The 144,179-nt window shown below is 46.9% G+C and overlaps 1 protein-coding gene and 1 long non-coding RNA gene across 2 annotated transcripts; both read left to right on the top strand.

The window, feature by feature from the left end:
- The first annotated feature begins 12,369 nt into the window (after positions 1 to 12,369).
- On the top strand, positions 12,370 to 31,361 carry LOC119377093 (uncharacterized). Its single transcript, XR_005180746.2, has 3 exons — positions 12,370 to 12,736; positions 15,362 to 15,603; positions 31,088 to 31,361. It is a non-coding gene; the product is annotated as an uncharacterized LOC119377093 (long non-coding RNA).
- Positions 31,362 to 67,092: 35,731 nt separating this feature from the next.
- On the top strand, positions 67,093 to 144,072 carry LOC119377088 (uncharacterized; the record flags this gene model as incomplete). The annotated part of the gene is given in 6 exon segments (XM_049411532.1): positions 67,093 to 67,128; positions 67,850 to 67,979; positions 68,483 to 68,616; positions 71,648 to 71,768; positions 130,826 to 130,959; positions 143,952 to 144,072. Coding segments are annotated over 5 exon segments (590 nt in total), but the record flags the coding sequence as incomplete, so codon positions are not given.
- Positions 144,073 to 144,179: the final 107 nt, after the last annotated feature.

The raw sequence follows: 144,179 nt of genomic DNA, 5'->3' as shown, positions 1-144,179 counted from the left end.
GCTCTCGATATTGCTTTTGTCATCCCCAAAAGGTATCTGGAAGAACGTTTTCAGGACAACTTGTTGTCCTCAGAAAGCACTCGCAAAGACGTTTCCGGGCCAAACCAGCTCGTGTCGTACTCAATACGTACCAAGGACATCGAGAAATGTGCGAGGACGATTGTACCATTTGAGGACGACCTCGGGACGTCGAGTGTTGTCTGGGTTTTACCCTTTAAATGGCGTTAGCTGTTCAGCGCCAAAGTTTGAATTTGTAGTCATCGATAGCATACTTTCGATGGCAGTAGGTGCGGTCACGAAAGTGTTAATAGAAACTATCATCATCATGAACGGCGTCTACCTTTCTAGCGCGTTCATCACAATCGGCTGGTGTGTGCTCTCTTTGTCCCTTCTTTGTCTTCTACTTTGCTGGCCGCTGCGTCGATTTGTCCGCTGTTTTATACAAGAAGTCGGATAGGCGAGACGACGAGTGCAGAGAGAGAGAAGGAAAGACGTAGAAAGAAAGGGTAGGAGAAAACAGATAGAAAGACAGAGAAAGAGATAGAAACAGAGAGAGCAGAGATAGAGATAGAAAGAGGAAGCGAGAAATAGATAAATAAAGGGAAGTGAAAAAAAACAAAGAGCGAGCGAGAAAGAGAGACAAAGAAATAGACAGAGGGAGAAAGAAAGTGAAGAATAGAGGGAAACAAAAAAGGCCGCCCAGCTATGCTGTTCCTTCAGGCTTGGGACCAGAAGTGCGAGTCTGCCGTGATATTTTTTACGTGATCCGCCTGGAGATGCAGCAAAGCTTAAGTATTGAAGCAAGGGCAGCAGGCACCTTTTTCGCTCCAGGCACTGTCAGAATCATGCTTGCAATCATCGATAACAATAATAATTGCTGGGTTTCTGCCTGCTAAATGCACGGTATGTTTATGAGGCATGCCGTAGTGGAGGGCTCCGGAAATTTCGACCACCTGGTCCCTTTAACGTCGTGGTCATTGAGTGAACTGTTGTTTTAGGCACTTCATATATAACACGCTTTAGTACGAGCAAACGGACATGGACGCATTGCCTGGATGGAAGCAAATTCAAGATGGTGTCAGCAAAGTTTTCCCGCTATAAAAAACAAAAAATGGAATGCGTGTGAACTTCCTCAGAAGTCTTCTCGCTCTTGTCAATGGCACAGTGCATTACAACGATAGCTAACAAACAAGGAACACATGGCAACACGATCAGACTGCGATCAGACCAGGAGAAGCGTGGCATGGAAGCACCTCTGATGATAAGCCAACGAAACAGATCTAAGCTACAAACTTAGATCTCGGAGAGTTTACTTTTGCTGGCTATGTTGTCATAGATACCATCTTGGAAAACAGATCTCGAAAGTCATGCTTTTGCTAATAGGACCCTGAAAATCACCATAGGTGCTTGGCGCTAAGTTCAGATGCGACCATTATATGGGGGGAAAATATCAAATGTTGATAAACTTCAAGCACAGGCGCTTCGAGATAGGGCTGCAAGCAGGATTGGATGAGATTCAAGCAGGCCAGTGGACGCGGTGCATGATTTGGGTCTAGAGTGGGAGGTGTGGAAGGGAGGGGGCGAGGCACTTCCCCGGAACGGCAGGGAAATTTGAAATTCGCAGTGAAATTGGAGGGGGCGCTTGCTCGGAATTTGTGGTACTAGCTAAAAACTTTGTGTAATAGTAAAATTTTTTGATACATCAGTGTGTTGTATGAACTCTGTTTCTAAACAACAATTGTGTCTACAGTGTCAAACTGAATATCGTTCACAACATACTCTCCGGATCAGAAAGCACAACTTGCAGTATTTCTGTAAATAAATGTGCATCAAAGAACTGCTTTCTGTGCTCAGTACTTGCAGTAAGCTCCCAAGATTTTCGACGGTCTCTTCTAGGTTGTGCTGTGCTGTGTGTTCCGCACAGGCTGAGAATTCTTTGTGTGTGTGTGTGTGTGTGTGTGTGTGTGTGTGTGTGTGTGTGTGTGTGTGTGTGTGTGTGTGTGTGTGTGTGAGTGTGTGTGTGTGTGTGTGCGTGCGTGCGTGCGTGCGTGCGTGCTAATTTAACAACTCCAACAATAAGACAAATATTCAATCATATTTAAGCATTTTTAAGTGCTATCAATGTCGGTGCGTACAGGTCCTTGAAAATTGAAAGGTACCATTTGAAGGCCCATGAACGTCCTGCAACTTTCTTTCCTTGAATATCCTGGAATTTCTTGACAAACGCTGTCTAATATTGACTGTTTGAATTGCTTTTCTATGGTAGGTAGGGGTTCATCTGTCAAACTCCCCCTTTTATAGTATTCGATACGCTGGCATGAACGCACATATGTCCCGCTTTGTACAACTTGTACTTGACTGGCAGCAAAGCCAGAGACACGTGTTGGCTCTCAGTGATGGCCCTGCCTGTTTGTCCGCCGTGGTGGATCAGTGGTTACGGTACTCGGCTGCTGACCCGAAGGTCGCGGGTTAGATCCCGGCCGGGGTAGTCACATTTCGGTGGAGGCGAAATGGTAGAGGCCCGTGTAACTGTGGCAATGTCAGTGCACGTCAAATAACACCAGATGGCCGACATTTCCGGAATCCTCATAATCATATCCTGGTTTTGCCACGTACTGTATTTACTCGAATCTAAGCCGATGTTTTTTTCGAAAAAATGATGTGCGAAAGTGTGTGTGTGTGGGGGGGGGGGTTGGCTTAGATTCGAGTACATGATTAAGTTTTTTTTTTTCTGGCCTTGCGAATTTCGGGGGTCGGCTTAGAATCGGGGCCTGCCTAAATTCGAGTAATACGGTAATACCCCAGATAGAGAGAGAATTAAACTTTATTGTCCGACCACCTGGGCGCGCGTTCTCTTCACCAAGAGGTGGGTGACTTCCTTATTCCAGGTAACCATGGCCAGCTGATGCCCTAGTCCTGTCCACCAGCTGGAGTTGGTCCCCAGGGTTTAGTGACATCAGCAACGCCTCCCACTGGTCTTCCGGATTTTCTCTGATGCCTGCTTGTTTGTCTATGGGCGGGATACTTGGGTTGTTTCGGCATCCCCATACCATGTAGTAAAAGGTGTTAGCACTCTCCGGGCAGTATCTGCAGTTCCTACTGAAGTTGCTGGGGTACATTGCATGGAGTAGTGTACCGTGCAGATAGGTTCCTGCCTGGAGCTTTCTCCAAGTAACTGCTTGCTCTCTAGTCAGCCTTTTGTGAGCAGGTGGATAGTGGCGTTGTTGCTTCCCGTAGTGCGCGAGTATTTCTGAATATTCTCGCTATTCGCTCCTCTGCGTTTCTGATGTCCGAATATTGCTGCGGGATAGTCCGGTGTGTATGCTTTCGGGCTGTGGCATGCGCCGCTCGGTTCCCCCGCTGGAGATTCATGCTACCGTGTCCAGTGGATACCCGAGTCTTCGAAGTTGCACTTGAGGAAAACTTGAAGGGCTGATCTGCTAATTGTTCCTTTTACAGCGAAAGCTGTTATGAGATCATTTCAACGGCCGTTTTTGGTAGCGTAGTTGTCCGCCGCCGCCGCTGCCGGTGTCCGTAACCACTATCGCTTGAAATAAGAAAAAAATAAACGAAGTAAGAAAAAATTTCCAGGATGGAACGGGGTTCGAACCTGGGCCCTCTGCGCGGGAGCCCAATGTTATACCTCAGAGCCATGCCGGTGCTTGGAACTGCCTTGCAAAAACGATGCTATACAGGCTTCATGCCCAGAAGGAACCACATTAACATATGTAATTTAGTGTGGTAGAAGATTGAAATAACAACCACGCACCACACAAACGCGAATTCTGTAACAGGCGTCACACAATGCGAATTGTGTGCGAATTGAGCAGCGTCACACAATGCGAATTGAGCAACGAGTGGGCTGTTGGATGCTTCCAACCCACTACAAGGGGCTCTGCAATAATTCTTCATCGTCATCAGGCACAACACCAACAAAGTGCGCATAATGCCTTACATGTTTTTTAGCGGGTACCACGGCTCTCCGTTGAATGACGAAAAAATGGCATAGTGGCTGCTTCCGTACTTCACAGAAATTATGATTTATAGCGTAGTGGGTTCCTCGCAAGTGCACTTGCATTGGTTGCCAAGGAAGCCCGTGTTATTGTTTTTTTCATACCTATTTTCTTCCTTTTCTTTCCCCCCTATCTTCCTTTCCCCAATGTTTCCCCTTTCCCAAATGAGCAGGCAGGCGTTGTGCCCCTTTAGGTAGCAGTTGTCAGCCTGTCTCATCCCTGTTTCCTCTTTGTCTTCGGGTTTTCTATGTATTCAAACCAAATAAATAAATAAATAAATAATAAATAATGAGCCCATCATCCATTTCCTCAGGGTCTCAATAAGTTCTCCCCCCTCTCTCTGTCTCTCTTTCTCACGTCAATGTATGTTTATTGCATGGTGCGAGAGTTAAATAGCGACCGGGCGTCACACAATGCGAATTACGTAACTGGCGAGCCGTTTAAAAGCTTCCAGCCCATTACAAAGGGCTGAGCCACAATTCTTCATCGTCATCAGACGTCACGTAAACATTTCCATTTCACAGACATTACGATGATTGATAGCGTAGTTGGTTCCTCGCAAGTGCACTTGCATTGGTTGCCAAGGAAGCCCATAAGCCCATCATCCATTTCCTCAGGGTCTCAATAAAGTTCTTCCCCCTTCTCTCTGTCTCTCTTTCTCACGTCAATGTATGTTGTGGGAGAGTTAAATAGCGACAGGGCGTCACACAATGCGAATTACGTAACTGGTGAGCCGTTTAAAGCTTCCAACCCATTACAAAGGGCTGAGCCGCAATTCTTCATCGTCATCAATCGTCACGTAAACAAAGGGCACATAATGCCTCACATATGTGTAGCTGGAACCTCGCTTCTGCGCACAATGACGAATAATGGCGTAGTAGGTGCTTCCCAATTTCACAAATATTGTGATTTATGGCGTAGTGGGTACCTTGCTAGTGTATTTGTATTAGTAGCCCCAAGAGAGTTTACAACGGGCTCTAGAAATGCCGCTCTTCCAGCTTTCGCTGTGACTGTGCTGCGCTTTCCCGCGCAGGCCTGGCATTTTTTAGGAATCTTCGACACGCTTCTTGTAAGTCGTCACGATGGTTACTGACAAAGAACTTGTACTGATAGCTGATGCAATGCCCAGTTCCTCTGCGGTGGTTACATCATTTTCATGTGTCGAGCAGCAGCAAGCTCTCTACCTGTTTCATCCACCACGCTGGCTACATATTTTACTCCTCGGTATTTAGCAGCATCCGTGTATCGTACGCTCTCGTTGTTATAGCTCGCTAGCCTCTGCTGTAGCAATTGTGCTCATGCTTGTCTTCTTCCCTTATCATGTTCCGGGTCCATGTTCCTAGGTATTGTAGACACATGTATTTATCCTTGATTTCGTGGGGAATAGACTGGGGCAGGTGTTGTTCTTTTTGACTGTATAGCCAAGGTTCCTTAGAAGTGCTTGTCCCGTTTTTGTAAGCTTTAGTCTTTCCATTTGTATCACCTTTTGCACTTCACTTAACTCTTGCCAGGTATTGTGAACTCCATCTTGAAGTGTTTTGTCGTGGATGTGGTCGGCGAAAGTCCCATGGCAATTTATAGGCTTTGCGGATGAGCATGTTCACCTTGTTACGTTCTTCATGTCCCGTAGGTTATGGTGCTTGTGAGTAACGCTTGAATCATAATTATGCAGTGCTCCTCTTTCAGTCCATGGTGTTTGCTTGCAACTCTCTTGATGGTGCCTTACTTGCTGAACTGTTCATTGTAGCTTTTCTACATCCGCTCCACCGTTTCCACCGAGGATGTGTAGTGTGGAGACTCTGGCGTCACTTCAGATCCAGGACATCCTGCGGCGGGCGGCCTCGCGTGCGTCTCCGTAATATCAAGAGTTCGATTTTCTGGTGCGCACGAGAGACCCCCAAATTTCAAGGTATTGCTCAGTGATTTGCAACCGCTTCTTACAGCTGATCCTGTTGGGTTCCGGTGCCCCCGCCACGGTGGTCTAGGTGGTTATGGTGCTCGGCTGCTGACCCGAAGGTCGCGGGATCGAATCCCGGCCGCGGCGGCTGCATTTTCGATGGAGGCGAAAATGTTTGAGGCCCGCGTACTTAGATTTAGATGCACGTTAAAGAACCTCAGGTGGTCGAAATTTCCGGAGCCCTCCACTACGGCGTCTCATAATCATATCGTGGTTTTGGGACGTTAAAATCCCAGATAATATTATTATTATTGTTGTTGGGGTTCTGGTAGATGCACCTGTGGTCCAAATTGTGAGGTCATTCGCATAAAGTGCGTGCTTGATACCTTTTATTTGTTTTAGTTCGTTAGGCAGCGAGCTCATGGCTAAGTTGAAGAGAACTTCAATAATACTTCATTTGGGCCTAGCTGGTACATATTACTGAGGTAAAAGAAACAGCGCAAACACTCAGACACCCCACATAGAGAAGACACGGAGGCACAAGCGCTTGTGTGTCCGTGTCGTCTCTATGTGGGGCGTCTGAGTGTTTGCGCTGTTTCTTTTACCTCAGTAAGTTGAAGAGCATTGGTCATATAACAGAGCCTTGTGGTGTCCCTTTAGATGGTAGTGTGAATTTTTCTGAGCGAAGATTTCCTAGTCCTACAGTCGCTGTCCTGGCGGTGAGTAAATTCCGGACATACTGGTACATTTTCTCCCCACAGTTGTAAAGATTTAGATGGTGAAAGATGTCATGGGAGACACTGTCAAAAGCACCTTTTACATCAAGGGCGAGGATGGCTCGCTTGCTGTGTCTAATTGGTCACTTCTTTAAGTTGTAGGAGGACGTCCTTGGACAGAATGATTGAACCTGAAACCAAACATGGTGTTCGCAATGTATCCATTTCTTCAAGGTACGGGGTGAGGTGATTGAGAACCATATGCTCATAAAGCTTTCCCGTACACGAAGAGAGAGATATAGGGTGAAGATTCTGAGTGGTCAAGGGCTCGTTGGGTTTGGGTATCATAGTTACTTCGGCGTGTTTCCACTCCAGTGGAACTCGCCCTTCTTCCCAACATGTGTTGATATAATCAAGAAGCGAATTAAGTGTTAGGCCATCAAGGTTACGAATAATTTTGTTGTTGATTTGGTCCTTGCCCGGAGCAGTGTTGCAAGTAAGGTTACTCAAGGCCACATATATTCTGCTGCAGTGAAAGGGTGGTCTAGTTCATGATTGGGGCGACCTTTGTATACATTGAATTTTTGGTCCACTGTTCTGTTGCGATCTGTTCCGAGAGACTGCACCTTAGCTTCATATATGACTTCTTCTTCTGTCCCCTGGTAATTACATATAAGGCGCTGGACATTGTCTAGTGGTTCCCGTTTAAACTTGTTCACGAGGAGCGTTTTTAGCACCGCCCAGGTACGTTTGGTGCTCAACGTCCCTTGCAGGCGATTGCAAGCTTGGTGCCAATTTTGTCTCCCTAGGTGCTCGGCATAGTCCTCTGCTTCTTTAGTGATATTTGCAGTCTTGATCTTGAGTTTCTGTTGCATTTGTTACGTTTCCAGCGTTCGACAAGGCCTCGGCGGGCTTACCACAGGTGGAGTAAGTGAGGGTCAGTATTTTTGTTATATCCCCTGCCTGTCGGTCACAGATCTCGGGGGGCGTGCGTTTTGGAGATGGATTGAGAGCAAGGAGGTTTAAAAAAAAATTCTGGAGTGGAAGCCAGCACAAGTGAAGCCAGCTTTTGGCCCACCAAAGAGCTCGAAAACATGCTCTTTTCTGGTGGTGCCTACTTAGAGATGAAATGGCTTTGATCTGTCAGAGTAAATACTACGTAATTATAAAATAAAAGAACGTTGTTGCCGACAAAAGTAACCCGTCGAGGGGAGTATTGGCGATTGATCTCCAATAAAATTTGCCCTGATTTTGAGGATTATTCACCAAAACTAGTAATACAAAGACACACTTGGAGCAGTATCTGACCCGTAAAGTTGCCATATTAAACTCGTGTGGCGTTCGAGGAAAACGCTCGCTTTCCTTCGCCAAACGCCGATGATTTATCATGCCCCTACTAAGATGGCGGGCGCAGCCGCCATCTTTTGGTGGGCACGGCTTCACATTTGCGAAATAATCGCCACTCCAGCAATTCTTTTAAAACCTCCTTGATTGAGAGGACGCTGGGAGGCATAGCACACGTGATTTAATTACACGCAAGAAAAATCTGCGAAAAGCCCACAACAAAACAGTGAGAACCCCTGAAGCACACTGAATGAGTCTCCAACAATAACTAGCAATAAAATCTTCCGTTCTCTCTACATGTATTGGCCTCGAGGCCCGCCACTGGAAACGCCGGCGCCACCATCGGCGTGACGTGCTTGGCAGGATCACGTGGTCTCAGCGGCCGCGTCGGCTGCTTGTGGAGCACTGCCGCGTGCTTTGAAAACGAGTTTCAAGTCCCTTATGCGCTGCGGTCTGTTCAAATTCGGAAGTTTTCTCTCATTTTCTACTCAATTGAAACCATTGTAATAAAGTGGCTGCCTCCGAAGGCGACGAACATGGGGCTCTACCGCTCGGTGCCGCAGTGCCGCGCTTACGCAACGGAGCCCAGTGTCAGCCTGTACCGGTAACCGCGGGACAAGAAGCTGCGTGAAGCATGGGTTGTAAAGCTAAGAACCGGCAAGTAGCCATCGGCTTCGAGTCTTCTGTGCAACAAGCACTTCCGCGACGAAGACTTTCGTTACTGCGTCGGGCCTGCGATGTTCGGTGAGTAGCAGACAGCGCGCACTGAGACGATGGCTCGCGCGCGGTTCCCGCCGGCAAATGATCTATCTGCCACAGGATGGTAACAGCGCTACCTTCTACCACGTGCGATGCCATCTCAGAACCCTCCCGTCCGACCTCTTGATCGTCGGCCCCGTGCTCAGCGTCCACGAAATCGGCTGCAGATGCGCAAGTCATTGTTTAGATACGTTGAATTAAAAACGCACAGGGTCCCTTATGCATTCGCTAAAGATGACTAGAAGGCGAAAGCCATCTTCTTGTCAGTCGATGTACTGATTCTCCCGCGCCCTCCTCCAAAAGCGTTCTGCATTTAATGCGGTTTTGCACGGCATCCGTGACCGATCACGGAGGCAATGCAAGCGACCATGACGTACGAATACGTCATCATGTGACGTAACGTTATGTGACGTCATAATGACGCTACATATTTTGGCGATCTGTGACGTCATGACGTCACATGGTGACACCATCACGTGACGATTATTTTTTGCATCACTCGTATTGACGTGGGACGCCGACGGGCAATCTTCCCATTTGATGAGGCATTTAGGGCTTTCGCTTTCGTAAGCTACATATGTTTTGCATTGCTTCATAAGCTATATGAATTTTGCATTGCCTCCGTGATCGGCCCACCAATCACGGAGGCAATGCAAAAGGACCATGTCGTGTGAATACGTCATAATGTGACATCACGTTATGTCACGTCATGGTGATGTCATAATGAAGTTACAAATTTAGGAGATCTGTGACGTCTTGATGACGTCATATGGTGACGTCATCACGTGACTATTATTTTTTGCGTCACTAGTCTTGACGCCGCCGACGGTCAACCTTCCCGTTTGAAGAGGCATCTAAGGCTTTCGCCTTCATAAGCTACGCGACGTTTGCTGGTGGACTAGCGAGAGAGTCAAGTGCTCCGGCTATGTGCTGCATTTATGTTTGCAATAACATTTTTTCAGTCGAGCTTGCGTTCCCCTGACGCAAACACGATGTGCTGAAAAGCCCAAATTTATTTGTGCCACTCTCAAACTCACGTTGGGCCTCTCCAACCCCATGTATTTTCTTGGAGCCTCATTTATTTACGTGAGAAAGATGCCACCCTGTTGGCGTTAGACATGACACTGCTGCCAAAATTGCTGGGGTACTTGCCAAATAATTACTATCCTGTTTTGCGGCTGCTGGTTGCTGCAATAACTTCTATTTTATTCACCGCTATTTCAAGTTCACGTGGGTCCTAGTTCACAGCCGACGCTTGCAGAACAAGTCCGGCAAACGTTTACTGTATTTTCTTTCTTTTTCTTGGCGCTGCATGCTGCTACATGCTCGGTCTCGTAAACTGGTTCTCCTTCCACCAGCAATCTCAAAGTGGTGAAGCTTTGGTCTATGAATTTGTTGATGACAGAGAGCGGCAAGTTCACTAGAATGCAAAGGGAAGGTAAGGAGCATTTAAAAAAAAGGCGTCGCATTTGCTCACGTGTTGTGTGAGCACCAAACGAAACGAATGCACTGAATAAAGAAACAGAAGCAGCGGTACTTACTCGCTGAGAAGACCGATCAATACGCAGTGCGAGACAACTTGTCAAGTGACATTGAAACGTACCCGAATTTAGACCGAAAAAAAAAACACTGAATCGTCGGGACGGCACATCACAAAGTAGCCATGCGCGCCGAAGCCGCAGTTGTCACGAAATTGTGTTCGAACTGCTCTGATAGCGTCCGCGCAACAGTAGTTGTTTGTGTACTCACAAATTCTCATATTTTGCGGCCTAAATTTCACAGCGCGGTGCCAAAACGCGCTCGTAGCAAAGGCGAAACCATCAGTACGAACATACATGCAGACGCTCATACATGCAGAGGCACCGTCCGTCGTCGCGAACCCGTGCGATCGCTGGCTTGAGGCTTCTTTCTGTTATGCTCCGTTTGGTTATACAGGCAGGCTACTCTAACGAGATATTTCACGTGTTTTGCACTCAGCGACTGACTACCTTTCACGCAAGAAGCCGGTTCAGGGGTCTCCAACGCGATGACCGCGTGAAGCGGGTGCTCGGTTTTCTGCAAAGAGAGAGCGACTGTAGACTGTCTTGTGCTTTCACTTCGTCGAAAATGATTATTTGACAGTAAAGAACACAGTTACTTTCGAAAGTATACTCACAGAAATGCCCTGGAGGGCTTCCGCGAGGTGTTTTTGCGGTATCCTACCTAGCACGCAACCGAGGCGCATCTGATGCATACGTGACGTAAACCGGCTCCGGAAACTATTTCTGCTTTCGCTCCGTGCATTTCCATGGGTCGCCGATGCAAAGCATGCAAAGCGCGCATTTCGACCACGCGGTGGCGTCAAGCAGGCGTGCCGTTTTCTTGTGTTGCGCTGACAAATGTGGACGAGCACATGGAAATTTCTTCGACGTATAGCGGATAACATCTGGGCGCGCGCACAGCGCGTCAGGGAACATTTCTTTAAACATCATTTCGTAGAGGACGTACGGTTCGTCATCGCTGCTGCTGTCGGAACTCTCGTTATTGCTTTGAGCAAGAAGCAGACCAGCAGCTCGTCCAGCAGAGTCAAACGACGCCATTTTTGAAATGTAAACAAGTGCACAGGTGACCTAAAAAAACGCTGAGGACAACCGAGTTGCCCGACTGTACCGGAAATGACGGCACTGCATTGCGGGGGCGTTGCCAAAGACGGTACCGTTGCGGCGGGTACGTTTTGAAGTATTATATTTTGCTAGCGGAGGGCCCAAAAAGCGGGTTGTCATCTTTGACAGCTGGCCAGGGACGTTTCGTTCTCTTGTTCTTGTACGCACAGCGGGGAGTCGTTTTCTATGTTCTTGGGCAAAAGTATGTACTTAGCAGTAAGCCCATTTCGTTGCTCTGAAGGAGCCTTTTCCGAAAGAAGTTGCGCAGATAGCACACGGCACCGCACTAAGGTCCTTAGCTAGTTTGTGGTCTCCGCGATTTGCTGCGGTTTCTCAGGTGAGCGCCACAAAAAAAAAAGAGTAAGAGAACAGAAAAAAATTAGCCGCGTATCTGCGTGCTTCGCCTGCAAATGTCGTCGAAAGACGATAGAGGCTGTAATAGAGGAGCGCTGCGTGAGGTATGGGCGCCATCTGGCAATACATCGGGAAACGAGCTTGTGTAGAGGGCACGGAGGAGGAAAGTTCTGTGGGATGCTAGCGCAGGCGAGGATTGATTCACCCGAAAGCCGTGAATCCCAAACGATAACTGACTTTTATTTTCTCTTCTCTCGGAGAGAGAGTACAGTACACTCCTGAGAGAGGGATGCCGGAGCGCCGATGGGGCCAGAGGAGAAGGATGCCTGCGAGCGGGCAGGCTCCGGTTACCGCGGCGCCCGTCGGGGCGCGGCCACGTAATCTAAACACACATCCAGAGCGGCAGCGCGTGGCGCGCTGCTAGCGTGCACCACATCACTCCCTCCCCAGTGAGTTGCCGAACGTGAGTTTTAAAGGTCAAGGCGAACGGGCAGCGCATATTGAGGATCTAGTGGATACAGAGCTAGCAACCGGGCCTGCACGCGGATTGGCTGCTTTCACCATAGGACGCTCTGATGTCATACCATAGCAACGGCGGAACGGCGGTGGGCGCCAGCTGCGCCCGACCGCGCCGCTGTTTCGTACGCCGATTTTTTCTGCGCGCTGTGATGGCGGCGGGGGTACTGGTACATTTGAAGCTTTGAAGGTCTCGTCTGGCTGTGCTGCTGTGTTGTCTTCTCTGGTGTTGTGTGATGATATACGCCGCGCTGTGTAAACATATACGCGGTGTAGGCATTACGCCAAAGTGGCTGCATATGTAAGTAATCGCGCGCGAGCCTGCACGGCCCACTGCTTTGCTCGCGCATATCGCGTACGTGGGATGCCGAATCAAGTGAAAGAAGAGTTCTTCGTGGCCGTGAAAAAAAATGAAGCCTGTGGCAGACAGGGCGGCGAAGAATGTGAACCATCGATCGTGGACTCAGCCCAACAGTACGATGCGTGGTGCAAAAGGTATGTGAAAGTGTTTAGTAATTAAGCGACAATAAGCCTACATTTCCTGCTCGCGCTGTTACGGAGGCCCAAATATTTTTGTTTTGTTCTTGTGTTCGGTTGCTACGCAAGGTAGCGGTGTTATTTCCCATCAGTCTTATATCCCCTCTGCGCTCGTCCCCATATATAACGTTAATTTCGTGACTGCATTTTCTTAACGTGTTCTTATACTTTGCTTTTGTCACCTCGTAATTCTGCACGAGCATGGTGATGCTGCGATCTGTTGCGCTTTACGTCGTAAGAAAGGTCTGTCTAGTAGGGGACTCCTCAATTTTGTTGCTTGGTGCATTCGCCGTAACACCAGTGTCCTACCGAAAAAGCATGTTTGATTGTGACGGGTACAGCTGTGCGAAGAACAGCCAGTGCCAGCAGTGTTTGTAAACTCGGGCGTTTCTTGCTTCCAGAGACAGCAAAGGATATATTTAGCATAAGGGGTGAGAGGTGTCGTATGCAACCACAAAATGCTGCTTACGTAGTTCAGGCGGGCTGAAAATAAAATAATAAAAGAAAGCAAACCTAATTTCATACAGCTTCCTAACATCTATTTGCCGGCACAAAGGAGTGTTCGTCGTCACAGAAAACTTGCCTGCTTGCCTGCCAAAGTTGCCTGCTTGCAATACTGTAATAAAATGTAGTGAGCCATTATGGCTGTGTGGTAACTTAGAACTACTATAGTCTACTGCTTACATACTAGGCAGCACTGGAAGCTATGCAGGTAGTACATCATTGAAATCTTATTACATATGGTTTGCAGTGTATTTCTTTTTAGCACAATAGTTTATATGCAATAACTGCTTCATATTTTTAAAGTACTTCTGGACAAGAAGTTCAACTACCTATTGCTGCCCAACAATGCACGAACGATAGCTGAGGTACTAAGCTTCAGTCACAGGCAAAAGCGGTGCACTGCCACTGCCGGCTGCATTACCGTGTTACTCCACTCACGTGAAGTTAGTGTATGGCCGAGCCTTATTCATTAGTGAGCTACATGCTGCCCTCCTCTCAAGCCCTGCTTTCCCCGTGATCTTTCTTCGTGCAGCACACCCTGCCTTCTTGAGATTGAAATCATTAGCTGGTCTACGTCTGGTTTATTTGAACAGAGTTTCCACGCCATTGCCAACTCGGCTTTTTTTCGTTACTGTAGGGATAGATAGGGCTGCAGCAGATTACCTGCACTCTCCTACCAAAGTGCCCCACGTTTACATTCATTGCATTTGTTTTTATGTTAAAATGCATGCACATCACCTCAGAAAATTGAGCTATTTGACTGAGATTCAACACGAAAGAAGGTGAGGCATGCAGGCACAGGCAAGAAAAAAGAACCAGGCAATGAAAATGGAACCGGAAAGGCACACTGTGCCCTTTTAGTGAGCAACCATTCCGAGAAAATAGAGGAGGGTTGAAATTTTCCGAATAAAGGCCTCAGAGTTGTGTAGTACATTTTCTAGACATTGCCTTAGCATTACAGGATAACCATGTGCGCTGGCAGTACTCCCCAGGATCTTCAAAACTGTTGCAAAACTTTTCGTAGAAGCATTGTAATGTTGTAGAAAGTAGAATTGCCATGTCATACCTTAGGTCCTCAATTACCAAATTGTGTGTGCACAAAGTGAACACCAGCCTTAATGTCCAGATTGCACTCTTGTGTTATTAGTAGGAAGTTATGCTTACAATGACGGGCAGGCAGAAAGTAAGGTTAACAGTTGATATTAAGAAGTTTGCATGGATAATGGGGCTGCGCCTGACACAGGACCAAGTTGATTAGCGAAATATAGAAGAAGCCTTCGGGTGTAGTCAGGCTGTTGATGATGCTTCCGATGAAAGAGATCAGACCCGGACATCCGGCTTATTTGCTGGTATGGTAGCAATTCAGCAAGCCTGTGCCTGTGGCCACTGCATATGCTCTTTGCACCCTCAGTGATCTTTATTTGTAATGAACTTCCATGGCCAGTAAAATACAGATGAAGACAAGAAATACAACACATTGAGCAGGTCTTCATAGATAATCAAACTAAGTGCTCATCACAGCAGAGACAAATGTGAGTCAGGTGCACACAGTGGTGAAAACATGGGATATCTGGAAAAAAGTTTTATGTTCAAAGGATGGCTAGAAGCTTCGCTATTGCATTCATGAATGAAGGAACACTTCTGCATAACAGCCTCATCAGGCAGGAACATTCCCACAGTGTGCTGTTCGGGAAAAGAACGGTTTTTGAAAAGCAGTTGCCCTGCTTGAAAATTCTCACACCTTCTTGCTATGGTCCGGACTGTGTTATTTGTGGGTTCATGGGTTCGATATATTTGTCTTTATTTATCCCTAGCTTATCGTGAAGAAGCTGATTGAATAGTCAGAACCATGCTGTGTGACAGCGTGATTACATAATGGTACATAATGATAAAGTTTTCATGTTAAAATTATAACATAGAAGACTTGCATTTCATCTGCATTTGCTTACTGTTCACAATATACAACTTGAAAGGGATACTGAACATAAATATGAAAAAATTAACAAAATCAATGAAATGTTACTCTGAAGAGTGAACTGTTCTGATAAACATATTTTATTTCGCACATCTTTTGAACAGATGGCTAGTCTTTGGAGGATTGTGAGCATGTGGCAGATGCACACCAGTACGTGTGGAACAGCTCTTCGACGGCAGTGTGCGCTGGTGGTGGACGCAGCAGCAGTAGAGACAGGCAGTTGGTGTGCGCTTTCCTGTCGTGCTACCTCCCCTTCTCCATGTCTCCTTTACGTCCCTTCAGCCTTTCCCACAAAGGCATCGAGATGTGCCCCCACCCAGGAGCCTGGTTGAGAAGCCAGTTTCCGGTAAGTTACACGTCACTTCTAGTTCACAGCGCGGCCGCTAGACATGGCAGTTTGTGAAACAAGCCTTAAATTCATTACTTCCCACTAGTTTCTGCCTGAAAACGAGGTTGTGGCAACCAATTTCAGCACCCAAGCTTTCAATTGGGCTGAAAATCTCGGTGGTGAATGTTCTGTTCCATATCCCTTTAAAGGAGTACTGACACGATTTTGAGACATCGCAAAAGGGACATTTTCCGTTTCCTTGGTATGCAATGTCAACGCTGTCCACACACCGGTGTCGGAGAACACGTATAAAATATTTTAATTTGACATTGAAGTTTTCGTCGCTGAGCATCTGCAAGCCAGCCCCACTGCTATGGACATTATCCCGACGAGTCAAGACAGTTCCCCCGAGTTTGCGAGTTCTGCGTCCTGCATGCAGCCTAAATCGCAGACACTGTCAGGGTCACTGGACGACAGTTCACTCATCATTGTTTATGTGCACCACGAGCAGATGACGGATTTGCCGTTAGTACGTCGCGAGTTTCTGTATCCCCGTGACGTCATACTGATATGAAACGTCACTGAGAAGCCGCCCCCTTGATATCAAAACCGAAAGTGTCTTTTTAAGGTAGCGGTAATTAAATATATACGATGCATTCCCAGGCACCACAATACTCGTTTTAGGTTTCTCGACACCAGTATATTTATTTAGAGCAACAATCCGAAAATTTTTAAAATTCGTGTCAGTACTCCTTTAAAGGGACACTAAAGGCAAATATTAAGTCGACGTTGATTGTTGAAATAGCGGCCCAGAAACCTCGTAGCGCTGCTTTTGTGCCAAGGAAGTGCTTATTTTGAAATAAAATCACGTTTTTAGTGGTCCGCATCGCGTTAGCGCGCTTCAAATCTCCCGCCTGAAAATACGACTCTCATACGTCACTGCTGCCGTGCCCAACGTTGCCCGCTTTTACTGCGCGGCCGCCGACACTAGTAGCAGCCGAGCGGAAGTAGCGGGACCCACAGTAGCAACAACGGCGCTGCGGCAAAGACTTGCTCGGATGGGCACATTCAAAGCCGTCATCAAGTTGCGGTTGGTCTCGTAATCCTCAGTACGAAAGTGCAGCGAGCACACACGCAGAGGTTTTGACTCTTTAGCACACTGGCGCAATGGCATGACACTAAGCCACTTCGAGCGTAAGGGTTCATTACGCGGCACCCAGTGAAAAGACACACCGGTTTCCTTGCTGCAGCACTGGCGTTATGCACCATTCGGGCATCCGGCAATATCACACGCATGCGGCATTTTGTCGAACTTTCTGTCAGAACGACTTTCACGAGCGCGCAAAACACGCACGGCAGTACGCGATCCCGAAACTACCACTGAGACGGGCGAGGCACAGTTCGGCGAAAACGGAACCTTTGAATCACGCGCGCCGTTCCCCATGGCAACGCCACGGAGGTTTGTTTTCCATGAATCAAGCGGAAACGAACAAACAGCATTTTATTACGTCTTTTGATGCTTGGAATGTTCTTTTTTTACTGCTGCTAGTTTGATTACTAGTGATTTATTGTAGGCCGACTTCCCTACGTCATCGGGATCACTTCTAAAATGTCCCACTCGTGGCGCTCATCATGTGATACATTTAGCTTAATTTCTCGGTAAGTAGGGCACTGCTGTTGATAATATTGCCGTTTTAGAAGTTGTCATACATTGGGCTTTCACTCTGACATAAATTGTTATTTGCCTTTAGTGTCCCTTTAAGGAGGGCACGGGGTAAGCCCTATACGTCCCATGCATTTTTTACCATACTGAGGAACCGCATTCTTAGTAACTAAAAGGAATGTTGACATAATACCATACTGAGGAACCGCATTCTTAGTAACTAAAAGGAATGTTGACATAATACAAACGTCATTTTTCTTCCAAATTTGCGCTCTTTTAACTCTACCAGGTTCATTAAAATCTGACTAATAATACAATTTGGTGAATTTTTACCACTAAGACCTAAACTTTGGGTTAATTTGAATCTTTCAAAATTTATAACACAAACTGTAAAGTGCATAATTTAATTCTGCGGCAGTAGGGTAGTTTGTATCCTTATGCAAAATACAAGAAAAAATATTTAACTGGTTATTTTGTAATAATGATATTTAAAGTAAGAAAGCAGCTGAAAAGCGAACATCTTTTGCCACAAACACCATTCAACATTTTTATTTAGTAGCTGCAAGCTTGGTAATCATTGCCAAAGTCATTTCTTCACTCTCGAGCCTGCCGTCTTGCTTGCCTTGCTCCTTTTGTGAGCGGTTGTGGAGCTTTATCCGCAATGTGTCGTAGGTTATGGTCAACTTTTGTCGGCAAATTGACTGCATTTTGGCCAGGCCTTCCACCCTAATAATTTCAGAATTTTGGCACGTGCGATACTGCCATTATTAAATGAAAGCAGTCTGTGATGCAATTCCAATTTGCTCAATGCTTTCACAGCACAGTTTGCAGGCGTGATTCTGTCTAATTGCATCACAAATAATATTCACATCCATTAGACTAGGGGTTCTCAAACTTTCTGGCCTTGGGGAACCCCAGTGGCTTTTCCAGAGTGCCGCGGAATCTCTTAACCTTTTCTTGAGCATGAAGACAATCGAAACTGTTGGGGGGGGGGGGGGGGGTACGCACGCAAGCACAGTGTCCCTGTTGGCCTGTTCTCCTTTCTTTAATATCGAGGCCATCGCCATTAATGTAGAACTCCTGATAATACATAGACTTGCAATTAGCCCCTGTGCCGCTCCACGAGTCACGTAAAACGTCTGCCGACCATACACTACATGCTTCAGGCACCGTGCAGCGTAAGCAATCTGTTCACGCAAACGAAGCGCCGGGCGTACAGAGGCCTGTTTTATTTTTTGCAAAAACATAAAAGGAGGCATGCCAGTCACACAGTGAAACAGCCGTCGACCGATACGTCGGTTGTAAATGCCTGAATGCTCATGTGGCCCATGAAGCGACGCCTCTTACGCGTATTAAAGCGCTCGTTGCACGGTTTGATTACAAAACCAACATGGATCAGTGGCAAATCACCATGTGTGAAAACTATGCCATGTGAACACACCATGCCATGCCAACACACCATGAGCCACGAACAAAGCGCCGAGGTGCCCGTTAACGTCGTTTGAACTGGTTTGAACGCTCACGAGCATGAATTAACAGCGCTGCGCACATTCTGTCACCATGCGTCTGCAAATCGTGCAAGTTTTGTGGCGCTCATTAGACGAAGAGTCCTTTAGTGCTGCTACCATGTGGGTCTCGCTACCTGCAGACACCCAATGTGCGCATTGGGCGTGCGATGGTTTCGTTAAATGCAGTATGCAACACAAATTCGCTTGTCTAAAGAAATAAATTAGTTGCTAATGCAGGTCAAACAGGAGCGGGTTGCATTTGTTCTGGCCGCTCGCAGAACCTTAAGATGTCCTTCCTGAAACCCAGTTTGAGAACCCATGCATTAGAGCATACCCGTTGTCACACTGCAGGCGATTTGCCCCGAAAGGCTGAGAGATTTGACGATTAAGAGCTTGCTCGTTCAGTAAGTGGCACTTCAGCATAGAGCACTGCACGGGCCCGGGCCGGCCGGGTAAGGGATTGTTGGATCGGGCCCGTGATGTACGGGCTTGGGTCGGCTCGGGCCTGAGCCAGGCCCGTATTAGGCCCGGGTCTCATACGTATCTGTATAATCACGCTCCGGGCACCCGACACATCACGTTCGACGGGGAGCGCTAAAGAGGCCGCCGGCTGGTTCACTTCGGCGCTCAATAGACAGTTGTTTTGGAAGCCCTTAGTCCGGTCTTGCTTTAAGGCATAACATTTTTAAAGATCGAAGGCGGTCACACGAAGACGACAAGACAGCCATCTTCAGGGAACAGCGAAGACGGTGGCTCGCTCGCCAACGGGTGTTCCTCGCTTGACAGATATATGGCACTGCGGTGGCGGTGACTCGGGGAAAAAGGGTGGGACAAAGAACGTTCTTGTTTTGAACACGAAAACGTAGTGTAAGTTGGGTGCAGTTGCCTGCCGAGGAGTCAACACGACAGCTTTGATTTATGTAACGCTGCCCAGCATGGTGTATTCCTACCAGAAGCAGATAGAGCACGTTTTCTTTTTTTTTTCATTGCATTGTGCAATAGACGAAGTTTGCAGACTTGCTACTTTTACTCAACAGCCCTAGCTCGTATGCAATTGATGTAGAACTTAAACTAAAAATGTATGCCATGTTTTTTTTTTTTTTTCACTTTATGGAGGTATTATATTTTGTAGTCGTTCTTGAAATGCAAAAATAAGATTGCGTGGTTAGCACTGCGTGCATACATGAAACAGCCAGCTATGTCTCCAATTATATTTTATATTTCCCTGCAATTATTTCGCAAGAGTGTTACGGGCGTAATTAACCGAAAGTATACACAGTACCAGTAAAAGTCGTGACACTGAAAGAAGTTCCTAAACAATCTCTAGAAAATATCTTGTGTGCGGCAGGTATCTTCACAATAACCGATGGTTGCACAGTGCCTCCTTTATGCTCAAGGCATAACTAGCTCAAACGGGCCGGGCCGGGCCCAAACCTTTCGGGCCCGGGCCGGGTACAGGCCACATTTAAGAACACCGGGCCGGCTCGGGCGGGCCGGAGCATGGCGTTTTCGGGCTGGGCTGGGACCGGGCCGGAAAAATCGGCCCGTGCAGTGCTCTACTTCAGCATATCGTTGGTATTTATTCACATTTACAAGATAACTGCATTGCTTGCCATGAAATTTAGACTTCCTTAAAGGAGTACTGACATGAATTTTAAAATTTTTCGGGTTGTTGCTCTAAATGAAAGCACGGATGTCGAGAACCCTAAAAAGAGTGTCGTGGTGCCTGGGGATGCATTACATATATTTTTAATACCGCTTCTTTTAACCAGCAGTTTCGGTTTTGGTTCGAGAGGGCGGCTTCATAGTGCGTGTCAAGTCTGCCCGTGACGTCACAAACAGACTGCAACCCATGAAATATTCACCTGCTGTCCTTTGCTGTCAGCCGAACGTGGTTCGTGATGAGTGAACCGTCGTCCAGTGCATCCGACAGCGATTTCTGTGATTTAGGCTGCATGCAGAACCCAGATTTCGCAAACCAAGTGAGCTGACTTGAAACGTCATAGGGCTCTCCATGCGGTGAAGCTGCCTTGCAGATGCTGGGAGATGAAAACTTTAAAATCAAACTTAAATATTTATACGTGTTTCGCGGATGCGCTGTGGGGAGAGCGTTAACACTACATGCCAAGGAAACCAAAAACGTCCCGTTTTGCTGCACTTCAAAATCGTGTCAGTACTCCTTTAAAGCCTTCTTTACCTTCAGCATCTCAACTTATTGACAGACACGACAATGACCAATGACCCTAGGAGCTGAAAGTGTATGCACAGACGTGCTTCGAAGAAAAAAGTGCGAATAAATAGGTGCACAGCGTCTCCGGACTGCCTTAGAAGTTACCCGATAATTTCTTATAAACAGCTGACTCTAGACAACCATTTTGGCTTTGGTACACGAAGCTTTTTGTAGTAAATGGACTGTAAGCATGGATTGCATATGAGGGGCTTATCTTGGGATGAATGTTCACTCACTACTTGCTTTCGGAAAAACTGCTTTTCAGCCACAAAAAGACTTTTTAAGATAAACATGAATATGACAAAGGTATACACTTTTCGGATTGCGAGGGAAAAAAGGTGATTATGTTTTAAATTTGCCTTACCCTGTGTCTTAAGCTTTTGGCACAGACTGCTGTGCCGCATGGCACATGAGAAAACTCCATACAGAAATGTACAGAAATGACTCCTGTACCGTATGGAAGTGAAGTCATAAATAATCACACACCAGTTGGTTGCTGGTTTGGCGTGCAGTTTAATTAGTTAAAGTAGCATGGGACTTTGTAGGTCTTACAAGAACAGAAATCTGGGCGAGTTTGTAAGAATGCATATTAGAGCAGGTAGCACAAAAACATCCACGCATATCCACGAAGTGAATGATGAAGAGTGGGGCGAAGCTTGGATTGTTCAGTAACCGTGAATCTCCCGTGATATTGCCCACTCTTCACCATGTAAATGAGTGACAACAGGTGTGTAGAGTATATACATTTTATCGGTCATAATTCGTATGTCGTGTTGAGTGCTGGATTCCGTCTTCCTTTCATTATCACCGCTTTATGATCCGTGAAATGTAGAGCCAGTGGTTCTTCAATTGGATCCAAGCTGGAGTTGGCAAAGACAAGGTCTATGCACATCTCACTGATGGTTGTTGGCTGTTTACAGTCATACAAATGCATCGTAGAGCGTATCGAGACGTCATGTACTGCACAAGCCAGTCGTCGGTGATGTCAACGTTAAAGTCACCGACTAGCACGAAGGGGTTGTTCTTGTACTTTGTTTTATAATCGCTCATTGCTAGATCGATGTACTTTTCTACGTTGCCTCGGGAGAGATTCGGAAACAGGTATACTGTCATGACGATGGTTCCGTTAGATAGCTTTATTGCAGCGTGTTCTCTGTTGTGAGAGAGCGTGCACCGCAGCGCCCTCTCGTGTATTTTTTTTTCACAGATTTTTTTTTTAATCAGTTTCGATTTTTGTTCAGTTTTCGGTGCACCCTCGTGTATTTTTTTTTTCACAGATGTGTTGTTTTTTCGATTTTTCGATGCGCTCTCTCATGTATTTATTATTTTTTTTTTCAGTTTTAGTTTTGGTTTCGTGTACCATGATGGACGCTGACGGCGGACAACGCCAGGTCTTTAAGGGACACTAAAGGCAAATATTAAGTCGACGTTGATTGTTGAAATAGCAGTCCGGAAACCTCGTAGTGCTACTTTTATGCCAAAGTGCTTATTTTGAAATAAAATCACGTTTTAGTGGTCCACATCACGTTAGCGCACTTCAAATCACCCGCCTGAAATCAGACTTTCATACGTCACTGCTGCCGTGCCCAACGTTGCCCGCCTTTACTGCGCGGCCGCCGATACTAGTCGCCGACGACGCTGCGGCAAAGACTTGCTCGGATGGGCACATTGAAAGCCTTGACCAAGTTGCGGTTGGTCTCGTAATCCTCAGTACGAAAGTGCAGTCAGCACACACGCAGAGTTTTTGACTGTTTAGCACACTGGCACTACGGCATGACACTGAGCCACTTCGAGCGTAAGGGTTCATTCCGCGGCACCCAGTGAAAAGACACATCAGTTTCCATGCTGCAGCACTGGCGTTGTGCACCATTCGGGCATCCGGCAACATCACATGCATGCGGCATTTTGTCGAACTTTCTGTCAGAGCGACTTTCACGAGCGCGCAAAACACACGCGGCAGTACGCGATACCAAAACTACCACCCAAACGAAGCAGGGCACCAGGCAAAGTGCAGTTCGGCGAAAACGGAACCTTTGAACCACGCGCGCCGTTCCCCATGGCAACGCCACAGAGGTTCTTTTTTCCATGAATCAAACAGAAACGAACAAACAGCATTTTATTACGTCTTTTGATGCACGGAAGGTTCTTTTTTTATTGCTGCTAGTTTGATTACTAGTGATTTATTGTAGGCAGACTTCCATACGTCATCGGGATCACTTCGAAAATGTCCCACTCGTGTCGTTCATCATGTGATACATTTAGCTAAATTTTTGGTAAGTAGGGCACTGGTGTTGATAATATTGCCGTTTTAGACCTTGTCATACATTGAGCTTTCACTCTGACATAAATTGTTATTTGCCTTTAGTGTCCCTTTAAGGAGCTTCGCCCCTAAAATACGAAGACACAAGTGAGGAACATATTCAGATAGCACTCATCTCGTGTATATGTTCCTCGTTTGTGTCTTCGTATTTTTGCGCTACCTGCTCTAATTTGCAGGTCTGTTCAGTTATTCTGATTGTAGGTTTCTTCAAACACAGCAGTGTGCGAGAAACTCAGAAATTGTAAAGCTTGAGTACAATTGTGCAAGCAGAACACAACAATAGAAAAAAAATCACAGTTTCACCTCAAGGGCAAAGCAATGAATGCGATAGCAAGAAATTGTAATGTCACGTGAAGAACGGCAAGCAGATAGAAACTTCCTGTGCGCTGCTCAAGCTCAAAGGACGCTGGAAAAGAAAACGCACAAGGCGAGTGCAAACTAACAACTGTCACAGCTCGACACTTGCAGTGCGCTGCTCAAACACAAAGAAGGACGCATGAAAAGAATGCGCAGGTATACACAGGACGAGCGCGAACTGTCGCAGTTGTTACTTCAACTAGCCCCTACTTTGGCTCTCCTAGCCAGCGGCTCACTCCTTTCGCAAACATGGCCGCTGCAGCGAGCAGTGACCTTGCGGTCTATAGCTTCAACTATGGACCGCGGCTAACCAAGACTGCACATTACAAGCTGATCACTTCGATGCAACAGAAGAAAACATTTGCAATAAGGTTTAGTTCAGGACATGTCCATTCCGGCTGATTAAGCTCTCTGACCTTCGTCACATCGTGGTTGCATACTCTCAAATGCTTCAGCTAAGCAATGCAGCCCAATAAAAGGAGAGCGAAGGCTGCAAAGGATGCAGAACTCATGGCAGTGCGTGAGGAAGCTCCAATGGCAAAAGAACGCAAACAAGCTTAGCGAGCAGCAACTGTGGCTGCATTGCAGGTACCTTTGGCATTTCACCACAGGGCCGCACATTTCCATCACATCTTTACAGCTAACCCCTTCGGTTGCATTTGCAGTGGGTGTGATCGACTGTGGTTTGGGCTACTAGTGTCTCATTGCTTGGGCCAATGTGATCTATGCCTGACTTGACTAAACGATTACTACTGTGAAGAGGATATTGATGGTTACAGTGTATGCTGTACATCGTGGCCGTCGTGAGTGGACGTTGCACGCCAACAAAGGTGAACAGGCAATTCATACGAAGAAGCACTTGACATACTGCAGGCAGCACTTTTCGCCCAGCCAGAATGAAATAGCCCAATCCTACAAATTTTTCTCACGCAACCAGATGCCAGGGGAGGCAGTCAGAGATATTCCTGTAGCCATTTGGCAATTGGCAGATACCTGCAAACTCAGCAGTTCACTGGATAAGATGCTGCGGGACCGGATAGCTTGCGGCTTGCAAAATAACTTAGTACGTCGTCAGAAATGGTAGAAGAAAACATGAAGATGATGAGGCCTTCACCTGAATTAGAGGAAGGTGTAACACGTGTTGAGAAACATAAATGCACAATGGGTGACCAGACCATGTTTCAGGCGTGGAAAAACGGGGCACGACTCTAGGACATGCGGGTTCACTTGGCAAAATGTCTACCAGTGCCAGCAGCGTGGTCATGTTCGCAAGATGTGTCCCCAGACAAACATTTGCTATGCTGGGTTTAATAAAATATTTGTTGGGCGCAACTGAGACAAGCAAGGAAAAAGAGAAGATAGGATAGGGCGCCAGACTATCAACTAGTTTATTTTTCTCACATCACCAAAATGTATATATGCTTCCAGATATGCGCACAAAGAGGGGGCGCAGCACAAGCGACTGTCACATCACAACACTATCTAAAAAAAATATGCTGGGGTTTGACATCGCAAAACCATGTTATGATTATGAGGGACGACGCTGTAGTGGAGGGCTCCGGAAAATTTCGACCACCTGGGGTTCTTAACATACACCTAAATCTCCCAGACAAACAGAGAGCAGAACAAGAGAACACTTAACATGGCCACACCACCAAATTAATTCCATGCATTTGTCAGTGGGAAACTGCAATGATGTGGAATCAGATGCGCTGCACCTCGTTCAAACGGCAAAATAAGTTAGTTGGAAACGTTTATGAAACATTTCGTATATATAGATATATATATTATATATATATAAAGACCGGTAGAATCAGTTTTTCCAATGCTCGTCGTCACGTGAAATCCCTTCACCACCGAGGGCCAGGCGCTCGTGCTACTTCTCCAACTTCTCTACTGGGGCTGCTAGTCCCTCAGCTAACTTTCATGCTGCAGCCTCCTCGATTTAGCCCTTTGCCGGAGCTAATCGCAGAGGCCATATGCTGCCGTTCATAAGCATTGGATCATATGTCATATGAAGGCGGCACCACTGTTCTGCTCAGTACAAATGAAGGTGTATGAGCCATTTTAGATTAGAAAAGATTACAATTTAAAAAAAAAAGTGTACTGTATTTCAACACTGATATAGTGACCATTAACTGTGTGCACCAGTAAAAGGTCACATGATCACCATCATATTATGCCTCACTACTTTGCCCCGTGAGTCACCAAAAGTGACTTCAGTGAAGAAATAGAAATGTATATCCGCATGTAATGAGCTTATTGAGTTAAATGAGATAATTGAGCTGATGAGTCTAATTGAAGTTCTGAGAGGGTGTCCATCCCTTTAATACAGTCTGGTTAGAAAAATATGGCACTATGATGTTCTGACAGTTTACAAACACAAAGGTGGCAAGAGAGAGATAGAAGAATACATAAACAACAACTTGAACTACATTCAAGTCGATCAGTCGTTTTTACTGATATTGGCAAGCATTGAAAAAGTACAAACAGGAATTAGCATTAATTTTAACAATAACAGGTAAGCCACTAACAGCACGAAATACTTTGGTGTTTAGATTTGAAGCAAGGAAGTTCCCTTGAAACGGATGCAAAACTACCACGCTTTGCACAACTTGTCAGAAAAAGCACCATGGAAGTAAGAAAGAGCAAGATTGCTATGACTCCTTTAATTGGTTACTTTTACTCCAATAATTAGTAGCATAATAGCACACGAGCAGCTATTATGACGTAGCAGGATTTTAAGGCTTAGTATATGGGGATCAGATGACCTTGTTGCACCAGTACAGTGTGTCGAGTATAGTTTGCTGTGACACAAACTAAGTCTGCTGTAAAACCTGAAGTACAATGTATGAATGGGAACGGTAACCACTTGAACTAGGTCACAGTTGAGCTTGACGTAAACAATGTTTGGTAACATCATCTTTTAAATGTTTTTACATTCATAAAATGGCATGTGCCCTTGAGATTTTCGTAGGTTGTCAGAGAAAAATAAAGCTGTGAACCCAGCAGTATAATTCATTGCATAGGCATTAATGCCCAAGAACATGTCAGTTTTGACGCTTGGTTAACAAGAATGTTCTAGTGGAGGTCAAGCCCTTTCGAAAACTTAATTACGCTATCATAAGAGTGGTTTACTGCGCAAGATAGCTTTCTTTGTGCGTGTGTGGACAGCGCAAAACAAACTAAGCCTGAAGGAAGGAAGACGCACACAACGCCGATACTAGCTCTTTTTTTTTTTTCTTCTTCAAACGAAACCATAAACATAACTACACAGCAACCACCCGTCCTCTAAATGCGACGCAGCGTCACAATTTTCTTCAAATCATTGTCAATATCACTAAGATCTGCTTAGATATTCCTGACCCGCTTCGAAAAATTGCGCCGTTTGGGAATCCGGATTCGATTGAATGTCCCCTACCGGTAAATTACACATTGTGACCGCTTTTTTTTTTTTTTTTTTTCGCGTGAGAAACAAACCGGTTCGCTTGTCAAGCGGCCCTTAATGAAAACTCCGAACAGCAGAAGTGACCCAACAGCGATGCAACGACTGGTATAATAATGAACTGCGTCGTTCACAAATGTAGTACATACAATGTTCACGTACTCACGCTGTCGACGTCGACGCTGCGCAGGATACACCAAGGCGAGCGTAGTTATTCGAATACGTTGGCAGTTGCATAGCATAGTCCTCAATAATATATGGCACGAATGTATAAAGAAAAGCACGCGATTTACTAAATACGATCAAAAATGCCGCTCGGTCCTCAAGCCACACGCAGGAGAGGGGCGTGGGACAAATAGACGTCGACATAGGCACGTTACACTGACCAGAGGGAGCTGCGTTTGCTCGCACTGGCCCGTCCCAAGTTCGCTGGCATTGGTCGTAGGGGCACGCAGAAAACAGACGCGCGGAACGCGTCCCCCGGTATCCCGGCCGCAGTCCGCCCACTCATTCAGAGAGGGAGACGCGCACATCGCGTTCCATTTTGAGCAACCCCGTCTCATTATTGCGTTTTTTGTCCGCTAGGTTTTGCGTTCTGGCGTTGCAGTCGCACTGGAAAACTCGACTGTACGGTGCCTATAGCGTCGGTCTAGTGCGGCGACGACCGTCTGTGTTATTTGTTGCTAGACTTGGCGAACGTAAGTCACCAAAAATGACGAACGCACTTCTTCCTCTTTTTCTTTGTCCTTGTTTGGGTCGTGTGTGTTGGCTTTTTGCGTTTGTTAATCAACAAAAGTGAGCTCACTGGCCTTTTTTCTGCTTCGTTCATTCACAGCCCTGTAAAAATTATATAAAATCCCCCTCTTGTTGCGACGGCTCTGCACGTTGCCGATCTCGAAGGCCAGCATTCGTATTGGAGATAGCCAGCTTTGCTGGTTTGTTGCAAAAACCAGGTTGGCATAAATAAAAAGTCCCCTGTTTCAAATTTCAGGAGAACATAGCCTAGCACATACGACTCTTTTCACGGCGGTCAAACGAAAATCCAAGTTGCTATGCCAAACTGGTTTGCTTTTCGCGCATTTTGCTAACTTTGTGGAGGGAGGGAGAAAGTGCTGTTCTGTTTACTTGTACCTTTTTTTTTGTGTTTATATGCCCTTCTCACTTGTGTTTTGCACCTTGTTCGAACTTTAAATGAGAGCTTATTTTGTGTTGAAAATATTTTTGAGACCACTGCTGTTTTTCAGTTTAGCGAGAAAAAATCATTTGGTCCACATTGAGACGCAATTTACATCACGTGCCCTAATTAAAAATCAACTTTATACCTCAATCGAAAGCAAATAAATAGTTCCTTCTCATACTGCAAGTTTTATCATTACAATTTTTGTTTTAAGAAAGAAATAATTTTTTAAGATCCCCACTGACGGCTATCTTCCCATTTGGTTATACGGCAGCTTCCTCATTAAAGTTCCCCATAGACGTTGATGGGGAAATTCAAAAATTATTTTCTTCCTTAAAACAAAAATTGTAATGATAAAACTTGCCATATAAGAACTATTTCTTTGCTTTCGATTGAGGTATAAAGATGAATTTTAATTAGAGCACCACATGGTGTAAATTGCTTTTCAGTGTGGACCAAAATGATGATTTTCCTCAAGTTTGCGATTTTTTCTCGCAAACTTGAAAAGCAGCAGTGGTCTGAATAATATTTTCAATGCAAAATATACCTTTTTGTAGAGTAAGTATTCATTATTCAGATATTCATACATAGCGCAATATTACACAGGAAAAAATGCAAACACAGGACATTTTGCAAATTTCTGGAGGCGTTTGTGGCAGAAAAAATTGCACTAATATTATTGAGCTTCGAACACCTTACACAAACACCTTTGCTTAGTAAGAAAAACAAATTTGGTATTGAAGCAAGCAACGATAACTCAATATAATTTTTCTGACAAACCACCACTCGGACGACCTTCTGCGAAATTCGGAAGGCTCCCATGTGACCAAAAATTTTTTCTCTCGAAATCTTCTAGCGAATCGCTGTTTTGAATGCAAGAAATCAGCACGTTTTTTTCGAGAACATTTGAGATGGCGCCTGGGACGTTTGGCGTGGAATGACCCTAATAAGAATTATTGTGCGTAGCTCAAATCATGAGCAATATTGCTTGATTCTGGTACTTGCCTGGTTTTTATAGAAAAAAAGATGATTTTATTGTAGTTGGAGCCCTTCTTGGTCTTCACATGACACTTCAAGCAGTTCATAAAAACCAGGTGATCACTACATTCATGATGTAATGCTGGGAAACTGGCAAACTTGCTGCCCAGTGGAAATGGGCATCAATAGGCATAAATTGTAGCCATTCCTAGACTAGGCAAACCGCACCATATCGACAGCATTGTTTTGTGGCATACTTTATGAGCTTGCCCCTGCTTAGCGACTGCAGGATTACATGGAGTAGCAGAATCACTTTTCCACTTTTATATAGAATCTTTTAGCAGAAACATTTTTTCCACTCAGTATGACTTGCAATACGGGAGCGTGTGGCCTCATGAGTTCAAAGATTGCGCATGGGTTCAACGTGTTTTCATTTCAGCAACTAAATGATATTTTCTTATTTGGAATCATCCCCGAGTGCGAGAACAGCATTTAGTTATGGAAATAAGGGCTAGTGGAAGCCATGGCCAGTCTTTGAACTCATGATACCACGCGCTCCCGTGATGCAGTCATATTGAGAGTGACTGTACATCTTCCGCCGCCACTTGTCTTGCTCCAGTTATATATCCAAGCACTTAAGATCCTGATCACGGTAGGCCAAGGGTGGTATGTACCCATGCAGGTGTATCCAGTGCCAAGCGAAAACCTGTGTAAGAGAGATGATGACACCTAGTTGCCATGAATAAGAACAAGAACGCAAGTCAGTATGCAAGGCATACAAACGGGCACTTGCACTAGCTCAATCGAAATATCTTACTGCTCAGCACACTTAAGGACACAGGGTAGGGTAAAAGTTCTTAAAAAATCGAAATTTGGTTTTTTCCTTGTTTGCAATGCTAGGGCCTTCCTTAACAATATGCAGTGCCCCACAAATTTTTGTGCGCTTTGTATGAGCCAAAAGACTGGGTTTTCCAGACCAACTAACGAGCAGCCAAGCCCCTTTTCATCAGATGGTGCACAGCCCGAGCTTTCTGCCTCAAGTGAATTATTTAAACACCGAAACTGGCAGCTGCCCTGAGCTTAGCAGGTTTTAAAAAAAGTATTCCGGCTACCCATCTTTTTGAACACTTGAGGCATTTTGCCGAGTCCACTTGCCTTGTCTGTGTGAGACATGCACGGAGACACGGTTCTGTGCATTTATTTTTAGTTTAGTTGCGCCTTTGTTATTTTGTTGAGACGGCAAAAGATATTCTCGTGTTGACGAATAAAATAAACTGTTCAGAAAGAGCACACAGAAACAAGACCAAGAGCGTGCGAGCACTTCAGCAAGTAAGCTTTGTTTGTCCTCATTACGCGTCGCCGCAAGGACAAATTATCTGTAATGACAATGGCTATGCTCGCAGGAGCTTCTACAAACCGTGAATACGAGTAACTGTGGCACTTGTCGAGAACACAATAGATCGTGTTCTTTGGAATGGAAATCCGCAGAACTGCCACCTTTGAAACCGTTCCAGCTTTCAAAGAGGCCTGCATCGCCCTAAACGTTCTCAAGGTTGTTTGGCACATCACTAAGGCACAACACTGTTATATGGTTGGGTGAGTTTATCAGTTGCATTGACAACTGATAAATGCTTAAATGTTCTTGGATTGGACTTTATTGTACAGAATTATACCTGTCTAGGAATACTTTTGCCTGAATCACTTGTAGTGTACTTTCAACTGCTGTAATGTTCTTTCGCAAGGCTACACTTATACCATAGTATCAGTTTCTGTCTTTATTGTGATGCTACTGGTACACTAAATAAAAATGCTTGATCTTTGCAGGACACCACCTGGAGCAAGGTGTCCAAATTTCTACACGTGTTCCACAAGAATGCAGTGAAAATTTCAACAAAAGATGGGCATGGCACAAAGGAACAGGAAGAATTTTTTTTTTTTGGACAAACAAACTGCTGTTATAAAACCTAAGGCAAAATGGTATCGCCTGCCAACAGAGCCACCAGACACACTTTGCTGCATCTGCCTTTTCAGGATCAATAAAGACTTTCCAGGGCTGTGAAATATTGAATATGTTTGTGATGTTGCTCCGAAAAAATAAACGTCAGTTAAAGTTAGTGCCTGTGTCGTCTCACTTGCCTGTGTCCCTGTATGTTATCTGCGCTATTCCACAATGCTAGTTTCTTTGTTTCATACAACCTGAATGAAAACCAACAGGTAATGAAGCCAAGGTAAGTATAGGGAGTGTTAAGTGTACTATTTCCGTAATAATTACGATAGAAATGTGAAGGAAGTAAAGTGGACGAAATCACAATTTGCAGCTGGCAGGGACTGCACCTGCAACATTTGGATAGTGCATCCATAGGTCAGCAAAAAATGTGGAGCTCACTCAGACTCGCTCATGGAATATATTTTGACCTTAGAGCTCACTCGGACTCGCCAAAATTTTCCTCAACCGGACTCACTCCGACTCAGACTAATTTTTCTCAACCGGACTCACTAGGACTCAAACTCACCTAAATATTACTCACTCGGACTCGGTCAGACTCAGGTTCACAGCTCGATCTGAGTCTGAGTGAGTCGACTCATTAGTCCGTTAGCGTATAACTAGCTTTTTCGATCAGGATGTCAATGCAACCTAAACATCCATATCTCGCATAATCGGTGCTCTATGATACATACTTTGATCTCATACCTTCATATACAAGTTATCAGTGATTGCAATCCAGTAGGTGTATTTTTATTGCAAGATATTAGTCACACGAGCTATTTTAATCAAGTTCCTTTGAAAAATGTTTCAAGGGGGGGGGGTTGTCAAGGGGGGCACGCCTCTGATCAATAAATAATGAGCTGGTGTGTGAACACTAGTGCGTTGAAGTATATGTGAGTAGAAGTGAGTATCAACGGGAGCCATCATAAGGACGATAGTAATGCTGAAATTGAGTAGTTATCATCATAGGTCAGCAAAAAAATTTTGGAGCTCAGTTATATATGTTGTGCTTAGGGCTCACACGGATTCAGACTCGCCAAAATTTTCCTCAACCGGACTCACTCGGATTCTGACTCGCTAATATTTTTCCCAACCGGACTCACTCGACTCACGGCTCAATGCGAGTCTGAGTGAGTCGACTCATGAGTGAGTTTGTCGACCTATGAGTGCATCCAATGCTCCACTAATTGAGCTATGGCAGCGGTCATCCTCCTGTACATTTTATCGGGTATTTATGTGCATGCAAACATCGGAGTATTAGTCAGCGTCGCTCACAGCAATGATGGCGAATGCGGAACATTCTTTTTCCTAGCTGGCATCACGTAGCATGTGCTATGTGACCCCAGCTTGGAAAAAGAAAGAGTGCTGGAAGAAAAAAGAGCACGGGAAGCACTGCTCAAGCAACCACACTTTTAAGTTTTCCAGAACTTAAACTGTGACTTTCTATTATGTTCCTTTTCATTCTGAGTCATGGAATGTGCAATGTGCATGGCACATCTGCAAGCTTCGTCAGGAGGAGGAAAGTCAGCCAGTCGGCATATTGGAAAGAGCAATCAACGTTCTTTCATAAATATTGGTGCAACTCAGTGAAAAGAGTTAGATCCACCTTGTTGGCGGACAATCGAGCATCGGTATCAGTCAATTACGTTTTGTAGCAAGCACCTATTAATGCAGGAAATGCAGTACGTAGTCTTGTCTACTGCTTGCCTGCAATAGTATTGACATTGCTTCCATGAAGTCCTACTTTGAGTCTACGTTTGTTTGTTCCAACTCAAATTGTATACACCTCTCTATACGTCAGCTAGGATTGCAAGGAGCATAAAAAACATGGTTGATCCCCCCGTCATAGGAATCTGTATAACAAGAAAGTAAAATGCGTCTTTACAGAAGTAGTTGAATGTTTACTGTACATTGATATAAGAGAGCTTGCAAAATGTTTATTGGTGTTTGGCAGCTATAGCACCGTTTAACATGGATGCACCGATGTCGACGCTTAGTAGCACATCTCCATTGTGACGACTAATGTCCATGATCAACGATTAGACAAACCTTTGTGGTAGCTGTAGCAGTTAATGGGGAGAGCGTATTCGAAGAAAGCGGTGTGACAGCCAGAAGAGCATCGCTGATTGGGTGCAGAACTTGGACTTGGGACGTAAACTTGGGCTCTTTAACATGCACCATCCCACTGCATGCTAAAGAGTTAATGAACACCAGGGCGGGACTAGAGGGAAACGCAACACACCTCATGTCTACCCTCAAGCGCGGCTGCGATTTTTCTAGGGGTGAGCGTAAGTGGGTAACGCGGTGTTACAGCCAGGCAACGCAGGCGCGCATCGCAGAGCTATTTTCACTATGGATGGATGCTATGAGAGAGGCCAAGGCTTGGGTTAAGGTCGCCACCTCGTGGTGTGTTAAGGCGTTGACAAAAAATGCACTTCTCCTATTGGAAATGCACCGAATGGAACGGAGGCGCAGCAACGACGCGCTGCTGAAGCTAATCGCAGAGGCCACGGTCATAATGCGTTATTTTCACCTTACTGCTCCCAGACGGCAACCAAGAGCACTACTGAGAGGAAAGTGTGAGATTTAAAGGGCGTGTTTGTAAAGCCTCCAGAGTGTGTGACAGTGACGCAGTGGATAGCGTGCCCGGCATCTTTTGTCACGGAGCGTGAGGGCGTGGGTTCGACTCCCATTGATGGAACTTTTTTCTTTAAATTTCGCTTTGCCATCTGATCGTGTGCATTTTTTAAATGTCATTGTCAGTGACGAAAATACGTCACTGAAGTGTTGGTGGATCCCGGCATAAAACACTTTAGTGCTAAAACTTCTGAACAATACTTGAATGTAGGATAGTTATGTCCAATAAACGGAACAAAAGAACCAGAATGAAGATACTGACACATAAAATTTGCCTTTTCACCAAGACGTTACCTCACAGAAATTTACACCAGACTTTTGTTCATATCAGAGTTGCACTTACCTCGTGTCATCTTGGGGTTAGCAGGCTCTTGCCACAGTAGTCATAACGCAAAAGAACAGGTTATAGAGATAAATGATTGCAAGATAGACCAATTCTTAAAAAAGCTGTTTGCTTTTAAAACCTGTAATGGACTCCGGTTACCAGTCATTGAAATGCAGTCACTAAGAAAAGTTTTCTTGCTTCTGAGAACACTACAGCAACGTTTTTCAGGCGAATGTTTTGCATAGCAGCACATCTAAGCACACACAAATAAGGACAGAAGGAGGTGATGACAACACAAGGGCTTACTTCCAACTAATCATTTATTTACAAAGCAGCACAATATGAATGCTTTCGTTCATGACCACCACAAGACAGAAATGCCAATATCAGGTGAACATGCTCAGAAGCTGCGTTGCTTAGATAAATAATGGAAGGTGCGCCTGCCGCACAACTGACCTGCCATGCTAATCGTGCTCACCGTTTTCAAGTAGGAAATACAATCCATACTGTCATGCTTCCACGCATGCATAATAGATCGCAAACCTAAAAAAGATTGGAAACTGCAGCAGTATCAGAGTGGTGTTTCTGGCCCCGAGAAGTTGGAAAAGCTTTGCCAAATTACTCTTCCATTCAAGAAACGAAAGAGCCATCCAGTACCAAGCATTGGGACCCATTTGTATTGTGTATCTGGAGTGGTATATGAAGTCCCCTATCGCACAGTTTCAGCTATATCAGCAGACAGACTTGTAGGTGTCTGAACCGAAGACTTCAGGAACATAAGAGGAAGGCGGGGAGACAGCAACTTCCTGTACATTGTCATGAGTGCAGGTTAAGGAATAGGGACGCCTCATAAACCACTGTATAATTTGTGCAGGTAGCAGTGAGAAATAAGACAAGATGTCAGGAAGATGGTCGAAGCTGATTTGGTGACAGTCGGGTCAGTCGTGCGTCAGTGCACCTTCCAATGTATACACTTTATGGCGCATTTCAGTCTTGTTTCGTCATGAGAGAAAGTGTTCATATTGTGCAGTTTTGTAAATAAATGATTAGTTGGAAGTAAGCCCTTGTGTTGCCATCATGCCCCTCAGTCCATGTTTGTGCACACTTAAGTATTCGATCTGATAGCACTGTTTGGCAGCCAAAATGTTTTATGCCTTGAGGTACTGCAACAATTGTCTGTGTCAAAAAAAAACAAAGGTCATTCTTATTGATCTTCCTGTTCCTTTGTGTGACGCCTACCTTTTCTTGGGGTCTCACTGCATCGTGTAGAACACTGTAGAAATTTGGGTACCCTTGCACCATTGTACTTTTCAGGACAAGACCTGCAAAGATTGTTGTTTCTTTTTACTATAGCAGCAGTATCATCCTCATCTCTTCTGGAAACAACAAACGCGCGAGTCTAGGAAACACATTGACTGTTCTTTGCACAGCTGTACCCGTCACAATCGAACATGCTTTTTCGGCAGGACACATAAGTGTTACGGCGAATGCCCCAAGCGACCAAGATTGCGGAGTCCCCTACACAAGGCAAACTTTAATTTGTTAATACGTAAGCGATACAAACAGCGGCATCATCGTGCTCCAGGCAAGAATTACGAGGTAACAAAAGCCAAAATATAAGGAGAACACGGAAACAAAATCCAGTCACGAAATTAATAATATATATGGGGAAGAACCACTACTCTGCGCAGCAACCGAACAGAATCAAAACAAATTACTGGGCCGGAACAACAGCGCGAGCAGGCAAGTGCAGGCTGGCACACTTTCACATACCTTTGGCACCACGCATCGTACCGTTGGGCTGAGTCCACGATCGATGGTTCACATTTCTTCGCCGCCCCCGTCTGCCACAGACTTCGAAGATCCCACGTTCGCAATATGCGCGAGCAAAGCGATGGGCCGTGCCGGCGTCGCGCGATAACGCGCACCCATTTACACAACACCCACGGGCGTTGACAACACCACAGAACACTTATAGACAACCCCACAACACCAAGCTGTAACTTCTAGAACACTGTAACACTGTACTGTAACCAAACTGACCAGTACCGCCGCCATCACAGCGCGCAGAAAAAATCGGCGTACGATACAGCGGCGCGGTCGGTAGCCGCTGTCGTCCACCGCCGTTGGCTTATGGTATGACATCAGAGCGTCCTGTGTGGAAGCAGCCAATCGCGTGCCGGCCTGGTTCTAGCTCTGTATCCACTAGATCCTCAATATGCGCTTCCCGGTGGCCCGCTCAAACGCAGATGGATACAACTCGAAACACGTGTCACTGGTCGTCATTAAGAAAGTCGCGCCATTTTTCTGAATAAAGAAATACAATCGGCGGAATAAACCTGCAATAACCCTATGACAGTTCTCATTAAATGCAACATCAGCACCTAGCCAGATAACTTTCTACTCAAAAGCGCGCTATTTTAATGACGGAGGGCAAGTAGTGCGGCGGCACACCGGCACGTCAGTTTGTTTCCTGCTGCCACACGTGGTACGTCGGTTCTGTCGGTGCAGTGTGCCGTTTTTTTCGAAATTGTGAAAACGTCGTGCGTGCTGCAACGTGTGTGGGGCATTGAATTCGTCATAACAAACATGTGCTGTGTCTTCAGTGCAGTAGCAATTACGACTTGAAGTGCAAGGTGTGCGTTTTTCGATTTTCCAAGACGCGGAGCTGCGCTAAAAATGGCTGCGCGCGATTTCGTGTGACAACTTCACTCCTTCACAGAACCCCAGGGTGAGTTTTCCTGCAGAATAGTCTACATATACTTCCGAGCGTGATTAGAAGTACGACGGTCGCCACTTCTTGAAATGCCAGTGACGAGGATGAGGAATGGCATGACCTTCAGAGGGAAGCAAACTGTTCACGGCCTGGCTGCAACGTAGTTGTCACTGAGGAAACGCAGTGAAAGATAACGGAAATTATCCCGGTATTGGTGTATGTGGCCGGTATGCTGTCTACGCCGCCTTGAAGAAACTCAAGATTGAGAAATGTAGAGAAGCAATGAGAGTGAATAAAGAAACTTCAGTTTGTGTTGCAGAGAAGCACTGACCTCGTCAGAGCAATGGACCGAGGAAGTCTGTTGCTTTTAGCGCTGTTTGTCGTAAATGCTGTCGCATATAATTATGCAGCCGTGGAGCAATCGTCAAAACAAGAAGTGCTCTAAAGTTCTCGAACCAGCACCAAGTGGTTACAGACCTCACCGTGGAGCTCCTAACCAACGACGAGTCGTCAGATTTTTTACCTGCGACGATGGACATGCTGAACAGCTGGTTCTGAAGCAGTGTTGCAGTGCAGCACGAATCCTCTCATACAAGTCTTTACCCGCAAGTAATGGTTTTAGAAGCTGAATCGAAATCAAAGAAGGGAAAGCTGGAAACGCTAAGCTGGAAATAGCTCTCGAAGTGCCTTTGGCTCCGCTGTAAATAAAGTTGTTCAGACAAAGTGCCATCATTCTCCCGTTCTCGCTTATAAGAAGCTTGCGACCTGGTGTGATTTCCTCTGTTTCATTTATTACCTGCCCATAAGTTTCCCTATCACTGGCAAGCGCAAGTCGAGGAGGCAAATGTATGGAGCCTACGTATTTTCGCACGAACAGTTAACCTTGCAGTTTTACTTCAGGTCGAAGGGTAGCTTGTTCCTATGAATCTCTTTTTTTTTTATTCGAACTTCCCTGAATGCATTACGCCAAGATAATTTTCTTCGAGGTGTGACTACGTGTTCGGACTCTTTTGTGGTCGATGTATCAATCAGTCGAAAATTTCTACTACCTGCCGGATGTATAACCAAGAACCGATGAACAAAATTATGCGAAGTTCCTGCACATTTGATATATCTTTTTGTTTACTACCGAGGTGAAATACAGGGCATAAGCTCAGCAAAACTCTGTTTAAGTGCTTGATATTCCTCAGAGCAAACACACGTCTTTTACTTATTCACAAAAGAAAGAAATATGTCAAAATTTGTGAGGCTTACTTGACCGTAAATATTTGCACGCAATTCTTTTACTCCTGAGGAGGGAAGTCCTAAGCGCCAAACAGGAACACTGACGAAAGAAAAGGCACAGACAAGCTCACAGCAGACGTTACTACGCAAGCCTTCGCTGCTCGGTGGCGAGCAACCGCCGCCGCCGCTTCGTGACGTCACGGTGGCAGCCTTCAGGCCTTAAAGGGGTCATGAAGCACCCTTTGGGCTGATTGAAAAAACACATCCTGCGGAAAGCTGACACGGCTATGAACTGCTCTGCCAAATATTACAGTCGTGCGCGCCGCGTAATGGCCACAAGCGGAGCGCGAAGTTGCCGTTTCGCCAGGCACCCTCTTTTCAAACAGAGGCCGGTTCTCACTGTCGTCGGTGGGCGGGGCGTCTGTCCGCTGTACGTCGCAAGAGACATAGCATGCTTATTGGCCGATAGCCGACGTAAATCGAGAGCGGCGTTCGGATCAGATGCGCTTCTTGCCGCGGGGTGCCGCCACTTGCCGGCGCCGCACTCCTCAGTACACGGTAGCCGCACTCGCGCAAGCGAATCACAGCGGGAGAGCGATCGCGTTTCATGACGCGCGCTGGCGTAACTTCTTTCCCCCATGCCATCCCTCCCTGTCTAGCTTCCAGTGCGCTCGCCAGCACGAGAAAAGAGAGAAAGCGCTGGGAGCGTGCGCCAAACCCCCGTAACTCCGCTGATTCTTGACGGATTCGAGAAATTTTTGCGGCAATCGATTCGGGAGGCAGTACACTCCGATACTGAGGCCATTAGATCTTACTTGGAAAAGTGGTTCATGACCCCTTTAAAGTCTAGAGGGTGTTGGGTTGTGGTGTCCTCGCCTGAAGCAGTTACTGCGTCACTAATTCCCCATTCTCACCCTCTTTCACCCCCAAGAATCTCTATCTCTCCACTCCCCCTCTGAAACTCGGCTCGACATGCCGAAACGCTCCTTCGCATCGCCTCATGGTCCCCTTTAGCGGGAGATAGTGTAATTATTTTTCCTATTCGCGCGCTGCAAAACCTGCCCAGTATGTTTACCAACGAACTAGCCAAGCCTCAACTTATGATACACGTGGAGATGACATCATCAGTGACGATTATGTGCATCACTCGTGTTGACGTCACCACGACGGTCATTTTCGTTTTTGATGAGGCACCTAAGGCTTTCGCCTTAAAAGTTTAGAACCTCATGTGAAGTGTTGGTAGCTTACACGACGTCATGGAAGCAGGTACACCAACGTACTGGCACTGGTACTTAACGTACTGGCACTCCAACATGGCATCTTTGACGACGTCAAGGCAGCATAATCACATCGCGGTTATCCTTGCTATGTATACATCATGTGATAATGATGCCGCTGGAATGTTTTTGACCACTGCGCGTGAATAACGAAAGATCCTGCATGCTATGTATAGTAACATTAACGTGACGTCACAGATCTCGCGCCTCACCATGTTGGTACTCCAACATAGCGGTTTCAGTGACGTCAGTGCAAGCCATCTATACTATGGCGTGTGCCCCGCTTTGAAACTGGATCATAACCATACCGCCTGCACCGCGCCCTCTCTTTATATACCGGGTGTCCCAGCTATCTTTAGCCAAGGGCTAAAAAATACAATATAGAGGCAGGCGAGTGAAATCAGTTGCAAATTGCTGATAGTCACGTTGCGCACCACAGACATTTTTTTGTTTTATTATAATTCATTTGTTAATTAGGATTATTTAACTAAATTGCTAAATATTAACTTTAGGCAAGAAATGCGACTTGAAATGTTCGAGAGCGTCTTCAAAACCCCCATTGCATTATTTGCGATAAAGTCTCACGTATACCATTTTTCCCAGCTATCTCTAGCCAAGGGTTAAAATACAATATTAATGCAGGAGAGTGAAATCAGTTGCAATTGGAGACCGTCACCTTGCGTACTACGACATTTTTTGTTTCGTAACTAATTATTTTGTTAATTAAGATTATCTAATCAAATTGCTAATATTCACTTTAGACAAGAATGCGACTTGCAAAGTTCCAGAGCGGCTTCATAAACCTCCATTGCATTATTGCGATAAGAAAGTGTCACGTATACATTTTTCCAAGCTGCAAAGAAAGCCCACGAAATACAAAAAGAACCACGTGACTAGCGCATTCCTGCGCAGCGAACATGCGCTCTTAGCCGTGGTTTGAACGAACGAAATCACCTGCGGCCGCGGCTCGCCGGCTCTGTTGCAGCGGTAGGCCGATAATTGCGGTGGTTTCTTGCCCGCGTCAGCCAGTTGGCGCGCGTGACGGTGCAAGTTGTAGCGAGCACGGGCCAAGAAACCACCGTTGCCTATCGGCCTACCGCTGCCGTGGAGCCGGCGAGTCGCGGCAGCACCTGAATTCGTTTGCTCAAACCACGGCTGAGAGCAGCATGTTCGCTGCGCACGAAAGCGCTAGTCACGTGGTTCTTTTTGTAATTCGCAGGCTTTCTTTGCAGCTTGGAAAAAATGTATACTTGAGACTTTCTTTATCGCAAAAATCAATGGGGGTTTCTGAAGACGCTCTCGAACATTGCAAGTCGCATTTCTTGCCTAAGGCCAATATTGGCAATTTAGTTAATCCTAATTAACAAATGAATTAATTACAAAACAAAAAAAAATGTCTGTAGTGCGCAACGTGACTTTCAGCAATTTGCAACTGATTCCTCGCCTTCCTCTAATATTGCATTTTTAACCCTTGGTTAGAGATAGCTGGGGAAAAACGGCATACGTGAGACTTTCTTTATCGCATAATGCAATGGGGTTGTGAAGACGCTCTCGAATACTGCAACTCGCATTTCTTGCCTAAAGTCATATTTAGCAATTTAGTTAATAATCCTAATTAACAATGAATTACAAAAAATATGTCTATAGTGCGCAACGTGACTGTCAGCAATTTGAAACTGATTTCACTGCCTGCCTCTAATATTGTATTTTTTAACCCTTGCTAGAGATATCTGGGACACCCGGTTGTATTTTGGGGTAACCGTGAAAAGTTGGGAGGTAGAAGCCGTTTTTTAGTGCCCGTTTTAAGCTGCAGCAGTCGGCGGCAGCAGATGCTCCGGTGATGGCGGCGGCGCCCGCCGCTGCGTTGGCTCGGACAGACGGGCTCTGCTTACTTTTCTGCTCGTGTTTGCTTTCACGGCGCGGTGCTCGCCCGTCTGGTCGAGCAACGGCGGCGCGGTTTCCGCTCCCCCTCCGCTTTGCCGTGACTGCCCTTTCCTCAAGGACGCCAGCTGCGGAACGCGAAATAGCGCTGATAATTATTCAATAGTCATAACACAACGACAGCGTACTAAAGCGTTTTGCAATGTCGCCAGTGCTCAGCCCACAACAAGATGGACAAAGGATGAACAGACACGGACACAGCATACCCGTGCGTTGTTTAGTTTGCAAAGCGCGCTCCGCTGACCCTATTCATTCCTGTATTCCCGCTGTCATTCAGCTGTTTCTTACTTGCTTACTACTTTCTTTATGTAGAAAGAAATGTAGTAAGCAAGTAAGATCCGTGATCTCAGGCAAATTCCGCCCCGTTCATCATTCCTTTGATTTCTGCACTTAATCCGTCATTGATTTCTCTATCACGTTATGTATAGTTACATTCTTTATTTCTTATTTCGTTTGCTTCATCAGTCGTTTCTTGCGTCTACACACAAGTGCTTCACGGCAGAAGTATCTCGGCTTTCCCATTTAGGGGGCGTAGTTTTGTACAATCAATCAATCAATCAATCATCAATCAATCAATCAATCAATCAATCAATCAATCAATCAATCAATCATCATCAATCAATCAATCAATTTTTCTTCTTTCACAATAAATAGTACGGAATAAAGATATACAGAAGGAAGTCCCATAGTGTAAACTGAATTGGGGCCTCCTGTAGGTAATGAAGATAAATATTCGACTGACTAGTGCGCTGTTGTTTCAACTATTTGCTCATTCACGTTTGACTTGATATAAATTGATGTACAGTAATGTGTAGGGAATATGTGCCATGTGACCTTGATTACGGGAATAAGAAAGGATCACGTGGTTTTGTGAACATCTCGCGCCCTGCGCCACAGTGCAGGTAAAGCCGTCCCTTTCCATCGATGTGTCAAGCGCGCAGGTACACACTGAGCCTCATTGCCTCCTCTAGTGCCCTGGGCGATGGTATGTCGCGAACAAAAAAAAGAGGGCAGCCTAGCGTTCTACAAACTACCACCGACACTCACTTGAGAGAACAGCCCAATAAGCGGTTCAGACTAGTTCAAAGACCACTCGTGCGCATGTTTATCGCATTCTTATCGTAAAGTGAGATCAAAATGATTCATGGTCACTCTCCGTGCCTGACTGTGGATGTTGTCGTCTGAAACTGACTAGTGATCTTCGAGAATGGAAAGCTCTATTTTCAGAAAGGCAGAAATCTGGAACTCGGCTATCGTTGGCGAGGTCCTACTACTCTGTAATGGGGACGGGGCAGAAAAAGAGTAATCAGTGAAGATGATAAGATAAAGAAGGGTAATTATACAAGTTTCTCACGTCGTGGAAACTTTTGGTGATAGTTACAGTTCATTACGTATAGATAGGTAACACCAAAAGCATCTTAAAGCTACAAAGTGATCAAGTGCGTAACCTGCCTTCAGGTACAAGGCGATGAAGAAAACATGAACGTTTCCTTCGCTTACTCATGCATTTATACATATGTGATGCGATGAGTTTATGTCGCGAGAGTGCGAGCGGTGTACGACAGCATTGCCGGGACGCTACGAGTGGAGCGCGTCCCAAGCAGTAACTGAAACGTTTGTTTTCTTACTGGCGCCCACGGATTTCGTCCTCGCCGCGCTCCCTCTCACCGGTTACTCTTTCCGTCCCTCCTCACATGGCGAGAGGGAAACCGCGACGTCTAGGTTAGATTAACTTCGCGATTGCCTCGGCGGCTGTGTTTACAACGTCGCAGCTGCGAGCGACGCGCGGGGTGTCGAACCCTTCGCAGTGTTGTGCTCGTTACGTAAACGAAGGGTAGCGCGTAGCGCCATCTGGCCCACACCCGTCGTGTGCGGGGGGCCTGGCCGCGTCGTTCCTGGCAGTTGCGCGGTTACGACTCGGCGGCGGAGCCGGGGCGGGGCCGCGAGGAGAGAGTGTGTGAGGAAGAGAGGAAGGACAAACGAAACTCAGCCGCCGAGGTGAGTGTCTCGGCAATCTGCGCATCGCTTATTGGATGTACACCGGTTGGACGAGAGACTCCGACGCTTCGGTAAGGATTCTAAAAAAATAAAACGCACACCTTGACAATATTTCTGTTCTTTTAGTGTTTCTTCATTTTTTTTTTCGTTCACGGAGTGTAGAAGCAGTTGTAGTTACTCGGCCGCTGATGCGGCGATTCTGGTACGGCAGAGCGTCGTAGGAGGTAAAGCTTGGCGCGAAGGCGATTTTAGTGGGGAAAAAATAAACAGCAGACTCCAACGCAGTTTTCGCACATGCATTTGCACACACAGTTTTTCGCACACGTAACGCACATTGCGTGTGCTGCGTATTCGTTATGTTCTGGCGTTAGTGGGAGAACTCTGTTTTATGCGTAATTTTTGGAGCCTGTACGTCCTATGCTCGACCCCTTTAAGTGCTAAAGAGTAGCAGGTGACTTATACACCGACAGGGGATGATAGCCTCGACCTGTAGCTGTGAGTTTTTTTATGCGTGGCAAGGGTGAAAGCGACGAATGATGTTATTTGAAGGCCAAATGTTGATGAAGGTGTGAAAACCTAAAAGTACGGCAGATACTGGGTGCGAGAGGCATTTGGAAACACTGTGACGAAGAGAGATACTTTGAACTGAGTGTCTGTGGTCCGAAACTTTTGGGCCCGTGGCCAATAGGAGCCTTGCAGAAGTGCGCTTTAAAAGCTTTCAATTTTTTCTAGCAGACAACGGCATTATCGACAGTTGTTAACGCATTTAATATTGTGCTGTTATAACGTCATAGTATATGTATATGTGCGACCGTTGATTATGTTGTCTTGATATTTATGTTATGTCTGTGCGTGATAACTCACCTACATGAAGAATGTGCCAACTGTTTACTTTAGATCTTCATATAAGAGGACGTTACTGTTTTAATTTTCGAGACATCATATTTGAGTGTCATGGTTTTATTGAAATTGTGTATTGTATGTCAAGAGTATTTATTATGTTGGGGGTTTTGTTTGTTTCTTTATTAATACTGTCAACCCCAAGAGGGGTTTTTACAGGAGTGGGAGCAAATACAATTTTGCAAGATAACATGTCGTGCTAAAATTCGAGGAAAAGAAAAAAATGACCAAGAAATACATTACATTACATTACATTACATTACATTACAAGAAATACATTAACGGGAGAACGCTGTTTTATGTGCAATTTTCGGACCCTGTACATTTTTTTCAACCCAGTTGAGAGCTATAAGGAGTAGCCGGCGCCTCATTTGAGCGCCAATATCTCCTTATATCATGCCATTAAAAATATAATAAAACAGAGAAAGTTCCAACGACAAAGAGAGAGAGAACCAAGAAAATGTCGAAAGGTCAAGTAGACGCACGTACGCTTTGTTATCCTGACCTGAGAGAAGTCAAGGGGCGAGAAGAGAGACATAACGAAAAAGAAAGATACACCGAATTGCGCGCACACTTAAGGGAGCGACGGAATGGAAATATTTGGTCTAAATTAGATGCATTGGTTCGTTTACACCCGTTTGCTGGGACTGCCGAATAAAACCATCTATGATATCAACGGCTGGTGAAATTGTACAGCACCATTGGTTGCACGCTCGCACGACACGTTATCACTGGGCAGCGCTTCGACAACTGGAACTTTCAACAAGTTTTCAACATCTTTCAATGGTTGTTGATCTCTCTCACAGTGACGCTGCCAGCGCAGAACAGCGTAGCACGCTATTTTGGGAACTATGCATGCCAGTTTGGTTGTGACATGGCTGCAGATAGTCGCAGCTACTATTTTAAGCCGCGCGCGTTCTATGAAACAAACAAATCTATATTCGCTGCCGACTCTGGCACTTGAAGCTGCTCTCAAGTGCACACAATTGACCTTTAAGACTTCGCACTCATCGTGGCGTCCTCTTGCTGGAGGGGAGTCAACTGTCTGTATTGGCATCTGACTGCAGGCAGTGCTTGCCTACGTCTGTTTTGTGTAATGATGGCTATAGACTGCCGTTGCATGAATAGGAAATACTCGCATTGTGCGTGGAAATAAATTCATGGTACTTACGTTCGTACATAGGCAATAATTTTGTCATGTATAAAAAAAGAGCAGCCTTAAAAACAAGTCAACAAAAGTTATATACACGAAATATGAATCGCGTTGTGCTTCATATAATAAAGAGAGGTGAGACCTTGTGTTTCGCAAACGATGAATGAAATCTTCGATAATGTTGGTTCAGTGAATTTTATAAAATCAGATGATGAAGTACGACTCCATAGGAACACGTCCCGAAAACAGGTTTTTGAGAATTCAAACTTTATCTAGGAGTGAGGATGAGCCTTAAAGGTCCTACTTTGCGATTGTATCATGATACGATACAAGATACTCGAGTAATAAGTATTTGAAATACACTTACAAGATACTACTGGCACAGTGTATCCAATAAGATACATTCCATTTCTAGTTTAAGAAACTTAAGTGCCTTTGCAAATTTCCTATTTTAATGCATGTATAATGTAGCAGTAAACGCGCATGCACCAAAATTCACACCTGTAAATTTTTAGCTTCTACAAACATTGTCGCATTGCAACAAAATGTTAGTTAGTACCCCAAATATTTGTATTTCTTGTGGAAAGTACAATATGTTCACTCTGAAACAAATCATTATAGTTTCTCCAGCTGCCCAGCAGGAAAGCTTTTCATAAGCTGTGCTGTCAGCGGTTTTTACTTGTTACCGTTCTAACTGATGTGCATTATACTGCCCTGCTTACCGACCAGCTAGCGGGTCGGCAAGCAGAGCCTCTGCACGATGGGGCGAATACCTCTGAGGAGTTTAACCTTGTCCGTAAACAAATTACCGTTTTCGCAATATCACATCCTTCGACAGGTGGGCAGGAGCAATACGCTGGTAGCGACATCCCTTGTGATGCATCGTGCATGCGGAGAATACATGAAGTTGCAGCAACCTTTCACATTCTACTTATTCGCTGGGCTAAAGCGTTCATCAGCAAAGTATTCAATGACGTCGAGCCCTTTAGCGATATTATTTTTGGGGAAAACATGTACAGCCTAAAGACGTTTTATTTGTGGCACAAAGCGTAGCAGTACACCACCCTATTCGCACTACACGTAAACCGTATTACACGCATACAGGTGTTTTTGGTGTCTATTACTCACAACCATACACCCCACGGAAAGGGCATAACAAGCAGGATTGCACCCTTTGCATGGGCATACTTCACGGACTTACACCCTTTATGAATAAATTTTCAAGGTGTAATATGAAAACTACACCCTTATGGCAAAAAATGGAACGGGGTGTTTAAGTATACGCGCTAACACCCTTTAAAAGAAAAAGAGGATGACCTTATTTTTGTCTGGCGGTCCCATGCCGCCTATTTCCACAGGGCGGGTGCTCTCCCAAGCGACTATGTACTTCGTTTGGCCGAGCACCAGGCCGGAAGTGCGCTTGTACCTCATTATGAAATAGTAACAGCGCGATATTGTACACGGGGACACACAAGAGAAGCAACACAGACAAGCGCTGACACAGACCTATTTTACCGGTAGGTACCCGGCGGCAGCAATTCTCTGCCACCCACCGCAGCGGCGGATGCTCAACTATTTTACCAAGGCTGTGGTGGGTTAAGGAGCGCCCAGGGGCCTTTGCAGAACATTATGAGGCCACCTTTCGAGATGAGTACCCATGAACAACCGAGCGCCAGGTCGGCGTACTCCTCTACCCCTTAGAAAAAACCGGTGAGTTTCCGGTCGGCACTGAGAACCGAACCCGGCACCTGCCGCATTCGATGCCGACGCTCAACCATGTAGCCACCACTGCGGGCAATGCACACGCAAGAACACAAGCAAAATGACTTCCACAAGTCTGCCATAGTTCTACTGTCAAGAGAGAAATCAGTGGCGAACGGGGAGAAGGTCATTGTGGCATTCAATCCGATTTCAGCATACACCGCACATTTAATTGCCCACACAGAGGACTGATGCAAAAAGTGACTAAATGAGAATAAACACATTTCAAGAAACACCCCCACACCCTACCAGTTATATTTGAACATATGCCCTTCATGCGCCCTTATTTGAAATAAAGGTGTGCAAAGGGTGTTTGTCGTATTTATACCGTTAAAAATAGTCAGAAATAAGGGTGTACGAAGGATGTTTCAGTGATCGAAACACCCTTATGGGTGTGAAGAGGTTTACAGTGCATACTGCCAATAAATAACTCTGGTTTTTTGGTATTTTATAATGGCACGAAATTTATGGGTAAGAACGAAACGAAAATGGAAACACTGTTCCATATCACACAATCGCAGTAAGGACGTAGAAACATAATGTGGACGACACCACTAAAAGTTTGAGATTTAAACATGCAGCATTGCAAATATTCCTGTTAAGGTCAGGCAACTTAAAATTCAGTGCCTGTGGTAAGTACCTCAAGACGACTCGTATGGATGCTCATGACAAAGAGTGAATATTTCGCATATAATATTCCTCGCATCCCCTTCGTAACATCTTTAACATGTTTCCTTATATGTTGTAATACAATCTCAATTTTGCTATTTCCCTAAGTCGCGAGTAGAAGTGCTGTTACTGCATGTTCCTGTACGCTCAGACTATTTTGTATTTTTCCACAACATCACAATGACTTAACGCAAGTGGAATGTAAATACGTAAACAGTAGACATGACGTAGACAGTTTACAAAAGCAAGAATAAAGCACAAAAATTTATTTTGGTACCACGTTAAGAAAGAAATATTGCAACTAGCAGACGGGAAAACGATGCAGATGTCTATTTAGTAAGTGGAATGCAAAAGGTGCAGCTCATAGAGTAGTTGTGTTAACAAATAAATTATGATTTTAAAAATATGCAATAAAGATTCCAGCAAGAGAGATACAGTAGGCCAAGATAAGCTTTGTTAGGTAAATGCTTTTTCTATAATATTTGGCGTGAGTACCGGTGATGCGTTATTCGTTAGAATCTCGTTTGAGCGATTTAAAGCAGCAGCCTCTCAAACTGCCGGAAGGTTTTGAGAACACGAGCCCAGAAAATCCAATACGCAAGGCCGGCAGCTGTGCCAAGATTCTATGGATATGCAATATTGTAAGCTACTGGTCTCAAGCGCACTTGAGCTAGTGGGTCGCTTTCCGGAAATTTAATACCCCATGGACCGGAATTGTCATGTAGGTTGCAGCGGGAGGGAAGATGGGGGCGGGCGGAGAAACTTGAAGAAAATGTCTTCTAACGTTGCCATTTGAAAGAAGGCCTTTCCCATCGGTCATACATGGTTCATTTCTAGACACCGGATTTTAGGCAAATGCCTGATTTGTTCCTTACGCTCCTATCCCGCCATGTTGATATATGAGCATGAATTAGATGCTAAGGAGGGCTTCTATAGAGTTTTTACAGCACCTATAAATGCCTACTTTTGGCGTTCGTGCCTATATGCCTATAAGTGCCTATTTTCAAAATTGGCGCCTATATGAACACTGTTTAGCCTCAAGTTTCCCTTCCGGGTGCAGATTGAGCCTGTTATTCATTTTACCGTGCAACAATGACTGTTCGGAACTCTATGGGGTTCTACCTATTCCTCTAGTTCAACCAACTCCCGGAAAAAACGGCTAGCAACAGTTAAATGGGACGCACCGGCGAGAATACGCCGCCGCGCTGACATGGCGCCAGCGGTTGGCGAATGCGAAATTGCGGAGAGCCGTCAGAGGAGAGTGAAGAGCAAAGAAGAAGAAAAATGTGGCGTGGACGCGGCTTTTGTTTAGTTTATAGTTTGTTTTTGAACCCTTTTTCTACCGAACACGAGCTGAGCTCGTCCACGCTGAAAGAGGCGTTTGCGGGCAGAGAAATTGAGCTACCCCGATTCATTTTGCTGTGTTCTCCTTGGCTTGAACAGCTGCTGCAGTAAAAAATAAAAAAACCCATCAAAGCACTCATTCTGGTCGAGGAAGTACTGGATTGTGGTCATAGCCGTATCTACCGGGAGGAGGGGGCAAGGGGGCGCTAGCCCCCGCTGAGAAAAGTTAGGGAAGCTGAGCCTCCCCCCCCCCCCCCCACTTTTGACAGTGGTCATTGTGGGCATTGTCAGCTGTAGACTGGGAAACTAACAGGCGAGGCAAAGTTTTGCTGGAACGCAGCAATCACGCAATTTATAATAAAGCGTGTCCTACAATTCTGCTGTGAGGACTGTCCTCCGTGTCTCATGACTAGAGGCCAGATTTTTAGGCATTAAAAAAGCTTGTTTTAGGCGCCAAAAATAGGCAGGTAAAACGTTTTAGGCTTCCGATATCGTAAATATAGGCACAGTAAACTTTCACATAAATGCAAATAATTTCAAACGAAGACGTGCGCGACCTCTATCTACGACATGAGATGAAAAATATAATTGCTTAAGATGGCACAAAGGCGCCAGCAGTTCAACATAGCCGTGATATTGTACTTGGTTCCACTCGGATCGCAGAACACGGTCTTTCCCGTGTTATGCAGGGTGAGTCACTTGTCCACTGTCGAATCAACACACCCCTGGGTGTCTTTTCGGCATGAATGAGAAGGGCAGAGCAGAGATCCAGATCGCTAAAAGAGCACAAGGGAGGGAGTCCTCCTGTTTGCCGGGTCGAATCACATAGAGGCAATTTCTACCCTGACAGTGAACCACTGGTTAGCCAGGCGGACGGTGCAGCGCCCCCTCCTCCCCCCCCCCCCCCAACCCCGGGACATTTCAGTTTTGCGTGTGTGCATATACACGCACACATAAAAACGCATGCACGAACATACAGAAAGTATGGTTGAAGACCCCCCCCCCTTCCCCGGAAAAAATGTCTGGCTACGCTACTGCAGTGAACCCCTCAAAAAGTAAATTACAAACAAAGCAACAGCTGCGTGCACATCGCATTTTTTTTTTTTTTTTTGCTATTCACTCTCCATTCCGCTGAAGGCTCTGCTCGGTTTCGCATTCGCCAACCGCTCGCGCAATGTAACCGCGACGGCGAATGCTCGTCGGCGTGTCCCACTTCACTGCTGCGAGTGATTGTTTCCGGAAGTTGGTTGAACTAGAAGATTATGTTGAACCCCATAGTTCCCAGCAATCAGTGTTACGGGGTAACATGAATAACGGTCTCAAACAGCCCCCGGGAGCGAAACTTGTGGCGAAATGGCATTTATATAAGCGCCAATTTTGAAAATAGGCTTTTATAGGCATTTGTAAGAATTTAGGCACGAACGCCAAATATAGCCATTTATAGGCACTAAAAACGATATAAATACCCTTCTTAACCTCTAATTCATGCTCATACATGAAAATGGCGCGACAGGAGCGCAAGGAACAAAATAGGCATTTGCCTAAAATCCGGTCTGTACTCATGACCACGCACTGTATGGCTCTCTGCGGTCGGGCTGCCTATGCGACGCTTTCGCGCTTTGCGCTCCAGTATTGCAGAGGAAGCTACCGCTCAGCAGGGGCTCTATAAGATTAGATCAATCAGTCATGATTTACTTTTTTTCTGCCTGGCCTGAGATTTACGTAATCGGCGACGCAAATTCGGGTGGGTACCAGTAAGCATTTTATGGACCGATCAAACACTCTTCCTGTTTCAAGGAATTTAATTTATTTCTTTGAAAACAAATACCACAGCCGTTGCTCCATATCCAAGCTGCCGTGAGTTAAGTGTTCAGAAGTGTCGAGTGTTTTAGTTGTGCCGAGCCATGAGATCTAAAAAATGTTCCCGCTTTTAGTCCACGATTAAACTGCTTCACCTAGTTTATCATATGGCAGCCTACAGCGATCGCGGCGGCTTGTAACAAGGCGATAAATAAGGTAGTTGACTGGAGCACATTCGGAAGCCCAGCTTTCAAGTTTGCCCCGTAACTTGATCTATATGACCAGGGAGATGATCAGCGTCTATGGTTTTCTGGACTAAGAAGACAGCCCACCAGCAAATGCTTGTGTCTGTTCCTAATGATGTTCATTTCCCTCTTTCCCTTTTTCTCAGCAAGGATGAGTTCACAGAGAGTAGTTTACGCGCAGAAACAGCTCAACATCACTTTACTACAAGAGAAGGTATCTATTATGCGCATATGCATCCATCTCGGCCGCTGCTGCCAATGTGATTTGAGGGCAGCCTTCTTGAATTATTTTGCAAATGACACACTATTCGGCTATTCCAAAAAAGTTGTGATTGTTCAGCATAGTAATGCGCTGCTTATTGTGAACAGTTCATTTTAATGCCGCGAGTTTTCGCAGAATTGTGACGTCGCGTAACAAGGAGGCGATTTTATGGCACACCGAAAATTTTGATCAATAGCGAAGAAGCAATGTTCAACAATATGCCGCATTGAAAATTTCTTTTCACATAGTAGTGCATAAGTGCTGATTGCACGACGGATAACTTACGCGTAATTTGTCGCATCGGGTACGACCAAGTGTTGTGAGCACGACTCAGAAAATTTCGACCAATCATTAACGGCCAACGACCTATACGGATGGAAAGGCTGCGGGGTAGTTTAAGGTTATAATCGCCCATATCCTTTCAAAGAAAATCTGGGCTTACACCGTTTACGTAGGCGTATTTAGTTGGACGGGCCGGAGGGGAGGAGTAAACGGCCACTTCGCCTCTTTTTCCGCTGGCCAAGCCGTGAAAAGTAGGAGGGCAAGGAACGAGACCTAGTCTATAAATTTGTAGTCATTCATAATCTTGTATAGACAACCAGCTGAATGTTCCATGAATATTAATCGACTGAACTTGGCCTTCTCCAAAAAGGCTCTTATTTTTTAATTTGGAGACTTTTCCCAACGGCATAAATTGTTAAATATACAGATAGAGACCGGTTTCCGCTATATACATCAACAGTGCTCTATGGCGGGGCCCATAGAGCCACAAATGACTCTTAGTGAAAAATTGGCACTCGGCTTATCCTGAAGACTTCTGCGAATTACCTTGATTTGTAAGCCACATGCTTTGTTTAATGAGTGATAATTTAAGGTGAGCAAAGTGAGGTATTGGGCTAGTTGGTTTTTCATGACTAAAAACTGCGCTACAGTTACTACGAAATACGAAGTTAGGGGGGAGAGACGAAATGAAGTGGACACTACAAAGCGCAAACTATCAACTGAATTTTATTGAACAAAACTTGAAGGCAAGAAGACATCCAGAAAGGGAACGATCAGTTTTTCGGAGAAGGTGGGGGTGGGGCGGCAATCTTGCTGCATTGTCTTCATGTGCTCCACGTGGGGTGATTGCGATGGGGTGAATGGGTGATTACGATTGCGAGAAGTGGCGAAGGCTCAAAGTTCTTTGCGAGTGTGCTGATTCAATTGCTATCTCTGGCTTCTGATGAATTCGATTTCCGCGGCGGTTAGTAGAATGGAGCTCGTACTGACGCATGCGCTTTCCTGGTCCGATATGTGGAAGGCTTCCATATTTCGCGTGTAGGATTATTCTGTAATTATTATTTGATTCTTTGATTGATACAGGTAGCCTGTGATTGCCATCTGCTGGCATGCATAGCGATGCTCTTTGAGCCGTTCATTGGGGCACCTTCCTGATTGTCCAATATATGCCTTGCCACATGTTAGTGGAATATTATATACGATTCCTATTTCACATTCAACGTATCTGTTAGCATGACGTGTTCGGCATTCTTCTTTCTTCGCTTCGAGGTCGTTTTACGTTTTGGCATATTCCTTTTAACTTGACTGGGGGCTGAGAATACGACATTCAGCTCGTGCCTGGCTCCTATTTTCTTCGCGCATTCCACAAATTGAGGAAGATAGGAGCCAGGCACGAGCTGAATGTCGTATTCGCAGCCCCAGTCAAGTTAGAAGGAATGTGCCAAAAAGTAAACGACCTCGAAGCGAAGAAAGAAGAATGCCGAACACGTCATGCTAATAGATACGTTGAGTGTGAAATAGGAATCGTATATAATATCACACTAACATGTGGCAAGGCATATATTGGACAATCAGGAAGATGCCTCAATGAACGGCTCAAAGAGCATCGCTATGCATGCCAGCAGAGGGCGATTACAGGCAACCTTTCCATGCACTGCAGAGAGCGTGGGTGCCGCCCAATGTTAGAAAAAACGACAGTTCTGGCAAAATCAAAGAATAAGACAACACGCGAAATTTGGGAAGCCTTCCACATATCGGACCAGGAAAGCGCATGCGTCAGTACAAGCTCCATTCTACTAACCGCCGCGGAAATCGAATTCATCAGAAGCCAGAGATAGCAAATGAATCAGCACACTCGGAAAAGACTTTGAGCCTTCGCCACTTCTCGCAATCGTAATCACCCATTCACCTCATCGCAATCACCCCACGTGGAGCACATGAAGACAATGCAGCAACGTTGCCGCCCCCTACCCTCTCCGTAAACTGATCTTTCCCTTTCCTGGATGTCTTCTTACCTTCAAGTTTTGTTCAATAAAATTCAGTTGATAGTTTGCGCTTGTAGTGTCCACTTTGTTTCGTGTCTCCCCCTTAACTTCGTATTTCGTAGTAACTGTAGCGCAGTTTTCATAGTCATAATTTAAGGTATTGGAGTTATAGAAGGTTCTTCATACTCATCGTATTTACAGCGCCAAACTCAGACTGCCAAGTTTGCAGATGGAATGTTCCGATGAAAAACAGGATAAATCTGGCTGCACTTTTTAAAATTGACGGTACTTTTTCCAGAATGTTATTAAAGGGCCAGTAAACAACCCAGAGATCCAAAAATGTATTGAAGAGAAATATGCGCAATTTTGCTATGTGAACATGGTGCCGCAAGAATTTTGCAAATACGTTCTATAATAAGGAAGTTACAGGGGTTAGAACATCCGTTTCAGCTGGTTTCAAATTTTCGCGCGGCCTCGCCACCCTTTTCCGTCACAGGGACGGGAAGGCGTAGCCCGTCGTCGTGACTCCGCCCACTTCGGCAACGCGACACGACTTCAATTGCAATTGACGTAATCGGCGAGCTCGATCAGTCGCAATGCACTTATGATTGCTGCGGCTCCTGGTTGTTTATTATTACATTGTCGCACGTGCTCCGTAACTTGACGGGCAGTTTTCGGCTCTTCGGTATTTTAAAACCTTTGCGATAGTTTACAACGCAGCAGGAATGCGTGCCTGTTTTCCAAGATGACGAAGGGGCGCGAGAGAAGAGAACCCCGCTCCCCTCTCTTTCCGCTTGATTTGCAGCCGACAACGCTTCCTCCACGTGTTGCTCATATCGAACGCGAGGTGCGTGCAGGTGCTATGCAGTGCGAGGAATATTGGGCGCGATGCCCACCACTGGACGTGGGCACTGCAATCGCTGTGACGTGCAGGGTTGGATCACGTGGTCTCACCTCGCACTGGCAAAGGGAAGCGGACGGTTGAATGCGCCGTTTTAGATGCGAAGCAGCTTATGAGCGAGGCCTGTCCCCCCGGCGTGACCAGTGCCCAGGGCTTAAAGTCAGGGGGGGCTCGGGGGGGGGGGGAGCGGTTACCCTTCCATTTTAAGGAGGGGCCGTATGTATGTGTGTACGTATGTATATAGGTCGCCGCCCTCTGAGGGCCCCCCTTCCAATCAGGGGCGTAGCCAGAAATTTTTTTCGGGGGGGGGGGCGGGTTCAACCATACTTTATGTATGTTCGTGCGTGCGTTTGTACGTGTGCGTGCCTATATACGCAAGCAAAACTGAAAAATTTCGGGGGGTTTTGACCCCCCCCAACCCCCCCCCCCCCTTGGCTACGCCCCTGCCTATGAAGGGAGACTTTAAGCCCTGCCAGTGCCCCGCGAACAACTAGATGTATGAAAGAAAGAAGAGAATGAAGTGCTGGCACGAGAGGAGAGCTCGCGCATGGTGTGCGGAAAGGAATGTTTGCCTGAGAAAATGGTGCCACAAGATATATGGAAGAAAGAAGAGAACGAAGTTTTCGCAGAGTGGAGAGCTCGCGAATGGCGTGCAGAAATGAATGTTTGCCTGACATATGGACGTGCGATAGAGCGCTCGCTCCACTGCGGCGCGTGTTCTAGTATAAATCATGCAAGGTACCCACTACCCATAAATCACGCAAGGTACCCACTTCGCCATAAATCATCGTCATTCATGCAAGGTACCCACTACGCCATAACATGCAAGGTACCCTTAGATGCGAAGCAACTTATGAACGGCGCCTGTCTCCCCGGCGTCGCGTCGGCGTAGCCAGTGCCCCAGCCGATCGGAGCGGCAGGCTCGCGAAGCCAAAGCGAAACGGGTGCGATGACATCGCATTCTCAAACTTCAAGCTGCAACCTTTGCAGCAAGAGCCATTAACTTTATACTTTACGGACCACAAGGCCGTTATACTCAAGGGAAAACGTTCGCCTGAGCTTAAAGTCATATATGACGAATAACACATCAGCGGAACCTCGAATAGAAGGACTATGAACAGTGATGAAGAAAAAAAACATTTACAGAAATCTAAGTCGACTCATGGTTGCTTCGCATACTACTCAGGGTTCCCTTTACGGGGAGATGGCGGGATTTTTTTAACCGCGATTTCGTGGCGTTTTCTCTTTTGAACAGCATTGTTTTGCTCTCACTTTTTGTCTGCGGAATCTAGGCTACACAATCCGCAAAGTGCAGTGAAAGTTACCGGCGGCCTGGTACTTGTCTGCTCCGTGCCACAGTGCGCTATACGTACGCGAAGGAACCGGGCGTGAGCTTTCACCTATACCCTGCTTTGCAAGACCATGATGCTGCTGTCACCTGTCCTTATCATTGTTATGTCTGGCCCATGGGGTTAAAACTTAGTAGTTGTCCGCCGCCGCTGCCGGTGTCCGTAACCACTATCGCGCGAAATAAGAAAAAAAGCTAAAAAGCTAAAAAGCTTAAAAAAACTAAAAAAAAAGAGGTTCGAACCTGGGCCCTCTGCGTGGGAGCCCAGTGTTCTACCTCAGAGCCATGCCGGTGCTTGAAACTGCTTTGCAAGAATACCGCATGCAGGTTTCATGTCGGGAAGGGACCACATTAACATATGTAATGCAGAGTGGTAGAAGAGTAAAATAACAACCAGGCGTCACACAACGAGAATTCTGTAACCAGGCGTCATACAATGCGAATTGCGCAACGAGTGGGTTGTTGAATGCTTCCAACCCATTACAAAGGCTTCTGACATAATTCTTCATCGTCATCAGCCACAGCATCAACAAAGTGATCATAATACCTTATACGTGTTTAGCGGGTTCCACGGTTCTCCGCAGAATGACGAAAAATTACATAGTGGCTGCTTCCATACTTCACAAAAATTATGATGATTTATAGCGAAGTTGGTTCCTCGCAAGTGCACTTCTGTTGTTTGCCAAGGAAGCCCATAAGGCTCCCATAATCCATTTCCTGAGGGTCTCAATAAAGTTGATTCCCTCTCTATTTCTTCTCACGTTAGCGTATGTTATAAAGCGTGGTGGAAGAGTGAAATAACGACCGGGCGTCATACAATGCGAATTACGTAACTAGTGGGTCCTTTAAAGCGTCCAACCCATTACAAAAGGCTCAGTCATAGTTCTTCATCGCCATCAGCCGTCGCATCAAGAAACTGCACATAATGCCTTACAGATAGTACCTCGCTTCTCCGCAGAGTGATAATTGTTGTGGTGCGTGCTTCCCAACTTCACAAAAATTATGATTTGTGGCGTAGTGGGTACGTTGCTAACGTACTTGTATAGTAGCCAGAAGAGAGTCTATAACGGGCTCTAGAAATGCCGCTCTTCGAGCTTTCGCTGTGTCTGTGCTGCGCTTTCCGCGCAGACCTGGCGTTTTTTCTTATACAATTTTTTTCTTTGCCATTTGATGGCGTTCATTTTGCTGACGTATTTCCGTCACGGAAATACGTCATGAAAATCTTGGTGGACCCCGGCATAAAACACTTTCATGTTAAAAGAAGTAAACGCTTGTTCGCCGAGGTTCTGTGGAATTAATAATTTCAGTTCTCCTTCAAGTGAACGAGCGACTGCACAGAGCAGCATATTTTTTTTAAATCATCAGAATCGGACGAAGACCGCGTTCCCAACGTTTCGACATAGACGACGATAGGTGTAAAGAAAACCCCCACCGACGCGTCGAAAGCTGTTTTTTTTTTCGCGGGCTTCCTTGTATCTGCACTTATTTAAAACTTCAGAGACATTTTCTGCACCTAAGACACGAGAGGTTAGAGCACTTTCGTGTTGCAGTGCAGTGAGGCCAATAATCTGCATATTTTCAAAAAAATTATTTTGCTTGTATTCTGCGAATAAAGCGCCATAAAATAGTTGTTTAGTTGTTTTAAGACACGTATATAATAAAATCGGCGAAGAAAAAAATTCGTATTTTGTATCGTTCTTGGTAAAAGAACTCGGTAGTGAAAGGGTTAAGGTGTTCACCGCCTGGGGAAAAACTAGTTCTACGCGATTCGAGCCGGCTAATAGGAAGAATCCTCGCCTACTGGTCTTTTAGGGATCTGGATGTCTGCTGCTGTTCTGCCCTCTCAGTCATGCCGTAAAGAAAGGCAGAGAGGTATGTGTGATTGGACAGTGGAAACTTGACTCACCAGGCTACAGAATAAGCGAAGATACCGTGTTCTGCGAAGCGTGCGTGACAAAGGACAATTGCAGGGCTACGTTCGTTCGTTCTTTCTTACTTTGTTTCTTTCTTTCTTTCTTTCTTTCTTTCTTTCTTTCTTTCTTTCTCTTTCTTTCTTTCTTAGTTTATTTAGAACAACACAGAATTGTCCAAGGGGACACGGCTAAAGGCAAACATTGCCTGACTGGGCCGTGCTAACCACCACCACCACCACCACCACCACCACCACCACCACCAAAAGCATACATTAAAATCAATCAACTACACTTGGTTTACACAGATGAGATGTGCAATTAATCAAATCAAAGGCAATAATCGAAAGAAACACCAATGTTATAGTTTGACAGGTACTTAGCACTAAAAGGTAGAAGGACAAATATAAGAAATGGTGCACGGTAACTCTCGAGCAAAGAAAAAAACCATAACATTGGTGCGGAATCATAGTCTTCATACATTAACTTTAGCTTAGTCCTCCGAAAATAATAATTCTCATATCGTTTTTTGAAATGCTTGCTTCGTAATTCCAGAATTGAGGAGATCTGTGGTTAAGGCATAGTCGTTGAAGAGGTTAGGAATTTGCACCGCAAGTTTTTGTTCACCGTAATTTGTTCTATGTGGTATAGGTATAAAACTATTTCTGAAATTATAGCCTGTCGTTTTTACACAGTATTTACTCTGAAAGGAATGTTTGTCGCTCTGAAATTGCCGCATAATCTCAAGCTTATATGTGTGCTTATATAGCTTATATGCATGTATATAGCTTAATAGCTTATATGCATGGAGTATGGACACTGTAAATATTTTATATTGCAATAGTACGTTTTGGTGCTGGCCATACGTCCTAAGTTTTCTATTGCACGCATTGCGCGGTTTTGAAGTGTTTGAAGTGAACCTAAATTACACTGAGTAGTGGTCGGCCAAACTAGAGACAGTACGTTAAACGGGAATGTACTAGTGCGTTATAAATATGGTGCTTCACGCTTGTTGGTAGCAAATATCGCAATCTGTTTAGTGCACCTACAGCGCGGGCAATGCTATTTTTGAGAAAGTCAATATGTGGTGACCAGGACATATTCTCGTGGAAATACTCCCAGGTTTGGCTGTGCTTGACTGTTCAATATTTATTTTTGAAATTGTAGCTGAGGTTGAGAAGGCGTGTTCGTTCCTTTTGATTTAAAGAGAAAGTGTTTTGTTTACTTACATTAATGAAGTTTGTTTGTATTAAGCCACAAATTTAATCTTTGCAGCCATGTGTTGGCTTGTTCAAAATATTGTGCAATTCCCTTCCTGAGAAGAACACGTTGGTGTCATCGGCATATAGTATAATGTTAGAGTAGCCCTGTACTTGAACAATATCATTAATATACAGCAAAAATAGAACAGGTCCTAAACGGAGCCTTGGGGTACGCCGTATTTGATAGACTGAATTTCAGAAGTAACACCGTTTATCATGTACTGTGTTCTTGTCGTTAGATAACTTTTTGAAGATAATGTGACGTCACGAATATCAGAGTGAGGTAGTTTTTCGAAAATAACGTTATGTTGCACGCAATCGAAGGCTTTTCTAAAATCAAGAAATATACCAAGGGTTAGCATTCGGTTTTCAATGTTTTCAGGAATTTGTCCTTTTATTTCAAGTAAAGCTGTTTCTGAGATTTATTTTTACAGGAACCATATTGTTCTTGTGCAATTATTTTGTTTTGTTTAAAAAGCCACCCAATGTTTTGTTTATAACGTGTTCGGCAATTTTCGCGAAAACAGATAATACGGAGATCGGTCTATAGTTATTCATATCATTAACTGGGCCACCTTTATGAATAACGGTCACTCGGGCCAGCTTCATTTTATCTGGGAACACGCCAGTCTAAAGAACTAATTACACATATGTGCAAGAGGTATGCTCACATATTTGCGAACGGATTTCAGCGGCTTCACCTTTACATCATCAGCACCAGCAGCGCAACTGTCTTTTAACGATGAGATTATGTTCTGCACCTCCCGCTCATCGGTGGCCACCAAGAACAGAGTAGAACCCCGATTTGACATATATTCCGATTGAGTGACTGATACATTGGGTTGAGAAGATGAGCCACGTCTGTAAAATGAGTATTGAATGCATTTGCAATCTGGACATCTGATAAACCGCTTTGTTGAAGTTTAACTTTATTTGCTATAGAAGCTCTGTTCATTACCTCATTGATCGCCTTCCACTTGATTTGAACTTCCCGATACTGCAGTGAACTTATTCATATATTTTTGTTTGGCGCGTTAATATCAGAGTTTAGTTTATTTTGTTCAGATTTTAACCCCGGAAATCATCTTCGCTTCTAGTTTTTAGAAAAGTTTGAAGAGCCTGTTGCGTGATTTAATTCTTTTATAGAGCTCACGTGATATCCAAGGCTTTCTTGCTTTCTTGTGTTTTTTTTTGAGCTTCACAAAGGGAAAGCATCGTCGTATAAGAGCGCAAAGGTGGATGAAGCCTCGTAAGCTGTGTTTCGTTCGTTATTCGCAGTAACCTCGTCCCACCGATAGCAAGAGGTCAATTCTACAATATTTTTACGCTTTGTTCGGAATTAACCTTTTGTAGTTTTCGTGTTATTTGACAAGGCACTTTAGGAGGCAATAGACAATATTGGCCTCGAGGCCCACCACTGGAAACGCCGGCGCCACCGTCGGCGTGACGTGCTTGGCACGATCACGTGGTCTCAGCGGCCGCGTCGGCTGCTTGTGGCGCACTGCCGCGCGCTTTGAAAACGAGTTTCAAGTCCCACATGCGCTGCGGTCTGTTCAAATTCGGAAGTTTTCTGTCATTTTCTACTCAATTGAAACCATTGTAATAAAGTGGCCGCCTCCGAAGGCGACGAACATGGGGCTCTACCGCTCGGTGCCGCAGTGCCGCGCTTACGCAAAAGAGCCCAGTGTCAGCCTGCACTGGTAACCGCGGGACAAGAAACAGCGTGAAGCATGGGTTGTAAAGCTAAGAACCGGCAAGTAGCCATCCGCTACGAGTCTTGTGTGCAACGAGCACTTCCGCGACGAAGACTTTCGTTACTGCGTCGGGCCTGCAATGCTCGGTGAGTAGCAGACAGCGCGCACTGAGACGATGGCTCGCGCGCGCTTCCCGCCGGCAAATGATGCTTATTTGCCACAGGATGGTAAAAGCGCTACCTTTTACCACGTGGGATGCCATCTCAGAACACTCCAATGCGACTTCTTGATCGTCAGCCCCGTGCTCAGCGTCCACAAAATCGGCTGCAGATGCGCAAGTCATTGTTTAGATACGTTGAATCAAAAAACGCACAGGGTCCTTCATGCATTCGTTAAAGATGACTAGAAGGCGAAAGCCATCTTCTTCTTGTCAGTCGATGTACTGATTCTCCCGTGCACCCATTCAAAAGCGTTCTGCACCTAAAGCGGTTTTGCACGGCCTCCGTGACCGATCACGGAGGCAATGCAAAGCGACCATGACGTGTGAATACGTCATCATGTGACGCCACATTATGTGACGTCATGATGACGCTACATATTTTGGCGATCTGTGACGTCATGATGACGTCATTGGTGACACCATCACGTGACGATTATTTTTTGCATCACTCGTGTTGACGCCGCCGACGCGGGACGCCGACGGGCAATCTTCCCATTTGATGAGGCATGCATTGCTTCATAAGCTACATAAATTGCCTCCGTGATCGGCCCACCGATTATCGGCCCACCGGCCAAACCCATGTATTTTCTTGGAGCCTCATTTATTTACGTGGGAAAGATGCCACCCTGTTGGCGTTAGACACGATACTGCTGCCAAAATTGCTGGGGTACTCGCTAAATAATTACTATCCTGTTTTGCGGCTGCTGGTTGCTGCAATACCTTCTATTTTTTCACCGCTATTTCAAGTTTATGTGGGTCCTATTTCACAGCCGACGTTTGCAGAACAAGTCCGGCAAACGTTACTGTATTTTCTTTCTTTCCTGGGCGTTGCATGCTACTACATGCTCGGTCTCGTAGACTGGTTCTCCTTCCACCAGCAATCTCGAAGTGGTGAAGCTTTGGTCTATGAATTTGTTGATGACAGAGAGCGGCAAGTTCACTGGAATGCAAACGGAACGATAATTAAGGAGCATTAAAAAAAAAGGCGTCGCATTTGCTCACGTTTTGTGTGAGCACCAAACGAAACGAATGCGTTGAATAAAGAAACAGAAGCAGCGGCATTTGCCCGCTGAGAAGACCGATCAATACGCAGTGCGAGACAACTTGTCAAATGACATTGAAACGTACCCGAATTTAGACCGAAAAATAAAATAAAAAAACACTGAATCGTCGGGACGGCAGATCACAAAGTTGCCATGCGCACCGAAGCCGCAAGGAAATTGTTATTGAACTGCTCTGATAGCGTCCGCGCAACAGTAGTTGTTTGTTTACTCACAAATTCTCATATTTTTCGGCCTAAAGTTCACAGCGCGGTGCCAAAACGCGCACGTAGCAAAAGCGAAACCTTCAGTATGAACATACATGCAGACGCTCATGCATGCAGAGGCACCGTCAGTCGTCGCGAACCCGTGCGTTCGCTGGCTTGAGGCTTCTTTCTGTTATGCTCCGTTTGGTTATGCAGGCAGTCTACTCTAACGAGATATTTCACATAGTGTGCACTGAGCGAGTGACTACCTTTCACGCAAGAAGCCGGTTCATTGGTCTCCAACGCGGTGACAGCGTGAAGCGGGTGCTCGGTTTTCTGCAAAGAGACAGCGACTGTAGACTATCTTGTGCTTTCAGTTCGTCGAAAATGATTATTTTGACAGTAAAGACACAGTTCCTTTCAAAAGTACGTACAGAAATGCCCTGGAGGGCTTCCGCGAGGTGTTTTTGTAGAGCGCGGACAGCAAAACCTATGGGGAGCGCGCCGGTGGTATCCTGCCTAGCACGCAATCGAGGCGCGTCCGATAGAGGGCGACTCCGTAACTCCTCGAGGCCAATATCGGTAAGTGATAGCTAAGACCACACATCAGGACCCCTGCTCTGTATGTTCCGTAGGAAAACCTGTTACACAAAGGTCAAGCGTTGTCTGTGTTGTAGGTGTAATTCGTGTGGGCCCGCCAATGACATTTGCACACCCGTATGATTAAAAATGCAACAGACAAAATAGAGGTGGCGGAGCTTTCGAAGTTAATCAATAGGCGTAAAGTAGCCGATATAAGAAAGCATAATATGGAGAGAATTGAGCATGCTCTAAAGAACGGAAGAAGCCTCAAAGCTATGAAGACAAAACTGTGCATAGGCAAAAATCAGATGTATGCATTAAGGGACAAGGAAGGCAAGGTCACAACCAATAGGGATAGAATAGTTGAGGTAGCGGAAGAGTTCTACAGAGATCTGTACAGCAGCCGAGACAGTCATGATGATAACGTAAGAAGCAGCCATAGCCCAGAGGAATCTGACATCCCACCAGTCTTGACAGGAGAAGTAAAGAAAGCCCTAAAGTGAATGCAAAGAGGCAAAGCAGCTGGTGAGGATCAGGTAATACAGCCACTTGCATCAGGGTACACTGGATTCAAGGCCATGCTGCGAACCCTCACAATATTGCTGCTGACCAACAGGCACACTGCCCTCCTAATACAGACCTCCCATCTATTCCCCTTCCACCTCAACCCCTAAATACACTCCGTGCCCGTAAAAATGTTCTCCGGCAGGATACACGCGCTCTTATCCCACCGTGTGTCTGCTCTCTCCCCCTTCACCTTACTAGGGCGGAGGAAGTTGTGCTTAGGAGGCTTCGGGCAGGGGTGGCCCTTACACCGGCTGTTATTTCAACATGGAACTGGTCGCATTTACCAGTTGGTTCTACATGCCCGTACTGTTCTGTTCCGGTGATACAAGCAGATGCATACCACCTTATATGGACATGCCAAGGATTACAGTCGGAACGCTACCGTCATCTCCTGCAAGCTGGTCTTCGCTACAGTGACACAAACAGTTATGACCGATGGATACATGACAACACATTCCACAAGACACTTCTTCACTTCATACACAACACCGGCCTAACGGCGCACATTTAACACAAATATACAAAACAAATATTATGCCTTAAGGGCAAGTCTATGTCGCAAAAAAAAAAAAGGTAACAGCAGACCTGTTGAAGGACGGTGGAGAGATTATGTTAGAGAAACTGGCCACCCTGTATACAAAGTGTCTCTCGACGGGGAGGATACCAGAATCTTGGAAGAATGCCAACATCATCTTGATCCATAAGAAAGGGGACGTCAAGAACCTGAAAAATTACAGGCCTATCAGCTTACTGTCCGTTGTCTACAAGCTATTTACAAAAGTAATTGCTAACAGAATTAATACGACATTAGAGTTCAATCAACCAAGGGACCAGGCAGGATTTCGTACAGGCTTCTCAACAATAGACCATATTCATACTATCAATCAGGTGATAGAGAAATGCGCGGAATGCAACCAACCCCTATACATAGCCTTCATAGATTACGAGAAGGCATTTGATTCGGTGGAGACATCAGCAGTCATGCAGGGACTGCGGAATCAGGGCATCGACGAAGCCTATATAAACATAATGGAAGAAATCTACAGCGGATCCACAGCCACTATAGTCCTCCATAAAGAAAGCGACAGAATCCCAATAAAGAAGGGCGTATGGCAGGGAGACACGATCTCTCCAATGCTATTCACCGCGTGTTTACAGGAGGTTTTCAGGGCCCTAGATTGGGAAGAATTAGGGATAACAGTTAATGGAGAGTATCTCAGTAACCTGCGATTCGCCGGTGACATTGCATTGATGAGTAACGAGGGAGACGAATTACAGCTCATGATTACTGAACTGGATACGGAAAGTAGAAGAGTAGGTCTGAAAATTAATATGCATAAAACTAAAGTAATGTGGAACAATCTTGCCAGAGAACAGCGCTTTGCGATAGGTGGCGAGACACTGGAAGTTGTAAAGGAGTACGTCTACTTAGGATAGGTAGTAACTGCGGAGCCATACCACGAGAGTGAAATAACTAGAAGAATAAGGATGGGATGGAACTCATTCGGCAAGCATTATCAAACCATGAATGGTAATCTACCACTATCTCTCAAGAGGAAGGTATATAACAGCTGCATCTTACCGGTACTTACCTACGGATCAGAAACCTGGAGGCTTACAAAGAGGGTTCAACTTAAATTGAGGACGACGCAGCGAGCGATGGAAAGGAGAATGATAGGTGTAACCTTAAGAGACAGGAAGAGAGCAGAGTGGGCCAGGGAACAAACGGGGGTTAAGGACATCATAGTAGTGAAATCAAGAAGAAGAAATGGATATGGGCCGGGCACTTAGCACGTCGGCAGGATAACCGGTGGTCATTAAGGGTAACTGACTGGATTCCAAGAGATGGCAAACGCGTGAGGGGGAGACAGAAAATTAGGTGGGTAGATGAGATTAAGAAGTTTGTAGGTATAACGTGGCAGCAGAAAGCACAGGACCGGGTTGATTGGCGGAACATGGGAGAGGCCTTTGCCCTGCAGTGGGCGTAGACAGGCTGATGATGATGATGATGATTAAAAAATTTCTTGAAAACGCTTAAAATCAAGATTGGTCGGACAAGCGTCTATGATAAAGTCGCCTATTAAGGTTGTATCAAGTTTGAGTTGAGTGCCTATTTCAAATATTTTTCAGTAAATTCCAAAAACACGCTGAGTGACCCTGAAGGTGGACGATAGACAAGTGCAATCAATGTTTTCATGCCCTGAATACCAATACATTCATAGAATCATTAACAGCTTTAAGATGAGGAATTGTACTATATGACAAATCAGAACGTACATAAATAGCAATGCCGCCATCACGCTTCTTCGTTCGATGTGTAGACACACAGTCATATCCGGAAATTAGAACAGATTCATCCTCTGATGTAAGCCATGTTTCACTAAAGCAAAATACGTCAAGCGGTGTTTCAGATCGGATAGGTATAATATAACATCATCAAATTTATTTTTAAACTCCTTACATTCAGATGGAAAATAGAAAGAGGACACTGGTTCTTTAAAGTTGCGACATCACGAGAAAAGTTGAACTGCAGGGTCGCCATCTTGGTTTAATGAACCCGATACCCCTTTAGCCATCACTTCTCACGCTATCACTTCAAGGCCACAAGAGTGACAAGGTCATCCTCACTGCGTATGACCACAGCACGGTCACCGCTCTTTCTGTGCACCAGAACATTTCCGTTTGAGTGCCATACGTAAGCGTATCCTGAAATCTGGGCCCACTCCTTTGTCTTTGATAGGACGGTGCGTGATAGCCGTGTTATGTTCTCACAAAAAAAAAATGTGTCTGTGGTCCTTTAGTTGTTCTTATTTGCAAGCCAAGTGTCGCGAAGTTCTAGGCGTGCAAAGCGTATAATGGTGCCACGTGTTTTGCGTGGTTTAGCCGGAAGTCTGTGTATAGCAGCAACATCACTCTTGCCCTTACATCGCAGCAACATCACTCTTGCTTTTGCATCGTGTACCTTTTGTGCTTGTCCTGAATTTGCACTATAACAACTGTCTAACGTTCAGGGCATGCAGTTTTCCAAGTGATGTCTTGACACCAATGTATGAGTGCAATGACTCTTGCAAAGCAACTTAAAAATAAGTTTCTCGTTTTCTTTCCTCTAATCCTCTGAGTGCTTCCTTTCATTTTTGAGTTCTTGCGTCGAAAAACATGTTTATAAGCAGTACCGGGGAAACAGCACTCTTCCTTCCCTCCCGTCACCACAATTTCCGACATTACGCCGCTATGTTGTGTCGTGAAAGAATGACGTGGATGTGTGGGCAAGGAAGGGCGTTGGCGGCGTGATATTCCCGACTAACTACAAAATGTTAAAGTAAAATTGCATTACCTCGCACATTCGGCAACGAGCTTCAGTGCATGCATATGACTGACACGATAACACTGCAATCGGTTCACGACCTTTGAAACCGGCCCCGTATTCGCTGCTCACAGTTGCGTCCGTATCTCTGCAGAGTCTGCAGAAGGGCGGCGTATACGCTTTTCCCCCGAGATTCAAAGCTGCTGTGAGCGACTACGCACCCGGCGAGCATGGAGTCAAGACGCACCTTTGCACGGAAAGAAACTGCGGCGGTCGTCAGTGGCGTGCTTATTGATCATCTCCTTGTCGACGGCTACAGGGCAAGGTTAGTGCTACATATAAGGATATGTTTTGAGTACGTAACGATAATTTCAGGTTATCGGAAAAAGACGGCATACATAGACATGGGCGTCGGCAGGTTTCGTCTTGAAGGGTGCGAACCCGTGCAGCATCACCCTTGGGGGAAGAGGGAGCGCAGTGTGGCTTGGATGGGAGGCAAGTACTGGCGTGACGCTTGGGTGAGGAGGGGGCGGTGTGGCAGGTGGCCTTCTTGCAACTACTGCCGAGCCCACGCAGACAGAACCCCAACATGAGCAAGTGTTTCAATGAAGTTCCTGTCTGTCGAAAATGCGTACAGCTTAATTTGCACATCCATCATCATCCATCCTCCATCCACCATCCATCCATCCATCCATCACCATCCACATCCCTCCATCCATCCATCCATCCATCCATCCATACATACATACATACATACAGACATACATACATAATACATCATACATACATACATACATACATACATAAACCTACATACATACATACATACATACACATTAATGTACTTATTGTACACACGTACATACGATTACAGTAACCTACCCACTTTAATATGAAAGCTGATCACTCTAGCCGAAGACAGCAGGCCCTTTTATTTCAAGACATTCCTGAAGCACAAATGTGCATGAGCAATCAGATATTATTATCTGACTGCTGAGTAGGTATCCAGAAACAGGAGGCTCTATTTCTCGTCATTTTTTTTTCAGCTGTTGACAGATGTGAGCCGAGCTGGGTGACGGATTGCTACATAAATTATATGGGCTTTTTATGGCGGGAGGAGTTTAAGCCTACCCCAGAAGGCGATTACGACGAGGAGGGGCTCAAGAGAGGTTGCAGGTATTGTGTGGCTGTTTGATATTATTATTTCAGCATACGGCGGTAAGTTATCTTTTCGTCCACTTTGCTTCCTTCACATCTGTATCACAATTATAACAATACATTTAAAGGAGTACAATTAACGTCCCCTATACCACCCTTGGCTTCATTATCTGCTGGTTTTCGTTAAGGTTCTGTCAAACAATGAAACAAGCCCCCGAAAATTCCCTTCCTTCTTTTATATATGTGTGTGTTTGTGTGTGTCATATAGCGGATTTTTATAGTGCGTAAATATCCACTTGCAGGCCTAACAACGAGCTTCCGTACGTCGTGTGTGGTGACGTTTAATGCTGTACACTGACCAAAGTTCGCTTATCATATTTCAATGAATCAGTAAGTCGATCGCTCATACGAATTTGATGAGAGTGGGGCGAAAATTTTCTATCGACATCGCGAGAATGGCTACCCTGGGAAAGCTGTGCAGGATTCTAATCTGTCGCTTCGCAATCTTTTTTAAATTGAAGCCTCATCAAAGGAAAGCTACCGTGTCACCAACATCTGGACAATTGCTCTGAAGCGGTGACTGGTGACCGCAGGATCCAGGAGAGAGGATACGAGGAGATGCGCAACATTGTCTGCGATGTTAACTCACTGAAAGGTGGGTGCATATTGTTACGGGTAGCTTAGTAACTATTTATTAAATAGTTAAAACAGCGCAGAGCGGACAAGATGGCGGCAGTCCTGCAACAAACAGAGAAGCGACGTCGTCTTCCTCGTCTTTCATGCAGCCGCGCTGCGGCGGCTGTGGTATCAATATGAAGTGGAAGGGGAAAAAAAAAAGAAAACACAGAAAATATGGTCACGAACTTCACTTAAGTGAAGTGTTTTATCATCATAATCATCCACTGGGTTACGCCCACTGCTGGTTGAAGGTCTCTGCCATGTTTTGTCAATTAACCCGTTGCTGTGCTTGCTGCGGCTACGTTGTCACTGGAAATTTCTTAGGCCCGTATTCTGAAACGCTCCTTACCACAGGCCATTTCCTTACCTTACGTGAGGATCCCTTCATGGTGTTTATCTTAAGGAGCTCCTTGAGGGGGTCAGCGTATTCTAAAAAGCTTCCTTCAACCTTCCTTTGCAAATGACCGCCTCAGTAAGGTAAAGGGGTGTGTCAGAAGTGTGGCTGCGAGACTACCTTGGATATACTAACTAAACGTTCGCTTTCAAGTAGGAATAACTAATATTTTTTATGCATATCAATAAATACCAACGCGTACACTGCTTTTTCGCAATGTTGGGGCACAGCCTTTTCCATTTATTTAACTTTCGCCTGTTGCAGCAAGTAAAAAGAAGATGGTCTGGCAACACTGGAGCTCAATACTTTCACTGATGGATTTCAACGGCGCGTTATTTGGGAGCGAATAATAAAGATCATTAAAAAATTTAGGGCATGGGTGATAATTATTTTCAAAAGCAAGCACTGTTAAGCTTGTGAAATTTCCCCATTTAAGTGTAATTTTATCTGGAATGCACTTATGTACAGCTAAATTATTATGTTTAGATTTAGATTTCTTCAATGAGGTGCGATTTTATCTTGAATGCACTTATGTACAAGTAAATTATTATGTTTACATTCCGAACAAGGGTGTGTCTGTTGGGTCATGCATCGCGCCTTTGTGGGTCGGCGTGGTTGAAGCAAAACGAGACAGTCTCACAGCAGCGGTTACCAGGAGGAATCCAAGTCCTGATAGCCTTCAGATACGTGTACGATTTATTAGTAGTCTTAGTGTAAGGCCCGGGGTTGCATTCTGAGTTGTCACAAATGGTCAGAATATTTGAAGAATATCTATCCCCCCGTGACGTAGTCGGCCTACTCGTTCACAAATACTATCACAATCATTGTATGTATGTATGGATGGATGGATGGATGGATGGATGGATGGATGTGCAAATTAAGCTGTACGCATTTTCGACAGACAGGAACTTCATTGCGGTCACAAATCGGTGACCGCGAGAGCCAGTGATATCACTGGCCAGCTTCTGCCATGTTGTCAGCGCTGCTGTTCGTCTGCTGCATTGAGCGTTGCTGGTGCTTGTTTCTTGAATCGTCGAACAACGTTGCTGATCTAGTGCGGCGATGGACGAAAGAGCTGGAAGTTGCGTAAAAATCAGTCAGAAAAGCTCGTATCACTTCGCGAATCTCGCCGGTGGCTACGATTTTGTTCTTGTCGTTGTCGTCCAACTGAGGCGACGTTTTCCATGAGCCTTGAAGAAGCCGCTGCATTAGACGTGTTGAAACATTTTCGCTTCGGTCATTTGTAAAGTAGCAGGTTGAGAAGTGACGAAGGAAGCAGTGAAATCGCTACATTGTCTCTCTGTAACAGTGTTTATGTGTAACATGCAAGTGACGTGATGTACGCTTTACTGACTCGTATTTAGATTGGGCAACGCTGCGTTTTCAAGGCATACCAATGCCACGTATACGCACGTCGGAACGCCGAAGCCCTTATCTGTCCACTACGCAATACAATCCCTGCAGTAGAGAGCTTTAGTTTTGTCTTTAGACTTCCTAACGTTTGCGGATACCTGGTTACCGGAGCTGTTGACAGCTGCAGCATGTAGCAGCATCCGCGGAGCCGGTAGCAACATCTTGTGGCGTTTTGCCCAACTACAATAACTTTTTTTTTCTGTTTTCTCCGTCGCGTTGTTGTTCTTGTCGCAAAAAAAAAGAAAGCAATGAGAATATTGTGAGCAGCTAATTATCTCACTGCTAATGCTTTACCCAGCGTCAGTAAGCGGGCAAGTCGCTGCAGTGCTATTTTGTAGGTCTCTGGTTAGGCTGTGCATCATCAGGTGTCGCCACCAGCGTTGTCCGTCTCGTACACGCCTCCGGTAACCCGGTCAAACTCGTGACGTACGTTGTTTACAAAACGGCCCCGCTCGATGACATCATCGCTTTTGCTTCTATTTCCGATTCGGCACTTTCACGAACTTCAAAACTCACAATACTTTTAAGCTGTACTTGTGGCTGATATTGTATGGATGGCCCCTATATGCACCCATAAGTGTGATGCAACAGTCAAATTGTGTCCGAATTTTGTGTCACCGCTCCTTTAACAAAAGCACAGGTGATCGTGCGACTTTTTTCTTCGTCAGAACGTTTTTTCCTTTTTCGCTATAGTTTGTACACATTTTGGACTGGTTTACTCGTGATTCGACCAAAAACAGCATTATATGACTGGGCTAAAGAAATTACACAGGCCAAAAGCGCAGCGGCGTGTCCTACAGCAATTATCATTTGGTTCTTTACTCTTTTGTTATTGATATCAACCACAAGATTGTCTAGCGATATACATGTATCATTATTATCGTCATCATCATCTTGATATTCGTCATCATTTTGAGCATCATCATCGTCATTTCGTGTCACTTATAGTTCTTTATTCGTCCCCCTCTGGTCACGTGACCTGCTTGACGCTACCACTACTACTACAACGGCACAGATATATAGCTCCGCCGTAAACGGAGCTATATATCATGTTGCGGCGCTGAGGGAGTACATTGTTGTCACCCTTGCTCTTGTCGCGGTTGCTGGTGCTGTTATCATGTTGTCACCATCTCCACCATCTTCATCAAGCCACGCGTAAATGTTTTTTTTTTTGTTTGCCTCTTTGCAATACAACTCGCAGAATCTCACGACGCCATCAAGTGCTTAAGCAGGGAGAAGTTGGAAGAGTGCGCAAGAGCGTTGATGCCAACGTCCAATCCACAAGATGCCGGGAAGTCACCTGTCCCGACGCCTCGCTGCAAGTGAGTTTCGGCCCATCGCACTCAATGTTTTCACAGCCCCGGAATTGAACGCCATTTCAATATACATTCCTTTGAGTTAAGAAACACTTACATGGGTCAAGGAGACAGAGAGACGAAAGAAAAAGATAAAGGTAGTGAGGCTGCGTGGAAGTGGACTATTGGGCAGATTGTAGTACTCCCGCTTCTCACATTTCCTTTATGTTTCCTGTCTGTTTTTTGTTTTTGCGCGGCTGCTCTTCTTTAATTCCGCTCCCCTTTCCATCTTTATTGTACCTGCTCCCTAGTGTAGCGTAGCAGACCGGATGTTTCAATTCTGGTTTACTTCCCCGCCTTTGCCTAATTTCTCTGTCTCTCTTTGATTGGTTGTTGTATTATACTGGGTCAAGAGCCTGCTAGAAAGGCAAGATGAAAATCAGATAGAGCTGTACAAAGAAAACACGCATACGATCGTGCGCGTTGCCACTCAATGGACATTGTATGCAACCCTCGACAAGGTCCACATCGAAGCAAAGCGGGGCCCTGTTGGAGACATTTTGGCAGGGATAACGTAAAAACGGGGACAGAAGAGTACGTTTCATGACCTATTATCGGTGTGCTTATTTGCGCTGGTCCCTCGGAATGGCACCGTAAGCTCAGATAACGCAATAGGAACAAGCCCAGCGACTTGTTCGTAATGGAGTGGGATAGAGTGAAAGCTCATCACACAACACGAAAAGCGTATTGATGAATTCGAGGAGCGAATTTAGCAATGATGGTGATGAAATAAACTTCTAATTTGCCGAAGCAGTGTTCCCCAGCTCGTAAGCTCGGGGTCACCCTAGGTGGGAGGGCCTCTCAGCCAGGAATCCTTTGGCCGCGATCGCCTCCCGGGCCCTGGCGACGAGTCCTCGTTGGTCTTCTAGGTCCGTGGGAGATCTTGACCTCCACGTCTCGGCGAAGAGGTCGATGCGTGCGGTCGTTGCGGGCTTGCTATCGGCATCTTGGTGGCGCCCCGGGCACTCGAGTATTAGGCGTGCCAGTGTGTCGGGAACGTCGCATATCGGGCAGTGCTGCATGAGGCGTGGTAGATGCGGTGTGGTTGATACCGTGCGTGTACGAGTTGCTTTAAAGTCTTCGGAACGTGTGGTTTCTTCCTTAGTCAGCTTGGGTGAGGTGGCAGGTACACCCTGCGAGCTCGGCAATGGTGTTGCAGTATGGCGTTATACGTCGGTGGTACGGCCTCCACTTCTGCTGCAGCGCTGGCTAACTGCGGTTCGAGTGAGGCGGTAAAGGAGGCCCGGTTCACGTGACCGCGGGCCGCGGTGTGAGCCGCTTCGTTTCCCTCGAGTCCCTCGTGCCCCGGCACCCACACTACGCAAGTGTAAGGAAGCGCCGTGCTACTCTTACTCGGAATTTTCAGTGCTCGATTGAGATTCGGCCTCGCGTGTAATCGCGGACAGCAGATTGGGAGTCTGTGAAGACTACGAGCGCGTCCGTGCTTGTCGTTGAGGCGAGGGCGATCGCCGCTTCTTCCGCTGCCTCGGAGCTCCGCTTCCTGACGGTGGCAGATGCCAGCTCCTTTCCTCCTGCGTTGTGCTGGGGTATTAGCCCGATCGACGTAGCGAGCGTCTGAGTCGTGCTGGTGTCGTCTTCGGATCGTGTCGCCTCGAGCGATCCGTCGTTTCCGATGAGTACTCGGGATGCCATTACGCGGCACTTGAGCGATGCTCAGTGAGTCTCGGAGGTATGGGCGTACCTTCACTTTGCGGTCCGCCTCACAGGTGTCGCTCCCCATAGCCCAGGCGCGCAAGGACCGATCTGCCTGTCGACGTGATCCTCGTCTCTCGAATTGACCGGTCCGTTGTGCTTCTACTAGCTCTTGCCAGGTGTTGTGTACCCCCCTTCTAGGGAGTCTGGTGGTCGACGTCCATAGGAGGTAGCCCCATGACGTGCTGCGTAGATTGCGGATGAGCACATTCAGCTTGTCGACTTTAGATGTACTTGAAAGCGAGGTACGGGGTTCCGTAAGTGATTATGCTGTTTAGAAGAGCTTGCACGACTCCTAGGGTATCTTGATCCTTCAGACACTACGTCGGTTGGCGAATCCCCTTACGAGGTGCGTGAGTTGGAAAATCGTGTGTTGAGTCGAGGAAGCGTGGCGGCCCCTGATCCGTCGCGGTGCAGCTGCAGCCGAGTACTCGAAGCGAGGGCGACCTTCAGTATTTGCACCCCGTGGAGGGTGACGCACGGATCTGGTGCTTCACAGGTTGGAGGTCTTCCACTCGTGCGGGCCTTGTGTACGAGTGAATTCCATTTTCTCAGGTGCGCAACAGAGGCAGCATCTGTAAAGGTATTTCTCGATGACGTGGAACCGCTTCCTGAAGGCAGCTTTCTTGCTCTCCTGTCCTCTTGCGCCGCGTCCACAGCGTAGTATTGTTAGCATAGGGGGCGTGACGCAGGCCCGGCATGTTTCGAGGAAGCCGGGGTACGTTAAATAGAAGTGGTGACACGACAGAGCCTTGAGGTGTGCCCCTGTTCGGCAGCTCAAATTTGTTACTCCGTAGGTTGGATATTCCCGCCGTAGCCGTACGACGGTGAGAAAGTTCGAACATAGCGATAGGTCTTTGAATCGCAGCCGGTGTCTTCGAGATCCTGTAGCATGGCTTTATCGCTACATTGTCGAAGGCGCTCTTGACACCGATGGCAAGGACGCACGACTTGCTGTTCTTGCCAGGTGGTCAACTAGATCTTCTTCAGGGAGTAAGAGGACGTCTGCGTAGAAAGAAGCTGGCGGATCCGATCATGTTGTTTGGGTAGTACCCGTTGTCTTCAAGGTGTGACGTGAGCCTGTCAGTATCATACGCTCAAACAGCTTTCCAACGCACGAAGTCAGGGAAAATGGGCCTTAGTTCTCAACAGCTATGGGTTATTGGGCTTAGGTATCCTGATCACCCGCGAAATGCTTCCCGCACGGCAGGAAGTTTTCCTTTCCCCAGCACTCGTTGGAGTAGCGTAGGATCGCAGTTCAAAAGCCTGATTGGATAGCTGTCGGAGGTGCTTGTTCACTATACTGTCTTTGCCCGGACTCAGTTTTTTCTTGAGCTTAGAAACGCTGCTTGGAGCTCTGCTGGTGTGAAGGCCTGTCAAAGTCAGCGTTGGCTATTCCTTCATATTTTTTGTGCGGTGGTGGGACTGTCGCTGATTGGACGGGGCCGCGGAGCTTGTGCGTAGTTCAGGCAGTAAGTCTTCCTCCGAGGCGTCGTAGTTGTGTGTTAGTCTACGGATGCGCTGCCGCTGCTGCGTCTGGTGAGCCCTCGTCGAGGAAGCGCGCTACAGGCGCTACGTCTGCTTGGTGCTTGAGCGTACCTTGGAGATTATCGTAGAGTCGCGCCATTTGTGTCTTGCTAGTTGTTCAGCATACTGTTGCGACAGCTCTGTCAATAAGGAAATTCTCTTTCCGAGTTTTTGTTGCGTTTTTTTCCTTTTCCATCCCTTTAGCAAGGCTCTTCTGGCCTCCCAGAGGTGTAGTAAATGGGAGTCTATTGCGGGTTGTCCTCGTTAAGTTACATGACTTTGGTGCACGGCGGAGCGGTATCCGGAACCTTTGTAAGCCAGGCGTCGATGTCAGCTATTGCGTCGTCATCTTCTAGCTCGTTTCTGAAGGCGCTCCAACCTGTCGATCTTGCTGTGCCAGTCGATTTGCCAGATTTGCCAGTCGGTGTCTGTACGATCTACAGTTCCAATACCAAATGCGGAAAGTCGATTGCGGAATTGGAATCTCGTTGTTAGAGTTTCTGCGAACTCCGAGGAACGTTTGCAGAAGTGTGCGGCAAACACCTCCAATCTTTTATAAAAAGATTTGTGAATAGCGGTGGTGCTTACGCGAATTTTTTGCAATACATAACAGTTCTCCGACTGTAATAAACAAAACGCTTTTTGTTTCATCAAAATTGGTTAAATATTACAAACAATTAATAGGGAGTTACTTTCCGCCGAGCCTCCCTCTATTAAATGCCTTGCACATTGCGACAGTCCGCAACAAGGAACCTCGCCACAAATTTTCTCTGATGTTTGTTTCAGTAAAAATCCCTCGGAGATTGCCTGCTTCGACAAGGCATTCAACTCGTCCTGCCCCCTGTCGATGAAGACGGCCAAGGCAGCGGTGACCAGAGCTGTGAAAGCCGCAGCCCTACTCAAAGGCTGCGAGTCTTCTGCAAACGCAGTCGTGGCTTCCACAGGTTTTCTTGCCCTGCTGGCTGTTCCCGTTATTTCTTTCTTTCTTATGTATTTTAACATACTGCAGCCTTGATACGCATATCGCAGGAGTGGGTACAGAATACTAGAAAAATTGCAATAGCCGTTGTATGCGTTCAACAATAGTGCGGCAGTAAGGGTCGACGCGTTGGTGCGAAACGAGGACGGATGGGGTGCCGGATAATAGCCAACTTAGCGTTGCGACTGGAAAGGCGGTGTCGTTTTAGAGCGACGATGGTTGGTTATCTTCGCTGGGCAGAGGGCAGCGTGATAAGGCATCGGCGTCTTGGTGCTTCTTTCCAGACCTGTAGGTGACATCGAAATCGTACTCCTGCAAGCGAAGCACCCAGCGACCAAGGCGACCCGATAAGTTTTTAAGTGACGAAAGCCAGCGCAGTGCGTTATGGTCGGTAACGACCATAACGCAATACAACAATACAGCGCAAAAGGTACAGAGCATGAAGAATTGAATATATTGAGGTACATTTATAGCGCAAACGTAAAGACGCGCCGTGGTGCGTCTTTACGTTTGCGCTGTAAATGTACCTCTAGGATTATGAACCAACTAGGCCCAAAAGAAGTTTTACTGAATATATTGAGTTGGAAGAACAGACTGTTGGGCGAGTTGGTAATGCATACTGTAAAAACTGCGCGAAAAACGTGGACAAAGGGAGAAACGGACGACACAAGCGCATACTAACAACTGAAAGTTTATTGAAAATTCGGCAGATCCACGCATTGTGGGAATCGATGTAATGCGAAGCAGCCAGCAAAGAGCTGCATACATCGCCTTGTTTGTCTTTGAGCCAAATGAAATCATTCATGCCATGGCATATAGTCCACCATATATCGCACGTTTGCCATGCACGCATGCACGCACAATCTAGTGTACACCATGCCAATGAAGCGCATATTCTGGTATATAAATGCATGACCTGTCGCTTATGTTCATCACGCACTCGTGTCGTGCCGTACCAATTTTGGTATATATCACGTTAACAAAACGGCCGGAAGTGCACCATGACAGTGGCATGTAAATCATACCGTACATGACATGCATAACATGATTCGCATGTTAAGACCTCTCATTTATGTTCGTCATACAGTCACATCGCGCAATACCAATTTTGGTGTATATCAAAGGAGCGAAATGGCCGCGAATGCACCATGAGTAGAGCATGTAAATCATCCCATACATGGCAGGCATGTCATAGTTTTCATGTTACCACCTGTTATTCCATGTTCTTCATACAGTCACATCGCGCAATACCAATTTTGGTGCATATCAATCTAGCGAACGGCCGGGAATGCACCATGAGCGCGGAATGCAAATCATGACATACTAACCTGCATGTCTGATTTCCATGTTACCACCTCTAATTTACGATCGTCATGCAGTCGCGTCGCGCAATACCAATCTTGGTGTATAACAAGCTAGCGAACTGCACGAGTGCGTCATGAGCATGTCATGTAAATCAGGTCGTACATGACTTGCATCTCATGATTTTCATGTTACCACGTCCTCACTTACGTTCGTCATACAGTCGTGTCGCGTAAAACCAATTTTGGTGTATATTACGCAAGCGAACGGACGCGAATGCACCATGAGCGTGGCATGTAATTCTTTATAGTGCAATAGCGCAAAAAATACGGGACACAGGCAAGCAGGCAAGAGAGACGATACAGGCGCTCACTTTCAACTGACGTTTATTTTTTCGGAAACACACATATATACATACAAACAAACAATTGGTCATGCGCAGTGACTCCGTCCGACAGCAAAAACAAAAAAAATTCAAAAAGACAAAAATTCTCACTTTCCCAGTCATAGCCCTGAGACCAGCAAATCTATTTCCTTATCCGACAGGGATAAAGATGGTGGCTTATGCACTTATCTTTAAACCGTGAAATGAAAAAACGCTTCGGCTACCTCTCTAGCTGTTTGATCGCCATTCTGAAATAATATGGCTGTGTCATCAAAAACACGGGGTACATGGTACGAATTCGTACCAACTAGCTCTGCTTTCCGTACTGTGGCATGTAAATCATGACATACATGTCATGGATGTCATGGTTTTCGTGCTACCACCTGTTATTCATGTTCTCATAAAGTCACGCCGCACAATACCAATTTTGGTGTATATCAATCTAGCGAAACGGCCGCGAGTGCGCCATGAGCGTGGCATGTAAATCATGTCATACATGACATGCATATCATGATTTTCATGTTACCACGTGTCAGTTATGTTCGTCATACAGAAATTTCTCGTCATACCAGTTTTCGTATGTATCCCTTCATTTAAACGGCCGCGAGCGCCCCGAGACCATGTCATGTAAATCATGCTGCACATGACATGCGCGTCATGATTTGCATGTTAGGACCTGTCATTATGTTCGTCATGAACTGTTGTCACGCCGTACCAATTTTGGGTATATATGAAATTAACGGAACGGCCGCAACAGCGCAAAAGCCGTGGAATGTAAATCATGTTGTTCATGACATGCGTGTCATGATTTTCATGATATGACCTGTCATTTATGTTCGTGATAAGGCCATGTTATGACACACCAATTTTGGTATACGTCCGATTAACGGAACGGCCAGGGAGCCCAAAGGCCGTGGAATGTAAATCATGCTGTTCATGACATGCGTGTCATGACTTTCATGATATGACCTGTCATTTATGTTCGTAATAAGGCCAGGTTATGACACACCAATTTTGGTATACTTCCGACTGACGAAACGGCCAGGAGAGCACAAAATCGTAGGCGGATAGATAGATAGATAGATAGATAGATAGATAGATAGATAGATAGATAGATAGATAGATAGATAGATAGATAGATATAGATAGATAGATATATAGATAGATAGATTCGCTCAAAGTCGCAGAAGTTCGCTAAGAAATGCTTCGCATTAAAAAACGCAGAATATGAAGAGCAAATAAAACCACGTGTGCGAGGTTAACAAAAGACAGTTACAAGTGCGCATCGAGATACGCAATCTCCGCCTCGTGCAACGCCACAGATGGCCTGGCACACAACTATCTCCAGCTTTGAAGATAAAATACGCCTCAACAATCTCACGTATAGTACGTTCCTTGTGTCTTGCTAGAACTTTCGTTCCGCGGAAAAGCGGGCTGCACTTACAATCGCGACTTGTGTAAAGACAGATTTGTAGAAGGCTGTCCTTTCATCGACAACCTGTGGTCATTCAATCTCTGATTAAGACAGCGGCAGGTCTGGAACTGTTAGACTTGTACTTACGGTCCACTGTGATTGGTTGGGGTGAAATGTCTACACTCAGAAGTCTGGTGTCTGTATTGGGTCCAGCGTTGCCCCGGTATTAAGCGAAATTTATTTGAGCAGAGTGGACAGGGGAATTGAACCCGACCTAATGGATATTGCTGTAAGAACATTTAGGTATGTTGATGATTACCTTGTTCTCGTAGATTCCTGTCGATGTGTTGGGGCTAAAGTGGACGCTCTGAAACTTTTCAAGGAAAAAGGGTGTGGTCTAAACTTCACTATTGAGGTTCCCAAAGAGGGTGCTATGCAGTTTCTTGATTTGGTCATTCGGTTCGGTGGCTCCCATGTTTGCTGGATTTATTCACCACGTTCCGAAAAGCCAATTTTGGATTTTCGTTCCAGCCATTCTAAGCTAGTGAAAAACGGGGTGGCTGTTTCATGTTTGACCGCAGCCTTCAAGAAAACATGCCCACACCTTCTTGCGGAAAGCTTCAACAGGCAGGTGGGGCGGCTTAGGGACGCCCGCTTCCCTGGGCCTGTTTTGGCCCGCCTTGTGAAAAGATTTTGCGCTACCTGAAGTCCGAGCGAAAAGGTTCATCCCCTGTTGCGAGTGATCCGGATAAGAATGCACTGGTCAGCATCCCCTACCTGCATGGTGTCTCGCACCACCTCTAGAAGGTTGGCGCGAAGTACGGAGTACACGTGGTATTTTCGGCGAGGAATAAGTTAGGCAGGAGTTGAGGGGCTGTCGAAAGAAACGCGGAGGGTGCATCTCCAAAGTGGTTTGAGTGCGGCGTTAAACACAGGCACGGCCTATCGGAATGTTGCAAAGGTGTGGTATATTCTGTTTCTCTCTCCTGTGGAAACAGTTATATCGGGCAGACCGCCGCTGTCTTAATCAGAGATGAATGACCACAGGTTGTCGATGAAAGGACAGCCTTCTACAAATCTGTCTTTACACTGTCGCGATTGTAAGTGCAGCCCGCTTTTCCGCGGAACGAAAGTTCTAGCAAGACACAAGGAACGTACTATAAGTGAGATTGTTGAAGCGTATTTGATCTTCAAAGCTGGAGATAGTTGTGTTGCCAGGCCATCTGTGGCGTTGCACGAGGCGGAGATTGCGTATCTCGATGCGCACTTGTAACTGTCTGTTGTTTAACCTTGCACACGTGGTTTATTTGCTCTTCATATTCTGTGTTTTTCAGTAAACTTTCAGTTGTTAGTATGCGCTTGTGTCGTCCGTTTATCCCTTTGTCCGCGTTTTTCGCGCAGTTTTTACAGTATATATTGAGTTGGTTGAGAATGCGGCAAGCGGACTGGCAGAAATCGGGCTGAGTTTAGCGTATGCTTTACGTATGCCTGCGCTTATGCTTATAGGCCTCCACTGCTTATGGTGCTGCAGAATACCGGGCTACCATTGCTACCCGGATGCCCAGCCAGCCCGCATGCACTTCTCGCCAATCTATGGTGCGGTGTATTGAGGAACTTAAAGGGGTACTGACACCATTTTTCGAAGGCAAGTTTACTCTGGCATACTGTATACAGAGACGGCTCTGAGCAAGTGTGAAGATGAGCGAATTCTAATAATATTTTATTTTGATATTAGAGTCAACTTTCTCATGGCGCACCTTTCGACACCGACACTAGCTTGACGTCAGGCTGAAGTACTGATTCTGGCGACCTTCACGCAGCAGTCTGGCTAGTTGTGAAGACGTCAGGGACCAAAACTTTCAAAATGTCCGCTTGTGCATCACCAACCGAGCCATGGTGCGGAGCGGCCGAGCACGTGACGAGGAGCTCACACCGCGTTGTTACGTCAGGGTGTAGTAGCAGGCGAAACTAGCTTTAAAAACATAACTTTTTCAGGATTCACTCACGCTTAGAAGTGCATTTTCTAGGCTCTTGATGGCTTGGCCTTTCATTCGACGCAAGAAAACGACAAGCGAAAATTTGTGTCTCCCGTACCCCATTAAAGAAGTGTGTTCCTGAGTGTCGTCACGGTGTCGACTTCTGTCTGTATTAAAGTTTCTTTACTGAACCGTCGGGCCAGCGTGACGGAGGCATTTCTGTACGACGTAATGGCGACAACATAATGTCAGGCCTTTTGGTGTATGTGTGCTTTGTGCAGTCTTTGTATGTGGTACATAATATGTCAAAGAGTGGCCATAAAGAAAAAAAAATACATGGTGTGGATTCTACTTCCGGTGACTTCTCAGCGCGGACAAAGTATGCCTGGCCCCGTTGGGCCCGGTGATTTCGGCTCAGCTGACCAGTGAAAAACCGGAACACTGATGTACGGATGACCAAGTTGTCGTGCCATGAATTATGAAGTTAAATATGTGTCGTTCATTGACTACCTTTTAGTAAAGTCAGCGTTAGGCCCCACACAACCAATGAGGCTTTGTAGAAGCAGAACGCAAGCGACCTCGCGTAGAAGTGTTCTGTAACAAAATAAATCATAGTATTCGACAGCTCTTAGCGATGAAGCACAGAAGTGTTTCACAGCACGAGGATGCTCTTACAAGGAAAAAAAAAATTCACCGCGATTGAGAGATCATCCGCTGTACACAGAGAAAATGAGAAAAGCAAAAGGGCTTGAATATAAACTTATTATTACTTGTCTATGGACCGTTGCATCGGGCGAGGACGACCGGACTGGCAACCAGCGTTTCCTCCTTTCTGGCTCGTGCACGACGGCGCGGAGTGTGCGGGCCGGTGCTTGGATGAATGGCGCTTTCGAACAATTTTTGCGTGTTTAGGTCGCCTGCGGGTTTGTTATCTTTTATTGTGATGCCAGCCAGCGAAAGGTCAACGGGAAACCATTGTGCCGTATTTAGTCGTTCTAACACTACTGAAAAAAGGAAACTGCTGTCTGAATAAGTATGCGGACATGTATCACCAAGCGCGGGGTGTTTTCGGTTGTGCGCACTCTTCAAGGTACATCGCTTGTGTTACCGTTACAGGTTCTAAATCGGCAAGTGCCGCAGTATATTCGGAGTCCCAGTGTCCATGCAGTCAAATGTCAATCGGATATGGCCAGATTTGCGAACAAACATAAGCGGTCCAGTACGGCCCTGTCCGGTATAGTGCAAAACATCAAAGTAACCACTCGAGTAGGACCTCAGTTATTTTCGCTTCTTTTATTATTGTATTTTAATATGATGTGTTTGGTCTAAGAATTAGCTTCGTAGCTTGGCTCTGCGCGGTGATCGCTGCACTTGATGTTTACCGGTATTAGCACGGACGAGAAATCCCTCACTTCCCAGTGGGTAACCGGCGCCATGCATTTAATTTGTTCTCCGTACCAGCCTTGTAAACCGAACATTCACTGAATGCTACATGAAAAGGATGTGGCGAGATGTTTGTCGTGAGGTTACAACTCCCGTAAGACAGCGGGGTGTATCGTATACGATGAGCCATATGAAAACCGAATAGTAAAAAAAAAAAAAAGAGTTCTGTCACTTCGTGTGTACACCAACTACCCCAGGGAAGACAAAGTTTTGCGTGGTCAAGAAACCGTGTCCGACAAGTCGCGCAATGATATACAACATGATTAATTCACTTCTAAGCGCGATACAAAAATCACGTTGTTACGCTTGTCTAGTGTTTAGTGAAATGTCAATTGTGCTACTTAGCTTTGCGAACGACAGCAACAACTTAGCAAGAACAGTACATCTGGTAGATGAGGTTACAAAAAAAAAAGAAAACGCGAATTACATCCATGCCGATTAAAGGCTCGAGCCCGGGCGCGCTTCGAGCCTCACCGGCAGAAGAAACTCTAACCATCTTTATCTTATCGCCGCCTAATCCAATCAAATATCACGACTCTTAATAGAAAAGAAAAAGAAGCGCGACGGCATGTCATCCATCAGCATCGTTTTTTCTATGTACCAGCAAATCCCCCTGTAAACTGCTCTAACTTCGTCCACAATGGTGGCCAATAATTGAGCGAGTAATAAGCGGTCACTTAAAGTTCGAGAAACAAGATAGGCAACTGTTCGAGAGCAACAAACATGCCGTCCCGCGCCGCGACGAATTCGAGGCCTGCGTGCTCGCGCACAACGCATGTACGAGCGGTAGTGGGTGCCACAGCATAAAACACACCGTGAATGAAAAACTAAAAGACTACAGTCCAAGAAAAAAATTCATTGTATCTGCAACAGGGTGGGGGCACTTTGTTCGCCCTGCCTAGAACAAGTCGAATATTCACGTGGTTTTCCAACAGACAATGTCGACAAATATATGCATCGACCACTTGCGACACGTTCTTGTCGCCGTTATATGAACATCATGACCACCCTGAACGGATCAACTGTTCAGGACGTCTCTACAGATTCATTTTCCTACGTATACCGCATCGTTTGATACGAAATTCAGTGCGCCAGAGTGAAAAAAAACCGGCTGCAACTGCAGCCACGCGTATACCTTCCATACAAACACGGAGCTTTCGCACATGCCAGTGGGTTGCCAGACCAGAGACGGCGCTGCCCGCGAGGCAATATGGCGGCACCCACGAAAAAAGATCTATAGATCTTTTTTTGTGCTCTATTTTCGCTGCTTCTTGGTACAACGATATAACTGCAACATCGTGCTCTTCACAATGGACCTTTTTCACGACAGGTAGAGCGCCCCTATCGGCGAGAGCCAAAAGCAAATATGGTGGCTTTCCGTCGACGCGACAGCGTGAGAGCTTGTGCGTTCCTTTGTTACCATGGCCTCCGAGACTGCGCGCCGGCAGGTTTCGGAGGCCGTGCGCCACCAAAATGTTTCGGGGCGGCGCCGTCGAAGTATTTCCGGTGCGCATGCGCAGAAGCACCGTAAAAAAAGGTCCATTCAGCCATGTTTAAAAACAACTGTTGCCCAACTGCAATGAAGCTACGCGTATATATGTGTGGCTGCGAACGCAAACCGCATACTCACCTATAGTTTTTTGGATCATGAAAGGATCTTGCGGAACTCGGTCTGGAAGTATCCGTGCACCGCTGCATGATGTACGAATTGTGCGTGCCGTTAACCATCACGACGACAAGAGTGCACAACACGCAAATGCCGCAAAACTGCACACGCCGGCCAACGGTCGCTTCATATAACGGAACATCACGAAACTTCATATCAAGGCTGGCGATTAGGTCGGGCTCCGTCCGATATGGCGGCGGCGGAGCACGGCTGACCATAACGACCACTCCAACAGTGGCGTAAATCCAGCAAACCAACAGGGGGGGTCCCGGACTTTGCATGGCAGCCATCTTGATTATTAGAATGTGCATTTTATTTTACACAAAAATGAAAACTTTACAATAAAACAAAAAGAAAACACACAAATATTCATATATCGCGTTATTGCAATGCTCTTGACGATCTGCACTGCGCGACGAATGAGTCTCATACAACGTTCTGAACTAGTTTCTACAACACAGTTCCAAACAGCCGATGAGTATTCGATGAATCTACACACTGGATATGAAACAAACGTTAAAGGAACCCTGACACCAAAATTGAAACCTGGAGATGTTTGTATTGTTTGATTGTCCTGTATGCGTGCAAGGGTACTACTGGCCGTTTATAACTGGCGGACGTTAGCTTTCAGTTATTTTAATTTGGTTTTGAAGCAAGCGTGAATGCTAATCTGAGTTGACAGCACCTCGCGACATCTTCACTAGTATGGCGAAACATTGGTATGGCGTATATCGAGGCCCCGCGTGACATTGGACGAATAAACCGAGCATTTCGGTGTCACAGAAAATTTGCGGGGTGCGCATACAATACCACAACCGGCACGCGACGAGGGCTATTGATTGTTGCTCACCCCTCTCGCTCTGTTGTGGGGCTGCGCTCAAGGCAGTTCTGGCTGCTTAGATCAGGAATGCCTTTTCTTTTTTCTCAGGGGGACACGCGCTTACAGGGACACTAAAGAGAAACAATGAATTGGTTTATATTGATAAAGTGTGCTGGGAGAACTCTTGTGTAGTTTATTTCACCACCATAGGTTTATTATTAGAGGAGAAAAACCAAGTTCAATGTTTCATTTTTTAATTTCGCCGCCGAACTTTGTAATTCGTGACGTAAAAGACTTCAAAGAGCATTTAACGTATTTTGGCGCCACTGGCTCGAACGAAATTTTCACAAACTCGTTATGTCAAGTCTCTGACCCCCTCAGAGGACAATGTACTTCGATCTAACCGATTAGGAACTACGTAAGCCCAAGCAGGCGCCGTCAAAATATATGCGAAGTCACGGCAAATGGTGCGGGAATTCCAAGGTGGCGTCGCCACCTGTACTTTCTTTTTGCGCCTTTTCTCGCTTATTAAGCGTCTTCGCGCAGAAAGCGTGTTTTTGGTATCGTGGAAGAATACTTCACTAAGGCGAGAAAAATCGTTTTGCTCTTTGGTGTCCCTTTAACACCGAAGCGCCCACATGGTTTCAATCGTTTACCGCGCGCGGGGCCCCGATTTGAAAACTGCGCTTTCAACGTCACCAAAGCTTGAATGCGCGCTACCATAGCGCTTCACCGCTGTGGGGCGCTAGTTTCTTATGGTTTTCAGATTCAGATTGAGATTCTTTATTTTTCTTGAATTACACCAAGAAAGGTACAGAAGCTAAAGGTATAGCAATACCTGACAAAAGGCCTCTGTACCCGTTTCACAAAAATATTGAACAACAAATACATAGCAAGGTTTTCGCAACATACCAAAACATTTTTTTGAATCTAGGATGTAAAGATATACAAAAAGCTCGATAAGTTCACAGCTCGCTAAGAATTGAAAGAATACCTAGGGATAGAATTAGAAAAGGTTCCTTTGCAGAGAAGTGACAAACAATATGTAAAACGAGTAAATACATGCTAAGTACACTTCGTTTAACACAACATTTGTGTCAAAATACAAATAAATAATATAAGTAACTAACAAATAAAGCAAAAACGTAAAAGCGCAAGTGCTTCTAAAGAAATGCACAGTGGGTCATTATCCACAAGGAAAAATGCACATATATACACAATAAAGGAAGTAACATGTATTTTAATGTGATAACCTGAAAGTGAATGCTTTATTGATCAACACCCTCTTCAGTTGTTTCTTAAAAAGGTTTGGACTAACATCGAAGTCCAAATCTCGTTCTAATTATTAAGAAGCGACATGGTTTGATATTTCAGAGATTGCTTTCCATAATTAGTCCGCGGTTATTGGCATGTGACGCTTTGATCTCTAAAGTAGTACGTTGATTTATTATTGCTGCTATGAACGTGTGACTCTTCACGATGTAGTGATTGAAGTAATTTAAAATAAAATATTTGGTCAGCCCTTAATATATTATACTTTAGAAATAATGGTGGTGTTCTAAGGTCCCGTGGGTTGCCCTATAGTGTTTCAAAGCAGCGTAGTACCCGTTTTTGTAGAGTTACTAGTTTATTGTAATGCTTTTGAATAAACATGCTTTTTATTAAAACGGCGCCATAATACATAGTTACATTAGGCGCACAGGGATGAAAGGGCGTTCAAAGTGACGCAAAAGTGGTCGCAATTCACGACGCTAGTATTAATTATACGATACGTTTGAGCATTTACAATTCACTTTCCGGATCACCATACATAAAGCTACAAATGACAGTAAAAGTTCACAAACAAGAATTTTGCTCTGTCAAGGTCCTTTAAAAAAAGCTAGTGTCATAAAAAATAGAATCTTGCGCGCGAGTCTAAAAGATGCATTCCTAATGTGCTTACAAGTTCCTCAGTTTAAAAACTTTTGTGAGGGTCCGAAAACGAGAGCGCGGTTACTGCATGCGCTGACAAAACTGCACATCAACTCGGTAACTCTATGCTGTCTACAACGTCTTGATGAACGTGTGTGCTTAGGCGCATTTCGCCCATCGTGCTCCGCAGCCATGTCTTCAATCTTCTGAGGGCACTGAAAAGATCGTTCCGGCTTCACAGGAAGACACTGGCATCACCAGGATGATCCGAAGAACGCTCTCAACCTCCTTGAAGTACAGTCGAGTGGACGCGTGCATATTACGCATTACTGCCGCAAGTCGTCGACAGAACTCAGTTCAGAGTGCTCCTCGAGCAACAAGCGCAAGCGAGACATGACTCTCTTAAAATCAATGTCCTTGTAACGCCGCATCACCTCCATATCTGCTTCCGATGTGTGTTCAAAGAAACACTTTCCAGAGCCTTGTAGGTCACGATCCCTTCCGAGTCGGGATTGAAGCGCCTCTCTATGCCAGACAGTGCTGCATCCACGATTGAAAAAAAAATACGCGCCGAAAGTGTACTCTCGTTTTAACCGGAACGTCAGTGGTGCTTCCTTTCTCGTATTGGCGGGACGTCGTCTGAATCTCGGTGGTTCCCCCGGATGTACTTTGCCATCCTCCGCGTCTTTTGGCAACCACGTTCAAAGAGGTCATCGAACCACTTGTTCCGTCCGCAGATGGTCGTAACTCGCGCTTGGCGGGCTCCACCACCTGGAACATTCCTTGAACTGTCGATGAACGTCCTTGCAGGATATATTCAGATCCTCCAGCACTGCGAACACCCTCAATGCAATTTCCAGCAAGAGGCGGGTGTTTCCTGATTCCATGGAGCGCAGATGCCACCAATCTTTGCAGATTGCTCGGCCGGTGCTCCCTTCATCAGTTCTTCTAGCGAAGCAATTACGGCATCTTGCTCGTCCAGCGTGGCTGATATCGCTGGCCTTCTGCATAAGAAGCGAGTTGGGCACAGGGGTTTGATGTTCTTGCTCAACTTTTTTTTTGCAAAAAAATTGTTTAAATTTTCCTGAACGTGCTGAGAGTGCACCCAATTCCCTAACAGCCATGAGAGCTTCTCGAAGTTCTGGACAGCAGTCAGAGACGTCACCAGCTACAAGATTCGAACTGTGAGCTCCACGATGGAAGTAAATAGCAAGCGGGTTTAGCGATTTTATAAAGGCTTGACAGCCATTGAACTCTCCGCTCATGTTGGCAGCCCCATCGTAAGTCTGCGCTCGGCAACCAGAGAGCGGGAGCCCAATCGTAGTCAGGAAATCCACGACGGCTTCCGCAATTGTGGCTCCCTTTGTATTTGGCGGTGTACAGAGCCCTAGAACAACCTCGGTTGGTCTGAGGTGCTCGTCAACATATCGCACGCATATGCTCTGCTGCTCAACGCCAGCAACATCACGCGTGCCATCTACGATAATGGCGTAGTTAGTTGTTGGAATGGCGCTGCTCAGCGTTTTTTTGGACAGGCCTTTCCAAGGAGCTCGATCATTTCGTTTTGCAGCAGTGGAGACGTGTAGGTCGTGTTTCGCTTCATCCAAGTGGTGAACTCTTCATTGTCTTCTTCGCCGTGACACCAGATACTGGTAAAAGTTTCCTTCTTTTTCAGAATGACCGCGAAACGGCAAACCCTGGCGTAGAAGGTACTTGGACGCCTGAAAATAATTTTGAGACAGCGCCTCGCCACTTCCTGCTGCTTTCTAGTCTGTGTGCTGATTTGGTCACGGACCGACGTCGAATGAAGGTTGCTGTACTGGTAGACCGCGTTCTTATGTCCTTGTGAATTTTCATGTTTGGCAAATTTTTCTTTAGCTTTCCTCCAGTTTGTGAATCCAGCAACAGTGAATGCGTCGGGCGCTGGCTGTCCTGAAGGCTTTAAAAATTCCTGCTGTAGAAGCAGACGTAGAAGTAGAAGCAGACGACCCCTGCAACTTCGGAGGCGTAGTGAAGCCACGGAAATGTGCCAAACCAGCTCTTCTGGAATGTGAGGCATTTCGTCTTTTGTGCTTTCTGTCCACCTGAGGATGCGTGACTATTTGAGGAGGTAGGAGTTGAACATTTCGATGAGAAGGTACATTCCGGAAGGTGAATTCGAACACGACTTGGTGCTAATGTGTCTTGGCAAGTTGCAGACCTCTCACAGTTTTCAGTGGCTTTGCAATCTGGAGGCTGTCTCTGGGATCTGGAAGAGGAAGTCTCCGCAAATATGAGGTCATCTAGACGCGGCATGCTCCTCCTTCAGTGGATGTCGACGTTCGCAGACACTGCACCTGAAGTCAGAAAGCTGTTTTTTTTAAAAACTGCGTGATCTAGAAATACGTGTATCGGAATCTAAAAACCCAAACAACCGCAACCACAACAATCCCCTCCTCCAGCCTTTCTCCACTCCCCACTTCCCAGGTTGAGTCAGACACCCTCTTCCTCAAAACTTCGCAGGTCAAGCACCCAGAGGTATGCATACTACTCACAACAACCCAAAAATCCTGGCAGGAGCACACAACATAACCTCCTGTATGTTGCATATTTATACTCGCTGTAGCGCAGATAAGAGCTACGTTAAGACAACCTCAACGTCCATAACGTTTATTGCACCAATTGTTTATATTATGGGGTCACGCTACGCCTGGCAAAAATTTGAACGCGAAAAAATATTTCTGGTGTGTGAACAAGCCTCTGAATGGGATAGTAAACAAAAATAGGAAAACAAATGACGAGAACATAAAAATTTTACTCGGCAGAGCCTACTGTTCCGACAGATAGAATTTATTTCACATGTTTTGAACAAATGGCTGTATCTATAGAGGACTGTGAGCGTGCGGCGGCTGCACGTCAGAGCGAGCCGTGACGTCAAAGTCACCGCGGCAGATGCAGGGAACACGTTCGCCTGTCCTGCTACTTCCCTTTCTGCACCTCTTTCCCCTTCCGCTAGGACGTGCCCCACTTTTAGGAGCTTTACCCTACACGGTACGGCGAAGCGTTACTTCGGAAAAAATTAACTATTTTTTGTCACGTTACGTCATCGCGGATTCCTGTGTCGTAACTCCATTGCAGCGCCACAATGCGAACGACTTCGCGTGACCAATCAAATCAGCAACATGACGGAATTTGACAATGTCCAGAATAGCACCCTGGTTGGCGGCCAATTTTCAAGATGGTGGCGATGACGTAATTCTTTGGGACGCCTGAGCGGCAGTGTTTCCGACCGTTGCCTCGAGTGTTTAAGACGTCGCTGTCTTACAATAAATCGTCGTACGACATCTTTACCATAGAGATCCACGTTTGTGTCTCTGGTTCTAGATAAAAAAACTTCAACGCCTTGGTAAATTTCGTCGGGGATTCTGACACCGCTGCTAAGCCAAACGTAAAGTTTTAGGCAGTAACGACGAACCTGTAACTAATATAACATAATGTGCACAATATGGACCGGTGGCGAGGAAAGTACCATGACTTTGCAGATATCCAAGAAGTGGTGTTTCAAATAGATGACTTTACTGTAGCGATCCACGTTTGTGTGTCTGGTTTTGGATAAGAAACTTGAGCGCCTTCGTAAATTTCGTCGGAAATGCTGACACGCACGCTCTAAGCCAACCATTATATTAGGCAGTAACGACGAACCTTTAACTGATAATATGCATAGTATCGACCGGTGGCGAGTAGTGGGATTTACCCAATTTTTGTGGCGCATAGCCGTTTATCATGGACTGTGACTACGACATGACACGCCGAAAAACCGAAACCCGAAGGTGCTTCGCCCCTAAAACGAGGACACATTATATCACCGGCATGGCTTGGGGTATCGCGTGCTGTGTAAGTGGATGACCTAATTTCAATGTATCCTCAACGGAAACGCGTGTACTGACGCAAGCGTCAGCATATAGTTATGGTCAGAAAAAACTGAATATCAGCGGCGTTCCGCGTGATTTGTGCCTATTGTAGTGGAAATCAATGAGCGTGGGCATACGGCTTGAAAGAAGAGAACCATAACAGGTAGGCCATAAAGCTTTGTACCAGTGTTGCCCCGTGTGTCACTTCTCGCTGCTTGGCTCTACCATCTGCGGACTCGGTCAACTAGAACACCTCTTGGCATTTGGTGGAGGCGCGGTGTAGCGCCTCCGCATATCTGTAATTAAGGGGTACTGACACGAAAATCTTCAGTTGTTTTTTTTTGCGTCAAATGAAAGGCGAAGCCCTCAAGAGCCTAGAAAAGATAGGGCTAAACGCGAGTGCTCTCTGAAAAAGTAATTACAGTTTCGGTTAAAGCTAGCTTCGGTTCCTACTGTACTCTGACGTAACAACATGGTATGAGCTTCTCGTCACGTGCTCGCACAATATATAGTGACGTTTCCACGGCCGTTCCGCACCGTGGCTCCGTTGACGACGCACACGCAACCATTTTAAATGTTTTGGTGACGCACTAGCGGCCATTTTGAAAGTTTTGGTACCCGACGTCATAACTAGCCAGACTGCTGCGTGAAGTCATCTGAATTAGTACTGTAGCCTGACGTCAAGCTAGTGTCGATGTCGGTAGGTGCGCCATGGAAAAATTGACTTTAATATCAAAATAAATATATCTCAGCATTTGCTAAGCTTCACACTCTGCATGCAGGAGATTTGTATGGCAGAGTAAACTCGCCTTGGAAAAATGGTGTCAGTGCCCCTTTAAAGGATGGTGTTGAATCCAGTCACGCTATCCTAAGGGAAATGTTTTCTTTTTATTATTGTCTAGGTGAGTGCATTGCATCAAGATGTGAAACACAGTAAGTGGCTCACCACATTTTTCACACATGGGTGGATCACCATCGGAGAAAAGGCATGCGTGTGTGATGTATGTGTGTTCTACCGTAAATCTGCAAAGTGTTGGTTCTGTGCGGCGTGACATTGATATCGGTGGCCAAGTACAGAGATGCGGCTTGATAACATGGAATTTATTTGAATGTCTTTATCCCATAAGGACGGCCAGTAAGCCCTGAGAGTTTCCTTTATAAGGAAAAAAACTAATTGGATGACTGGTGCTGTGATAGTTGCATGGGTTATTGCGTGGATTTGGCTACTTGTGCTTGTGACGCCCGACTTTCTTTGCCAGGTTAGATAATTTTGTGTGTTTAGTGAATATTTAGCATATGTAGTTAGTTTTCTTTTTTACGTGCTCTTGCTATGTGACACTGGAATGTTCTTGTACTGTACCAGTCGCATCAGTGCTGCTTTTGACCCGCCCGTAAATGGCCGACAGTCCAGCAGTATGAGGAAATAAAATGAATAAAATAAAGATATATTACTAGCAATGCATTTTTCGCATTACCAACATCATCAACACTTCAAACCATACGCTTGTTGGCGTTACGTCGCAATTTTACCCCCGGTCCTTCCGCAGCTAAACCAGCACACTTTACAAAACCACTACAAATCTTGAAGGATACGTTACTTCTGTGTGAGATCCTATGCATGCCAAACTAATCGCTGCCCCGGAACTTGTTCGTAATAACTGGTCTCGTTTCATTCTTTCATAACTACACTCACGGCCAACGTGACAGCTATGAAATCCAGCCTCCCCCGATTTCGTCCCTTATAGCGCGTACAAGCTTTTGCCGCTTGAACCTGTTTCATCAGGTATGCCCAACCAATGTTTTCTTCAGAACACATTTATGTGATCACCGCAGTACGGGTTCCACCGCCTCGACCATCACCGAAAAGCGCGTATTCTGTTTTGCAAAATCAAAACATTTTGTGAATCCTTTCTAACGCTCACAGCACTTGAGAGGAACCGCCTTTCTGCTGACATAACACCATCAATCGACGATAATTCCCGTTTTGTGAGGCAGTTAGCGCCACTGTGCAAGTACTAGCGTGTTGCGAAGTTGTCATTGCTTTTTCGAATAGGCAGCGCACAAAAGGGCAACGAACACGTACACAAAAAAGACGCAAACACAAGCGCTATTTGTTACACACTTCATTTCGTTTTTTAACTGGATTTCCTACTCACTCCCTCTGTGATGCTCTTCACCTCGAGCGTAAATTTACAGGCACTTTATTTTAACACGAAAGTGTTTTATGCCGGGGCCCACCAAGTACATCCGTATGGATATGACGTTGATAAAATGGACGCCAATGGATGAGTAAGAAAAAAAATATACGATTTTCCGCCACCGGGAATCGAGCCCACGACGTTGTGGCCGCGACGGTAAGCGCCCGACGCTAAACCAACTAAACTGCCTTGGCTTTTTTTTTAATGCATGGGAATAATGCCATCAAATCTCGCCATCTATACAACATAATTCATCGCTTGGAATTGCACTCACATGCGCATATGCACAAACACACTAATTTCACTAGTCCAAGGAATCTTCAAAGTCGGTAAACAGACACAAGCGTCCAGAAGTCCAAGCCACTCCAGAACGGGTCAGAAGGTTCTCAGCAAACCCTATGCACGTTCGCTGCTGCTTCTCGAAAGACAGACCTGTCGAGGAGGTGGCTCAGCATGTTGTCATCATGCGGCTTCCCTCGCGATATAGACTAAAACGCATGATTAAATCATACGGTGATTATTTGGATGCTTTTGAAGGGAGGACTTACCCCATGCGATGTAATTGCAAATACTTTTTGAGGGTTCTCTTAAGTGTCCCCAGAAATGAACTCACGGCAATGATAAACATTTCTCGATTGTTTCAGGCTCATTGCATAGCCTGCAATTTACAGACCAGGGCACGTATATCCCTTTTTCATGAAGCCATGTCTTTACGGGTAAAGTGGATGTGTGCAGCTTAAAGAAAAACGTTTTCACAGCTGGCGATATACACATTTTACGTACACGGCAGAATATATCATGACCAGAATGAGATAATATTGATGTCGGTAAACAGGTTCAGAAAAAGGGTGTTTACAAGTGCGGTGGTTAGCGTCTCTCTGTCCACGTTGTACAAGTACTCTAACGTGTATGTGGCTTCAGGGCCGTACCCAGGAATTTTTTTCGGGGGGGGTTTGCGTGTAGAACGGCTGCCATTTTTTAAGATTTATACTGGCTTATTTTTGTGAATAAATCAAGTACATCGCTTACTTGTAATAATTCGATGGTACTTTTCAATTATTTGTACCCAAATAAAGAAATTGGTATGTCAACCTCAAATTCTGGTTAAAGCAAGAAATAAGTTTGGACAATAGCACCACCAAAGCCGGGGACACCGCGACCAACGGCTCCTGATGAAGTAACACAATGTAACCACGGTACAAAAACGGTATGTATGTGTTACAAGCTGCCACTCTAGCGTCGCCAGCGCGAAGTCGGCGACGGGAATGGCAGCAGGTTAGGTCGTTCCGTACGTAAGCAGAGACAGTGAAGAGATCAGAGACGTGTGTGGGGAAAAACAAAACTCTAGTGATATTGCAGCACGAGGAATCTAGTACAACACTTAATACCAACTAACAAAATACATATAAAATCAATAAATCAGCTTACAAGAGAGAAGTATTACAAACTACACAAAACTAACCAACAATAAAACTACAGATGAGAAAGTCCGAAGGTATAAGCAGGTGAAGGGATACCTGTGATGACCGGCAGCTTCGAGTCCACGACGATCGGATGCAAGAAGTCAGAGAGAGTTCTGGCACAACTGCGATGTCGGCGGTGTTGCAGCGCTGGTGTTTCCGGTAGGCTAGTGCTTGAAGCCGATCTCGGGCAGGTTGAACTTACTCGAGATTCAAGTACCGATGCCTACGTTACAGACGTTAATTTCGCGTCACAACTAGACGAATGGCTAAGTTTAGGTGGCCAGCCGATACGGAGCCACAACCACTTAAGGGATACTTCTTGATCTCCTTCTACACCATGTTGGTCAGCAACTAGACTGCTTAGCAAGGCGAAATCCTGCGCTTAAATCGACCTCCGTGTCCCCTCATTCTCGTCCTGGGGGAAAAGAGACCTCTACATGGGTCCAATCATGCACGTTTCATTGTTAGAAACTCCACCCTAAAAATATATTGACCGCGTCCCTTTTTAATTAGGAGAGGGTCCTCAACTGAGCGAGAGTGACAACCTGTTGGGGTTCTCTCATACGGCTTGTCCACAAGCAGTTTTGCCCGTGGGAATGGTCAGTTTCCTTGGTTTCAGCCGGTGCGTCTTGCAGTCTACAGCTGGTTCGGGGTGCATCGCGGCCTTTGACGACCCTGCCGACGCCGCCGTAGGTACAAAGGATCAAACATCGGCGACTAACGTTTGAAGAAGAACACCCCATTCAGTACTTCCCTGCACTAAAGACCAGTCTTTTCATGAGCGAACGGTTCCACCGGTCAGCGGGGGAGTGCGGCGCCCGTTAATTTGCCGTTACGCCGGGTCGCAAAAATGGCAGTCCGTGACAGTATGTATGCAAGCAAACAAACAAGTCGCCCGACATTCCGATCTTCTTGTTACCGTTCGCACATTCTGCTTGCTGGATAGTTTCCTCGTAATTGCGAAAGAATAGAAGGGTTGAAGCTTGGGCTAGCTGGGTTTAGCTTTTAATCGACTCTTGAAACATAGAGGGAAGTTTAAACGAGGAAGTTTTTCCTTCTCGGCAACTTGCAAAATTCTGTGAGGACTTGTTCTGGGGTCACTTGAAGTTCTCGATGGATGCTGAGCAGTGCTAGTCCGGTCAATCTGTCGTTGTTCATATGATTTCGAAGGTAGCTCTTCAGCCTTCTCAGTGTGGAAAAAGTCCGTTCCGGGGTCGACGTCGACACGGGTAAAGTCGCCAGGATAGAAAGTAGGCTGTGGATGTTCGGAAAAAAGTCGCGGTTGCACATCTCTAAGGCCTGTAAAGCACAAGCTGGGCGATTCTTTTCTTCGATCTGGCAGCATTTGTTCACCCACAGTGTGAACTCTGCTTCGATGACATTAGCGGAAGGAATGTCGCCAAGGTAAAACTGCACTGCATCATCAATATCAGAAAGGCTAGCCGATGCGCAGAATTTCGGCAGCAGCATGTTAAGGCCAACCACGACCTTCTTATGGGCATCGAACCGGTCTCTTAATTGATTTTCGAAGTCAGCCAGCAAAGGCAAATACACATTCCTCCGGTAGTACTCTTCGGGAGTAGCAGAAGGTACGTTGCTTCTTTGCATCTGCCTTCCAGTGATGCGTGGTAGGGCCATCTCAACATTTGTGATCTTCAGCAAAGAGAGCGACTTCAGAAAAATCTTATTAAATTCCGTTTCCGCACTAGCCCTTTTTGTGGAAAGAACGTCTATAACATTCTTTACGTGATCGCACGCTTGAGCCAAGTCACAGTCAATTTTTTGAAGAAACTTGCAAAGTGGCAGTGTCAAAGAGAAGAGGTCGCTACAGATCTGAAGCGAAACGACAAACTCGGGCTTCGTAATGGCATTGAGCAGTTGAGAAGCTTTTGATGAAGTATCAGATGACGCGGCCTCTTCTTCCAAATATTCGAGGAATTGTACATAGGCACGTACAGTTCAAGGAAACGCTGAGTGCATCGTGACTCTCTACCCACCCTTGTTTGGCAAAGGAGAGAACTGATTTTCTTTTTTCTTGTGTTAAATCTTCTACTTTGTCTCGCAGTTGGTTCGTCCTCTGTGGCGAAGCTCTCACAAACGTACAGGTTGAGGATACAGTTCCCAAACAGTTTGCGGATGCTGGGGAGTTTGCATGCGTGAAGCAGAGCAAGGTTCAACGAGTGGGCGCTACAATGCACGTACAACGCTTGGGCGCTGTTTGACGAATGAAGGCTTGAACACCGTTAAGGTGCCGCTCATTGATGCCGCGCCGTCGTATCCTTGCCCGCAAAGTAGGTTCAGGTCAAAGCCATGACCTCTAAGGCTGTTCAGGATTGTGCTCGCCAGCGCCTTGCCAGTGAGATCGTACACGGGAACGAAATCTACAAAATCTTCTTTAAGTATGGGCACTCCCGACGTGTCGTGTCCAACGTACCTTACACATAGGGAAATGTTGTGGCGTGCGAGATATATCAGTGGCCTCGTCAGCTAGAACTGAAAAAACACGAACCTGAGTTGACGTTTTTCAACTATCTTTCTTGTATGATTTTACCACAGAGGGTGATCAACTCATTTTGAATTTTTGGGCCTCGTGTACAGCGCATTCGCCGGAGATGTTTCCAGGTGAGCTCTCAAGGCGGCATCTCCACATTTTGCTCTCATCCTAAGCAGTGCGCGGAAATTTCCATCATTTTTCAATGGCAGCACTTCAGACATATTTATCGGACCAGAGTCGTCTGTGCCGCGAAGCGGGTACTTCTTGCCTGCCACAGAAAAGGATTGTTTCTATTATTGGCAGCAAGTTCTTGCGGTTTTCTTCCGCCTGCTTTTTAAGACCGTGGTCAAGTTGTGTTAAGATGTCATGCTGTGAGCGGACCGGACTGCTAAAAAGTTCTCCGATAGCGTTGTGACATGGCGTGATAACTGCTGGATGCGTGGCTCTTAAAGGCGTCCATGGCTTTCTTGTAATTGGTGAACTCCTTAGTTACAAAACAGCCCAAGCGCTGGTGCTCCCCTTTTCCTGCACACTCGCTTGCGAAGACTACGCAATATTTGCATAATGCTCCTTGAAGCTTCTCTGAATAAACAAGCCATGGGTAACGATCTACCCAGTGAGGTTGGAACTTCAGATTCCTTTTCCCTGTGGCTGGATAATCATAGGTAGCCGGAGGGGTCCACGGATTGAGCAGCAGCTTCTCCGTCGTCTCTGGATCATTTACATTATTGCTTTTCGAGACAAACAGTCCCAAGTCCAAAATATTCGCACTCGTCGCACAGAGGGGAGGCGAACCAGAATGTGTAGGTGCCATGCCACTCACCTTCCTTGGGCATTGCCCAGTGGTAAAGGCGTCACTTTGCCAGCGTTGACTGTAGAACAAAGGTCACTTGGAGTTGCACTGCGGCCACCATCATTTTCCGGCGGCGCATGGGTGTCCTGCTTGTGTTCGTTCTCAGGTGATTCACATAAACCGGTGCATTCTCCTGAGTCGCTACAGAAGTTCCGACGCGCTTGGCTTTCCACCAGTGCTGAGGAGGGCGAAGTTTTATCCTTCGAAGGAGGCGGTTCTTCTCCGTCCGCTTCATCGGTTCGAACTTCTTGAAGTAAGACGCAAGACTCCTTTGCTTCGTTGTTGCAGAGTGTCTTTTCATTTTGCTGCCGCAATCCTGTGCACGCACACAGAAGTGGCCAGTGGCTCCAAAAAGAGACGTTTGCGACTGCTTCGACTGCCTGGCGTGAACGGCGGGCGATGTTTTCTTCCTCTCTTATCCACTTTACAGTGGCTAGAATGTAGAAGTGTGATGAACGCGCCGGCTCCCGCGTGGCGCATGTGTTTTCTGAACGCCGCTACAGCTGGTGTGCATGCAGGACCATTATTGTACTCCCGCTGCAGCAAACTGGATTAACGCTACTTAAAGACCTTTCACAGAAGACTCCAGGGGCACTCCAGACTCCCTTAATATACGTGAACCCCCCAAGAATGCACTGCCGAGACATTTGCACTCCCGTGGTACAGTCCAGAAAGCAGGTGTTGCTGCTGCCGTTCCTGTGAAAAAGTCACCTTTTCCAGACGGCTCCCTGGCGCCCTGCATAATTCTCTCTGGGCTGCGCTAATTAAATAGCCGTGACCCCCCAAAAATGCACTTTGTAGCTGTGACGTCAGCCTCTGTACTCCCGCGCGCAGCCCAGCTTGGCGGCGTTTTTCTCTCCTGTGAAAGTTGACCGCTGGTGCCGGATTGTGTGCCGGCTGTATCCTCGCTTTGTGTGCTTTGTAGGGAGGCGCATATACCTTGTGTGTACAGAAGAGGTAGATTTCCTTGCGTGTGGTTAAGGTTGTTCGAAGTTGCTCGGATATGCCAGTCTTTCAGTAGATGTCACTTCGATGATTCGTTTCGGTGGCGAAGACTACAGTTTGAGAAAAGTTTACCCTGCAGCCTGCGTCCTCGGAATGCGCCGCTGAGTTTTCCGCTTAGGGGTTTCGTCCCTGGCAATTTGCGCACGTCGTGTTGGTGTGCCGTTGCTGTCGAACTGTTTACTTTCACAGAAGGAGACGCGCTTTCGTAGAAACCCAAAGCCGACACGTGCGGTCCGCACAGACGGATAACTTCTCCAGCGGCAATGCACAAGGAAAGCATCTGGAATCAATAAAGGAGCTGCTACGGGGTGAAAGACGAAAAAGAAAAGACTCGAAGGAACGCGAGGGCGAAGTGCAAGCTGTACAAATAGGGCAGGTGCGCGTGCGGGGGAGGGAGCGCTGAGGTGTTCTGTAGGTTTGAAGAAAGGAAGAAGAGGGAAGCAATGCCAGGAAAGTTGCAGTGTAACTTTGGCAGCTGGGGGTCGCTGTGAAGGCGTGTAAATATTTAGTATCACCCGAAAAGTTAAAGCATCAAAAAAATTCGGGGGGGGTCAGAACCCCCTCAACCCCCCCCTAGTTACGGGCCTGTGTGGCTTTCAAAAACTGGACAGTGTCGACAATATTTTTCAAGAAACCCCAGAATTGCGATTCTTCCGCCACTCTTGTTGTGACAAAAAGAAAAGGGAGATGGTGACTTGGCAGACGTTCAACACTTTATGAACGCGCCTTATTCGCAATGCCCACGAACTATAGGTGGCGCGCCGTGCTTTTCAAGATGGCGCCAGGAGGAGGGTCAACCCGTTTGTTAGCATAGGAACAGATAGTACGCGCGGACGTACGGCCCGTGCCGCTTTCACCGGATGAAGTCATGAGCTGTGCTGAATTGGATATTAGACTAAACTACTTTCCCAAACCATAGAAAGTGCTAAGTACTCGCCACCTAATTATTTGCTGTGGTGTGAAAGGTTATATTTCAGCTCCATTACCGTGCATAACGATGCTTCGCGAAATCCTGTGCGTGCTACATAAAACTGCATAAACTAAAATTGACGTATGAGCAGAACGGCACTCCGAGGTAGTACGTACCGAGCCAACGTCTATAGATACGTTGTACCGAGCCTGCCCTACGGATTTGCCGCAGTAGTAGGCCGCCAGCGAGAAGCGCCACGCTGCTGCACGGGAGCGCACGTTTAACGTGGTGATGGTTTGCAAGCATAATACGCCGTCGCCATTACTTGTGCAGTCGGGAACGCGGAGTTACGTCTTCAACGGAACACAAGCATTTAACTTCCCATTCAGTAGCGCTGGTGTCACAGCCATGCTGAGACTCTAGCCGTGTGCAATTCACTTCACCCGCATGTTGCAGGCTCGATCAGCACAATCGAAACACGAATATCGAAAGAATGCACACGTATCCTTTTCGCAACGTCGAAGAAGTTAGCCGAGAGGCGTGGATTGTGGCTGTGATTGCACGTTCCAACGCTCTAACCATTTCGCTTCTCTGGTCGAGCTCGAGCGTGTTGGCGGCATGCGGCGCTCCATAATATCCACAATAATTGATACATGCAATGCACAAGAGGAACTATGCTTTTATTTTGATGTCGCTCAAGGATATTATACATTAAATACAATCAAAGTGACTTACGAGCGTGAAAGAAAAAAGTCACAGTTTCGCCGCAACGGCGAAGCGATGATAGCGATAGCAATAAATTGTAATGTAACGCGAAGAACGGAAAGCAGCTCGAAATTGCCAGCGCGTCGCTCGAGCCCAAAGGACGCACGAAAAGAAAGCCCAAAGGACGAGCGCGAACTAATGCGCCACAGCTCGACACTTGAAGCGCACTGCTCAAACATAAAGCAGGACACACGAAACAAACGAGCAGGTACACACAAGACGAGCGCGAGCTAATTGTCACAGTTGTTACTTATTTCTGTTCGAACAGCGCGCTCCTTTCGCAAACGCGGCCGCTGCAGCGAGCGAAGCGAAGCACCTCACCGGCCGCCCCTTCTTACCTTGGGATAAAGCCCGAACCATATAGAGCGTTTTTGCCGGCGTTTCCTGGCGTTGCGTCCCTCGGCGTCGTCGCATCAACGTCGTCAGAGAGGGCGGCAAACCATATGAAGAGCGTTAGCTCAGCGTACAGCTCAGCGTCACACAGTGTGACCAGAGGGAATGAACCTGACACCTCGTAAAGCAGTGTACAGTTTCCGTCAATGGACCAACAAGATATATTCCTGATTATAGCTTTTATGTCTCATTAGCAGTTCTGTGGTGCAGAAAACGAGTCACAGTGACACAACGCCACCGAAAAGTCTTTTTTTATTATTTGACTTGTAGCGCCAGCTATTGGCATTAAGAAGAAGCACAAACTTGTAATATATGGCCTCTGAGCTTGAAGCTGCCGTACAGCTTTGAGGCCACGTATTCGGCCAATACACTCATTCCTGCTAAGCCTACCGATGAACTTGAGTACGGCACTCGGAAAGACTTCAAAGATATCACGATCGCTTTGCTGTCGAAGCTTCTAGGGAACAAGCTAAGTCAAATACAAGCATCAGTTGAGAACTTAAGGGCCACACAGTGCACGGCGACGACTTATTAGATCCGAGGCGGGCGGCAGCCATTTTGGCAGCAGCGACGACGCCGTTACGTAGCGGAAGTCGCTGCCAGCCGCACGCTGATTGGTTCTGCGTCCATCGAACTGCATCCGGCGTCGACGCTGCCGCCCGTGATGTCTGGACCGTCCAGAGGTGGACGTTTCGGCCACCGTCACCGGTAGCGTCGACGTCGAGGGACGCCGGCGTACGAAACGCCGGGAAAACGCCGGCAAAAACGCTCTATACACCTTTTCAAATTCTCACGCCAGGGAGGCGCCATATTGAAATGCGCGCCGTCTAACGTGCAAGATTGGCGAAATCGCCATCTTGGGCTGCGCGTACTCGAACCGGCGCGCTATCTGTTGGTGTGAGGTCCCTGCTAAAGCCTGTGTTTGCTGATTTTTCGTTTCTTTAAGCTGTTTTGTTTGGTATCGTCGCTGCCATTGACTTATTCGTCGCTGTCTGAACCGTTCAGCGGCGTGCATTCGCCCGTGCGACGCAAGAATTAGCTCCGCGTCTGCGAACGGCAGTGCTTCGTCGTCGGTACCATGCAGTAGCAGCCAGCGTAGTACCAGGTCGATCACGGCGTGAAGTGTTAATAATCGGTAACTAGAGCGTTCTTGCAGCTGTCTACCGCTTTCCTTTATTGGCGTACTAAATGTTTACGGATTATCCATCAGTTTCAAACCTCCGCGCATACTCGTTCGCGGCGCGTAAGTTTGTCAGCTGTAAACTGTAAACACCGCACAATCCTTCTTCACAGATACAGTTGACATACATTCACCCAGACGACGTCGAAGACTAGGTCGAGGAGACCTGTGAGTGGCCAGAAATACCGCGAGCGAACATTGTTTATATCTCGTTGAGGCGGATGCCTGGGGTCTTCGCCAGGTGTGCAACTACGAGGCACTGGAGTCGCGCAGCTACGTGCAGTTTGACTGTGTGGTCAGTCGCTGGCGCACAATGTGAAGGAAAAAGTCGTGCTGGTGAAGGGGAATGTGACACCGTCGCAAGCCGTGAACAGTAGGCCCCATCGCGCGTGGGTTTCCGCGAGGCCGTCCGCTGAAGTACGGCGCGCGCAGGCTGCACATGCGTAACCGGGCAAGGTGGAGTTTGCAGCCGTCTCAGCCGCTGTGTTATGGACGACATGAAGTGTGAATCCGCAACATTCTCACGAGTTAGTAGGTGAGTCATCAGTGGCTTGCGTACCTTTCTTTCCTATCTAGGATGCTGCTTGGGAACGTTGTTCTCGTCGTTTTTTTTGCCGCCAACGAAATACCGGGAACAGAGGCGTGACCAGGGCGACACGCGCAAGTTCTTACTATTTAGCGAAGCCACCCACTGCTGCCGCAATTCAGGCGACGAAGGAAAACGATGCAGCGCGAACATGCCACGCTTGCACTCATCGCATGGCGTACATGCGCTGCGGACACACGATTGCACCTTAATATTTCTCTTCCGCTGCTTGTTCGTTCACCCGTACACGACACAGTGATGACCAGATGACTTGCTATGCGAATGCAGTAAATTTTCTGCCATGGTAGTCACTTCGTATCGGACACAGGCGCATAACATCACACAAACGCGTACCGAAGCAACACACACAGAGCACTGGCGCAGCCCAAAGCACGGAAGTTTTTCCGATTTACCGACGCCACCCATTTCTTCTGCAATTCCGGCGACGACGGAAAGTGATACAGCGAGAACGTGTCACACTTGCAATCCTCGCGCGGCGTGCTGTGCTGCGGGCACACAATCACGCCTAAAATGTTCCTTTTCCGCTGATTGTTCGTGCACCCGTGCACGACACAGTGATGGCCAGACGATCGGTTCTTTGAATACGCACCATTTCCGGCCATGACAATCGCTTTTTATCTCAAAGAAGGGCCTAATTCACACACAACATCCAAGCGTACCAAGCGTACAGATACAACATGCGCAGCCCAAAGCGCGATGGCAACACTGCAAACATACCCTCGACCCCAGCAGCGCACTGGTGCGAGCATGGGTGCGAGGGTGCTCCTGTGAAAAGGTGTATATGGTTCGGCCCTAAGCGCACGAAAGCGACGACGCCCTGTAGAGCGAACAGCAACGGCGTTCGCAGGGGCGGGGCGACGATCTTTAAAGCGCGCAACACGCGCGCACGTCGCGCCATCTATGTGGCCACTAAGAAAGCATGCTGAATTACATGGTATATATAAATAGCTCGCCTTTAGCAAGCTGAGAGACGGTGCTGTCGTGTCCTAACGTCTAACGCGGCGGGCTGCAAAGCGAGAGGTCGCCCGTTCGATTCCGCGCGTCGGAAAGAATTTCTTAATTATTTTTCTTTGTGGCCTTTCTATATATGCATACTTATACATACGGTGAATGACGGCGACGGGGACGGATATTTTCCAGCCGAGACTGTCCATATAATTGCTATCGCAATAATTAACGCACGAGGGGACGTGAAGTGCAACTCGCTCCACGTGAGTTAGCAGCTGATCGTTCACCGTCGCTGTCACTCTCGGTGCCTTCACAGTCTTCTACGTCCAGTGAAAAATCCTCGTCGTCAAGATGGTTTCTTTCACCATCACTGCTGAAAGCAATCTGAAGAATTTCCTCCGCCAAACAACTTCGACCATTCCGCGTCACCACGTTTACAATTACAGAGACGTCTGGGCGCGGAGAACATTTCACTCTCAGATCGGTAAACGAGCAAATCGCTTGCAGTGTGCTGCCACCTATCAACAAACGCACAAAAACAAGCGGCGCAGCGCTGGCTATGAAACCAACACACTGGCGAAGGACGGCGTGGAAAGCGTTCGCTCCACGAAAGGCGTGGAGCAGACGCGTCCTCGAATGATTGAAACGTCGCTCGCACGATTAGTAACAGCGCTTTGCTGACAAAGGATAGAGGCATATTTTAATGTATCGACAACTTGAGATCGCTCAGTTTTACAAGAGCACATCGCGAGCCGGCGCGACCTCCCGCGTACAGTGTTGTGGGATTCATGCACTACAAGAAACACTGACCAATGCTATATACAAGTAAAACAGGTGAGCTTCAACTGAATATGTCAGACGATAACATTTAACTAACCTACGTGGCAACAGAAAGCCTCGCGAAGCTGATAGTATGCGTACGCTGTGGCCTAGCATTGAAAGCGCGAGTCGCCACGTATTTTCACGAAACCTTCGCGCCTCGCAATAACGAATGAGATTTTTCGTGTCACGGAGGGCCCGGTTTGTTCACTGATGCAGTGAACATGCCAAGTCGTAGTGTTCCTTCCTTGCCAACGCGTTAACACTGAGGTTAGCACAGCCGAACAAGGGAGCGACTGCATAGTGCTGCCATTTTGTCGTCTACTAACCCTCCTCGAGAGGACGCTCCTGAATTCCGCTTGGCAGCGCGACAGTCTATGGGCATTGCGAATATCTTTCACACATTCTCTCTCGCATGGCGCTCTCTGTTGGCGGTGTGGGTAGGTGGGGCGGAGCGGGGCGGTGCCGCCGTCCGTGAGAGGTGACAAGAAGTAATGCACGCGCGACATTTACTAGCGCTTACTCCGAGATTGCTCGCGATATCGGAGGTCAAGGTTAAAGCGTCTCGATACGAGTGAGGGACACTGGCCGCGCTGTCGTCACCGAGGCACCCTAGACGCAGTTACGTTCTTTGCCTTTCGCTTCGTGTTAGCGTGCGCCGGTTCATCGGAGTAGTGGAGCTTCCACATGCACCAATAGGATTTCTCCGCCGACGACTACCTCGATTGCGAGAGCAGCGACTAACAAAACTGCTGCAATACAAGTTGCAGAAAGGACACGATTTCCACGGGCGAATGTCGTGCCTTGGCCAGCGGGACGCACGCTTTTGCGGCTCAAGTTATGAACCTCTACGAACTAGCCGTCAACATGGGTGCATCCACACAATAAGCACATGGAGGAAGGAATACTAAGGAGAGGCCCTGACGTCACATTCGTGAAGCCTCCACATCGCAAACACCCGCATCGCCTCCTAGCGAAGGCGCAGCGAAACATTTCGCGATTTCCGTCGCGACGTTTGCAAGCGCATGCGCGCATCGCGAAACTTTGCAGTCTTTTTTTTTTTTGTTTTTCGCCGTGCAAGCGGTGTAGTCGATTCACGCGTGCTGCTCCTTTTGTGTGTTCGTTAGGAAAGCTACGCAATGCCCCGCTCTTGCGTATACACAGTGCAAATCGCGTGCACTGCGGGCAGTATCGGCTGTCACTTTTCATGTGTACGTATACGTTCGCTTCAGTACTGATCACTAAGCCATGATATTTGCATGCGGAGCTCTCGGATGTGCGCTCTGTTGCTTCTTACTCGTTGTGGCAACTCGGAACACACGTGAAATTTTGTTTTTGGCGTCTGACGCGCCGTACATACCATGCGCTGAAGGCATCGTACGTTTTAGAGGCTGTGTCGTTCAAACGAAAGGGCAATAAACTTTTGTTGTTGTTATCGGACTACGTGATGTATGTATTGTGCGGTGTGCGCTCGTTGCGTGCGCACTGGAATTACAAACTTTACGTGCACGATCGCGTATACAATACAGTGGTGTTTTCTTTTCGACGTGAAGTTACGTCAACTACAGGTTGGCGTTGCGCTGAATAGCTACTGCGCTCACTCCATATACACGAGCAAATAACCGCTAATCGGGCAATAGATCTGGAAATCGGGCAAAAGAAAGGAAAAGAAAGGCCTATACGCCCAGCAGAACACGTAAGTCACTGCGAGGTGAGTTCGAATACGATGAGGCAGAGGCTGAATGTTTTTGATTACGGCACGTACCGGTACTTTCTGTACTGTTGCACAAAAACGCTCCGCGAAGAATTTCAGCGCGCAGCGCTCGGGCCTGCCACGCACGAACAGCCTGGTAGACGTCTGCTTGCAACATTTTACTGCGTGCGAACCGCACAATACGCGCTAAGTTTACGCCGGGACTACAAATCCGAGCAGAAGCGAACCACCGCGGAGAGCACGCCGCAGGGCGTCTGCTGCTTTGTTTGCCCCATACCGGTTTGTTTTCCCCATAAATCTGACGTCACTTCCGCCACACTTTTCGCAATGCATTGGGATACGATAGGGCCTCTCCTTAGTTTTTCCTTCCTCCATGCAATAAGCACTACTTCTGTGAATACACGTTTCACTTTCGTGTTATAGTAAAACCTCGGTGATACGACTCTCGCGGGGCTACCAAAATATTCGTACCATCTGAAATTCGTATCACCAGAAAACAAGGAAAATTAGTATGCGACAAAAGAAAGTTCGCATACGTTTTGATTTAGTGTTTCTCAGGGCCGCACCGACGTCATGAACAGCTCTGAATGACTGCCAGTAAAGTTTTTAGAAGTGATCGATCATGCTTGTACTTGTAAATATACAGTGCGTGCACGCGTGTGTAATTAATGAACCAGATGTGTTGTGACCCGTGACCGCCAGTAGCCCCTTTCTAATCTTACTACTTTTCTGCATGACACCAAAGTACTGCGGCGAAAGTAACTACAGAAGCACTTTGCACGCGATAGATGAAGGCCAGAAAATTTTAGAATCGCTGTCCTTTGTTGCTGTTACTTTCTTATCGCGGTGGTGTTGGGGGCGCTTTTCGGGAGACTTACGGCCGTGCCCGCACAATAGACCCTTTTAATAATCCGTAAGTTCTCTTCCCTGCGCTGCATATTTTCCCAACTAACGGCGGCACCTGCCCTGCTTAGAGAGGAGACGAGGTCCTAGTTGCACGTGCTGGGGCTTGTCTATTATGCATGTTTATGTCAAGAGAGCCGGGTCTACATTTTCCATGTCATAGCGTAAGCAGAATGCGCTTGAACACGCTGTTTGCAGAAAGTGACTAGCCGCGATTAGTTGGGCAAACTGCATATCAAAAAAGCTAGCTTCAGTATTGTGAAAAGGGTCTATTGGGAGGTTTGCTCGAAATTCGGGAGTCTCCCGTGCAAATGGGAAAGTTGGCAGGTGTGCGCGTACGTTGCGAGGCCTAGCTCTTTCGCCAAGACTGTCCGCTTCGTCCTTTGGGGTATTCGTCCACCTTTCATGGGACTTCATGATGGACCCGCAACCCAAGTTTCTGTCTTGTTTCATAGAACGTCTGATTGCGGGGACATGGCTTGCATCTACTTGGCAGGCACGTGTTAACGCAGTACAAAGACGCTGCTGAATCGAGCACAGCAGCACGCGTCAACGTGTTGAAAAAAATAGGAAAAAAAAAAGAAACGCGACGTCAGCGCCATCTGTAACCTAAACGCGAAGGCGCATAATGGCTTCCAATATTCGCGCGCACAATGGAAACAACACGCACCGCTGATGGTCGCGCGGCGCGCATGCCCGCGCCCGCGCGAGACTGCCGCGTCTTCCGTGACAGCGCGGGTAGCACCTGTTCGTACCTTTGCGCTAGCGTATGTACGTTCGTATCAAACGGCGCGGGGTGAAATCTGTTCGCAACACCCGCACTCCAATACATTGCAGGTTACTGGGCCTTGGCCGGGACCACAGAAAAATTCGTATCACCCCGAAATTCGTACGAGCCGTGATCGTATCACCGAGGTTTTACTGTATACCGATTCCCATGACGGATGGATCAGCCATGTTTTTTTTATACAATAAAGCCCGTTTATTTTCTTCCCAATAATATCTGGGGTTTAACGTGCCGAAACCACAATATGAATATAAGGCACACCGTAGTGTAAAGCTTCGGAAAGTTTGACCATCGGGTGTTCTTTAACGTGCACTGACATCGCACAGTACACGGGCATCTAGCATTTCGCCTCCATCGAAATGCGACCGCCACGGCCGGGATCGAACCCACGACCTCCGGGTCAGCAGCCGAGCACCGTAACCGCTACACACCGCGATGGACTATTTTAAAGACGATAGTTGGAGAACTTAGACGCACAATTTTAGGCTGTCTTTCTGTCTGTCACTCGATTGAGCCAACTGGCCAAAGTAAGTGACCCACTTGCTGAACGCCCAATCATCTTCAACTGGTAGCTGAGTTCATATATACTCGTGAGAATTGTCGATCAAAAACAAATTTACGCATATTTGAGGCGCAACATCAATACGTAAGTATTAGGTGGTGTGTTCTTTTACTAGAAAATATATAGAAACGTAATTCTAAAGACCCTAGTGTTTCTTAGGTTGCGCTGAAAATGCGACGCTATGCACGAAGAGGCCCTCTGCCGACGAAAGCCCTCAGCACAAGCTCATGTTTCCCGACGTATTGCTAGATGGCGTCCCTATCTCACGCAGCGCCTCCTCTGTCGTCTTTCGACGACATTTGCAGCGAAGCACGCAGATACGCGGCCAATTTTTGTAGCGTTAGCTACACTGGCCTAGCCGAGCCAGTTTCGTGCGCCTCCTCAAGAGCCGTGCTGCGCATGCGCGAGGATAAGTGATGTCACGCAGCTGGCGCACCGGAGCCGCCGCCGCGCGCAACTCGCCGCCGCCGGTCTGCGCATTCCAGAGGAGTCACGTCGTAGCCAACCGTAGCCGTGGCAGACGCACTGGCGCCGGCGCGCGCGCAGCTATTCGCCTTCGCTGTACAGTCGCCGTCTGACACTGCGCTGGAGCCGCTTGATAGCGCCTCTGACTGGCGTTTGCCAGTGTGGTATAGCCATGGAGAAGGAGAGCGCAAATGCTGCTCGAAGGCGCAGAAGAGCGGAGAAGATGAGTTAAGCTCCTCCGCTCTTTTTCGAAGCGGCACTCATGTAATGTGAGCGCACGCAGCACCGAGCGGCCGCTGCTGCGGGTTTGTCAAGCGGGTGATCGCAAGACAAAGCTTGCTGAACCGTGACACCTGGCTGTGCATCTTTCGGTGTGGAGCTGCTGATTTGTGATTATGTCACGTACGAGTATTTCCGACAATTTATATGCAAGTTTCAGCACATAGCGAACGACGCGGCCGCTAGGCTGACTTGGTCACATTTGACGCCTTATAACTTGTTAGCAACATAAATAATGCAACGTTTTTTTTTATGCAGAATGGTAAATGACGTCTTTGACTTCAATCAGAGCGATTTAAAAAAATTAAAAATGGCCTTTTTGAGAAAACTATTTTCGAAGTGGCGTTTTTGGTAAATCACTTACATTTCAGCCTAATTATCGAGTAAACCGAAGGAAGATAAAACCACGAAAATTATTTTAAAAGAGAGCGAAGGTATGAGCGTTAATATACCGATTTTTATTCCTCACTTCTACTTATTTGCAGCAATAAATTCCTGAAATACAGGTATTTTGTGCGATTTGCCAAATTTGTGATTTTTTTCTTCAAAGTTGCTTCGACAAGCAAGAGAAACAATAGACTTTGTATTTCACTTGTTCTTTGAGGGTAATAAATATTGTGACCAAGAAGTGCACCGTTTTTTGCCTATGCGCGCTCAAAATTCAGAAATCGCGAAATTGGCGGTTAAGTGTTTTTGCGGCCAAAATTGATATATTTTTTTTCAGACGAACTAAATTTGTTCGCGAAACTAACTTCGAAACCATTGTTCTGTATTTAATGCCTAGACCTACAGTAAATTCCATCAAAATCGGGAATGGTGACTGGGACCTCGTGTTCGACCTTATCTGGACACACCCTAACGACGCCTTAGGGTCGGGGCTCTTGAATGTAGAATGTAGCATTCATCTAATGGCACCTAAATGAGCTCCCAGAGCGGAATCCAATGAATCCGTAAGCATCATAGAGAGACCCCAAACATTCGCAATGCGGTGTTGGCATGCCATGGCGGTACTACAGATACAACCGTACCCTGCGTCGATACTGGCAATATCATAAGTGGCATTTCAAAACCTTTCAAATAAACGGCTTGGCGGACACTGCTCATGACTTGATTAAAGGATTGCTGCGCATGTGTTAGTGCAAACCCGCCATAGGGCTTCATGATTAGTGGAAGCAGCGGATAGGCTGGGTCGCCATATATCACGAAGTCTTTCCCGTTGACAAGGCGCTCCAGCTTTATATATATGCCACTGTCCCGAAGGATTCCTGCATAGAAAGGGAACGAATGGCTTGTTCAATGACAAAATATCAGTAAGTGAAAGTAGCCGCAAGCCAAGATGTCTGCAATCTCTATCCTGGGCAACCTTTGCAGACATGCCAATAAAAAGCAAGTAGCACATTACGGATAGCTGTAGCCTCAGAGTAGCATTTCAGTAAACACATCACCAACCTGCATCATGCCGCCGTCCCGGGTAGTGCCCATTTTCGGCACACAATACCATTTGGGCACATTAAGGACTGATATTTGACACAGTGTACCCTTTTGTGGCCCGAAAAGTAGGCCTGCTGGTTCCGTTTTGGGCGGCATATCGGGCGAGCAGTGCCATCGATAAACGCCCAGCAGTTCTGTAGCGCCGCACCTTTTATTCTCACAGCCTGGAACAAATGGGAGCAGTTCAATATTCAGTTTATTCACGGTTGCCTCAAGGTTATTATATCAGGGTCAAACGACTCTTGAATAGGACGATGTTTCAGAGTGCACGAGCTATTTTCTCGAAAAGCGGCTTCTTTACATTTTCACCCCTAAGCTCATATTGTTTACACGCTACGTGGATGATTGCTGTTGCGTTTTGATGTCATTTGAGCTGTACAATGTGCTCGCCTAAAGACCCTAGATTTTTCACTTTTACTTAAGTAGCAACAACTGCCTCCCACCTCTCGCAAGTGCAGCCGGTATCTGCCGCCATGTTCTTCCTAATCTAAAACATTTACAAAGCCACGTGCGTTTAAGCACCCACGCAAATTTTAGCAAAATTTATGCGAAAGCGACGTGCATTTCTGCGTCCGCTAATCTCCCTTCCATAGGCGTGCGCACAGGGGGGGGGGGGGGGGGCAGGGGGGCGACCCCTCTATTCACCTAAGAGGGGGGGCGCAAAGTCAGCCCCACACATTGACATCATACGGAGGGGGACGCTGCGACTCGGGGGAGGGGGGGGCGCAATGTCAGCGCCATACATTGACATAATTGGGAAGGGGGGCGCTGCGACGAACCTTCGCCCCTTTCATTTAAGCAGTGTAGATAAGGTATTAAGCCAACTTGAAACAAGGAAGTTTTTTTTTTCTTTTTTTCCCCCCTTCGAGCCTGGTGGCAGACATGTCACCGCCCCGTTATAAAGGGGACGCTCATAGCATCCATCCATCCATCCCCCCCTGAAGGGGAACCCTGCGTATGGTGGCTAGCCCTGCGCACGCCTTTGCTCCCTTCATTAGAGCAGGGCACACGTGTTTCACCAGGTGCTCAAAAAGCTTTAGAAAGAACATGGCTACCGAAGACGAGCGATGCGATTCATCGGAGGCGCTCCAGTGGTTGTGGATACTGAACAAAGAAGAGATGAAATTATAGGAACTTCATGCTCGCCCACCCGAATTCCATTGAGCCGGCTGTGGTATCCCAAGCACACACTTTACAGCAGACATGAAAAGTGTTCGTCTCCCGTTCACGGGTGCCATCGTGACAGAAAAAAACGAAAAAAAAAAACCAACCAAACTAAGCAATTCCATATATTCCAGGCGCCAGCTAACAATAACCCGTGTACTCCGAAAGGCAAGCGTAGAACTTGTTCATAAGCCTATCTTTACCAACGGCAGCTTGTTTTCTCGTCTTAAGGACGACACACCTGCAGAAAAAGCGCGAAATTTCGACGGTACTTCTTTGATCGAAATTTCGACCACAAGATTACTTTCACCGACTACCAATTTTTGCGAAATAATTTGTCATAACAGGAATGCTGTTCATTTCAGTGCAAAACTTTGCTCGTTATCGCAATCTAAATTAAAACTGTGCGTCATTTAATAAACTCAGTCTTGTCATTGACTTCTGCTACTGATCTCGCCGACTCAGTGCATATGTAATGAGGAAGGCCAAGCTCTGGCCTACACATCGACCTAATAAACAATTGTTTTTGGGAAAAAAAAACGGATGAACAACACGCGCACACATGCTCTTCCTTTTTTTAAAGGTACCGAGATATGCTGTAGATCTCGCAAGACCACCTAGTATTGTAGTGAGATGCAAAGTCCACTTCTGCGAAATCACTGAGGCAGCCTGAAGAAAGCCAGGAGTGGTTGTTCATGTCCTGTAACAAGTGCCCAAATGTCGCCGTAATGTGTTTTATCACTTGCGAGCTCACACTGACATTACTGACGTGTGCAGCCCAAAGATTTCTTGCAGGTCACACCATCTATTAGGGTAGGCCAGCCTCCGGAGCAGAAGGCACAATGCGTCCCGTCCGGGCACCGCCACTTTTTGCGCACTAGATATCTTATCAGGGAGCAGCAATGCACGAACTAGTTCACTAACATCTCTTTTCTCGAAGCGGAATTGCTGTCGAAACAGCGTTGATTCCACGTGGTCCACATCGAGGAGTCCGTTGCGAGAGCGGTATCGCAGCAGCTCGGTTTCACGATCGAGCCTTATGCTATATTCTATGCCGTCGAGGCTGAAGTCGCCCTTCAAAAGCCTTCGCTCTCGGGTTGTGAGCATCAAATAGTCTATTTCTTCCCATGAAAGAGTGTCCCAAAGGCGGTGATTCGAAATGGATGCTTGACGGCCTATTCCCTCCCTCGCAGCTGCCCGTCTCGTCTGAGTCGTCGCACCGTCGCCAGTCACCACAAATCACCTAAACGAAATTCGCGCCGCCGTAAAATCTTGGCTTGTCTCACGCCTTGACTCGTGTCAACTATGGTTGGCTATTGTAGTTTATTGCCTAGTCACTAGGTGGCGCCAAGTAGCACTCCAAGACGAAGGTGTTGACGCTTAGGTGCACTCCATGTTTCCGTTGTCGCGTACGCTAAACTAATACTGTAGGAAGCAGCCTCAGCTGTAACGTACGTACCGCGCTAGCCGTTGCGTACGTACAGGTTTGCGCGCGCTAAACTAAAACTCTCTAATATACATAGCGGCAGCTTGAGTCGCCGGGACATTGTCACACCATATTCCACCCGCAGTAAGACCCGCAGTAAGGCATATTGCACTGTCGTCAAACCACGCATTTCACGTCCAGCGACAACGAGCATGGCACAAAACGCGCACACACGGCCGACACAGCTGGGCAGTTCAGAAGCAGCGATCACAAGGCCAAGGTAATCCCACGACGGTTTTGCTTGGGCATCCCGCACGCTGCTGGGGCCAGCCTAAAACGACTCTCTTCTCGCGTTTCTTTCTTTATTGTTTTTTTTTTTCCTTCGCACGCGCACACGTCGCGATGCTTTCTCAAATCTCGCTTGTATTCCGACGCGTCTGATTGTCTGATTTTCTCGCTCTCGGCGACGAGCAGGCGGGCTGCAGCCTTCCGAAGGTCGAAGGGCATTTTATCTTGTTTTTTTTTTTCTTTTGAGTCACGTTTTCTCAGCACGGGATTTTATCATTTTATTCCGTGCTTTGAGACAGGCCGCCTTGGCCAGGTCGTTATCTAAAAGCATATACTGTATAGTGCTCGTCAAATGAATCCCGAACACCGACAAGCCTTCGCACGGCGCCGTCCAGTTATCACCATGTGACCATGGACAGGCGCGCATATGCGCAGTGCGGTCAAACCCACTGACCAGTGGTCAAACCGGATGCGCGCCTATCAATGATGATAACTGGACGGCGCGCACTATACCGTGCGAAGGCTTGCCGGTGTTCGGGTTTCATTTGACGAGCACTGTACATGCCGTGCCAATCGGCTACATCTAGGGCTTGCCGGCTTTTCGTTTTAGTTTAATTTTGATTTGATAGAAAAACGACATAAGCGACGTGACGAAGCGAAGTAACGACAGCACCAATGCGAAGTATCAGTATCAATGCGACATGAGCTAAGTAACAACAGTATCAATGCAAATAGATCGCGTCGGCGCTTACAACCCATATGCAATAGAGCACTGGACTAGAGGTGTGCACGGGCTCCGGGTAGCCCGAAAGCCCGAGCCCGACCCGGCCCGCGGGCCGGGCTCGGGCGGGCCGACGTATTTTCACCTCGGGCCCGGGCCGGGCTCGGGCTACTTGAAGTTTTATCGGGCCGGGCTCGGGCCCGGTGCAAAGCCCGACTCAAGCCCGAAATACAGAGAATGAGCGGGAATTGTTTTCTAGCACGGATACAGCGCCTTTTCCGCGACCGCCCTTTACCGCTTTTCCTTTCCATTCGCTGCTTTAAACAAAAGGGGAGCAGGTAAACCACTGCCTCTGTTGCACTCCAACGAACAGAGAAGTAACACCAACTGAGCTAGTGACGGCGCCACCCGACCGTTCGCGTTAGATTTAAGGCCCAATCGCATATGAGTGAAAATGCACGCGACAGCGACGAGCGACCCGATGTAGATCGCCTTCGTGCAAGCTGACGCTTGCATGGGCATGCCGGCATGCCCCATACTCGTGACGGCTTTGGCGAGGGAACTCCATTGTTGCTGGCATGAGGCCGTCTACTTGTATGGCAAAAGTGCAGCGCTGTCGCAGGTATGCAATGCAGATAAGATATTTGTTGCACGTTGGTAAGTAAAACGCTTACCGTTGTCTTGCAGTACTTTTTATATGCACGTGGATAATTATTACGTTATTTGTTGGTGTACAGCTGATGTGCTTAGTACATTGCTTAGTACGTCGCTGATGTACATCCGGTTCGGGTGTTTTGTGACTTCCGGGTGATGAGCGATGGTTTCCAAATGTGAAAAAACCGAGCGATCGCGCGATTTCGAGCACGCGATACATCGCGCGAACGGCCCGTTTCGTCGCTCGTCGCTGTCGCGTGCATTTTGGTGCATATGGGGTTTGGCCTTTACTCGTAACTACTCTACGCGAACTCTGGCAGCACGCAACAAGAGTGGATGTGACTCGCCGGCTGTCTCGCGTTCCTCCATTTTTCCTCTGCCAGCCAAGCCCGGTAAAAAGGACAATAAAAAAAATTGCCTTCATTCTGTGAAAAAATCGCTCGATATAGAAATGCATTACCTGCTCGCTCAAATGTCGTTCAAAAAGCCGGGCCGGGCAGGGCCGGGCCGGGCCCGGGATTGTGTTTTCGTACGTCGGGCCGGGCCGGGCGGGCTCGCAGCCCTTTGCCGTCGGGCTCGGGTGGGCCTTCGACAAAGTCAGCGGGCCCGGGCCGGGCTCGGGCTCGGAAATACGGCCCGTGCACAGCTCTACACTGGACCGCGCCGCGCAGCGAGAAGCAGCCGACCGGAACTATTAGTTGCCAGCAGCAGCCGTCAACACCGCGAAGTTACGCGGAAAGGAAACCACACAACATTGAAGCGAGGTGACGTAATGCGCTGGGCGGGGCACCTCCACGGCGCTCCCTCTCTCCTCCGGAATGAAGCGAGTTGAGAGAGAGTTGAGGGGGTAAATATGGGATGGGGATCGCTCTATCTCCGGTCCTACTTTAGCTTTACGAAAAATCCTTTCGGCTTTATATATTCCTGAGAAGGGTCCGACTCATTCCCGGGTGTTTTTCACGCCAAGCCCGAGGGGTGGTTCATGACCCGTTTTTCGTGCCTGTTTCAAGCTAACCGTCAGCGGCGGATGCTCCGGTGAAGTCAGCCGAGCCGGCCGCTGCGTTGGCTCGGGCCGACGGAGCGTCTGCTTACAACGGCTGTGAAGTTCCCGCCCCCTCCGGCTTCACCGCGTGACTGCTGTTCTCAAGGACGCCCGCTGAAGAACGATAGGCGGATAGCAAAATGGCGCGTCGTCTGCTACAGCACTTCCGGTTCTAGGAACCGTCAAGGCTCAGCTCTTCGCTGCTTCAAGTTGTGTGCGGTTCAGTGTAATCGGGGAGGAGGCAAGATAACTGGTAACAACCGCGTCGCAGAAAGTACGCGTTTTCTCCCCGATTACACTGAACGGCACACATCTTGAAACAGCGAAGAGCTAGGCATCGAACCGGAAGACGTCATTTTGCTATCCACTGTTTACAACATTGCCACCGCTGAGCGCAATACACTGTAGGAGGAAAGGATGTATAGCAACAGCGCCGGGCGAGCGTGCTCAAGGCTTGAAGTCCACGTTGACGTCATGTAGTGTTTCCTGTGTTGGCGCCAAATGCGGCCGGTGAACTCTCTCTCTCTCCCATCCCTAATCTTGGCCGATGTCTACGTGCCAAGCACGTGCGTTGGAATCACAGCGGCAGCGCCCAAGTTACGGCAGTCGCCTCGTCGTTGCTGCCTCGTTCGCCTCGCAATGTTTTTGCTTAAAATACAAGTTCGTATAACAATGTAGACGTGCATTTGTTTCTGTTTACTCGTGAATACGCAAAATTATCACGCAGACAACGCCCGCGACGTCTACAGATGAAACAGACACGGACACATGCGTACCCGTGCGTTGTTGGGTTTACAAAGCTATCGCTCCGCTGATCCCTGTTCATTAATGTATCCCTTCTGTCTTTCTTCCTCCCTTAATTTATTCAGTCGTTTCTTACTTGCTACCTCCATTTCTTTATTTGCTTCAGTGATCTGAGGCGAATTACACTCTTCATTTCATCATTCGTTTCATTTCTGTACTTAATCCGTCATTGATTTCTCTATCACGTTATGCATAGTTATATTCCTTATTTCTTATTTCGTTTGCTTCGTCAGTCGTTTCTTGCTACTTTACACAGAAGTGCTTCATGGCTGAAGTATCTCGGCGTTCCCGTTTAGGGAGCGTAGTTTTATACAATCAGTCAATCAATCAATCAATGTTATTTCACAATATACTGTAGAGAATAAGGATATACAGAAGGTGGTCCCACAGTATAAACTTAATTGGGACCTCCCGTACATTATAAACATAAACGTTTCATCGACAAGGGCGGTTTTGTTTTAACTGTTTGATCATTCCCACTCGACTTCATTCAAATTGATGTACAGTAATCTATACGAAATACGAGTCATGCGCACATAATTAGGAGGTATGAGAAACGATTACGAATTTTTATGAGCATCTAACGCCATGCGCCGCAGTCCCGCAGTGCACAGAACGCCATACCGTTTCATCGCTGTGCCAAGTGCGCAGGTAGGTTGAGCCACATTGCCTTATTTAGTGCACTCCGCGATGACATGTCGCGAGCAAGAAGAAACCGTCTCCCTAGCGCCTCACAACCTACGATTTGCACTCACTTGACACAATAGCCAATAAGCGGCTCATAGTTTATGAAGAGGCAGGGACATCACGGAGAGTCGAAACGCGATCCGTGAGAGGTGCACGGCATCGCGGACGACGCAACCGTTGCGCATGAAATCCGCGGAGCGAGTCCAACACGTCCGAGTGGAGCCCGTCCCAAGCAATAACTGAAATGATACCAACGTTACTGGCGTCCGCCAGGGTTGTCCTCGCCGCGCTCCTTCTCACCGGTTCCCTCCTCACTTGGCGAGAGGGAAACCGCGACGTCTATCTCTATAAAAAAAAAAAAAAAAAAACTCCGCGACAACTTTTCTTGGCACCACTGTGGAAGCTACAGAGCCAAAGTGCCTGCATGCATGCGCGCCAAGAAATAGTACCTATATTTATTTTCTAATTCGAAAAGTTACCTAGCTCGAATAAATAAAGATTTCTTCATTATAAAAAGAGAACGCGTATGGGAAGCCATTCGTGAAAAATGGCATTGTAACCTTCAACTTTGTTTCGGTCTTTATTTCTTGGACAGCACCACGTTTTCATCACGCCTGCACCACATTTTCCTCACGCCTGCTCTCTCAGTGTCTCAGTAAACATGGCGTCAGCGATACCGCCTGTTCGTTGGCCTTACAGTGTAGTTGGCCTGAACCGTGTGCGGCCGCAAACTCGCCGTTTCGTTCTCCGAAGAAGCTGTACTCTAAATGTGACAGAAAGTGGCTATCAAGACCACGCAAGTTATCTGCATTGTCATCGCTGGAGTGAGCGCCGTCAGCGTGACTTGTCTGCAAATGCAGTGTGCCGGACAGTCGCCGAGCTCACCGGAGTGAGTGAGCGAACAGTTAAGCGTATCAAGGCTGAAGCTCTGCGGCCCCGACCGCGATGCGATGTTCCAGAAGCGCCACGATTGTTTTAGATCTTTCTGTTAAGATTGCGCGCGGTACGCGAATAGTCTTAGAGATTACGTGGCCACCAGCGATAACACTGGAACATTCGACAGAAGCCGACACGCTTTACGACTTGTCATAATTATTGACGGGCGACGCTCTGACTGACTCGTTTCCCGCCCACAAGTTTGGCCAAATAAAGAGTTTCATCTTCGACACACCGCTGCCTTCGTCAACGTAACAGCCACGTGACAATAAACAGTACAGTAGGTAGATGCATCTACGCACACTGATGTTCCCATTCTGCATGTAGACGTGGTGCTAAACGCTCTAGCGATGCGAGCAAGCGAAACCGAAACTGGAACTGAAATCGGCTGCAAGATGCCGAACTACTTGCGTACACAAATGTGCGGATGCCCCGCCTCCGTAGCCTTCGCTCCAATGCCAAGATAAGTTGTCGCCGAATATATATAAAGAACAAATAGTGGCGAATTTCGTTGGGAGAGCAGGGGTGCAATCGAGGAACGCTGCTACTTCCGATTCTATGCCATATTCTATGCTATTCTTCATCCACCACTCGCGGCTCGCTGATCGCGTTGATAACGCGGACGGACCGTCGTTCTGACCAATGGCCAAGCGCGAAATGCACGAAAAGCATTGGAATAAAAATAGAATCGTTCCGCGATAGCACCCAGAAGTCACGTCGGAGCTGCGAACGAGGCGTGGGCTTTTGAGCTCCTTCGCAGTTGTCGGCAAACGAAGCTCAGCCGCTGAGGTGAGTGTCTCGGCATTGTGCGCGTCGCTTATTGGACGTACTGCAACGGTTGGACCAGAGACTCCGACGCTTCGGTAAGATTCTAAAAAAAAAAAAACGAACACCTTGACGATTTTCGTGTTCTTTAAGTGTTTCTTCACTTTTTTTTTGCGTTCGCGGAGTGTAGAAGCAGTTGTACTTACTCGAGCTATAGGAAGACATTGCTTTTGATTTGTGGCCGCTGATACGGCGATTCTGGGGCGCTATTTTTAAGCGTTCTGTCACAGAACGGAGGTGGAGCGTTCTGTGAGCTGCACGGGATTGGTTGAGGCTCGTTCAATTCAAATTCAAATTCAATATGCATTGTTTAACGGTTCAAGACGTGAGAATAGCCTGGAAAGCCGTAGAACGGTCACGTGACAGCCACAGAACGGCCGGTGGCGCGATTTTGTACGCGTTCTTCCACGCACAGTAAAATGGCCTTAAACCTTGCCTAGGCATTTTTGAAATAAACATTAACACTGCCTGCATGTTGCCCGCGTTTGATTTTTGCTGCCAGTATTACTCTCATTGAATAGCGTTACATCTAGCCGATTTGTAAACGAGTGCAAAAGCAACAATCACAAAGGTACAGTAATGGCGGTGCTCTTGTTGTCGGCGCTCTTTCAGCCCAGCCTTTCTTTCCTCTAGGGTGTGTCCAGATAAGGTCGAACACGATGTCCCGGCCACCGTTCCCGATTGTTATCAAATTTACTGTAGGTCTAGGCATTACACCCAGAACAATGGTTTCGCAGTTAGTTTTGCGAAAAAGAAATTCTGTTCGCCTGAAAACAATATACAAATTTTGGCCGCAATAAACGCTTTTCCGCCAATTTCGCGATTTCTGAATTTTGTGCCCACCTAGAGAAAAAACGGTGCACTTCTTCGTCACAATATTTATTCCCCTTAAAGAACAAGTGAAATACAATCTTATGAGTCTATTATTTCCCTTGCTTGTCGAAGCAATATTGAAGAAAAAAATCACAAACTTGGCAAATCGCACAAAACACCTGTATTTCAGGAATTTATTGCTGCAAGCACGTTAAAGTGAGGTTAATAAAAATCGTATATATTAACTTTTGACACTTTCGCTCTTTTTTAAAATAATTTGCGTAGTTTTATTGCCCTCCGTTTTAATTGATAATTTTGTTGAAACGTGATTTACCAAAAACGCCGAAATTTGAAAATGATTTTCTCAAAAAGGCCTATTTTAATTTTTTTTTAAATCCCTCTAATTGAAGTCATGGACGTCATCTACCATTGTGCAGAAAAAAAAACGTTGCATTATTTTGGTTGCTAACAAGTTATAGTGCGTCAAATGTGACCATGCCAGCCTAGCAGCCGCGTCGTTCGTCATGTGCTGAAACTCGGATATAAGTTGCTAAAAATACATGTACGTGACATAATCACAAATCAGCAGCTCCACACCAAGAAATGTGCAGCCAGGTGTCATGGTTCAGCAAGCTTTGTCTTGCGATCAGCCGCTTGACAAACCCGCAGCAGCGGCCGCTCGATGCTGCGGGCACTCACATTACATGAGTGCCGCTTCGACTGCAGATGAGCTCCACTTGCGCGCCAAACTACGCTCAGAGGACAAACGAGAGAAGAAATGCATCACTGTGAAAGTTAAAGGCCGTTAAGTGACAACAAATGTCATAATATGCAAGGAAAACTCTGCCGGCAATTTCCCAGTGAGCGCCTTCAATACAGCACGGATGTATTTCTCCTCCTGCTGTTATGCCCGAAGCCGCACGATATCGTGATAAACGCTCGAATTTCGTTGAATATTCTATCTCCGGACGCACAACAATACAGTATTGTAAAAGCGGTTCTTTATTAATGAAGTAAAGGACTTGGGCACACTTCTTTTCACAGCCGACTGACACAAGTGTCCTGGCACGAGATGAACTGCAGTTTGAGTTGTTCGACCATCGCAAGCACGTATGACAGCTTTCTTTAGATGTCAATGGCTTTCTTTTGTGTCATATGTTGCTCATAGAATGAGCCTAATTATCTTTAGGCCATCAGAAGAGAGAAAGCAACACATGGGCGCACTACTGGACTCAGGGGCGTAGCCAGACATTTTTTTCGGGGGGGGGGGGGTTCAACCATACTTTATGTATGTTCGTGCGTGCGTTTGTATGTGTGCGTGCCTATATACGCAAGCAAAACTGAAAAATTTCGGTGGGGTTTGGACCCCCCCAACCCACCCCCTTGGCTACGCCCCTTGGCTACGCCCCTGACTGGACTCTAGATAGAGTCTGTACTAACTATATGCCGGAGACCTCGTTCCGTCGACATCCTCTCCCCGTTCTATGGACAAAAATTGATACAAAACGGCCTCCGGACGACTTGGATTGGATCGAAACGTATGCGCGTGGGCTGGGGAGAGGAGGAGCGGCTTCACACGCTGACTGCCAGGGGCCGTATTCTGAAAAGGCGACAATCGCAAAAGTATCGCCATTGGTGCGCGCTGTGGTGCGATCTTGTACGAATTCCAAATAAGCACGGAGGCGTGGCGTTACACCCAGCCGTACGCAATTGGTCAATGCAGGGCCGTGACGTCTGTTGCGGTTCACATTGGCCATTCGCGTGCGGCCGGATGTAACGCCACGCCTCCGTGCTTATTTGGAATGCGTACAAGACCGCACCACTGATTGGCGGTTGACCAAAACAGGAAACGTGAGGGCGCCATCTGGTATTTCCGTCGACGTGACGGTGCTCTACGGCGCTCCTGCAATGCCTGGAATAAACGAACACACCTTATCAGCGTCGGTTGGTGGTGAAGACTAGCATTTCAGTGACGTAGGCGGTAGCTTCTAGTATTCAATCCTCGGTGGATGTACGCAGCATTTTTTGCGCTGAAGCTTTCAGCGAGCATACCTGGGGTGTTATCAGTGGTTTTTTCTTGACAGCGCTGTTTTTTCGTGGTTTGAACGTCCCAGGAACATGAACCGTGCGTTGCTCGCGTGGCCTATCGCGAGCCGGCAACATGCGGAGATGTTGAGACGATATCGCTGCGGCGGCACACTACAGCTGAACTCTCCGAGTATGCCGTGTTAAACTCCCAACGAAAATATATTTCACGTAAAGTTGCATCCTTTAAATATTATACTGCGCATTAAACAATCGCACAAAAAATGTTGAAAGCACTTTCAACACGTTATATATTTCAAGTAGCCACAGCCAAGCCTGGCCACTGTGTAGAAGCCAGCATAGGCTCGAAAACGCCGCGCTCGGGTCGCTCTGCGCTCGTACGGTACACTCACTCCTGTGTTGTGAGACATTCATAACACCAACGGCCAGTGCAACAATGACGTCACAGGCAAGTGGTTTTTTTTACTTATTCAACGCATCAGATTCTACGTCACCAAACGCGATACCATCGCCTTTTGCGATCGTTTGAGAATACGGGCCCGGTATCAGCGTTTTTAGAAACATTGACTGGTATTCAGCCATGTCCCTTTTGCGACAGTTTGCAAAAATGGCGTCTCCGTTCTCGTTTATACCATTTCGTGTCGCCTGCGTGGCTGCTGCAGTCACGCAGAACGAAGCCCCGAGGTAGAAGATGCGTTTGAGGCGATGACTGAAATGGGTGCGGCACTTTCTTCTGAATAACGGTCGAATGCTCGCGCTGTTCAAATATTACTACTAGTGGACAAATACTAGAAGCATTGGTTGGAACAGCGTAGTAGCCAGCGCCACTATGGACCGTCTCTCGAAACTGTGACACCACCTAGCCAGCGAACATCTATGGACGTCAGACTCTACCCAGGCGGCGCTGCGAAAGGCACCACCACTAGCGCCCTCATCGCAGCCCTGACGCTAACTGAGTAGTACAAGGAGAGCCATCCGCAAGCGAATGTGCATAGGCCACAATAGAACCCCCTCTTTCGATAGTGTCGGGGCGCAGTTTTCTGAAAATCAAGGACCTGGAAAGCTTCTTCCACCAATCCACGCTTCAAAGAAGTAGGGAGCTCATCAAAGCGAACTGCGGGTACAATGCAAAAGAAGTTTCAGTTATCCCGGCGCGTTGCAACTCGCAAGTACAAGCGAGCATCGCACGACATCGAGTTCGAGGCAAGCCCTCCGACATCCGTTCTCTAGCGGCTAAATGCGTTAAAATCGGGTATATACGTAATGCCAAAGCGATGAAGTACATACACGATTATTTTACTTAGCTATGTATGTAAGGATCAGTGGTACAAAGCTCGCTTTATCAGGTACGAATGGCCCCGGCGATTTTCGCCTTTTTAATTGCAATCTCCCATCTCGCTTCCTGTGGGTTGGACTCTTTTATTACGCATCCTCAAATGGTCTCTCGATGGTTGTGTTCCGTTTGTATAGACGATTTTCCGCAGCGGCGCATGGCCGCTGCCATGTTTTATCACGTGATCGTAACTGGCCTTCCCCCAGCCATTTGCCCCAGCCAACGCATTGGGCCAGCGAAGCGGCCGTGGCCGTACCACACAAGCTGGTTGCAGCAGGGTGTAAGCAAGTGACATGCTTGTGCAGCAAAACATATATAGTTCTACATGCAATCGCCTCAAAGTTGAAAACGTTGAGACATTTGCGTTTGTTTGGTACGTACCACGCCACAACGATAAGCGATATGTTTAATCTACTTCGTATTTATGGTGTATGCCTTTAATTATTGTGTTAGCAACCGCCAGTACCTGGGGTTACAAGCCAACATGGCAGCACCCATGCAGAAGCGACAGCCCACTTCGATCCGAACTCGCGCTTGCTGCTCGCCCACTGTCCTGACAGCAATAAATAAATGGCAAAATCGGCCATCGCTTTGTGTCAGCTCATGCTGGAGAAACAACGTCAGGTATGCTTTGCCTTTATTATTGCGATCAGCTGTGTTTATTTAGCCATGCCTGCTAAGCCTTGTCTCGGCCAATATGAGAATGAATCTTGGAAGCATGCAAAATACCGATGACTACCTTGCTCTAGAAGCTTCAGGACGCGAATATAAAGCAAATAAATGCGTAGGTTTTGAACTTACGGGCCACACAGCGCAGGACGACGACGTGATAAATGCGAGGCGGAAGGAAACTGCATCCACAGGTGCCGCCATGTTTGCTTTTCCGGCACTGCCGTCAGCTTGCTTTTACTCGCGTGCGCGCAGACGCCGAGCAGACAACGACGCGGCCTCGAAGCGACTTCAGCGTACTACGTCAGGGGAGCAGCAGTTGGAGCCTGAAGGAGAGAAGGCGGAACTTGATCGGCTACCTGATCCCTGATGATGTTCTGGAGAGCGGGCACCAATGGAGAACTTGACTGGCCGTGAACAAGCGGCATCATCGAAAGCTGACGAGCAACTTCTTCTCGAACGAAATCCTTAATCTGTTGCAGCAGGGACGTATGATCGGGAGCAACAGCCAAGCCGGACATTGAAGTCGCGGGTGGCAGAGATTGGCGGGTGGCTGCACGTTGTTTGCGCAGTTCATCGAAGCTTTGGCAAAGGCTGACTAGGTCAGTGACTGTTGATGGGTTCCTCGCCGGCAGCATCTGAAAAGCATCGTCTTCGATTCCTTTCAAGATATGCCGAATCTTCTCGGCATCGGTCATTGCTACATCAAAGCGGTTATATGGGTCGAGAACGTCTTCTATGTAGCTTGTGAAATTCTCACCGCTCTGCTTCGTACTAGCACGCAAACGTTGCTCAGCTCGAAGCTTGTGAACGGCGGGGCGCCCGAATATCTCCGTCACGTGAGTTTTGAAGGCAGCCCATGTCGGGAGGTCACGTTGGTGGTTTCGATGCCACACGCTGGCGATACCGCTCAAGTAAAATGACAGGTAGTTAAGCTTTCCTGCGTCGTCCCAGCGGTTTATCACGCTCGCTCGTTCGTATTCAGCGAGCCAGTCTTCCACATCTTGCTCTTCTGCACCGCTGAAGATTGGTCGGTCGCGTTGAGGGAACGGACCAGGGCAGAGCATGGTAGTCACCGCGGCACCGGGTTGTTGGTGTTGCATTGGTCCTCCTTCCGTCATTGTAGAGGCGGGCTTGAGTTTCCCGTTGCGTAGTTCCAGATTTGCTTACCAGCACCTCCACCACTTGTTACGGGGGGTTTATTCAGGATTCTACGCGAGCGACGATCGTAGCAGCAGCACGCAGGGCGTAGCCAGAGCGCGAATTGTCGGTGTGTGCCAGCCGATGGCGATGGGCCTCCGTGCTTGTCGATCTTCTTCTTCACACAGGAAACAAATCTTAAGTTTGACCTTATGCTTTTCACAGAGACTTGGCTATCAGATTGTGAACAACCGCCAGTTTTTCATGGGTATGCATCGTACAGTTTAGGGCGCCATGGAAGGAAAGGTGGTGGCGTAGCTATTTATGTTAGAGGAATGCGTCAAGCACAGTCGCATAGATGAATTCTCAATCATAGAGGACGACGTGGAATGCCTAACCTTAAAATTTTCAAACCTTACTGTTTCTCTAATTTACCAGCCACCATCGGGTGAGAAAAAGAAAATGTGTTATTTCTTTGAAAATTTGCTACAGTATGGATGCTTTCATAACGAGCCATTTTTGCTAATGGGTGACATTAATGTTGATATGGCCGTAGATGATTTCTGGACATCTGAGCCGCATACAACGATGGCAACCTACGGCTGTAGTAAGCACATAAATACACCTACAAGAATAACAGAGCATAGTGAGACCATGCTTGATGTGTGTATATCAAACCTGAACACAAATGACATTAGTACTGGTGTATTATCAGCTGACATAAGTGATCACTTACTTGTTTACTGCCTTACAGTGCTTGGTCAGCCTAATGCTAAAAAAAGTCAGTTCTCGGCGGCCACAGAGAAAGATAAACAACGTGTCTTTAAATGAATTCCAAAACCTCGTTCGAGCCTTGCATTGGAAAGATGTTTATAATGATGAAAATGCAGACATGGCTTACACTATGTTTTTAAACAAAATACGGACATGTTATGACCGCGCATTTCCGGTCTGGTACTTAAAACGGAAGTCTAATAACGCGCGAAAGCCGTGGATTAACCGCGAGCTAAAAAAAGAAATAAAGAAAAAACACGCCATGTGCCACACCTTCGTTAAGACCTGAGGAAAGCTTTTGACTCCATTGACCATGAGATATTATTAGCAAAGTTAGACAAATATGGCATCAGGGGGTAGCAAAACGCCTTATTAGTAATTATCTGAAGGGACAAAGGCGGACTATTCGTCTAGAAACAGTGTCATCATCATTAATGGAAATTAAACAAGCTGTACCACAAGGCTCAAAATTAGGCCCGCTGCTTTTCCTTGTTTATATAAATGACATAGTTGCTATTCCAAATTCGCCAGACATAATCATGTACGCAGATGATACCAATGTACTTTTGCATCAAATGACTTACATTAACTAGGAGACACGGTTAATACATACTTAATGTCACCATCGCTTTGGCTTAGTCAAAATAATGCAGTTGAACGTGTCCAAACAACCTACATCCTCTTCAGACCTATCAGCAAAAAAGTTAACTACGAGACGTCTATTATGTTTGATGGAGTCATCCTCAACAGAAAAACAAAACAGAAATTTCTGGGAGTGTGGTTTAGCGAGGTCTTATCCTGGAATTGCCACATGAGACACCTCTACAACGATCTATCTAAAGTAGTAGGAACCATACACAGAATAGCACACTATGAACCGATTTCCGTAAAACTCTTACTCTATCACGCACTCTTTTATTCAAAGCTCTGTTGTAGAGCATTAGTATGGGGTACTACTACCAAATCTAACTGTTTACGACTCGTACGACTACAAAAAAAAAGTTCTCCGCCTTTATATAAATTACGCAGGGTCATTCATAGACATCGAAACTGCGTCGCTGTTCGTGAAATTCTCAATGATTCGTGCAGATCAGATGTATTACCCTAAAAATGTGGCATTATATATACGAGCAAAAGCTGTACCATGTGATGAATCAGAGTCATTCTGTTAAGCACTCCCTCCGACACACACAGCTCCACACGCCACAAACGAGAACAAACTACGGCAAACAAACAATTTCCTACCAAAGTATGTATTTTAAACAAAACATAAGGCCAAGTGAATTACGAATGCTCCTCGTCCGTATTTAAAAAGCGAATTAAATCCTTATTAATTACAACTGGGTTGCATTTCGCTTTCCATTGATTTTCGAGATAAAAAGAATTTTTGCACTCTGTTGATGTATTCTATTTCTCTTATATTCATTTAGGGTTTGTTCGATGTGACATAGCAATGTATATGGTAATTGTGTGTATATTGTTTGAATTCATATACAGAGCATTGTGTGTCTAGAATTTGGTGATTTCTGAGATTAGTTGTAAACTTTGTAAAAAACGCCAGGCCTGCGCTGAAACCGCAGCACAGTCACAGCGAAAGCTGGAAGAGCGGCGTTTCTAGAGCCCGTTTTAAGCTCTCTTGGGGCTACAATACAAGTACACTAGAAAGGTACCCACTACGCCATAAATCACAATTTTTGTGAAATTGGGAAGCACCTAATAAGCCATTATTCGTCATTCTGCGGAGAAGCGAGGCACCAACTACACGTCTGTAAGGCATTATGTGCACTTTGTTGACGCGACGACTGATGACGATGAAGAATTATGCCTCAGCCCTGGGTTGGAATCTCTAAACGGCCAACCAGTTATATAATTTGCATTGGGTGACGCCCGGTTGCTATTTCCCTCTCCCGTCATGCTGTATAACATACGTTGGACGTGGGAGAGAGACGGGGGGGGCGAAGAACTTTACTGAGACCCTCGAGGGAAATGAATCATGCGCTTATGGGCTTCCTTGGCAACCAATACAAGTGCACTTGCGAGGAACCCACAACGCTATAAATCATTGTAATTTTACTGAGACCCCGAGGAAGTGGATCATGCGCTTATGTGCTTCCTTGGCAAACAATACAAGTGCGCTTGCGAGGAACCCACTACGCTATAAATCATTGTAATTTTTGAGAAGTAGGGCAGCAGGCACTGTGCCATTTTTCGCCATTCTACGGAGAGCGTTGGTACCTGCTAAACGCATGTAAGACATTATGCGCACTTTGTTGATGTTGTGCCTGATGACGATGAAGAAATATTGCAGAGCCCTTTGTAATGGGCTGGAAGCATTCAACAACCTACTCGTTGCGCAATTCGCATTGTGTGACGCCTGGTTACAGATTCGCGTTGTGCTACGCTTGGTGCTTATTTTACTCATCTACCACGCTATATTGCATACGCTAATGTGGTTCCTTCCCGACATGAAGCCTGTATAGGACCTTTTAGCAAAGCAGTTTCAAGCACCGGCATGGCTCAGAGGTTGAATACTGGGCTCCCACGCAGAGGACCCAGGCTCGAACCTCGTTCCATCCTGGAATTTTTTTCTTATTAGTTTTTTTCTTATTTCGAGCGATACTGGTTACGGACACCGGCGGCGGCGGCGGCGGCGGCGGCGGCGGCGGCGGCGGCGGCAGCGGCGGCGGCGGCGGCGGCGGCGGCGGACAACTACGGCGCCAAAAACGGCCGGTGAAATGATCTCATAACAGCTTTCGCTGTAAAATATGTAAATATTATGTATGCGCATATTGCCTATATTCAGTTTAAACATTGTTTATGTTTATGTTTGAGTACCGCTATGCCTAGTGTTTTAGTGTGATGTCTTATAAAGATTGCCAAGCGCTGTCTGAAGTGTATGTGGCGGCGGGGACCCTCGTCAGGCTTGCAAACCTTTAGTCCTCGCCGCCCTCTTGATTGATCAAGAAAATAGACGTTGAATTGAATTGAATAACACTGCAATCGGTTCACGACCTTTGAAACCGGCCCTCGTAATTCACTGCTCACAGTTGCGTACGTATCTCTGCAGAGTCTGCAGAAGGGCGGCGTATACAGCCTTTTCTCCGAGTTTCAAAGCTGCTGCGAGCAACTACGCACCCGGCAAACGGTGAGCATGAATTCAAGACGCAGCTTTGCACGGAAAGAAACTGCGGCGGTCGTCACCATGGCGTGCTCATTCATCGTCTCCTTGTCGACGGCTACAGGGCAAGGTTAGTGCTACGAATATAAGGCTACTTTGAGTCATCATCATCATCAGCCTGTCTACGCCCACTGCAGGGCAAGGGCCTCTCCCATGTTCCGCCAATCAACCCCGTCCTGTGCTTTCTGCTGCCACGTTGTACCTACAAACTTCTTAATCTCATCTACCCACCTAATTTTCTGTCTCCCCCTCACGCGTTTGCCATCTCTTGGAATCCAGTCAGTTACCCTTAATGACCACCAGTTATCCTGCCGACGTGCTACGTGCCCGGCCTACTTTGAGTACGTAACGTTAATTTCACGTTATCGGAAAAAGACGGCATAGAGACATCGACATCAGCAGGATTTCGTCTTGAAGGGTGCGAACCCGTGCTGCATCACCCTTGGGGGAAGAGGGAGCGCTGGTGTGGCTTGGGTGGGAGGCAAATGCTGGCGTGACGCTGGGGTGAGAAGGGTGTGGTGGGGCAGGTGACCTTCTTGCAACTACTTGCCGACGCCCATGCAAATAGATCCCCAACATGAAGTGTTTCACTGAAGTTCCTGTCCGTCGAAAATGCCTACAGCTTAATTTGCACATACATACATACATACATACATACATACATACATACATACACACACACACACACCTACATACATACATACATACATACATACATACATACATACATACATACATACATACATACATACATACATACATACATACATACATACATACATACATACATACATACATACATACATATTGATGTGCTTATTGTACACACGTACATGCGATTACAGTAACCTACCCACTCTAATATGAAAGCTGATCACTCTAGCCGAAGACAGGAGAACCTTTTATTTCAAGGCATTGTTGAAGCACAAATGTGCTTGAGCAATCACATATTCTGATTTGACTGCATAGTAGATATCGAGAAACAGGAGCCTCTATTTCTCGTCATTCTTTTTTTTTTTTCAGTTGTTGACAGATGTGACCCGAGCTCGGTGACGGATTGCTACGTAAATTATATGGGCTTTTTATGGCGGGAGGAGCTTAAGCCTGGCCCAGAGGGCGATTACGACGAGGAGGGGCTCAAGAGAGGTTGCAGGTATTGTGTGGTTGTTTTATATATTTATTTCAGCATACGGCGGCAAGTTATCTTTTCGTCCACTTTGCTTCCTTCACATCTATATCACAATTATAACAATACACTTAAAGGAGTACAATTAACGTCCCCTATACTATCCTTGGCTTCATTATCTGCTGTTTTTCATTAAGGTTGTGTCAAACAATGAAACGAGCCCCCGAAAATCCCCTTCCTTCTTTTATATATATGTGTGTGTGCGTGTGTGTTTGTGATAGAGCGGATTTTTATAGTGCACAAATATCCACTTGCAGGCCTAACAACGAGCTTCCGTACGTCGCGTGCGGTGACGTTTAATGCTGTACACTGACCAAAGTTCGCTTATCATATTTTCAATCAATCAGTAAGTCGATCGCTCATACGAATTTGATGAGAGTGGGGTGAAAAATTTCTATCGACATCGCGACAATGGCTACCCTGCGAAAGCTCTGCAGGATGCTAATCTGTCGCTTTGCAATCTTTTTAAATTGCAGCCTCATCAAAGAAAAGCTACCGTGTCACCAACGTCTGGCCAATTGCTTTGAAGCGGCGACTGGTGACCACAGGACCCACGAGAGTGGATACGAGGAGATGCGCAACATTATCTGCGATGTTAACGCACTAGAAGGTGGGTGCATATGAAGTGGAAGGAAAAAAAAAAAAAGAAAACCCAGAAAATATGGTTGCGAACTTCAGTTAAGTGAAGTGTTTTATCATCATAATTATCCTCCTGATTACGCCCACTGCTGGGCGAAGGTCCCTGCCATGTTTTCTCAATTAACCAGGTGCTGTGCTTGCTGCGGCCACATTGTGACTGCAAATTTCTTAGGCCCGTATTTTGAAACGCTCCTTACCTCAGGCCTTTTCCTTACCTTACGTGAGGAGTCCTTTATGCCTCCTTATTTTAAGGAGCTCCTTGAGGGGGCAGCGTATTCTAAAAAGCTTCCTTCAACCTTCCTTTGCAAACGACCGCATCAGTAAGGTAAAGCGCGTGTGTCAGAAGTCTGGGTTCGAGAGCACCTCTGATGTACTAACTAAACGCTCGCTTTAAAGTAGGAATAAATATTTTTTATGCATATCGATCAATACTAACGTGTACACTGCTTTTTCGCAATGTTGGAGCACAGCCCTTTATTTAACTTTCCCCTGTTACAGCAGGTACAAAGACGATGGTCTAGCAACACTCGAGCTCAATCCTTTCACTGATGGATTTCAACGGCGCGTTATTTGGGAGTGAGTAATAAAGACCGTTTTAAAGAATTCAGGACATGGGTGATAATGATTTTCAAAACCAAGCAGGGTTAAGCTTGCGAGATTTCTTCAGTATGGTGCAATTTTATCTCGAATGTACTTATGTAAAAGTAAATTATTTTGTTTACATTCAAAACTAGGGTGCGTCTATTGGGTCGTGCATCGCGCCTTTGTGGGCCGACCTTTTTTAAGCAATACGAGGCAGTCTTACAGCAGCGGTTACCAGGAACCAAAGTCCTGATAGTCTTCAGATACGTGTACGATTTCTTTGTAGGCTTACAGGGTAAGGCCTGGGGTTGCATTCTGAGTTGTGGCAAATGGTCAGAATATTTGAAGACTATATCTGTCCCCCCTGGTCATAACACATGGTATTCCATACTAGGATTACGTCCGGTTCCTCAACCTTGAGCTCGATTTCACCGTTGATCATATTTGCCGGATATATGAACCACGCTCGTACAAACAATCCTACTGTTCTAACCTGCGCACGGTAAACTTGTGAACAGGATTATTGTTCAGGGTTGCTTCTCCGAAACATTAAAATAGTCCTGCTGCGACAGAGTAGGCACCAGGTTTCAGGCGCGGGTCATTCACTTGTATCACGACGGATTGGTAATCTCAGTGGCTGATAATCCGCAGAAAAGGAAAGGAGGGCTTCCTGGGCAAACATTGTAACGCATGCGGCTGCACCCCTGGATTTGCTAAGACCAAGGTGATTTTCTCCTACCCGAATGACCACACCTGCATCATTGTGGAAGCAGCTCGCATGGCATGTGAAGAATGTCCATGCATAAGAAGCGTAGAAGACTGTAGGATTGGGCGTGTTGGTACAACATGATTATGAGTGCAAAACAGCGCAGCCGACTGGAGGGGACAGAAGAGGACACAGAGCGTTGAACTTCCAACAGTTTATTTCTTTTGAATGCCTTCGCTTTTATACAGTTACACACTGTTACACCAGCCATGCGCGGAACACAATGATGTTACAATTCATCACTTGGACAAACCTGAATGATCTTTTCCCTATCAATGAGAGCGACAGAGGGGGTAATTGCACAATCATCCTTTAAAGAAAAATATCTTACCAGCCTCGATGAATACGCGTGTGATGCGATCTCTGCTTTTGGCGACAATGCTATACAGTCTGAATATCTTGGTCGACACCCACACGTGCTACAGTGAGCGGACAGCCACCCTTGCTTTGACCGATCAACATTGTACAGATGCTCTTTCAACCTTTCATTCAAACACCGATCCGTCTGACCAACGTAATATTTTCCACATGACAACGGCAGCTGATAAACTACGTTACATAGAGAATCTCTAAATATATTAGCGTGGTTTGTAGTACACGCCCGATTGGGTCTGGACGCTGGGACAGACATTTTGCACAAACTGCTCAATTTTGTGGGGCCGAAAAAGCACTTTCACATCCACTGAGAGATGAGACAAAGCGATAGCCGATTCCACCGCTTATTTACTGTTGTCCAAAATGTGGTCAAGTAGCAAGCGCGAGTTCGGATCGAAGCGGGCGATCGCGTCTATATCGGCGCTGCCATGTTGGTTCGCCATCACAATTATGAACAGTTACCCGTACAGTAATTAAACGCTTATGACATACATGCGAATCGTGATTAGGCGCATCACGTACTGCTGTGACGTAGCACGTGCCAAACAAACGCAGTTTTCTTAACCTTCTCCAACAATAAAGCAATTACAAACAGACCTATGTTTTGCTGCGCAAGCTTGTGCTTTGTTTACACCTCGCAGCTTCCACCCTGCTGCAACCAGCTTGTGAGATGTAGTATAGGCTTCTGCCACGGGGTGCCGCGAAGTGCCTGCGGAGTGCTCCATAGTCTCGATGGAAACCAAAATCGCACAGGACGAGGACACGTCTTATGCGCTTGTAGTTTCTATCATGTCTTACCAACATGCCTTAACAGTCACCCTAATGAACACCATAGTCTGCTAACATTACACGGTGAGCCACGCTGGCGCACAGGAATCGCAACGGGAAGGAATGATCACGTTTTATCACGCACAATAGAGGTCATCACACGCGTTAACGTAACTTCTTTACCCCGTGTCATCTCTCCCCGTGTAGCTTCCAGCGCGCGACAAACCACTGTAACTGCGCTCGTTCTTGACGGATTCGAGAAATCTTTGCGCCAATCGATTGGCGAGGCGACAAACTCCGATAATGAGGCCAGCCGATGGTTACTTAGAAATGTTGTTCATAACCCCTTTAATGACGAGGAGTTGCCTCGCATGCTCGCTGTATATCCTGCCCATGCGTATTTCTTCTTACTTGGAAGGGTAGCGCTAGTAGACACGGGCTAGAGGAAGACACACGGACACACAGACGGAAGCGCTTCCGTCTGTGTGTCCGTGTGTCTTCCTTTAGTCCGTGTCTACTAGCGCTACCCTTCCAAGTATGAATTTCCAACTCGCCCAAGAAATGGCACTCCTAGTATTTCTTCTTCGTGACTCCGACTAAGACTTCTTGATTTTTACTAAATGTTTTAGAGATGCAGCTTATTCGATGAATTCGTTGCAATACAAATTGCGAAACCATCGCGCGACGGTTGTTTCGCTCGAAGCCCGTTGCAGTGCAGTGGCGCACCATTGCAGCCACGTGGAACATTTATATTGATGTACTGAGACTGGCTATGTGAATGTCCATTCATTCGTTTATTTGTATTGCTTTAGGATTGTTGGCACCTTTACGACGTGGCGCAGCATAGCCCAAGTCGCTTTTGCGGAAGCCCAAACAAACAAAAACTTTTACGACGACAAATATATCATGTAAGAAAAGAGTAGTAGCCGTGGCCGCACATATGTAAAAAAAATACAAATCGGGGAGCTTACGAGGACGACACCCTGGAAAAGCTCGTTCACACCTGCGACTAGCACTGGTTGCACTACCAAGTTAGACGCGGAGCGACTACTTTGGCACAATCGCTCGCTGCTCGATTTTTCAGTCGGCTGACTGCAGTCGCAACCTCTGAGCCAATCAGATGTGCAGGAAAAGGACGGGATCGAGCTTATTTTGCGGGGCAATAGCAATGTGAAGACATGAATTCTGTGTGCCCACGGGTATAAGCAGGACGCAGGTGTGAACATCGGTCGCCTTTATTCGCTTTTGGTCGCCAGTCTCACATGGTCGTGTGACCGGTGCAAATCGCAGGTGCGAATGAGCCTTAAAAACCTAGTTAGTGCGGCGCACGATCAGGGGTGCTATGCGGGATGGCCCGAGTTTGGCGAAACTCGGAATTTTTCCGAGCTCTGGCGATACCCCCTTTTGAACGAGCTGACAGTACGAAAAGATCAAATCCATCCCACAGCGCGCGCTGCGTTTTATTGGTTACGATGGAACGCGGCGTCACGTCAAGAGCTGTCGACAAAGTTGGGTGGTGTCTTCAAACCCGAGGCATCTTCTTTCATTTGTTTGTCGTTCCACTGAGTGCAGAAGTGCACTCCTGCAAGAAAAAGTGTCAAACTTCTGCTAACATATTTTTTAGAGGTACAGGCTGTTTAAATTTTTTTTCAAGCGTCTAACGTCTGCACTGAGTATCCTTTAGAATAATCAGCACCGTGGCCTCTGAGATTAGCTCAGGCCGAGCGCCTTACGACCCCGCGGCCGGAGCTAATTGCCGAGGCTACGTGTGTAATCATCATGGTCGGCCTTTGGATTTAGCGCGTTGCTCAGCCGGCGCGCAGTCTCCGTCCTCTTATTCATCGCCTGCTCGCTCCCCGAGCACGTGCGCCCCCGCTGATTAGCTAATTGGATGGGCGGTATGCCTAGTTAGGTGAGGGTGTGCTATGACTGAGCTAATTAATCTACGTCTTACTGAGACCATGCTAATGAAGCCGTCTAAAGCCATGACGGAGGTAAATAAGACCATCGGCCCAGACATGCAGCTGTTGCGCCTTTGGGCGGCCCGGCGCCGGGCTGAACTTGCTGCGGTGCGCAATCTTACGTCGATAGAAGCAAAAATTCAAATGCGGAGTATCGCGGCACAAGCTCGTCGGCATGAGCGAAGACTGGACAGAGGACGATGGCTAGATTGGTGCGCGTCCTCTCGGACCCTCGTCACGCACAGCCTCTGTCTGGCGTACGTTTCGTGCCATGGAGAAGGGCCAACGTCAGCCCGACCCAACGGCTTCGGTGCTTCTAGCCACTGCGGATACCCCGTTGAATGCTGCACAACAAATCGCCCGGACGTTGTTCCCACACTATGATGTACTTCCTTCCCCTCTAAATGACCATGTGACCCTGCCTTCGACGATAGGCCAACAACCTAATCCAGAGGCAGTTACTGGAATCCAAGCACCATTCACAATGGCCGAGTTGATGCGTCTAAACGAGTTGACGCGTCTAAACCACGGACGGCTCCTGGACCGGACGGATTACCTTACGAGTTGTTCAAAAACCTAAATGAGACATCCTTGGCCTCGCTTCTGGATAACATCAATCACGTGTGGGCTGAAGGCGATATATATACCTGCTTCTTGGACGCACGCGGAAATCATACCGATACAGAAGCCAGGAAAAGACCCTACTAATATACGCAACCTGCGCCCTATCGCCTTAACAGCGACTGTCTGCAAATTAACGGAGAAAATGCTTTCTACGCGAATAACCTGGTGGCTTGAACAATTCAAATGGTACCATCCTGCACAAATTGGATTTCGCACGCACTTGGGCACAGAAGATGGACTTGGAGCACTTACTGGCATGGTCTTGGCAGGCAATAGGACACGCCGGGTCCGAACAATATTAGCCATGGAGGTGCACAAGGCATATGATGAAGTTAGCCACAGTGCCATACTTGCCATTATGCGTTGCGTGGGACTACCCGAGCGCGTGTGCACATTCGTACACAGGTTCTTGACTCAACGAACGTTTGCTACTCGTGTGGCGGGAAACGCAACCGGCACCTTTAACTCAAAACGGGGAGTGCCACAGGGATCAGTACTTGCACGATTGCTCTTTAACCTGGCAATGCCACCCCTCGGATGGGCTCTGGCAGCGATCTCGGACGTGTATTACATCATATTATAGAGTTTCATACAATACCCTAGAGAGGAAACTGGCGCTGCGATCGTTCAACCACCATGGGAAGATGGGAAGTACAGGCTTCGGATGGATTTTGTTAGTCTAGCGAACTGTCTACGGATCTTTTTCTACAGTTTCAGTTTCGTTTCTTTGCGAGGCGTGGTAGTGGGGTGCGTTTCAAAGCACTCAAGCAACGCCTTTGTTGTTCAAAGAGGCTGAAGACCGCTATATCTCTTGGTTTGCTGCGACGCTGCAGCTTTACAGGTTGTATTTACAGTTTTAGCAAGCGTCGTGCACTCACCGCGCGCACAGATGTAGCGTCCCATGCCAGTGCCGGAAATTGCATAGAGTTCACGTTTTGTGATAAGCGCTACTTCTCAAAACTCCTTCAAATCGACCGCAAAACGACGGCGAGCTAAGTAGACGCACCGTCACGCTCCCCTGACTCGACTTCACAACAAAACGAGAGATGTGTTGGAGGCAGGCCACTTGGACAGACGCACCTGGTCATCGCAGCAGACGATAAGTTTAGTGTTTCTTACTCATTACAGTGCTGTTATTACCATAAATAGATAATGCGTACTTTCGAGGGAAAAACAAGCGTGTTTGTTTTCAAATGTTGTAAAAAAACAATTCATTATTTTGTGATGCCAAATCTGGAACACAATTGCAGAGCAATGCATACCCTGGTGGTTGAATTTGTCCAGGTTTCAGTTCCATCTCACGGTCACGCAAACTTTTTGCAATAAGTTTTACGTACAAAAGAATGAAGCAAGTTTTAATTGGAATTAACTTCATATCACTTGTTTTACACTCGTCAAAGAAGCGTTGCGAATCTCAAGAACCTAATCCATCCGAAGCAAATCCGAAGCCTGTACTTCCCATCATTCCCATGGTGGTTGAAGCGCTGCTCAAGGAGCCCGCGTAGACACTAGCGCCAGATTCCCCTTTAGGTATTATTGTAAGAAACTCTATGCATCATATACGCCGACGATATCACAGTGTGGAGTGTTCACAACGACCTTCAACGACAGGAATCGGCCTTCGAGTGGTGCAGATGCATAGGATTGACCCTCTCAACAGACAAGACTCTCTACATGTCGGTTGCCAACAGCTGGGGCCGGCGACGACTTGTAAACACGCCTATTCAGCTGATATTATCTGGACGTCCTCTTACGCCAGCTACCCAGCTACGCATATTAGGCGTTGTCATTACGGAAAATGGATCTGGAAAAGCTTGGATTCGCGAAATTAAGCAACAAGTGCACCAGGTGCTCCATCTGATACGACGAATCAGCTCCAAGGCTGGAGGTGCCCGCACGAAGATTGCCCGTTTACTTCTTCGAGGAGTGCTGCAGCCTCGCCTTATTTATTCGGCTCAATTTCAGCACCTTACAGCGAGAGATCGGGCCCGTATACATCAACAGAGAAGCGATGCGCGTCGTTACCGCGGGCTTGCACGACGCACACCTATCGCGATACTTCAGGAAGAGGCGCAACTAAACACCATCGACGAGTTGATTTATCAACGCCGGCAAGCAAGGGAACTCAAGCCGTCATTTCTACCACCTGCTGCTGACTTAGCGGCATATATGGGCAATCCAGTGTCTGTCTCGCCCCCTTCAATAGTAAGCCTTCCACCGTGGGATCACCGGCAACTAACGGATAAAAAACCTATCAGCCGCCTCCGAAATCCAGTCCCTCGTCCAACGGCTACCTTCCGGCGCCACATTGAAGAAGCAGATGCCGCACTCCCGACAGGATCACTGGTGGCCTGTACTGATGCGAGCTGCACGGACACGCAGGCGGCTACGTCAATCGTGGTGCCGGGGCACCAAAACCTGTGTGTCAATCGATTGTACCTCCTGAGAGCTCCGGTTCCATCGGTCAGTGCTGAACTTCTGGCAATACGAGACGCAACAAAGTTGGTGCGCGCCGCTTCCGCATCGTCGTCATCCTTTACTATAATACGCACCGACTCTACATCAGCCACAAAGGAGCTCCGCAAGGTATATAACGCGCACACTTTCGCAGGCGATATACAGCGTATAACTGCACAGATGCCTGGCCAGATAAGGATACAGTGGATACCACGGACACCGTTTCTGCTCACATACAAGCTGACACCGCCACCCACAGTGAGCTGCCACGTACTCTAGAAGCGCCTTTCCCGAGTGATCGCCGGGGTGAGTTCCTCCACCGCAAGGAGATTCTCCGCCGCACCACACGAGATTTAATTCCACCGTGTGGTTCAAACCTCCCAGGCGGGCTTACCCGCCAGGAGGAGGTGGTGTTGCGGAGACTTCGTGTGGGGCGGCACTTACTCCGTCGGTCACATATGCCTGGCCACAACATCTGCATGGACCATTTGGGGATACTTGCCCATTCTGCCACTGAAGCGTTCGCGGTTACAATCAAACACCTGTTGTGGACATGCCCTGGCCTGAATCAGGTACGGCGGCGCTACCTGGAACAGGGCCTTCAACCGACAGGACCACCGGATTATGCTTTGTGGCTCTATGGGCCCCACCATAGAGCATTGTTGATGTATATGCGGAAGCCGGCCTCTACCTGTATATTTAAATGTATGCTGTTGGGCAAACTCTCGAAATTAAAAAATAAAACACTACGATAATTATGGGCGCGCTAATTAAGAAGCTAATTAGCGCTTGTCCCGTCCTCTTGTGTGCCTCGTCAATTTTGTGCGCTGCGCAAAGATGGATAAGTTCCAACTCGCCCGCTATCAATCCTAATTAGGTCCTTTACCTAAGACCCTGCTAATTAGAATAGTGTTAATCATGATTGTGTTAATTAGCTCAATGCCAATTAAGACCTTGCTAGTAACCTGAAAAATAATGTCCTGTTAATTAGAACACTACCAATTGAGACAGACCTCTTCAATATAATGTTAATGAAGACCTAGCTAATTAACGCCATCAAAACTGACACCGAACTGACGTGGTCTTCACTCCGAAGCAGACTGAGTAGACGAGCCACGTAAAAGGCTGGAAGGACCTAGGCGGTCACAACCTCCTCCGATGGCTCCAGCCTTGCACAAGTAGCGCAAGCTGACCAAATTATTTTATATGCGAAGAATTTGCTGCTTAGCGCCCACCGCATGAAACGCTTAACAGGCACACCGGCACTATGACAGTCACGAGTTGAACTGGGGCCTTTTCAGAATCAACGAGTTTGTACCCGAGTTCGCGCGTCAATCAGCTTGATTGACAGACGCCCGAAGCTAAGATAGGGTCCGCCCTCCTCATCTGCTCTTGCCGAGGAGCAGTGCTCACGCCGTAACGATAGCGAGTGGCATGATTCATCTATGAGCTTAATCGCCAGACTATGCACACACGCACGAAGAACTAATATTATCATCACTGAAGAGCGGTGGGACGCAGCTCTGCGCAGTCCGACATTAGAGGGACAATTATGGGCAGTCCAACGGGCCCGCGAAGCGGCCGAAAGACTAGGTCTTTCGGTCCCAACGTGGGAGCGGCCCGCTTCGGGCTAGGAAACTCACGTGGCTACAATGTCTCGCAATTTGAATTTCACCGCGCTGACGACGTACACTCACAACCTGAAGCCTTTTGATTGTTCGAAAGTAGCGGCGCTCTTTTACTCCACGCCGCCGCACCCTCGCGCGCCGTCAACCCTCCTCTTTTGACACGCTGTTTTATGTCGGGGTCCACCCGACATAAAAACATAAGTGCTTTATGCGGGGCTCCGCACAGACTTTCATGACGTATTGCCGTCACGGAAATACGTCAGAAAAATGAACGACCTCAGATGGCAAAAAAAGAAACGATAAGAAAAGGTCCGCTGAAGAGAGTCGCACCCTTGACCTCTTGGTCCGCGACGACGGCTGGCGGGTGTTAATTCCACTGAGCTACCGCCAAACACTATACGGAGGCTACATTAACGCCCCTTTTTGTGTTCACACTCTCCTCTCACAGTACTCTTGGATGGATGGTTGGATTGATGCTATGCGCGTCCAGTTTAAAACGGGGCGGTAACATGTGTGCCACCGGCTCGGTAAAAAAAAAAAGAATGCGCCGTTGCTACGACTGTCCCATTCGGCGCGTTTCCAATAGAAGTGTAATTTCGTCAACGCTTTAACGCAACCGCGAAGCGGCAGATTTAGACCAAGCCTCGCTCATAGCATCCATTTATATCGAAAAATAGCTCTCCGATGCTCGCCTGGCTGTGGCACCGCGTTCCCCGCTCGTCCCGTGAGAATTAACGGCCAGGTGAGAAGGAAGACAAGACGCGCGTAGCGTTTCTTTTCGAGTTTCACGACGCTTTGAAGGAGTTGTTATGACTGGCAGTCGGTGCCGACGCCGCTGGCCATCAGAATCGGCGGGCGAGGCGTTCTCACACTGCTAGAACACTGCATCCTTCCTGGAAACGGAGTTCCCGGGGCGGCAAGCGACCGACAATGGGCCGAATCTCGACCTCAAAGTCGGGAACAGCAAAGCCGGAGACAATGGGCCACCTGGGCTTGGCTTCGTGTGCTGCCGAAACGACCTGACCGGTATGTTTTGACAGGAGTCGCCGCAGACCCTTTTCTGCCTTCGGGGAAGAATCGGAGGAGCAAGCCCGAGGTACCTGTTGTCCTGCTTACCCCACGTGCGTGCCGTCGACCACCGGACCCTTGCTGTTTCAAGAGTGCAACGACCCCTCAGCAACAGTGAAATGGACTGTGCCATGGTGGGTGGGGTCGTGTGTGTGATTGGTGGTTATCGAGAAGGAGGAGCCGCCTGAAGAGTTAAAACGACGGTGCTAAGTGAGAAATGGGGTTCTGAGCCCTCGGTAACAGGCTCATCCAATTCGCTCGTCGCTGAACTCTGACCTTGTCACGATGTAATTGAGTGTACGAAAAGTGCCAGTAAACTTGTTATTATTTTCCCAGCTTGCTAGCATCAGTTCCTCAACCCGGAGACTCGACTACGCTACCAAACAGAGTCCGGGTACGACGCTGCCTTATCACAGCAACAACCTGGTTGCCGAGAAGGGACGGATCTAAATACCGGTCGCAATAACTGTTGCAGCGGTGGGATGGATCCAAATACCCAGACACGACAGAGTGCATATCGAGTATCCGCGTTTATTATGTGCTGTTGATGCCATCGTCGCGCGGGATTCACAATATGCGGTGCCCACGTATATGTTAAGAACTTCAGCTACTCTAAGGCTTCAGTCATGATCATGGGCGTAGTCGTTGGTACGGAGATGAGACGAGAAAACCTGGGCCAGGGGGGCGCTGCTGCGCCTTTCAGAATAGAGTGCCTCGATGCGCGGGCATCAAGGCACCCTATTTCTGAAAAGCGACCCCCTTTTTAGGAAATCTCGTTATGCGGTCGCGCGCGGCGCTTCACCGTCGGTTTGTTTACGTTGCGGCTGCGTGCGTTGTCTCGCTGCACGCGCGCGTGCTTTCTCTCTCTCCTCCCCAGGGTTTCTGCTCGCGTTACGAACGAAACTAGGGACCATCCTACGCAGCCGCCACCGGTGTCATTGCTCCCGCAGCGGCGACCACGACAAGAAGCGTTCTGCCATCTCAGTCTTGGTGGCTAGCACTCACAGCGGCACTGGAGTTTCTGCCCTCCGACTTCGCCATTCGCCCGCTCTGCACTGCAGCGCTGGCCACCCAAACGGCGCTAACCCAGGATGGCGAGTAACCGTCTCCGTGAAACGAGGCCGCGCATACTGCAGTGGAACTGCAACTCACTGCGCCGCCGGTCTGGAATTCATTAAAAACTGGAATTCATTTAAAATATAACCTTCATTCTAATTGACACTGTAACGTCTATTAGCACTTAAAAATTTCAGACTATATGATCCGCCTGACTCTTGGCCGATCCCCCTGAGTGGGTAGGGGCCAATCATCCCAGGAGCATCATCATCATCATCAAGCAGACACACAGGGGATCGTGTGACAATTAGGAGCTGCTCCTTATGCTCGGGGCTTGTCCATCGCCGTAGCCGCTAGTTTCATTGTAACACAGGTGAATTATAACCATCTCAGTACACGCTAGCGCGAAATAGAAGTCTTCTTCCTCTTGTTCTTCGAGTGCCTTTATGATGATATTACCGCAAGCAAAACCACATATAACATAGCCAGCTGTAGCATGCAACGCTCGCTACACTCCGGCGCGTGTTCTAGTTTCATAGAAGACCGCTAGAGGGCCACAACTGCACGCTTCCTTTCTCTTTCGAGAGTCGTAAGTCAGTGCGCTTCGATACTAATAACATGAATGAAGAAGACAAGGTGGCGGAGCGGGGGGCTCGCAAGGCAGCAGCAGCACGGGCTCACCGCCAAGACCCTGCGGTGAGAGCTCGCGAGGCCGCAGAGAGACGTCAGCGTCGTGCGGACCCCTAGATACAAGCCCGCGAAGCCGAAGCAGGGCGGAAGCGCCGGTAAGAGAACCTCGAAGAGGTACGGGCGCGGTATGCAGCGGCCAAGCGCCGAAAGCAGTCGATACGTCCAAGTTGGTGGCGCCGACGCGCGCTTCAAGCGCGATTTCTTCAACCACACGTTCGGCCACAGCTGCAAGGTCTGCGACCGCTTGTGGTTCGACAACAACCTCACCACAATCGCTGCTATAACAACGTGTCACGTCTTTATATGACAGTAGAGGAAATGTACGGAGCATTCCTGGTTTACCCGATTATTTCCGAGCAAGTTCCTCTAACCATCATTCACTTCGTTGATATGACGGGGACGTTTTTTTCCTTCGCCAGAAGCATTTTTTTCTGTTTTGCTATAGTTTTGTACACATTTTCAACTGGTTTATTCCCGATTTGAAGAAAAGCAGCACTATATGACTGGGCTAAAGAAATTGCACAGACCAAGGGCGCAGCTTTCTGCGTCCTCTCTCGTGTCCTGCCGCTTAGCAATTGCTTCTTACTCTTTTTTGTTATTAATATCAACCACGTGATTGTCTAAACGTACTCTTTCACAATAAGGCCACCTGTCTATTGCCCTATGAGAGAAAGAGTATCATACTGATCATTATCATCGTCATTTCGTGTCATTTACAGTTACTTATTCACTCCACCTCTGGTCACGTGACCTGGGTGACGCTAATACTACTACTACTGCTACTACTACTACAGCGGCACAGGGTCGACTAAGAGAGCTCCACTGTAACGAAGCTATATATCATGTTGCGGCGCTGAGGCAGTTCTTTGTTATCACTCTTGTTCTTGTGGTTGCTGGTACTATTATCATTGCTGTCACGATTTCCGCCATCTTCGTCAAGCCACGCGTAAATTTTTTATAATTTGCCTCTTTTCAATACACCTCGCAGCAACCCATAACGGCCTCCAGTGCTTAGACATGGAGAAGGTGGAAGAGTGCGTAAGAGCGTTGATGCCAGCGTCCAATCCACAAGATGCCGGGAAGCCGCCTGTCCCGACGCTTCGCTGCAAGTGAGTTTCGGCCCATCGCACTCGATCTTTCACAGACCCTGAATTGAACGCCATTTCAATATGCATTTACTTTGAGCTAAGAAACGCTTACATGGGTCAAGGAGACA

Source organism: Rhipicephalus sanguineus, unplaced genomic scaffold, assembly GCF_013339695.2.
Source record: "Rhipicephalus sanguineus isolate Rsan-2018 unplaced genomic scaffold, BIME_Rsan_1.4 Seq345, whole genome shotgun sequence".
In the NCBI taxonomy this organism is placed as follows: domain Eukaryota; kingdom Metazoa; phylum Arthropoda; class Arachnida; order Ixodida; family Ixodidae; genus Rhipicephalus; species Rhipicephalus sanguineus.
The sequence above is the reverse complement of the archived record's forward strand: the minus strand, read 5'-3'. Positions and strand labels throughout refer to the sequence as shown.